Source organism: Mustela putorius, unplaced genomic scaffold (genome assembly GCF_011764305.1).
Source record: "Mustela putorius furo isolate JIRA1106 unplaced genomic scaffold, ASM1176430v1.1 tig00003871_pilon_pilon_pilon, whole genome shotgun sequence".
Lineage (NCBI taxonomy): Eukaryota > Metazoa > Chordata > Mammalia > Carnivora > Mustelidae > Mustela > Mustela putorius.
The window spans coordinates 13903244-14047422 of NW_025422023.1; the positions used below are offsets into that span (position 1 = coordinate 13903244).

Here is a 144179-nt window from a genome sequence, read left to right on the forward strand (position 1 = left end):
TGGAACATTACAAGCAACAAAATAGAGTAGAACTGGATGATAATTCAAAGTATAAAATAAATATCCATGCATCTACTATGGTATAAACCAATTATCAAGTAAAGAAATAATGGGGTAAAAGACAGATCTCCTGTGCAGAATTCCAAATAATTTGTGTAGGAGCCCCACTCCTTAAGTATGGGCCATTCATATAACTTACATACAAAGAGTACAGCATGGAGAGTTGGAGGGGGTTTGGGAGAAGAGTAACTTCACAGTGGAGAAATCTGATGTGATGAAAGTATCATTTTACCTTTGTGGTCTTTCTTCTCAAAACCCATAACCTTGGTCTAATAATGAGAAAAATGTCAGACAATTTCCAATTAGGGGCATTCAACACAATACTGACCAGTACTCCTCACAATTGTCAAGGTCATCCAAAACAAGGAAAGCCTGAGAAATTATCTCAGGCAAGGGGAGCCTAATGAGACATGATTTAATATAATATTATATCCTTGATGAGATCCCCAAACATTAAAGGACATTAGGCAAAAACTAAGGAAGCCTGAATGAAGTATGGTTTTATTTGTAATATCAATATTGTTCATTAATTGTAATAAATATCCCACACTAAGGGTGTAAATAATGGGAAAGCTTGTTTTGGGGGGTATTTAGGAAAATTCTATGTTATCTTTGCATATTATTTGCTATGTTATTTGTAAATCTAAAATTGATCTACAAAATAAATTTTATTTAAACAGGAGAAACTGGGGCACCTGGGTGGCTTAGTGGGTTAAGCCGCTGCCTTCGGCTCAGGTCATGATCTCAGAGTCCTGGGGTCGAGTCCCACATCGGGCTCTCTGCTCAGCAGGGAGCCTGCTTCCCCTCTCTCTCTCTGTCTGCCTCTCCATCTACTTGTGATTTCTCTCTATCAAATAAATAAATAAAATCTTTAAAAAAAAATAAATAAAATAAACAGGAGAAACTACTTGGAGATCTTAAGATTAGAAAAGGACAAAGGAACCAAGGCCTTCCAGTACAGAAGCATTTCGCAATTGTAAAAACTTTCATTAGCCAGTTACACGTAATACCAAAAGTGAAAACATCAATTCCAAATGTTTTTAACAATCAAACATCCACAGCTACATTTTATTTATTTATTTATTTTTATTGTGTTATGTTAGCCACCATACAGTACATCATTCATTTTTGATGTAGTTAGTGTTCCATGCACTTATGTTTTAAGGTAATTCATCTTTTTGAAATATCTCATTTGCTTATAACCTAAAAATGGGTTTTAAAGTGTTTATATCAGGGTGCCTGGGTGGCTCAGTTGGTTAAGCATCTGCCTTCGGCTCAGGTCCTGATCACAGGGTCATGTGATTGAGCCCCATGTTGGGCTCCCTGCTCAGAGGGGAGCCTGCTTCTCCTTCTCACCCTGCCACTCCCCACTGCTTGCGCTCTCTCTCTCTTTCTGACAAATAAATAAATAAAAACTTTAAAAACAAGTGTTTCTCTCATATGTACTTTTGAGTATGAGTAATCCTTAAACTCATTGGTACAGTGCGTTTGTCTTTCTACTATGCTTAGAACTGGTAATGTTACAAAGTACTAGAAATCTGAGATCTAGCTTAATAGTTGTAAGCAACAAAGCACACTTGAATACTTGTTCAGAAGAGACCCAGGTTTTTAAATCAAGGGGGAAAAGTTGAGAGCTAGGAGAGCTAGGAGATAGTCAGCTGATAAGCCCAGAAAGTGGTTCAGTAATAATTTTAAATGATTTATATAGTTTTATGCAGCAGATAGTAATCTATTTTTGTTTTTTAAACAAGGAAAAAATTAGTAATTTGAAATAAAATATGAGCAAAATTATGGAAACTTTTCATATAAGACTGAAAAACAACTTTACACATCTTTAAGATAGCATGACATAATTGAATGCATCTACTCACTTATTCATTCAAAAACATCTGTAATCAACTGTGGATAAAATAGATTTTCAATAGTCCTAAGTTTCTAGCTGAATTACTGAAACAACAACAACAACACACACACACGCACATACAGACTGATGCAAAGTCAGTGACTATAAGGCAGGACAGAAATCACAATTTTGTTCAGTAACATCATTTAATTTCATGTGATGAGATCAGTTGATATTTTCAAAATACAAAGAAAACTAAACAAAGGGAAGCTGATAAAGGTGGAGGCAGGTGCTTTTGTAATTCATTAGCTATATTTGTGACAGCCTTTGAAGACAGATATGACAAGCATGATTATGACTTTCCTTTGAGCCCTACGTTCAATGGCAGATTAGTAACCTGATAGTTTTCTATATTTATCTCCATAACAGAGATCCATTTTCAAATCATCCAACACAAAGCATGGCTTCTTTTTATATTATTGCAACACCCTCGTAGGATGGGGCCATCTGGACAGATTGGCTGGGGTCTGTTGATTACTCAGGAGATGCCTGTCATGAATAGGTTACCTCTGTGGAACTGCTAGGAGGCAAAGGCACTTTTTCCTCTATGGCCAGTTTATTGCTTAGAATAACTAAGCTCTTTTATAGGAGAATAGTACATTATTTTGTTTACTGCATGGATCAATGGAAAGTAAAGGGAAATAGAATGTAGTTCAATTCTTATCTTGTTCTGTGTAGTGAGAGGGGGTAGGGAGTGCCGGTGCTGCCTTAATGGCAAACATGAATGCTCCAAGTCCCATTTTAAGGAAGCACACTCCAATTCCCTGTAGCAGATAATACCCAGCTTCTTCCAGCCTGGAAAGAGGAAATGGGCTGGGGTGTGCTCTGTAGAAAAATACAAATCACTTTTAGAACATGTGAATTCTACCTTACTCCAAGGTTTCTTCTCTTCAAGAAAAAATAACATATCTTCTATTTTGAATTTCAGTCAGGAAATTTTCATTGAGCACCTTCTGTGTGTCTCATTGCCCTGAGCACCAGGACACACAGGCTGTCATTTTTGCTATTTGGAAAGAAAAGCAGAGTTGGAAGAGGCAAACATGGGAAAACAAGTCATGCCCACTTGACTTCCCCATCACATTTTCAGGTATAATATTTCCTGAGCCAAACAGAGAAAAAGAAGCCCATATTCCTGTTATTAATTTAGGGATGGAAGCAGGCCAAGAATGTTTACTGCAACTTGACCAGTGCTTAACATATGTGCAGGAGAATTCACAAAAATATTTGTATTTCTTCTGCCATTTTTAATGTCCCATTTTCCTGGGATAGTTTCTTGATTTAGTTCTATTTGTAGGCCATAAAGCAGAAGCTACTTGAAGTCAGTGTTTTCCTATCATTTTGAAAAAACTAAATTTATTGAAGAGAACATACCAGGTAACTCCAGATGCAAGGGGTATGACCCTGTGGACAAGAGGAGAGAGAGAGAAGATTCTCAGAAAGTGGGAATGGGAGAAGGATTTCTATGACTAACTAGGACCTGATATAGGTGGTAAGGTCTCAGAGAGAAACAGCTATGCTATCTAATCTTCAAGGCTGAACTTTAAGGATCATGGATCCCAGTCTTGCCAAAGATTCACCCCCAATACACCATCAGTTAAGAAGCTATAAACCTATCACAACTTGAGTGATCACTTAGAACAGTATGACTAGCAGATATCCCAAACTCCATTCTGCTCTGGAAGACCATGGGTCAACCATGGTCTGGGAGCAAGTTTCAGAGAAAGGAGTAAACCCCCTCTGAAAATTCAAGTTGAAGTCCCTTTGAATTGGAAGTCAGATTTCAACTGATTAAAAGAAATAAAGAAATGCAGTCATATTTCTTCATAGCTGAATTTGAAGCTTTGACTTTATATTTACTATGCACAAATTGTCATTTAATTCTCAAAAAAATTCATATCAGTTTTGTGGGTGTTGAGTTTGAGGAGTTCTTTATAGATCTTGGATATCAGCTCTTTTTCTGTAATGTCATTTGCAAATATCTTCTCTCACTCCGTGGGTTGCCTCTTTGTTTTGTTGACTGTTTCCTTTGCTGTGCAGAAGCTTTTGATCTTGATGGAGTCCAAAAAGTTCATTTTTGCTTTTGTTTTCTTTGCCTTTGGAGACATATCTTGAAAGAAGTTGCTGTGGCCAATGTCAAAGAGGTTACTGCCTATATTCTCTAGGATTTTGATAGATTCCTGCCTCATGTTGAGGTCTTTTATCCATTCCGAGCTTATCTTTGTGTATGGTGTAAGAGAATGGTTGAGTTTCATTCTTCTATACATAGCTGTCCATTTTCCTAGCACCATTTATTGAAGAGACTGTCTTTTTTCTACTGTATATTTTTTCCTGCCTTTTTGAAGATTATTTTATCATAGAGTTGAGGGTCCATATCTGGGCTCTCTACTCTGTTCCACTAGTCTATGTGTCTGTTTTTGTGCCAGTACCATGTTGTCTTGGTGATCACAGCTTTGTAGTAAAGCTTGAAATCAGGCAATGTTCAAAAAATGGGCAGAAGTCATGAACAGGCACTTTTCAAAGAAGATACACAAATGGCTAACAGACACATGGAAAAATGTTCATCATCATTAGCCATCAGGGAGATTCAAATCAAAACCACATTGAGATACCATCTTACACCAGCTAGAATGGCCAAAATTAACAAGACAGTAAACAACATGTGTTGGAGAGGATGTGAAGAAAGGGGAACCCTCTTACACTGTTGGTGGGAATGCAAGTTGGTGTAGCCACTTTAGAAAACAGTGTGGAGATTCCTCAAAAAATTAAAAACAGAGCTACCCTATGACCCTGCAATTGCACTTCTGGGTATTTACTCCAAGGTACTGATGTAATCAAAAGGAGGGCCATCCGTACCCCAATGTTCATAGCAGCAAAGGCCACAGTCACCAAACTGTGGAAAAAACCAAGATGTCTTTCAATGGATGAATGGATAAAGAAGATAAGGTCTATATATACAATGGAGTATTAATGCCATCATCAAAAAGGAGGAATACCCAACTTTTGTATCAACATGGGCAAGACTGAAAGCAATTATGCTAAGTGAAATAAGTCAAACAGAGAGAATCTATTATCATAAGGTTTCACTTAGTTGTGGAGCCTAAGGAATAAGATGGAGGACATTGGGAGATGGAGAGAAGTGAGTTGGGGGAAATTGGAGGGGGAGATGAAGCATGAGAGACTGTGGACTCTGAGAAACAGAGGGTTTTGGAAGGGAGAAGAGTGGAGGGGTTGGGTAAGCCTGGAGGTGGGTATTGTTGAGGGCATGCATTGCATGGAGTACTGTGTGTGGTGCATGAACAATGAACTTTGGAACACTGAAAAGAAATAAAATAAAATAACTCATGCCATAAGTATTACTAGGTCCTTTTATCTCTCAAAAAACTATAATACTTATCTATAATTTTTACTTTGGTTCTCAGGTACACAGAGTTAGTTTACTCATAATCCTTAGCTAACGACACACACTTGCCATAATGCCCATCTTTTTTGTCACTGGCTTATAATTTTTTGGTTATTTTTAATTATATAGTAAGTGTACATGAAACTACCATTAGTAAAAGCTTGTACCTTGACATATACCTTATTACCTCCCCCAGTCCATCCCTTTGCTTCCCTCTGTGCACAGTAATCACCATCTTGAATTCTCTTTCATTCATCCATCTTTCCTTTTTTTATATGGCTTGATTTTCTATATTTGTGTTCTTTATTTTTATTTTGTTTTTAATATTATAAAAAAGGGTATCATGCTACATGTAAATTGTGGGGACTCACTTTTTATACTTAATATTATATTGTTATGTTTGATCTACATTCCTGGGTGGGACTGTAATCTATTCATTTGACAGCTATACAATATTCTATTGTGTGACTATACTATCATTCGTCACCCCCCACCCCCCAAAAGGACATTTGGGTTGCTTCCAGATTTCACTATCATAAACCGTGCTGCTAAGACGTTTGTGCGTACATGTCCCCTATTGAATATTGGACTCTGCACCTCTATTTCCCATGCTCCAGACCCCAGCCCATGCTCTGTGCTACTTTCTGAAGACCATTTCTAATGCATATACCTTGGCTGGAATTCAGGGGAGTTCCACAGAACCCACAGAGGACCTGCCTCACAGAAAGACCATATGGAAAAGCAATAGGACTCTCTGACAGGAAAAGGAAGAAGTACCAAAATGGAGAGAAAACAATGGTTACCATAAGTAAAAAATAAGTCAGTCAGTCTCCACCCCAAAGAAGTCTACGAATGTTCAATGACATGAATGTTGGATTTGAGATAAAGCAAAGTAAACTAGCAAGTTAGGAATCTAACAGCCATGTAACTTATGGAGCTCAAAGAATGGGAATTGAAACAATCTCAGGGTTAGGGAGTGTAAGGGGGAGCACAAGCTTGGAGAAGCCTGGAGAAAAACTCCCACAACCAGCCTCTGCAAACTTGGGTCTGTGTGCTTACAACCACGTATTTGCTGGCATGTGAAAGAAAGCAATATGCCCCTATTTGACACCAACCTCAGAATTATACTTGAGCTATTTAATCAATAATATTTGTATGGCACAACCATCCATCTTACCTTTCAAATATTACCAGGAGAATGGAGATCGGAGCAAAGAAATATAAACCAACTTGGCAGCATTTAGTGAATCTAATAACAGAACAAAATGCATGTAAGCAATTATAGTCATGGATGTAGCAGACACAGACACTATGTCTCTATGTAGTAATTTTTTTCAACCTTCCCATTACCTCAATCTTCAGTTCCACTCTTAGGCATAAACTGAAAGACCTCTCATGAGGCAGTTCTTGCCTGTCATCCAGTTTCCTCTCACACCATGTCCTTAACAAGATCCAATCATCCTACCAACAGAGACTTGATGTTGCTCCACAGAATTGCCTCCCTAGTTTATGCTATTCCTACTGACTGAAATGCCCTTTGCTAACCCATCCACTAACTTCTAAGCATCTCCAGGAGCCACCTCAAAGTTTAGTGCCTTCTGGTATCACTTGATCTTTCTTAACCTTTCTCCCTCTCCCTTCTTCTCTCCTTCCATCTTCCCATTCCCCATGTCCAGGCATATGAAACAGACCATCACACTATAAATATACTTCTAGTTTTACCTGTGACACTCTTCCTCCCATTAGATTTTGAGTTCATTTAGGATGAGGGATATAATTAATGACATCTAGTTGGCACTCAACCGAAGTTAATATAGTAGATGTTATAAATGCCCTACTCTACCACCTTAACCTGTGTGGACACCCATCATCCAGATGCTGAGAATAACTTGGGCTAATGTCTTGACACCTGTAACCTCAGGAAAACTGGCCTTGGCAGATGGGAGCCAACTTGCCAGAAGCTGAGTGTGAGAAGATCAGCAAAACTTCTGGGGGTGGCCAATGACTGATTGCTGAAAGGGTACAAAAGCCCTGCCCATTTCCTCAATGAGACAAACATTGTGATAAAATGTACATTTCAGTGTCTGGTGCATCAGGCCAAAGCTAGACTTGCCCTGAGACCATGTCCTTTTTCCATTCTTCTGCTTCTGTACCTTGCTTCCCTCATTCCCTTACTGCTTTTTCCTGAAGAGTACCTTATGAAGTACATGTACCCAAATCCCTGCTTGAGGCTCTGCTTCTAGGGAATATACCTGGAGACAGTTGTTTTTTGTTTGTTTGTTTGTTTTGTTTTGTGTTTTTGTTTTTTTTAATTGAACCATGTTGCACTGAAGGACTTGTCCAAGAGAAGCTGTGGCATTTGAGTTTAAGTCTCTATTACCAGAAAATCTCTGTTTTACTATACCTTTCTATCAAATAGCTCTAATGGTTGGAAAGTGCGGGCAATAATTATATGGCAGAGAAATGTGTATAATATTATATATAACTTAATATACATAATAATGCATAGCTCTGCAGTCTAATTTACCTCAGGAGTCTCAGTTTCTTCATCCAGTAAGTTTGGATACGCATAAGATTGTGAGGTGCTTTAAAAATGACAATAGGTAAATTACTCACCATACTGCAAATTTTCAGTAAGTAATTTCCAGTACCCAACAGTGCCCAATAGGATATTTTGACAACCCATTGTATAGAGAGTGATGCTGAGTAAGATTAAAGTAGATAAAGTCAATTCTCTTGTATTTGGCAGGGTGAACTTCTATTAATTGGACTCCCTGGGGGGTGGTTTGTATTTATGTCGTCAGCTTATAGAAAAACGTGAGTTTTGAATTTGCTCACTTATAAGCTACAGAGAATCAGGCTTACTGTAATTAATGATGTGCTTACTTTGGGGTTCATACACTTGTACTCAAGATCATGTGTTAATCTGACTTATTTAAATCTGGAAAAGAGAGGGACCTGGAATGGCTTCCCCTACTAGACCATTTGTATTAGAGACATTCTTCCCAGGTGTCTCTGCTTTACTCTTAATTGGGAGCTTTTCCTTCCTTTCAAGTAGCCTACCATTCCCAAATATTATAGACTGAAGGAAATAGGATTTTATTTTGACTACACTGGAAAGCTATATATATATATATATATACATATATATATATATATAATCAGAAAAGGAAAGCAAGTTGTAAAGGGGAAAAGCAGAGAAGTCTGAGAGTTTGTTTGGTTATCCGTAAAACTGAAAACCTCTAAAAAACTTAGTTCCAGTTCCAGAATTCTGTCATTCTAAAGCAAGATTTTTTTTTTCCCCAACATATAAAAAGTAAAAATAAAAGCTCACTGCTTGATTAAATTTACCTAAAATAAACTCGCCAGACTCAGGCCATTTCCCCACACCCACCTGAGAAGAGAATGTGCTGACAGCCTGGGGATGGAGGGGAGCGGGGGCAGGGAAGGCACAGTGGCAAAGCATTAAGGAAAGGCTTCCAAAAGAAAGTTATTCTCACCTTCCAGTGTTTGGGTTGTCTGAAATCAGCAGCAATAAAGCTCAAGTGTCAGAAAGCAGGAACAATTTCTTTGCCTTGAGTGAATTGCAGGTTATTTCCAATGACTGGGAATTAATATTTTTTAAGCTACTGTAGTTCAAAAATGTTGTCATTTCAGAGAATGGAACAGCCACAGGAAGTGGGCCACACAGAGCGCACTTAGAGAAAGAGAAGGATATAGATTCAGTCCTTGCCAAGATGTTGAAAAAATTGCCTAGAAAAGGTCAATTTGATTTAGAGGGGATTTATACAGATTTTTTTGTTTTCCCTTTTTTTAAAGCTCTCTTTCACTTTGCATGGCTCAGTGGAGAACAAAGAAAAACAATGTATTTGGTTTTATTTTCCCAGGATGTGAAATGCCTTGGCAAAAAAAACTTCCAATGAATTTAATCTGGCCTTTGAAAGATTGCCATAACGAAACCAAGCATCTCAATATAAATTGGTAAAAATATTTTGATACACCCTTGATAGTTATCTTCTAAACTGAATTATTATGATATACCACCCCAGGCTCTTGGCAAAATTCTAAGAATACTGCAAGGAAAGAAAAGGCTTTAATTTCAATATTTGTGAAGTATGTTGTTGTTGTTGTTGTTGTTTTTAATTTTGCTTGGTCTTTTTATCAGACATCTTACTAATTTGTATACATCCCAGATGAGATAAAAAGTGTGTACATGTAAGAGACTCATGTGAAATAGAGCCAGTTGTAAATAAAATTGACTGTATATGGAATGTGATTGGGTAGACAGAGGGGCTTATTATGTATAAACAGATGGGGAAGAAAAATCATATGCATAGTAAGCTGTAAAAGCAGAAGGTATCCATTGAAATTTGGGTTTTTGTTTCAAAACATTTCTTGGTCTTCCATGGTTTTCTCAATAAATATTAATTTGTAATCAACTAAATTTTACTGATTCTCATTTCTTTTACAAAATTAAGCCCCTAGAATGCATAGTTACAAGGAATTTGGCCAGTCATATCATGTTGCCCCAAATGGGATACTAAATACAAATATTTCTTCATGTATCAAATGTACCTATTTGATATATATATATATATATACATATTTCTTCATATATCAAACATATAAAAACTTCACATCAGAAGGAATTTTAGTGATTATCACTTTTGACCCTGTGATGCTCTGTCTACCACTGAGTGCAGTGAGTTCTCCATAATTATTAGTGACATTCAAGCGGATTCTGTGCCTCCACAAAGCATTTCTGTTTAAAGGATCCAATTAGCTGTTAGTTATTTCCCTTCTGACAAGCCAGGGACAAGGTGCTTTTAAAGCCTTCTATCCAGGGGAGGAATGGTTTTGCAGCATCTTGACATAGGCCTTTGGGATCATAGATTGTCGATTTCCAGTGACTGGGAATCCACCACCTCAGGAGAAAGACTGCCCCAGTTTGACATAACTCAAATTCCTTAAAAATTATTTTTTTTCCCAACTTGGACCCTGACCTGACTTCCTGCCTGCTCCCTTTCTCTTCCTTCCTTCCAGCCTCTCTAAAGACAGTCTGATCTCACTGCCTCCCCTCCCCTCATTCTTCAGCCTACAGCCGGTTCTGTTTCCTTTTTCTGAAAATAGTGACCATTTTAAGTATGTATGTGTATGGCTTGTATTTGGAAAAAAAAAAGGTAGTGGACACTTTTAAATAAGAATACATTTTTTGAGTTATGAAAATTACACTTTGAAAAAAGTACAAACATTTTATAATACTCACTTAGCTATCTTATGGGGAAACCATGCTTCTTTCCTACCTGTAAGAATGTATGTCTATACAATACTTTTGGAAAGCAGTAGGGAGCAAAGCACACGATAACTGTATCTGCTCTTGGACTCCATAATCCCATTTCTGGGAATTTATCCTAGAGGCATACTCACAAATACATGAAGAAATATACATGTAAAAAATGTCCCTGCAGCCTTGGCTGAAGTAACACAGTGACAAAAATTACAACAATAGCAATTATAAATAATAACAGGAAGCAACCTAAATACCCACCATCAGGGGACTAAGTAAATGAGATACAGAAAATGTGGTGTAACAGCATATAAACAGCACTTAAAAAAAGACACAATGGTTTCTGCTAATAGAAAACATCTTCAATTTCTACTCTTCAGTAAAAAATAAAAGTTTTTCAGAACAGTGTGTATAGTAAATACTACATATTTATTGTGTGTAAATATATTATAGAAAAGCGTATGTATGTAAGTGCATGCATATGCTCCTACTATTTCACGAAGGACAGTCTAGGACCTATATTAGGTATAAGCCCTGTGAAATAGAACCAAGGTGAGGGAGTTCAATGGTAGACCTCACACTTTGTCTTTATCCTCTTGTGCTGTATCTACTATTTACCATGTTCTGTGGTCTCTTTTATAATAACAAAAAGTAAAAAGCTCTTTATTTTTAAGTTGTTGCCCACACACAGTATGCAAAGTCTCTCTGTTGCTCAGCCTGTTGACAGTTCACAATTCCTTACCTGAAAGAGTTATGTAATCCTCAGCTGTGAAAATTCCAGAGGACTTTTTCCTTTTAGGGATCATTTGTTAAACTGATGAACAAAAGTTATATCAGCCTTGATCCCTGAGAACATCACTGTTTACCTTTTCCAAAAACAAAATGTCCATTTATCATGATCCATTATTTCCTATTTCTGAGCCAATTTCCTATTTGTGACAAAACATTTTCCCCAGTTCCATAATGACACACATTTTCGCCAATGGCTTTTGATGCTGAACTTTGTTAAAAGCTTTTGCAAGTGGAAACAGATTACATTTTCATTTTATCCTTTATCCATAGTCACATATGCATGTCCCTTTAAGGGAATATATGATGTGGTCAGCTATACCTTCCTTTTATGGAAATGACATTGCTTTCCTCACTATATAGTTTATATGTTCAGTGGTTCCATTTTTATTTTTAATTTTCACTAATTTGATAATTTTCCTAAAAGTGAAACAGATTAATGGGTATTTTCACAGTCCCTTCTGGACCTCTTTGCATGGTTGTTAAATTGGATTTAAATGGATAATCAATGGATGGATGGATGTTAAATTGATAATCAATGAGCCCTTAAAATATTGGTATTTATCACTTCAGTTTCCTCATTCTGCTGTGACATTTGAGCATATACAGTCTACAAAATTACCTACATACTACTATTTCTGATTATTTGAGACTAGTTGGCCAATTAGACGCAGGCATCTAAATAAGATTAAGAGAAATAAAAGTGTTATATATTGGGACACCTGGGTGACTCAGTGGGTTAAAGCCTCTGCCTTCAGCTCAGGTCATGATCCCAGGGTCTTGGGACTGAGCCCCACATTGGGCTCTCTGCTCAGCAGGGAGCCTGCTTCCTCCTCTCTCTCTGCCTGCCTCTCTGCCTACTTGTGATCTCTGTCAAATAAATAAATAAAATCTTTTAAAAAAGAGTGTTATATATTAATCTTCTCAGAAGATATTTATTAAGAATAAAATATGTGCCAATCACTCCAGTTGTTGCTGGGAATGCTATTGTGAGCAAAACCAGCCATTGTGCCTCCCATTACTCAATTATTAAACTTATAACCCAGAGGACAAGACAGACATGATCACTGAAATGTATAGTTACTAACTTTGATAAACGCAGTAAAGAAAAAAGAATTGCAAGGAGCTTAAGAGAACGTAATTAGCCTGGAAGTGAGAGGTGGTGCCGTGTCAGAGAAAATGTAAACCGTTGTGAGCCTTTGAACAATCACTAGTGTGTCTACTCGGCTATTAAAGGCTGCAAGTGTACTTGTCAGCCTTCCTCTGGATACCTGCAAAGGATCTGGTCTTGTTTATATGCCTTCTCTTTCCTGATCCAAGCCCTGCCATGCTCATGATCATGGTTGGATTCCCTGACTAACTTCCTTCTCATTAACTCTCTTCCCAGTTGCTTGCTCTAAAACCAGGAGCTCCATGTTTCTCAAATAAGTAAGGTCACAGATCCCACAGCGCGTTTATGGTTTGGAAAATCAAATCTTCATTTTCACACTTTTAATCCCAGATGACTCTTAATCTTAAATAAGCTATTTATGACAGTTCAGCAGAAAGGCATGAATTTCTTGCTGTAAGAGGAATATCTTTTTCCTAATATCTGGTTCATTGACACTAATTTTGTCCTTTTTAAACCAGTTCGGCAGAGAAATCTTCCTCTAAAAAATTTGTAATCAAGACTCAAGTAAAGAATATATTCATGGGGCTCCTGGGTTCAGTGGGTTGAGCCTCTGTCTTCTGTTCAGGTCATGATCCCAGCGTCCTGGGATCCTGGGATCTAGCCCCATATCGGGCTCCCTGCTGGGCGGGAATCCTGCTTCTCCCTCCCCCACTCCCCCTGCTTGTATTCCCTCTCTCTCGCTGTGTCTCTCTCTGTCAAATAAATAAATAAAATCTTTAAAAGAAAAAAAGAATATATTCATGTTACCTTCTGGGAGTTTAAAAAAAATCTCTAAGCCAATTTTTGACTCCAGGATATAGTTTAACAAAACTTTGCCTTCTATTTCTATTGAGAAATTAACTATACTTGTTTTTAAACACATTTTCATATCTTTCTTCTATAAGGTAACATGAAAGGAAAATCATTTTTCTACATTTAAATTTTCACGTAAGTTTCTCTAGAGGACCAGTCATCTTCCTAACTATTCTAGACCTGATGAGACATAATGTAATGAGTTCATAGAGGAGGGTGGGGGAAAGAGGACATTCCTAGGACCTAAATGTACCAGGTAGATATTATAATAAATAGCATTTATGCAAAAATGCATCCTCCAAAATGTTTTCCTTCTTCCTCCATCCTGTCCTCCATCCATCAGTCACCAATCTCTTCTTCCTTTCTTGGTCTGTTATCTCTTGATTTTCCCTTCCTTTTCATCCCTCAGTCATCCACCTCTAGAATCTTTGTTCCCTCCTGCTGAAACTACTACAGGAGCCTCCTTTAACTCTTCTGCTTTCTTTCTCTTCCCTTTCCCCAATCATCCAATGATGCTCCTGGATTAATCTTTCAAACATGATAGTCTCCTGTGTGATTCATTATTGCTCCCAAGAGAAATTACAAATGTCTTAGCTAGCTACCTGGTGCCCTTCACCTCCCACCCATTACTTACCTTTCTTGGTTTATCTTTCTCTGCTCTTCAAGACCTATTAAGTACCTAGCTCTGTTTAATACCTGGTAAGCACTTAAATATTTCTGAATAAATGAAGGAAAGGATGTGTGTTTTTCCTTCTATACCTTGTTCATCCTACAGGCCATGTCTTTACATTTATGCTATATACCCAAAGCCTAAATTTCTTTTTGGTCTGGTTTTGTAAAATTCACAGTGATCTTTGTACAGTGACATCACCTTTCTATGAACTCATGGGCTTCACTGCTTCTTTGGGAAATAAGGTTCCAGCAGGAATGTGGTAAAAGCTAGCAGGGATCTCCACTAAATTTCTTTAGCCTGGCAAAACACAGTACAGGTTTGGATGTTGAAAAGTAACCAACTAAAATCTGAAAACTGTTATAGACTCAGCATTGAAGTAGTATCATCGATGACCCAAATGTCTCTTTTTTATGAGTCTATGACTCATTCCTCTCTGACCAAAAATGTTGGCCCAAAATACAGAGAGGAAAAGTTTTTACGAAATTGCTTACATCAACATGTAAATTATCTGCATGGATTTGTGGGCACAGCAGCCTTCAAGTAAAATTGTGTAGGGATATAAGTAAAATGAGTTCAAAGGAATCTTTAGATGTGTGAAGAAATATATACTATATTCTTTTCCCCACCCCCAAGGAAATAGTACACAGCCAAATCTTTTTTTGTGGATTGACTGGGGGGTGTGTAGTTTAGGGTCATGCATTTTAAGTTTGCTTGGATTTTAAGTGAGCCATTCAACTCTTGGTGTGTCTCATTTTATAAAGATAATTATATCCTGCTCCTCCCACCAGGCCTAGGAGGAGACACTTTACCTTCTGAACTTTTCCTCCCCCAGGTATTCTGATGTCTGAATGAGGATGAGACTGCTAAGGCACCCACTCCAGCTTTCATGTTACACCAGACAAAATAGTTCTCCTCTCTGTCAGGACTTTGGAAAATCTACCTTTATCCATGAGAAACCCTCTTTCCCGGATTATGTGCCAGGGGAATAATCAGGATGCCATATAACCATATAGTAATAAACCATTCCTTCCCACTTCCTGCCATCTGAAGGATCCCTGTATATTATAGATATGGTCACATCACCATTTGGATCAAAAGCCTTATGTGGCTTCCAACTTGGGACATTCCATGTAGGTTTCCCATAACCCTAACTATCTGATTTACCATTTAAGTTTTCACAATGTGGTTCCCATGTACCTGATCCATCTAATCTCTCACCACTTTCTCACTTCATCATACCAAATTATTTGCATTCCTCTGGACACTGCATGTGCTTCATGAAGCTGCTTTTTTCATGCTACTCTCTTTACAAGAGAGTCTTTTTCTTGATTATTTTTTAAGCATTCTTCAAATTTCAACCCAATTTTCACTTCTTTTGCAGCACCTTGCCCGGTGTCACTGTCGAAGTGATCACTCCTTCTCTACCTCCTGATATTTTACAAACACTTTACTATGGAATTATGAGAAATACACTATTATTTTATTTAAGCCACTGCAAGTTGGAGTCTATCTCTTACAACAGTTTGGGCCATATCTTGATGCAATAGATCTAAAAGTTTGAGGGTCAAGTCATTGGGATTTTGAAACAAATATACCACTTGCCACTAAATTTTCTTTCACTAATCTTTCTATACTACTGACAGATTTTCATTATATAATTACCCTAAATAATACAGAACTTCTCTTATTTTCTTTCCCAGATTATAAATGTGGCCTAGTCTCATCCTATTTTCCTCCTATGCTGCCACATCCCTATAAATGATTCTGTCTCCTAAATTCAATTGTTTAACCAGCCTTAATATCTTACGAGTAAAAGGATGACATCATAAAGATGAACAGACGTGTTCACTGTTTGTAGAGTTCATAGTCCAGGGACTAAAAATACATCTTATCCAATAGGGTGAGTGCAGTCTTAGAGTCTATACAAGACTCAGGGAGTATAGACAAGGGAATGATTCATTTCCCTGGTTTTGAGGGTCAAGGAGTGGTAAACCATGAGAATCAAGGAGTGCTTTAGAGAAGTATGAAGAACTGACACATTTCCTAATGGGAAATAGGATAGAAGGAGATCTGTGTGGAGGGAATATCAGGTACACAAGTGTAGAATTTAGCAGCAGTAAGGGAACCACAAGTTATTCTGTGTGGATGGAACTTCTGGAGCAAGGTGAGGCATGACAGGACATAGAGGTAAATGCATAGGCTAGAGCCATAGCATAAAAGACCTATTCACTACACAAAGGAATTCAGATTTAAATTTTAAGGTTACAGGAAGACATTCAATGGTTCTAAGCAGAAGAGCTACAAAAAAATGCTTTGTATTTGGAATAAACTGAGACCAGAGGAAAAGACATTAATTAAAATTTCCTTGCCTCCAACGCCCTCTTCAAGCAAGAATTGAAGAGTACTGAAACTCAGAGGGAGTCAAAGGAGAAGGAGAGAAAGCACCTGAAATGAGGCTGATGAAAAGTAGTAATGAAAAGTCTTGCAGGTGGGTTGTATTTAGGGAGTATTGAAGAGGATGGCTAAGATAAAGCTAGGGTTTTAACTTGGGTAGTGGCAGAAAAAGTCAGGGTTAGACAAGCTGAATTTCAGGAATCTGTCTTCACCCTTGATGTGCTCATGCGGATCCCCCAGAAGGCTTACTTGTAAAGCTATGCTGGAGGTGGGAAGTTCAAAATAATAAGGAGGAGTAGAGAGAAATAAGTCCACATAATCTGCTCATTCATTTGTTCTGATTCCAAATGCAAACTTTTGGGATGGTAGGTTTTGAAACTACAAGAGTAAACCTTAGTGTAAAGAGAAAGAATAGTTTCTGTTCTTGTGATTTTGAGCATACTTCTTTCTGGTTCCCAAATGGAAGCTTTTCCAAATAATTCTCCTTCTATTGAAGGTAGAATGGGAGAACTGGTACTTGTCAAATGTTAAAGCTTTATATAAATTGCGTTTTAATTCCTATAATAAACCTCCATTAAATTAGTGTCATTATCTCAATTTTAATGGTTGAAAAACCCCAAAGCCCGGAGAAGTTAATGGGCCTTCTCAAGGTCCCCCAGCTGGTAAGCGGCGGAGGGTACGTATAAGTCTAAAACTGTCTGTTTCTAGAGCCCATGTTTCTTCCATTACAAGACGCTGACTTCAAGGAACACCTTGGCTCCAGAAATTAGGCTCAGAATAACAGTTATTTATGAGAAAACTGAAAGGTTTCCCTGTCTCTTAAGCTATAACAGCCCCTAAGAAGCATTCCTCAACAAAAGCATTTCTGCCAAGTGTTCAAACTCAATTTCAGAAATGATCATACCTATCTTATTCTATCCAAGAAATCCTTTTGACAATTAGCTAAAGCTAAATGAAAAACCATCCAATCGATTGATACATGATCAAGCAGAAGAATGTAAGAGTTATGAAAAATTTCTTCCGAATCTATTTGGAGTTTAACATCTATCAGTTGGAAGGTACTCTTCTCTCACTGGACAGTCCACTTGCCAATACTAACATCTAAGTCTTCTCACTTGATCTTAGCCTAAAGGCCAAGAAGCGATATCTTCTAAGTCTTCTCAAACCTAGGAGAGGATTTCAGTCCTAAGAGAGCTGCATGATGATAAAGGACTAGAGATTTCTTTTGGAATCCCTGTATGACAAGATCAAAATTATATTTATTTATTTTTTTAAAGATTTTATTTATTTATTTGACAGACAGAGATCACAAGTAGGCAGAGAGGCAGGCTGAGAGAGGAAGGGAAGCCGGCTACCTGCTGAATAGAGAGCCCAATGCAGGGCTTCATCCCAGGATCCTGGGATCATGACCTGAGCCAAAGGCAGAGGCTTTAACCCACTGAGCCACCCAAGCGCCCCCAAATTATATTTAAATCAAGCATAATTATTGCTTAATTGATAGATGATTGTATTGCACATCTTGATCAGCATTTTCTGTTGGTACTTATCAAACCCGGCAAAGTGCTGCAGTACCTTGCTCATTTTCCTGGGAAACTTCTAAGTGCCCTTCGCGTGACCAGGGAAAGATGTGAGCAGTAAAAGAAGTGCTAGGAGAGAAGTTTGCGTTCTCTTAATAGCTCTAACCACACTGTGCAGTGTATGTCAAAATGTTAAAGAGAACAGAAACTCTTAATGCTTTGTGCAATGTATACAGTTCCTGGGCTTTGATGTTTCTGTTTCTGCCCCTTTAGTTGTACAAAATTGTCTGTTTTTTTTTTTAATCTTTTATGTCTCATTACTGACCTGTCAAACATTATTTTAACTTAAAGAGTAGCTGACACCTTGCAGTAAACCTTGAAAAGCCCCCTGTTTAAAAACAATCTGCCTTTATGCTATACATATCTATAGTGTTGTTATGTTTTTATTACAGGGAACATGTCTTGGAGAGAAATTTTCTACACAGGCATTTATGTTTGAACAAATGCAGCCACGTAAGAGTCCTGACTTGGTCTTTTGCACTGATGCTATAGCGCCTGGTGTCTCAGTGAGTTAAAATGGAAATTCGGAGTTTAGGGATGGCAAAGTTTGCAAAGTTTAGGGATGGCAAAGTCATCTCCACATTTTTTTCAGGTCTTTTACACCCCCAAATTCTTCTCTTAACACTGCTTTTCGAGTTACGCATTCTCACAAATTTAAAGTAATTACCTAACACCTAAGTCAATTTTTCTCTTTAATATGGATTAAACATTTCTCTCAGGTACCATTTCATTTGGCTCAGTCAAGATTCCTGCCCCTCCACCATCACCACCACCACCATCACCAACTCCCACATTTTTTTTTCATTGTTTCGGCAAGCAGTGACTTGATTTCCCTTCCTTCCCCTGCCTGCCTGCCAGTTTTGTCCCCCTCCTGAACAGACTGTTTGAAGTGTTTCCCAACAGCCTCACTGAGGAGGAGGTAACAATGCACAGAAATGCTGTGTGACTTAGTGAGCTTGAAAGATCTGGACATCAGAGGGAAGGAAGTGGGGGATCTGCATAAAAGAGGTTTTCTTCATGATTGAACTGAATGGAATTGTTCTGGAGGAAGTGACATGCTCCCCTTCATGGGTGGTAAGGTTATACTGAAAGGCAGAAGGTAGCAGGAGATACTATAATTGGACTCCCTCACAGGGGTTTAAAAGCCATTGCATTATCATTAGTGGCATTTTCCCCCATTTATATCCTGTAATTGTTAGTCATTGTTTATAAGAATGCTTTAGTATTAGCTTTGTTTTTTTGTTTTTTGTGGGTTTTGTTTTGTTTTGTTTTTTGGCCATTATAAGAATTGCTTTAATTGATGAGCAAGCTGGAGTCATAGTTTTCAAAGTCAGTCTTGTGTAAGATACCAAATTACATTCACTGAGATGAAGATAAATGTGGGTGCTTTTTAAACAATAAAGCAAATACTTTGAATAAAAGTGCATTGATTCTTTTTTTTTTAAATTTTTATTTTTTATAAACATATATTTTTATCCCCAGGGGTACAGGTCTGTGAATCACCGGGTTTACACACTTCACAGCACTCACCAAAGCACATACCCTCCCCAATGTCCATAATCCCACCCCCTTGATTCTTAACAAAAACTATGGGCTAATCCATTTCCACTTAAAGATTTCCTTATTTTATTTTTAGGATTCTCATTAGAAGATTCATAAGGAAATCTTTAAAATATTTGTTTATTTACTTGAGAAAGAGCAAGAAAGAGGTTGAATGAGAAGGAGGGAGGGAGAGAGGGAGAGTGAGAAAGAGAACCTCAAGTAGACTCCCTGCTGAGCACAGAGTCTATTGTGGGGTTCGATCCCAGGACCCCGAGATCATGACCTGAGCTGTAGAGTGGTCCGCTTAACTAACCAAGCCACCCAGGCATCCCCCAAAGTAAATTTAAGACAGTGCCTGTATTTGAGGAATTTTCTCTAGGACACTGATAAATTCCCCACATTTTCTAACTGTAAGACTTCATCGGGCCTCAGGAAATTTTCTCCTATACCTTCTACCTTTCCAACATTAACAATATACTCTTAGCAAAAAAAAAGAAACTTTGAGTGAAATCTGGGTCACTGCTTATGCTTGCATCAGATCTGAATATAGTCCCTCTTTTGGGTGTATGGTCTATTTTTTTTTTAAGTTTTTATTTAATTCCAGTTAACATACAGTGCTCTATTAGTTTCAGGCCCCTGTGGTGTTACCTTAACCTGTCTTACCTCCAGATCTCTCCTTTGTGAAACCAGAGGGTCAGACTAAATTTCTGAGATCTCTCTTTTCTTTTAGAGAGATTTATTTATTTAATTGAGCCGCGGTATGGGCAGAGGAAGAGGGAGAATCCTGAAGCCAACTCCCCGCTGAGCACGGAGCATCTAGGGCACTCAGTCTCATGACCCTGAGATCATGACCTGAGCCAAAATCAAGAGTTACCCACTGGTGGCCTAACCGACTGAGTCACACAGGCACCCTTGAGAGCTCCTTAATCTAGGGTTAACATTCCACAAACAAACAGTAAATCCATGAGTGAAGAATCTACCTTGAAGAGAGAAGTAAAATCAGATGTGTATGTGTGTTTTTGAGAAGTTCTGAGGTGATGCACTGAGTTTTTCCTTCTTTCATCCACCCATTCATTCATTCTTCATATATATATTTTTTTCTGCACCAGTCTCTTTAAGCTCTGGGTTATAAAGATTATAATATTCCCAAAGGACTCACAATCTAATGAATCAGCATTCACATATTTTTTATAGTGTCCTCTGTTTCCTTAGGTGCTAAGGCATATATTGTTAAAGCAACGCTTTTCTACTACTTCTTACCTGATAATGGAAGTTTTGATAAATAAAACCCATGTCTTAAATAGCATATGTGTTTCTAACTCTTTGAGAAACAAATATATCTCTGATATAATTGTGGATTGAAAAGGAAGAGATATATAACTAATTTTTAAAACATCACTTTAATTTTTCATTTTTTATTGTCTCACTTTCTCTCAAACATATAGACTACTCGGCTACACATGGGCAGGGAATGTTTCATGATTCCCAAAGGTCCTTCCTCCAGAGTCCCTTCCCTCTCGTCTTCTTTTTTTAATGTCCATCTTCATATTTTTAAGTCTAAATAAATGCCAAGGGAATTATACATTGATTTATTTTTGCTCTCTTTCCAATAAATATGTCCAATTAGTTAATTTTATGATTCTTAAGTATCAATTGCTTCTGACCTAGGTGACTTAACCTACATTTTTCTTACTTTTTTTTTGGTTGGAATTTTCTTTTACAGGAAATTGCTAAGGATATATTTCACATGCACGTCAATAACATGTTAATAAATCTAGTTCCCTCTTGCTTCTTTATAATTATGGTGCTTCAACTGTCACCTTATTGATTGCAACACCTTTCATTTTCACTTACTTCTCTTTTTCTAACTCGAGATAAGCCTCTATGAAATAGCAAAACACTTATTTCCTCTTATTACCCCCTCCAAAGAAAACAAAAAACAAAAAACAAACCAAAAAAACCCAAAACTAGAGCATACCATCTGCAGACAGGAACTAACCAACAATGGGAAGAAGGCACTGACTGCTTCTCATAGCTTCTAAGTGACTGTCTGTAGGTGAAGATGTTCTGCTTTATATATACTTTGTAGGTGTCTTTATGCAATAACAAAAAATTATTGAGAGTATAAAAACAAAAGTTAATTTTGGCAAAAATCACCACAAGTTCATAGAATTTAAAATGTTAAGGGAGATTAGATGGAAGTAAAAAAATAAAAAGAAAGAAAATAATAAGGAAAATTAATGTTAATTATATTTTCAACACCTTTGGAAAATAACAGAAAGATGTACTAGGTAAATGTACTGGTAATCTGGGTGATCAGACTCTCAGCACATTTATAGAGCTATGCATGAAAACCGGAAGGTCTAAGAGCATGAAGACAATATGCCAATCACCCCACAGAGCCTGGTTGCTTACTTTGCTGTGCTGTTAGTGTTGTTTTGTATCCAATTCAACAAACAAGTACAATGCCCAGTGTAATCAAAACACAGTTTTGGTTTTTTGTTCCATTGTCCGTTTAAAATGTATTCAGTTGTGGTAATCTTCTCCTGACCCTGATGAGACCAAGAAATCACATGCTTAGGCGCCTGGGTGGCTCAGTGGGTTAAGCCGCTGCCTTCGGCTCAGGTCATGATCTCAGGGTCCTGGGATTGAGTCCCGCGTCGGGCTCTCTGATCAGCGGGGAGCCTGCTTCCCTTCCCCTCTCTCTGTCTGCCTCTCCATCTACTTGTGATTTCTCTCTGTCAAATAAATAAATAAAATCTTTAAAAAAAAAAAAAAAAGAAAAAAAGAAATCACATGCTTTTAATGATCATGTTCAGGCAATAATGGTCTTAAGGTCACTTGAAATTGTAAAGACAGGATCAATTTCCTAAGGAAAATGCCAAATTTTGTGGAATATAATTCTAAACTTCATGTAATATTAAATATTCTCTCCTTTTCAGCTGGCTAGAACCTATGGAGTCCATTATAGAATAGGTGGCCAGTTTTTTATTTGCTTCCCTCTTCCCCCTCACCCACTTGAACCTCATCCTCTTCCCTCAGTTTGTCCACCCCTCACAGGCTCTCACCCCTAGAGTCCCTCATCCTCCCCACTCAAGGGAATTCAAAACAGGTCCTCTCTTGCATACATAGCCCACATCCAGTTCACTGAAACTGCATGGTTTGCCCCACAGTCAATAGAAGTGGGCTATGATTCAAACAGAATTTATTTCTCCATCTCTGGCATGAATTAGGCATTTTCTGATGATGCCCTTTAACCATGGTGAGCATATTTCAAGCTTTTGAATGATCTCATGGAAGCCCCCATCTTGAGCTGAAGAAGGTAACACTCCAAGCCTTCCTTCTTTAGGATAAATACGGCCAATAACCAGCAATAGCACTCTGAGAAGTATCATCCCTTCTTATTCTTTTTAAATATTCCTCAAGGGTTTTAACTCTAACTGGTTCTGGGACATCTGTGTGGAAATTTCCTCTTCATATTTTAACATGTTAGAAATTCACATCTATTGTGTCTGGATACCTTGATCAAAATACCTTGATGTAAAAATCTAATTATAGTCACTAATAGCGCTTCTGTCCCTGAGAGACCGCTCATTTGGTTCAGTCAGTTTACATGGAGAGGGCAGCACTTTTTCATGGTTACAGACCAAGGTTAACAAACTCAAGTTCTTTCAGACCTGAGCATGGGTGAATGACCATGGCCAAATGGAGACTATGGTCTATTATGAGAATGTGCCTGTCCAAAGGGCCAGAGATCACTTGGCCATTGTGAGTGTAGTGACACCAGACTTTCTAGTTTTTCAAGAGAAATTGGAACTAAAAGGTTTTTATGTGCCATCTCCATATTTTTAATGTGGACTTAAAAGGGTATGAGGACTTTGTTTGGGCCACACACCAGATTAGTAGACCAGGTTCAGATGGAAGGTAGGTAGTTTTTTATTTTTATAGTAGGCTGTGCCGTCAGCTATGCCTTGTTGTCATTTACAGTCATGTGTTTGGTGACGTGGGTGAGAAAAGAGCAACTCCTCCCCCTCTGTCCTGAGAATAAAGCCCAGTGTAGAAACTTGGAATTCCCTTCATTTTTTATTTCATATAATTATTATTTCATATACAAAGAATATCAACAATTGGGACACTTACATGCGAATCTGGAAGAGGGTGAGGGGTGGATAAATGTTCTTTAATTGTTTGAGATAGGAGCTATTTTTTGCCTTCCTTGTCCAAATACCCAGATGAAGAAAACAAACAGAACAGGTTTCTTCTAATCACACTAATCCTGGACTAAGCATACTCCTCTTCCTGCTTTGCTTTGACTGTTCAAGTGTTGGTGGTGATAGACGAGTTGAAGGTCATTATCTACCACAGGAATTAATCCTCATTGGGCGGTTGCATTTGCAACCTAAATTTAAAACTTTTTTTTTTCCAGATACTTTGAACCAATAAGCTTAGGCTGCTGTATCTTTAATGACATCCCAAGAGCTTCAAATAGAATATTAGATGTACAAAGAAAGACCTCCACATGCATTAATTCCGCCCCCCACCACCACCACAGCACCACACACATACATACACACACGCACTTCAGAAAAAAATAATGTTTAAGGCAATGCTGCATGGGTTGTGTGTCCAGGGGGTTTATTTTACTATTTTGTCTACTTTAGTTCATGTTGGACATTTTTAATAATAAAATGTAGCAAATGCAGTAGATACTTGATTATAGCAACAACGAATACAATCAAAATATTAGATTATTGGTAGAAATAATTTTTATTTATAAATAAACTTATCATATTATAATCACCTTGCCTTAGAAAATCAGATGAAATACCTAATGTTGAGTCATTACTCCAAAATAAATACTTACATGGATAGTTACCGACTTTCTACTGGTTTATAATACAGCGGACACAGAGTAACTTGAATTTTGATGTGCTTTGGTTTACTATTAACTGTATGCACAAGAAGAATGGTTTAATGAAATTTTTCAGGGGAATTCTCTACTGTAAACCTAACTTCTCATTGCTTTAAAATGCAGGATAGTACTTAGGAGGGAGTAGGGGCTCATAAATGTTTACTAAATAAAGGGAAACGTGAATAAATAGTAGCTAAAGCAGAGTACTAACATTGACTTCATCCTTCAGGTTATTTTGAGTTTAAAGTGTGTGGAAAATGCATCTCAATATTGTTGATTACATACTTTGAAAGCTACCATAAATACCACATACATAGGCATATACACCCAACAGAGACATGTGAGCATGTGTAAAAAGATTTCTTTGCCAATTTAGTCCTAAAAAGTTAAGATTTGTTGAAATGTATTTAATTACAACATAAAATCAAATAGTTTAAAGCCCAAACTCTTAATTTATACCAGGTGTGCTGATTTATAGCACTGAATTTGCAATGTTTGAGGAAACATCTGAATGATATGTGCCTAAACAATAAACTAAAATTTTGTATCTCTACAGCTTTTACATGACTTGCAACAAAGTGAAAAAAAAAAGTTTTAGGGGCTGTCACAGAGCAAAAATTGCTGGTTAAAGCATTTCATTCTTAAGAGGTCTTCAAATTTTGGATATTGAAAGGAATGATTTTTTATTATAGAGTCAGAAAATGAACAGGGAGGAAACTCTAGCCAAAGCATTGTCACATTAAAACAGATCCAAGCCCTCTTGATTCTCTCCAGTTTTTCCTTCAAGCAAATCAAAGATGCCTTACTTACTTTAAGAGATCAAACTGACAGAGATCTGTTTCATTTAAGAGCCAGAAATTTAGGAGGGGCCCAGAAACATAGCTCCATTAACAGCAGTTTCAGGAAATAAGGAGATGCTTAGGAAAACATATTATTTGAAAGCTATGGACAGTAGAGATGTTCAAGAAAGTTTGGTTAATAAGCGTTCTATGAAGGAATATAAATAATTGCTAAAACCAATACAATTTTCTAGAAAGGCCCTTTCTACTTGAAGAGAATAACTTGTATATTCATAGTAAAATACCACTAAGAACCAGACATTTCCAGTAGATTTGTCATTAGAAGAAATGGTGTTCTTATTGACATGCAAGAAATTTTGTCATTGAGCAGTATTTTCTGCTGGATTGGGCCCTGGGAAATCATCCTCTGATTTATTCAAGAAGAAAACTTGTATAAAATATGGGTCAACGGCTGGTATCTTCTGGGTCCTTATCCAAGGGTGGTATAACAAGGCAAATGTGGCAAGTGTCTGTTCAAAAGAGAGAATAATACTCTATGATCTTCATGGAATTCTCCTTCAAAGACTTCAAAGCCTCTGAAAAATAATATATCATGAACCAGGAGACAGATAACAGGGAAAAATACCATTCTCCTTACTTCATGGGCATAAAATCTGAATAGATAAAAGAAGTGACTCTAACCGAGGCTTCTCTTCAGTTAAAAAAACAAAAACAAAAACATATAAATCTAATGGAATGCATCCAACTGTATCTATGTGCCTCATTTAGACAAAATTAGTTATTTTTTTATTTGATAATTTGGGCAAAAAGAGGTTATTTCCTGAATTTCTTATACTCCTATAGCTTCCTTCTCTCATCCAGCTCTGGACTGCCTGCCAGGGTTTCTAAAACACACTCTCGTGCTTTTATTATCTTAAACAATATCTATAGGAGATCCATGTGGTCTGCAGTGGATTAATTAAAGGATCCTGTGAGTGGCATTCTTCAATATATGCCACTCTTCACTCATTCATTTATGCATTTATTCAAAAATATCTCTCCCTATTACTACCCTACACCCTAACCATACTAAGATACACTCTACAGTACCATATTAAGATACTCATTGCTACACTCCAACCATACTAAAATACTCAATATGACTTGCACAATGTGGTAGACTTCTATGTCTCCATATCTTTCCTTGTTCTGTTTCTCCTATTAGAAATGTTTTTACTTTTGTTCATCTGTTAAAAGAAAATTCTTACTCATATCAAGATGAAATTCATACATTTTATTATTGAGAATCAATTCTTGAATCTTCCATCTAAGAAAATGATCATTTCTTCCTCTGTGTTTCTGCAATAATTTATTTACACTGTTAATAGAGCTCTTGTTGCACTATAATAGGTTGGATATATGTTTGTCTCTTTTACTGGATGTCAGGACCATGGCTTATTCATGTCTATAACTTATACACTAGAAGGTTGCCTGGAAATTCAATGGGCATGTGTTAAGTTGAAATAAATTAGATACAGATATTTATAGAACCCCCTTTTTTTGACATTAAGATGTTTGAAGTCAGTGTGTTTACATCTCTGTGCTAAAAGGTGTTAGCATTCACAGTATAAATAGGAGGCCGGTCTCAAATTGGATTCTCTTATAATTAGAAGAGAATGGAAGGTAAATAGATGTCAATAATGCAATTCTACATCCATGTTGCAACCTGATTCAAATAGAAGTCTCGGTTCTTACTATTATTCCATATGGCCCATTAAGAAATATATTCTTCTGAGATTAACATCCTTCTTTCTAACTTAATTCTCTATTGGTACCAAATGAAATATTCTCCTAGTTTTTGTACTTGTATTAAGGTTCTCTAACCAATAATGCTGGTATACAATTACCAATGTGGATGCTATGACTTATATGTATATGCTTCTTACTGATGACTTTAGAGACTAGGCAGGATTCACCTTTACTATAATTGCTCGGAAGCACTGAAATGTTTCCAACACCCCAAAGCTACAAATAAAACAATTCTGAATTTCTAAATGAATCTTGGCCAGACCACTAAATTTTATTTATCCCATGAGAGAAGAATGGGTCATTCTATGCCTTGAGAGTGTTTGTGACATTATACCTGAGTTACTCTTCGAAACAAGTTTTCAGTGATGACTACAACAAATAATTCTGTAAAATCAGTTGATTCCAAATGACCGTCCCATGGAAATTCTATCTAAAGTAATGCTGGACCATATACATGTAGAATAATGTAGTCCAAAATAATGTGAACTTCCTTTGAGATGCATTTGGGACAGTTGCTAGAAAATTTGACCTTTTTAAACTCTATAGGCTATTAAGAATCTCTTGCCTTAATGCTGAACTTTATTTATCAACATACTAATAAAATAACTATATTTGAATCCAAAACATTCCAACTCACTTCTGTAAGAAAGCATACAAAGTACTGTTGTTGTAGGATATACAGGTGACTGGACTATTTACATTCAAATGTAAACAAAAGAAATTCCTTAGATACATATGATGCACTGTGAGTCTGAAATGCAATGAATGGTTGGCTAATCATGGAAGCCAAGAAGTTGTAGAAGAAATGTCATTTGGAACACCAACATATGGCTACATGCCAAATGAAATTTTTACTTTCCTGGAACATGCCTCCTTTCAATTCAAGGAAGGAAGGATAAAATGGTATGTTTTAGATTGAGCAGGAACTTTATTTCTCAGAGACACAATAGGAAAAGAAATATATCTCAAGAGACAACTTCAGAGAAAGGGGTGATTTCTCAGTCTTTCCAAGTTTCCAGAAGACTGTCACACAAACTTTTCTATATATATAAAGTTCACTGAAGACTGGGAGGAGAGAATGAGGGGCTTGGGGAGGAATTCTTGGTCTGCTTAGTAAATCTGCTAACTTTGTAAATCTACTGGGGTCACCAGAACATATGTAGCCCATTCAGATATAATAAACACAGAAAGTTAGAATATGTCTTCTATATGTTTATTTTCCTTTACCTTTGAAGTAAACACTGATACAATATATATTTTTTTAGAGTTCTACTCATGCACATACCTTTAATATTCTCTTGGCTCATTTGAGATGGATTTGTATTAGTAAAAAAATGTTCATTATTACTAAGCACATATCACTTATCCTTAAGATAAATTAACTACTCAAGCAATCTCATGGGGGAAAGGGGACATTTATAATTGCTCAAAAGAAAAAGCATGTTTTACATAAGTTATTATACTAAAGAAGTGATATATTTAAAATATGTATAAGAAACAAAAGAGAATGAATTCAGAGTCTAAAGGCATAATATATTTTGTATCTTTTATCATTTTTCTATTGAGCAGTACAAACATGAAATTGTTTTTCTGCTTTTCCATCTTAGTGGTTGCTTTGAAGATATGTTCACCTACCTTTGGATGGGACACAGTTATTTATGGGGTTTTTCCTGTGTCATGTTCCTTAAAAGTGTTAAAATTGATTTCATTCTAGCAAAATTAGTTTGGTACATTTCACATGTATCCCAAGCTTCAGTGACATTTGGTTATCATTAAATGACTAGAGTGAATATAAGAGAGAAACATTCCAGTTCTTATGCATAGTCACTCACATCTCTCTTTGAGAACCAAGAATTCTTTGTTCCATTAACAGAACAATAACATTCTTAAGCTTGAAAAATATATATATAAATCTGTAAAAAAAGAGTCACAAAGTCACAGTATTTCTAAAACGAGCTATCATTAATTATACATTCTGTTTCAAACTTCATGCCAATTTTCTCCCTCAAAAACTACAGATAGATATTTCCTGGCTCAGTATTTTATACAAGAAATAATAGATTGAAGGCAAGATTATTCTACAATGTTACAAATTTTATTGAATCTTGTCTTAGTCTAAGCCACTTTATGATAAAGTCTATTCATAATAACATACTTTTGTTAGCTTTTATTTAGCCTTTTATTCCAGGCAGAAACTAATGTTTAATATTGGCTAAGTGTTTTCCTGGTATTGGTCCTGGTGCTCTATGCAGTAGATCTGCGTAACTCTTACAGGAGAATAAGGATTGGGTAAAATGGCCTAGAAACTAATAAAATAATAAAAATGGCGTAGAAAACTAATAATTTTAAAGAGCATAAAAGCTCCCATGTTCTAATTCCACCTGTTTTCTTTTTATATATTTCATTGATTTGTTTGGTCAGTCCAACTATATCTGGTATCCAAACTCGAATATTCCTTTTACATGTTAATGACATGACTATGTCAGAAACTATCAGGACTTGCAGGGAGAAATTGGTTCTGCTTGCTAGCTGTTATCAGAAAAGATTGCTTAAGATCACTCACTTTAAAACAAAAATTATTTGTGTCAATTATCTTTCAAAATGTACTTTATCATATCAATACCATGTAACAAGATAATTTAGTTACTTAAGCATACATTTGTAATTAATTCATCCAGGTAGATTCACCAAGGAAATCAGTTTCTTAAAACCAGATGTTCCATCAATGCATTTGCTAATATATATATATATGTATATATATATATATATAAAATTTTTTTTCTATAGCCATGGTGGGTGGCTGGTAACTTATACTTTGAGAATGTTCCAATCTAAATCATCTTGATCACATTGTATGGTGAAGAATTTGGAGACTTAATAATTCACTCATTCATATGCTGAAAAAAAAATACCTCAGAAACTTGTTTCTTAAGTAAATTCTTGTATCTCCCTACTCTACTGGCCCACCCACCTCTATGTAGAAATTAGGTGGCCATCTATTCAAAAAATAGTGTTGAATTTTGGTCTCATTTTCACAAGAGGTCGTCAACTCTCCTGTTTAGTTAGTTGATTTTTAAAATACAAAGTCTGCCCTTAATCAGTAACAAGGATTTGTTCATTAACAGAGAACATACTTTCAAACCGTTTGCTAGCCAACTTCTAACAGAAGCTATTTGTGAAAGTGATTTCATTTGTGGAGATTGTTTTGAAAAAATTAAATGCCTGTCTCTATAATTCTTGTTTTTAACTTCTGAATCATGCTGTGCTATCATAAAGCTGCACATTTGGAACTACATTTTCTTAGCCTCTATCAAAATATTTTCTTTGTTGTATTTTGAGATTATGTCTTTGTCTTACATTAATGGAGACTCTAAAAAATGCTTTATGAAGTAGACTACTATAGTTACTAAATAACACTATTAAAATGTCATCCACTACATAACCCAGAATCCTGCATACAAAGACCCAGTCAAGACATTGTCTTGACCTTACAAAGAGCTAGTGTGTCTTCTCCTTAAGTAAGAATATAATTCCTGTAAACTGATTGTAGCTCCTTTTGTTTCAGCTGCCAAGAATCTCAGAGTTAAATTTATTCATTAAAGGTATGAAACTATTAAGTCTTTATAGTATATATTTCTTAATTCTAAATTTTCTATGAATTGATTTTCTCTTCTATATTTTAGTTGTCTTGACTTTTTAATTAATGCCTGAGTTTCTGGATTTTCTGTATATCACTGAAAGATATCTCAAAACATTTTGTTACACATGATGGATTCTAGCTAAAAAGAAAGAAAAATAAGCAAATATACCACAGTGTTGTCAAAGATACTGAAAAAAGTATGAGTGGGGTAGAAAAGGTGAGATAAAGTGGTGATGGAAAAATCATTAGAGCACTAAAGGTGAGTAAAATAAAGGTAATAATGAGTGAAATTAAAAGTAAAGAATTTGAGGATAATACATAGTAAGATTCAAGGAGACTCTGACAAAAAGATGAAAAAAAATACAGAGTAGAATGTCACAAATGAAAAGAAATATAAGTCAAAAGACAGATGTCTACAGGTCTGAAAATAAATTGAATACTTTGAACACACACAGCAGGAAAACCATTCAAGTACTGTGGCCCTTAAACAGCTCTTGTGCAATGTCACAAGCTTTCTGGGAGAGACCAAGTCCAGGTCAGGTCGCCGTCTTTCATCCCATCATGTACAGAGGTTGATTTTAATGTATGTTATGTTCACAACAGTTGAGAATACATCACCAAACTTTTCAAATCCAGTTATTAATTCAGTTACTCTTACTTAATATTCTCATATCCATGAATTCACTTTCCTAATAAATTCAAATTCAGTGAACAGGGCAAGCATTTGTTTCAGAATGACTCGAGAAGTGACCCCCAGCAACAAATTCCAAGGAAGGAGGCAAGGTTGGTGGATGGAGAGCATCATGGCAGGAGTGATGGCACTGGGCCTTTCCTGAGACTGACTGAGGTAGCCAGGGCTTCCCCCTCCTACCTCTTCCCAAAGAATGCATTTGCATTTGCATTTGCATTTCCCTTTTCCCTTTCAGTAGTTTACCTTTGTCAAACCTTTCAGTAAGATACTGAATTTCTAGAGCAGTGTTTGTCAAGTGTGGTCCCGAGAGTCCAGCAACAGTGCCATCTTGGAACATGGGACACAGGGCAGTTCTGGAGCTCTGTTCCAGACCTACAGAATCAAGAATTCAGGGAGTGGGGCCCTTATAATCAGTAGTGTTCATAACACATGATATAGCATGAGAGCAAGTGGGCTAGAAGAACATATCAATATGAGGAGCAGGTGACTGCTCATTCATAAGTGCATTAAATGGGAGGTGATAATTCTAGGAATAGAGGCAGAGTGTGAAAAAGAGGATGGAAAAGTGCAGAAAAGGAAGTTGGGAGAAATTGGAAGGGGAGGTGAACCATGAGAGACTATGGACTCTGAAAAACAATCTGAGGGTTTTGAAGGGGCGGGGGGTGGGAGGTCCGAGTACCAGGTGGTGGGTATTATAGAGGGCACGGATTGCATGGAGCACTGGGTGTGGTGCAAAAATAATGAATACTGTTACTCGGAAAATAAATAAAAAATAAATTTAAAAAAAGAATATAAGCAATTGATACCTTTCCATTTGCTTATACCAGGGACTCAAATATAGATTTCAGTGTTCATAGGTTTAATTTTTAAAATTTACTTTTTGCACATTAGTGTCTATGCTGTTCTTCATTCTCAGTTTGCACTGAAAAGACGAAGTCTGACACTCAGGATTCCTCAGCAAAACTGGTACTACAACTACACATTCTCTAGACTTTAATTCATTATCCTCACACAGAGCACATAAGTCACCCTCAGTTCCTAAGTCATTCCACAAATGATCAAGTTTCCTCTCAGTTTTAGCTCCATACAGGGATCAACATCACCACTGCAATTCAGTCACCCCTGAGGTGAGACTCTGCAGCTGTTTAAACAGTGCGTGGCCCGTGACAACACGCCAGTGTGGGGCAGGAAGCAAAGAAGGATTCTATTTCTAATTGAACCTCTGATGGGAATTGAAATAGGTGGTGTTTGATTTCTTGAACTAGAATTCATCTGCTTATCATAAACTCTTCAGTGGCACCCTCTCTCCCTCACTCCGAGTACCGTCACTCACAAACCCTCCTCCCCTGCCATTTGCTCTTTCATCGTCCTCTTTCAGTAACTGTACTTGGGCCCCCTTTTTCCAAAAAAAAAAAAAAGCTACCTTGAGCCCTGAAATATCTCCACACTGTTAAGGGGAAAAAATTGCAACCTGCTTCACCATCACTGAGATGATTTAGAGAAAAACAATGAAGATCATTTTAAAAAGGGCTTATATGCTGGGTTATTTGGCCAGAATGAGAGAAGATTAATGGGTAGATTGACCACACAATTCCCAGATTTTAAGTCTGGAAAACTTTTCAGAGAAAAGGGAGATGGTGGCTGTTACAGACTCTGCCAAGACAACTGACCTATGCTGGGACCGTTGGGCAAACCAGCAGCATGCTCACTATATTAATCAAAGACCATCTGCTAACCTTAAGTGTATGAAGAATTTCAAATGATAAATGAAAAATATTTATTATTTGCTTACCTACCCATAGAAGACCAGATAAGAATAAAAGCAGTATAGACTTTAGTTGTTGTTTATGTATATATTTATTGAGGACTATGTAATCACTGGGCTCATTATTTAATCATTGCACATATGTTTATATGAATTAAAATTTTATTATCCAGTTATTAGACATAACAAGATCATCTTGACTCTTAAAATATTAATTGCAAAAATAGATCCTGTGGGAGGTATAGAGTTTCCATCCATGGGGACTCACTGCCCCTGCTTATAATTAACTGGCCTACAATATAATAGGAGCTTGATTAGCTTCCGTGTGTTTTAAAATTACACGGTTATAACATAGGTCTCTGAAAGCAAAAGATTATATTGCTCTTTCTAGATTCCTTCCAAATCTACAAGTTCAGGATATCTTTCCAGTTATTTTGAGGCCCTCTCTATATAACTCTTCCCTCAGCTTGTCCGTACACAGCTAAAAGTTGGATTACAGAAAGCTATTCAGGAAAGTAGAGGCAGAGTAGGTCCACATTGTTTTGTTGGTGGTATTCTTCTCACAATATAATCTCAGACACTATTCCCTTATACCTTTTTCCTTTGAAGCCTTCAGAATCTCTATATGCTACAAAACCTGATATTATCTGGCACGTCAAATTAATGATAAAATTTGACATTATCGGATGTGATCACAAAATCTGATGCTATCAGAATCTTGGCTTTCAGGAGCAAGAGTCACTATAGCATATTTGGATGAAATGAAGGACATATGCTATGGCAGGAAAATTTTCTCAAACAAAACTTCCCCAAAATATTTTTTTAAGGTTTTATTTATTTATTTGACAGATATCACAAGTAGTTAGAGAGGCAGGCAGAGAGAGAGGGAGAGGGAAGCAGGCTCCCCGCTGAGCTGAGAGCCCAATGTGGGACTTGATCCCAGGACCCTGAGATCATGACCCAAGCCGAAGGCAGCGACATAACCCACTGAGCCACCCAGGCGCCCCTTCCCCAAAATATTTTATATGTCTTAAAGAAGTACTGGAATTAATATCAGCTTTTGTTACATTTTCTTATTTCATTCAGATCTCTTGATACAAACAAGAATTTTAGGGGCACCTGGTTGGCTCAGTCAGTTAAGCATCTGACTCTTGATTTCAGCTCGGATCATGATCTCAGGGTTGTGGGATCAAGTCCTGTATGGAGCTCCATACTCAGTGTGGAATCTGCTTCTCCCTCTGCCTTTGTTCCTCCCCCTGCTCACGTTCTCTCTCTCTAAAACAAATAAATAAAATAAATCTTTTTTAAAAAACCGACAAGAATTTTAGAATTATTAATGACGGAGCTGATACTTTTGTAAAATAAGAAATACCAAGGTTTATTAATAAACTCCACATCTGAAAAATATTAAAGCAATATAACTGATCAATTCAGTGACTTCAAAATTTAAAAAAAAACATTTTTATTATTATCAAGAAGTAAAATGAATTGTAAGTTCAGAGACTTTTCTTGCCTCTTAATTTATTGACATAAAATTGGATAGATACGTCCCTAAGTGTCCTGACATACACAACATGGCCAGCCATGCATGACTGTGTTATTTGTTAAATATATACTTCCCTCTTTTCTCATTATAATATTGCATCCAACTCACAACCAGTGCCAAATAGGTGATACAGAAAAGTGATTCCCAGGCAAAGTCCCTCATGGGGAAAGATCAGTTCTGTCTGACATGTTTCTGGAAGGCTTCACAAAGAAGAGCATTCTATAGAGACGTAAGGAGAGAAAAGTGGGAGTCACCGAGAAAACCAATTTTCCTAAAGTAGAGATTTCATTGCGATTAATGGGGAGAGACAAGGCCAAACATTTATTGAGGTGAGATTTCCAGCAGGAAGGTTTTGACTTTAATGTGGGCTGAGAAAACCACTGAAGGTTTGTGGAAGAGAATTTCAGGGTTTCTGCGGATTAGGCTGGTAGCAATGTACAGAAGAGAACAATTGTGGAAACAAGTAAATTTAAGTTATCAAGGAGTGAAAGTAATGAGGATCTAAATTAGGGTAGTCTGGTGGTAGTGGGTAAGTTAAGGATAAATAAAAAATATAGTGTAAAAAATAATCTAGATGATATTATTACTCACCATATATGACAGTCTAATAAAAGAAAATAATTTTAAAATTGCAAAGTATGAGTCTCCTGACTGGAACCATTGAGGTACCACTGATTAAAACAAGCAAATCTTAGGAGGAGTTACATGCCAAAGCATAGAAATGGCATATGAAACAAGAGTATTTGACCTGGAGTATATTAAATGTGTTCAGTTGATAGGAAATCCCAGCAAAAATGTTCAGTAAGCAGTTGATAATGTGAACTGGTAGAGATGTGATGTTTGAAGCTGAGGGAGTGGATCAGACCTTTGATATACAGAATGTCTATGAAATTGACAGAACCTTGACATACAGATTTTAATGTTCAGATGTACATGCAGGATGAAAATAGGCCAAGAAGAGAAACCTCGGGCAGCAGCAGCAGAAGGGTCCATAAAGGAGGCAGAGCAAAGAGAGAACTGTGATCACACTAAGAAAAACAGAGGGTGTCCTAGGTATTTCTGATATGAACTTTAATACAGGGAATTTGTTAACAGGCATTAGATGGCTGCAGGATCAGAAAAAAAGATGCTAAGCCTGCAGAGAAATCAATAAGTGCAAGAAGGGGCTACTGTCACTGGGGCTGGAAAAACAAAGGAGAAGAGTTGTTAGTGCTAGAACCTAGAATTTGGAAGAGGAGCCCAAGAGAGCTGGTGTTTGGTCCTTTGGGGAAAGCTCCTTGAAGCTGGTTCTCAGACCTCTAGTCTGGCAAGTGCCAGGAACTCTGTAGAGGGGACACAGCTCAACAGATGCCTGGAAGAGGGTGTCCCAGTGTGTGGGAGAAAACCGGAGCATCTCATACTCCAGCGTTTGAAGGAAGCACGTTCTGGTTACCCATAGGAGCTAAAATTGGCAAAAGAAGCTGAAAGTTGGAGTGGAGCCTACTGCTTTTGCGGGAACAATGCTTCTATGGATTGGAAAAACAGAAAAAAATCCACTATGTTGTATACCCAAAATTAATGTAACATTGCATGTCACAGATACTCAAAATTTTAAAAATAGACAAACAAAACCCCGCTCTGTGCTCACTTTCCAACCCCTCTCTCTGTGGCCCCCTACTGGCAGACCCTAAGAGGAAGTCAGCTAATAAAGAACTCTGGGAAGGGGTGCCTGGGTGGCTCAGTGGGTTAAAGCCTCTGCCTTCAGCTCAGGTCATGATCCCAGGGTTCTAGGAATCGAGCCCCACATCAGGTTCTCTGCTCAGCAGGGGAGCTTGCCTCCTCCTCCTCTCTCTGTCTGCCTGCCTCTCCATCTACTTGTGATCTCTGTCAAATAAATAAATAAAATCTTAAAAAAAAAAAAAAAAACTCTGGGCAAAGTTAATTTGTGGAGCTCCATGCTGAGCCTCATGTAGCAGAGTCAAAAAGAGTCTATTGGAGCTGAAAGACAATTGGTAAATAATCAGCACATCTACGGAGGAACACATTCTAAGGGCCAAAGGAAGAATGGGGTTTCAATAAGAAAGGAGAGGAAAACTCCCAACAAATGCGGGAAATAGGTCAAGGAAAACAGACCAGGCAAAGACCTTTGAATTTGGTGATTAAGGTAAATGAAATGTTTTTAAATGGGTGAATGTTGGAGCAAATTCTCTTAAAATACACCAAGTACTCTCAATGTCTTTGATTAACCTATGTCAGTTTTCCCATTACTTTAAGAACTTTACAAATATTAAATAAAACTTTCTTTATATTTATAGGAGATAGTAAATAATATTTCCAAATATCTGAAACAAAACAAAACAAAAATGATGTGTCCTTCAAAGTATTCACAATGTAGTATGAAATATTTTTATTATTTTATTAAAATAGTACTGGCTTGCCCAAGAAATATGTTTACAAAATATATTAGTTTCTACTCTTTCATTGTCACAAATACATTTTTAAAATTCTTATTAAATTCCTTCTGAGTCATTGAAAAGATACGAGTACCTCATGTAAAAACGAATAATTTAGTATTATATTAGGATGCCCCTGGCAGTGCTGTGGAGTCTCAGCTGGAAAGAATGGCATAAAGAAAATTCTCTTCCTCCCTCCTGCAGAGAAGAGAATTCCACCACACCATCATCTCTGCTCTTTCCTTTTCCCCCCACAGAGCCTAAAAAATCTGCCTAGAATGTACATTCCGCAGTCCTCTGAAGTATTATAGTAATATTAATAAATTCCTTACATGACATTTGGACAAAAGCCAGTCATAGATATAAAAACCTAGGTGTCTCTCAGGTCTGAAATGAGTTTAAAAATATTCTCCATGTTTAAGAAAAAGGAAAGCTAAATTTTGGTAATTCTAAGTACAATGATTTTCCTAGTAAGTGTTAGGCAACCAGCTTATGCTAAATACTGTATTACTATATTCATTTGCATGACAGAGCATGGAACTAGTGCTGTGTTTACTATTGGAGCATGCAATTAGAGGTCAAAAGGTACAAAATAACCCCAACTTTATGTAAAAGGAAAAAGGGTGCATGAAAATCAAATATGACAATAAAGCTTCTCTTTTGCTAAACTATCTTCTTTTCCCCTTCTGGGCAATAAATTATATGTCCTTTCAAGCCTCTGAAATGCTATATTCTGAAGTTAGATTTCCTTATTTCCCCTACCATTTTTTGGTTTAGAACAAGTTATATGCAAATGTAACACACACACACATACACACACCCCACACTTTAGAGAGATTACGGAATAAATTGCTATTTGATAAAGAAATAGGAGCACCTAGCGCGTAAAGTTGTGTCCAGGTTAATCCATACTGACTCCATAAATTATATTGGAATATAAAATGTGCATATTTATATATAATAGTTACATCTACTATTGCTGCACTGTACTGTTTCTGAATATTTAACCATATAAGTCAGGTCATATTATTCCAATTTAGTACATGTAGATACTGAGGGCAAAAGAGGATTTTGCTCAAGGTCATATATCTCTATGACAGAATTAGAAGGAAGCTGTATGTCCAAGTTCTTTCTACTAAGCTCTGCTGCAAAAAGGCCTATTTACATTTTATTTAAAACAGAACAAGCAGTATGTCTGCTTTTCCATTGCTCATAATACTGTGTGTGTACTAAGGGGTATCACTGACTCAATTCTTTTCAGAAAATGATACCCTTGGACCCATTCTATAGAACTGTTCTGCCACTGGCAAACAGCAACAAGAAGTCATTCAGAAAGATCTGGGCTGAGCTATGATAGGGGGATAACCACTGTTCTGTGTGAGGAATCATGCATGATACGTAAGACAGAGGGACCTCTGATACTTTTAAAGGAAAATGAGTGTTATCATTGAAAACAAGAATCTGGTATTAAGGCATTCAGGCTGTTCCTCTTCCGCCAGTCAGGTAGTCCCCACAGATTAGCACAATGCCTAGAGTGGAGATCAACCAAATTTGTTGAATTCGTTAGCTGAAAAAATAAGACGTGCCTTGGATTTCCAAAAAAAACTGTTTGGAGATTCAAAGACAAGAAACCAAGACTTAAAAGAATAGAACATTTTCCTGTAAGTTATTCCTTGGGGAACTGCATTCCCAATGTCTGAGAAGAAACTGATAGTTGGGCAAGAGTTTGTAATCATGAGGGCTTTTCCTGAGCTAGTAAATGATGAGGGAAATGAAATCTCAGAGCAAAGTCCTGGCTGAAAGTATATCACATCATTTACTTGCACCCTTCCAAATTGTAAAAAAAAAAAATATATATATATATATATATATATATGCATGCACTTAACACTAAAACAAAATGTATGTAAATTATATATCATATATGTGTATGCATGTGTGTGTATATATATATATATACACACATACACATATATATAGTATATTCTGATTGAATAACCCAGTGATAAATAGCTGTTTCTCCTATGATGGGGAGAAAATATTTTGTTTTGAAAATATATTTTATTTCTAAAGTTCCTTTGGGATTTTCTAGATTGAAAAAGTGAGGGGAGGGAAAAAATCTGAATGTTTTGAAAGAATAAAAAATATTTTGGCAATATCCTCCAACATCTAAGATACCTGAAATTAAAATTGCTCTCAGAGGGCCCTGATCTATCCATTGGAGCCAGAACTCTGATCCTTGGCCAATTGTATGCACACTGCTCTGAGATCCAAAGTGTGTCTTGCATTCCAGAAGTACTACACCGAATCTAACAGCAGCCCAAATCTCCATCAGAGCAAATCACAGCAGCTGGGGTCCAGGCGTATCTGTTCTAATGTGCAAAGGCTAGAACATAATATATTTTGAAGGTATGTCGACCATTATGGCTGAAACTCAATATTAAATCGTATACATCTAGGACTGTAAGAAACAAATTTCAAAATAGAGCCATGACTTTGGAGATGTGGTATTTAAAAATACTGTGGGTAATTGCAGCAAATGGTCCATGATTATATACATGCACTAAGCTTTGGCCATGAACTGACTACAAAATATAGTCTTCGTATATGTTAAACATATATTAAATGTTGCATATTACACATAACACATATTAAAGAGAAAGATTTATATCATCTTTCAAATGTATGTAGGTACAGTTGTGTTGAATACAGTACAAACTCTGTTTTAAGTTTTACAGTATACACAGTTACTTTTAAGTTATTACATATCTTCCTATTAGATATAAAAAGGGTACAAAAAATTGTGAAATATATGAAAAGTTTTTCTCTTTTTTTGTAATGATCTCACTTAAATGTGTAATTTTTTTTACATTGAGATATAATTTACATATTTTTTAGTTTTGTGTACAACATAATTATTTGATAAATGTATATATCGCAAAATGATTGCCCCAATAAGTTTAGTTAACATTTATCATCACACATAGTTACAGTATATTTTTTCTCTTGCTGAGAACTTTTAAGATTTGTTCTGTGAGTAACTTTCAAATATATCACACAGTACTGTTAACTAGATCACCACGCTGAACATTACATCCCCAGGATTTATTTATAACTGGAATAACTGGTGATCTTTTGATCACCTTCACCTATTGCACCCCCTTACCTGCCTCTGACAGCAACTAATCTGTTCTCTAAATCTATCTATGAGTTCAGGTTTTTTTAAAATTCTCAAAATAAATTAGATTATACAGCATTTGCCTTTCTGTATCTGAATTGTTTCACTTAGCATAATATGCCCTCAAGTTGTATCCATGTTGTCACAAATGACAGGATTTCCTTCTCTTTTATGGTGGAATAATATTCCATTGTGTGTGTGGGTGCGTTTATACATATCATGTTTTCTTTATCCATCATCCATTGATGAACATCTAGATTGTTTCCATGTCTTGGCTATTGTTAAAAAAAAAAAAAAGATGTTGCAATGAACATGGGGTATATATTTGCAAGATAGTGATTTCATTTCCTTTTGATAAAAATCTAGATATAGAATTAGCTCATATGATAGTTCTGTTTTTAATTTTTTGAGGAACCTCCATACTGTTTTCCATAGTGGATGCACAATTTACATTCCCACCAATAGTGCACAAGAGTTTCTTTTCTCCACATTCTTGCCAACACTTGCCATTCTGACAGGTGTGAGGGGATGTCTCATTGTTTTTTTTTTTTTTTTTTTTTTTTTTTTTTTTTTGTCTGGATTCTTTTTTTTTTTTTTTTTTTTTTTTTTTTTTTAATTTTTTATTTTTATAAACATATATTTTTATCCCCAGGGGTATAGGTCTGTGAATCACCAGGTTTACACACTTCACAGCACTCACCAAATCACATACCCTCCCCAATGTCCATAATCCCACCCCCTTCTCCCAAACCCCCTTTGATTTGCATTTCCCTGATTCATGATGTTTCTGTTGGCTATTTGGATGTCTTTTTTGGAAAACTGTCTGTTCATTTCTTCTGACCAATTATTGAATGGATTTTTTTTCTTGAGTTTAATGAGTTCTTTAGATATTCTGAATATTTATTATACTATATTATATATGACTATTAGATATATGATTTGCAAATATTTTCTCCCATTCCATAGGTTACCTTCTCATTTTATTGATAGTTATGTGGGGAAGGTATCTAAATCTAAATAAACAGGTATTACCCTTGGTACTTGAAATATATTTGTCCTTTATCTTCTGAGATCTATTGATGCTTCTAAGAAATCTTCTGTCATTATGATTTTAGTATATGTGCTGCCGAAGCGAGCACTGTCATTATGATTGTATTTATTTATAGGTAATCTTTTTTGACCCTCTAGTAGCCTTTAAAATTTTCCTTTTATCCTCTCCTCTAATGTTTTGCAGTTTTTCTATGATGTTTTTAATGAATGAATGGGTTTGTATTTATTTAACTCATTAGGAACTTATGCTTTTACAATCAGAAGACTCGTATTCCCTTGTGAATCTTAAAAATTTGGAATCATAACATTACAAATTTTTCTCCTCTCCCCTTCCAATTTCTCCTTCTGAGACTCCTTCCAGACACATATTAGAGATTCTCATTGTATCGTCCTTCAGTTGTCATTTGGCTTTTCTCTTTTAATCTCTGAGCTGTATTCTAAGTGGTTTCTTCAGATATGTTCTATTTCTTTCTTTACCTATATTCAGTCAATGCTTTAATCCATCTACTGTTTACATTATTTCAAATTTATATTTTTAATTATGAAAATTATGTTGGATGTGTAAATTTATGTATTCATTTTATTATATAGTCCTGTACTTTTCTTATGGATTTTATTTCTTTTATTCTCTAACCTTTTAAATATACTTGCTTTAAAGTCTTTTTCGGAATAGATTCTGGTTACTCTAGTTCCTCAAGTACTTCCTTTTCTTATATGTGTGGTTTTTCTTTCATGGTAGTTAGTTTTCTCATGGACTTCAAAATTTTTCTCTCTCAGCTATCATCAGTGAGGATTATTTTCCATAAGAAAAATAAGATTCCTAGAAATGGAAAATTCAGCAATTTTACTTACCAAATGTTAAATTGTTAAATAAGTGGATCTAACCGGCATTTATAGACTATTTTTATCCAACAACAGAAAAATCCACATTTTTTTTCTAACTCCCATAGAACATGCACCATGGTAGACCATGTGCTGAGCCATAAAGCATGAACACAATAAAATAATTTAATTACCGGATGTTAGATGGTAGGACCCAGGTTCCTCACTACTGGACTGGGAATTCAGATAAGCATGAGGAGGAGGCTAGAATGATCCATGTATTAGATTAGATTTGGAGACATAGTCTGAACTTAAGTTTAGCTTAATATAGCTACAGATGATCACACACAAATATTTATAGATATAGGCATATGGATAAGTACATATACATGAGTTAGTATAAACACACATACCTCCTTGTTTTGTCAGCTGAGAAGTCTTTAAAGTAATGACATCTCAATAGAAACAAAAGCACTATACCTAGATCTTGGTTTTTAATACCATTCTCCTGTAAAAACAACAACAACAACAACAACAACAAAAAACCAAACTAGGTTTTGTTGGAAAAAATCGCTGATTCTTAGACTGGGCACAAAATCTACAAGATAATCCTAGACTGTTTTGTGGTGTCAGATATTAATGAAATGCTCCAGAAAAAGAGAATTACATCGGTGAGTATATGTCAAAGGAACAGAAGCCCAATAAAAGCAATCTCAATGTCCAAAACTGGAACATTTGAACAACAAAGAAAATGAAGTAGTTGGACTATAACCCAAAGTATAAAGAATATCTTTGAGTGCATAGTGGTATAAATAATCAAATAAATATTTAAATATGGAGGAAGAAGTAAATCTGTATGTTGAAGAACTCCAAATAATTAATGGAGCTTTTTTATTCCTTAAGTATGGACTGCACATAGTAATTTCCTTCCCAAGTTTATAGTATGAAGGGGAGTGGAAAACAGAGTAATATAACAATGGAAAAATCTGGTGAATACTATCACAGCCAGGTGTTCAAGGTTAATAGCATCAGTAATAAGTCATGCTGATAATATATACCCTTGATGTGACATGATAAAAAGAGTACTTTCCCTCTGTCCTCCTTTTCTTCCAAATTAACAACCTCAGTCTAATCTTGAGAAAAACATCAAATTCCAATTCAGGGGCATCTTATTAAATATTTTACCAGTACTTTTCAAGACTGTCAAGAACATCAAAACAACCAAAACCTAAGAAACTGTTATAGCCAACAGAAGCCTAAGAGACATAACAAGTAAATATAATATGGAATACTGGATTGGATCTTGATATGGAAAAAAATAATCAGGTAAAAATTAAGGAAATCTAAATAACATGTACTTTAGATAATAATAATATATAAATATTTTCTCATTAATTTCAACAAATATAACATACAAATATTAAGATACCAATAATAGGAGAAACTGGGTGAAGGGGTTACGTGGGAACTCTACAAATTCTTTTTAAAATTTTCTATACATCTAAAACTTTAAAAATATAAACTCTAATAAATTTTTAGTAAATCTTTATCTGAATTTTTTAAATATATTGTGCTGAATTTACTCTCATTTGGGTTCATTGCAAATCCAATCAAAATACAAATCATGAACTACATCATAAAACTTCATTCTGTTATTATTTTTATTTTTTAGATGGTGATAAGAGAAAGGGGTCCCAGTAAACAAGGAGTGTCTTTCCTTGCAAAATATCTTCTTAGCTTTCAGAATTATAATAATATTATAAAATGGGGGAAAACAGCCTCACTCATGATTCTCTCAGTTACCTGTGATGCATGTTTATAGAGACCAGGTTGGCCAAGTTTGCTGTTGCTCCTTTCTCTTTGCTGAATCAACATGGAAAAGAGAATGCTAGAGACAGAGTGTCATACTAGTCCATAGTTGAAACCCTTTCTTGCCTTTCTATTGTCAATATCACAACAGCTAGACCAATACCTCTATTCTTACAGCCTAGTACATAGGATAGACAAAATTTTGGTTATAGTCTAGCTGCACATAATGATAATCATGAACCACAATAAAAATCTCCGAACATTTAGAAATATGAGTTATATGATTAAAATCAATCAAGCAGCAAGATAAGGCAAATTAACTTTAAATCATATTCTATAATATTTTATACAAGAAAACTTGATTTGCACGATTTGAAGTTAAAAAAGACAACATCTTATGTAATAAGATCATACCCATTATTAGGAATCTAAAAGTACAACTAATGGAGGGCTATAATGATCTGGATTGCATCATTTCTATAAGAACAAAAATCTTGGAATTAGCAAAAGGAAAACTCATTTTAACATTTGATTTTTGGGGCCTGGGTGGTTCAGTTGGTTAAACGTCTGCCTTCGGCTCAGGTCATGATCTGAGGGTCCGGGAATCCTGCTTCTCGCTCTGCCCTACCTGCTCATGTGTGTGTGCTCTCTCTCTCTCTCACTCAAGTAAATAAATAAAATCCTTAAAAAAAAAAAAGCATTTGATTTTGTTTAGCTCCAACCCCCCAGTTTTATGTACACTCTTCATCCCTACACTGCACAAGCCTCAAGCATCTATGTGTCATATATAATTCTTTCTACTGGCCATGCTGTGCCATCACTGCTCATGTGATATTTTCCTTAAATGAAAGATGTAAGCACTTCCTGGTAGATGAAACATGATCCTAGAACTAGAATGAACAGTTTTGAAGCCTAAAGCTACAGTCTACTGATGCTTTCATTCACAATGGAACAGTCTTTCAGAAGGCTTCTATCTGATAGGATTTTACTATCTCAACATAAAATATAGTAACAGAGCGATGGGCATTAAAGAACACACATGTTTTGATGAGCACTGGGTGTCATATGCAGCTAATGAAATGTTGAACACAACATCAAAAACTAATGATGTAGTATACATTGGCTAACTGAACATAATAATAATAATGAAAAAATAAAAGACAAAAAATAAAATAAAAGACAAAAAAATAAAGTGTGTATAATATTGCCTAATATATACACACATGCACACACACACATATATGTGTGTATATATACACATATATATGTATATATAGTGGGGTCCACCTAAACAAATGATTTCCCATTCTCTGCTAGAGTAACAGATCAAAACTCTTAACCTTGTACTCTCCTTATAAACTGCTAGTTTGATACTCTAAGTATTTATTAGGGTGGGCTTTTACTCATTCAAAAGAAACCCTTAATAAAAGGATATTTGGATATAACACAATAATATATGAAAATTATTTACAGCCTCTCATTTTTCATCATATTAATTATAGTCCTTTGAACTTAGTACATAACATATGATCAAATATAGATTTGAGTGACATTGTTTAACAAATAAAAATTGCCATTATTTACTTTATGTTGTCACTGTGATCTTTCTGCCCTATTACGAATATTCAGTTGGAAGAAGTTCTATGATAACAAGTAAATAAATTGGTGAAAATACATTTAGTTAATTTTTAGCCTGGTTAAGAAACTTTTACCACATTTAAAACAGTTTTGGCAATATCATAATGTTTGTTTGAAATTATCAAAATTTACAGTTATATATAACAATGATATATAAAAACTACACATAGCAACAACAGTCAAGACAAATTTAAAGCAGTAACAGGGCCAATTTTATTTTTTTTTAAGATTTTATTTTTATTTATTTGAAACGGAGAGAGAGAGATCACAAGTATGCAGAGAGGCAGGCAGAGAGAGGAGAAAGCAGGCTCCCCGCTGAGCAGAGAGCCTGATGCGGGCCTCGATCCCAGGACCCTGAGATCATGACCTGAGCCAAAGGCAGAGGCTTAACGCACTGAGCCACCCAGGTGCCCCAGGGCCAATTTTAGAAACATAACATGTACACATACATGTGTGCACAGGTCTTTATGTATGTAGTGGGAAACAAGAGGCATGTTTTTAAAAGCATGCACATTTACCATGCAAGTCAACTTGTAAGTCACACAACTTACTTCTAAAAAAGAACAATTCTATCACTTCCATGGCAGAGTTTCCCTATACCTTCTTCATCTACCAACAATCATACACACACAAAGACAAAGGAAAGAGAACGAAACAGAGAACTAAAATATTCATTGAACTTTGTTATACTACAGCCTATGTAGCAAAAATACACTGGCTATAGAAATGTAGAGTAGGACTCACTCTGATTTACCAGTAGCTGTCTTAATATCACATAAGATTTATGACCAGCATTGTCCTCTTCTTGCTATTTGCTGCAGCAACACATACCAACTCTAGTGAAATCAGGCAGGATGCATGCATGTTTTAGTCCAATTTCACTGCTGTGACTTGGTCACTGTCACTAAGAAGTGTTGGGTGGAGCATAATAGCAGGACAAAACATTAATATTTCCTAATTTCTGAATGTCTGTGGTTACCCGATCACTGTATAATAGACAAGCTTCATTTAACCTTAATCATCCCATTACTGTTGAATTTCATGCAGGAAAAGGACTGAATCCTTAAAATTTCCCATATATGTCAATCTAAGTGGTTTTCAATATGGTGCTTACAAATGCCATCTGCAAATTTAAGTATTTGTTTAAATTTATTAAAAACAAAACTAGGGGGACCTGGGTGGCTCAGGGGGTTAAGTCTCTGCCTTCGGCTCAAGTCATGATCTCAGGGTCCTGGGATCGAGCCCCGCATCAGGCTCTCTGCTCAGTGGGGTGCCTGCTTCCCCTCTCTCTCTCTGCCTACTTGTGATCTCTGTCAAGTAAATAAATAAAATCTTTTAAAAAAATAGTCATAAAATAAATTCACCCATAATGGTAACTATTGTGAAATAGTGGACAGGGAGAGAAGTGCTGAACCTATTAATATTAATAGGGAGGCCTATTTTTTTAATGCCTTGTCCACCTTTACTAATGCAGAATTTTGGGAAAATGTATTCCATCCCTAAATTTCACCAGTGTTCCCTCTATAAAATGAAGATGAGAATACCTATTACACAGAACTCCTGTGAATATAAGATACTGTATATGAAAGTGTTTTATCAGCTATAATATGATAGTAAATATATAGCATTATTAAAATAGAAGCTCATGTTCTTTTCTTTCTGTAAGATCAGTGAATAGCAATATGATGTATAGCTTTAGCTGTTGGCACAATATCTGGTCTGGGTACCAGATGTAATTACCTGATTGAGAAATTTATTTGTGTCAAAATTATCCATGGAAAAATGTATCAGAAGCCATTATATGTGCAACCAGTGGCCCCAGAGAAATGCAGTATGTGTTGTAAATCAACACGTGCTATATTGTGTTGTAATACCAACCGACCTCCAAACCCCAGTAACTTACGACGAAGGTTTTATTTCTCACTCATGTGACTTCAGTTGTTAGTTAGCTGTGGCCCTGCCACATGCTTTGCTTTATTCCCACAAACAAGCAGAAGAAGTGGCTCCAATCTGGGAAATGTTCTTCTGCAGGAAGAGGTGACGAACAATGGCAGTGTATGTACTTGGTCTGAAACTCGTGCTCTGATAATGTGATGTGTTCATTCTGCTCCCATTCCCCTTCTTAACGCAAGTCATGCAGCCAACACTGATAAATTTGGGTGGAGAAGAATATTTCTCCCAGAGAGAAGGGCACCAGAACAGGGCCCCTGAAACTACCGTATATTTGAAACAAACAATGCAGTTTTTTACACAATAGATATACTATAAATAGACACAATTATGCCCCAGGTCTCAACCATTTTCCTACATAGTCATTTTTATGAATGGCCTGAAAAAAAAAAAAAAAGTGGTAAGCCTGTAAAGAAATGTTCCTCACCCCCTATCAAATGATATGAATAGAAAAGAAATACCAAGAGCATGGCAGCCTTCTTTTTTTAAATCTTGCAGGTTTGAATTCTGGTCGTCGACAGAACAGACATTCAAAGCTAAAGGAAAGGTAGACAGATTGTTGATAATTTCAACAAGAAAAATTCTACTTGGTTGCAGTTCTAAGCCCAGCCTTACCACCTATCTGTAGGAGGTAGGAAATCACTACACCAGTCTGAGTTATCTCAGATGGCAAAATATTATGGGTGTTCACATATATCTCAAAGGAGTTTGAGGGAGAGAGGTAAGGTCAAGAAGAGATCTGAAGGAAAGAGATGTACTGATCTCAAATTCAATTTACTGGATAGAATAATCACCCAGAGTGGGAAGGAAATTTCAGTGGGCTCCTCATGGTCTGTGTGGATTATGTCTTTGACAGGATCTTTGAGTCTTTATTTACCAAAACGATTGCTTGAACATTGATTTATTTGCCTTACTAACCTAATGAGATAGCATATATGAAAGTTCTTTGAAGCAGAGTAAAAGGTATTAGAATAACGACTGCCATCAGTGTAGTGATGCGCAGAAGCAGCAAATCACTTTAGTTACCTTGCTTCCATAAATTAGTTAATTTACTGTCTTGACTACAAAATTTTTTAGGGTATAAAAAAGTCTATTGAAACCTTGTCTTCTATGGATATTTAAATACAATAAAGCTTCCAAAAGCTTTCAAATCAAGAAAAGCCCTGGAAGAAAAAAAAAAAGCATAAGAAAAGCACTTTAATAAATTTGAATTTTATTTAGAGAAAGAGATTTAAATTTTATTGAAAGAAAGAAAAAGAAAAAAAAGAAGGAAAGAAGGAGGGGGAGAGGGATGAAGAGAGGGAGGGAGGAAGGGAGGGGGAAAGAAAGAAAAAAGGAAGGAAAGAAAGAAGAAAGAAAGGAAGAAAAAGTCCTGGAAGAAAAAAAAAAAAATAACTCTAGAGGAAAACACTGAGCCCAAATCTCTAGCCACCTGCTAAGATAAGGACATGCCATTTTTAAGATACTGAACTCATATAGAAGCAAAATAGTTGGAGATACAATGACAGAAACCCAGATTTTTTTTAATTTTTTAAATTTTTTAATAAATATATAATGTATTATTAGCCCCAGGGGTACAGGTCTGTGAATCGCCAGGTTTACACACTTCACAGCACTCACCATAGCACGTACCCTCCCCAATGTCCATAACCCCACCACCCTCTCCCTAACCCCCTCCCCCCAGCAACCCTCAGTTTGTTTTGTGAGATTAAGTGTCTCTTATGGTTTGTCTCCCTCCCAATCCCATCTTGTTTCATTTATTCTTTTCCTAACCCCCAACCCCGCCACGTTGCATCTCTACTTCCTCATATCAGGGAGATCATATGATAGTTGTCTTTCTCTGATTGACTTATTTCACTAAGCATCAATACCCTCTAGTTCCATCCACATCATCGAAAATGGCAAAATTTCTTTTCTTTTAACAGCTACATCATATTCCATTGTGTATATATAGCTTGCATTCCCACCAAAAGTGTAGAAAGGTTCCCCTTTCTCCCACATCCTAGCCAGCATCTGTCATTTCCTGACTTGTTAATTTTAGCCATTCTGAGGGGTGTGAAGTGGTATCTCATTGTGGTTTTGTTTTGTATTTCCCTAATGCCGAGTGATGTGGAGCACTTTTCCATGTGTCTGTTGGCCATTTGGATGTCTTCTTTGCAGAAATGTCTGTTTATGTCCTCTGCCCATTTCTTGATTGGATTATTTGTTCTTTGGGTGTTGAGTTTGATAAGCTCTTTATAGATTTTTGGATACTATCACTTTATCTGATATGTCCTTTGCAATTATCTTCTCCCATTCTGTCAGTTGTCTTTTGATTTTGTTAACTGTTTCCTTTGCTGTGAAAAAGCTTTTGATCTTGATGAAGTCCCAATAGTTCATTTTTGCCCTTGCTTCCCTTGCCTTTGGTGATGTTCCCAGGAAGAAGTTGTTGCGGCTGAGGTCGAAGAGGTGGCTGCCTGTGTTCTCCTCAAGGATTTTGATGGAATCCTTTCTCACATTGAGGTCCTTCATCCCTTTTGCGTCTATTTTCATGTGTGTATGAAGAAATGGTCCAATTTCATTTTTCTGCTTGTGGCTGTCCAATTTTCCCAACAACATTTTTTGAAGAGGCTGTCTTTTTCCATTGGACATTCTTTCCTGCTTTGTCAAAGATTAGTTGACCATAGAGTTGAGGGTCTATTTCTGGGCTCTCTGTTCTGTTCCATTAATCTCTGTGTCTGTTTTTGTGCCAGTATCATACTGTCTTGATGATGACAGCTTCGTAATAGAGCTTGAAGTCCGGAATTGTGAGATGCCACCAACTCTGGCTTTTTTTTTTTTTCCAATATTCCTTTGGCTTTTCGAGGTCTTTTCTGGTTCCAGAAAACCCAGTTTTAAAACAAATTGTGAGCATGGACCATATTAACATTTTCTTAAAAACCCTACACCATAAAAATGAGTTCAACAATAAAATAAAGAGCAAGTAATTTTCACAATATATTTAAGCAAGATGCCATTGTATGTCCCAGCTACCTGTGTTTCAGTGCAGAGATGCAGGTGGAGAAAATTTTACCAAATAACAAAATAATAAATGAAAGAAGATGGGATTGGGAGGGAGACAAACCATAAGTGACTCTTAATCTCACAAAACAAACTGAGGGTTGCTGGGGGGAGGGGGTTTGGGAGAAGGGGGTGGGATTATGGACATTGGGGAGGGTATGTGCTTTGGTGAGTGCTGTGAAGTGTGTAAACCTGGTGATTCACAGACATGTACCCCTGGGGATAAAAATATATGTTTATAAAAAATAAAAAATTAATTAAAAAAAAAAAGAAACAGAGGAAAAGTCTAAAGGGCAATGTTTTCATTGAAAATATCAGATTGACCTGTCAAAACATTTCCATGGCTTCCTTCTACCCATTGGTACTTCTCTGTGGCTGGACCCTTGGACAACAGATAAACTCTAGTTTGACACTCAAGACCTTTGTTAGTAAGAAGTCCTACATCTTTCTTTTCATTTACTCTCCAGCTGCTCTTATCTTCAATTCTTTCTTTTTCTCACTTCATTCTTTTCCTCCACCAAGTCTTTCAGTCTATAAGACTGAACATAATGCCAATGAGGTTTGGTAGACTTTTTATAACCTTTAGATAAAAACTGTTTGCCTAAAAGTTAAGTTTTGGACAAGATTGAATTTTGCTATAGTTTAAACGTGGGAAGCCACTGGCTGATCTCAGAGATCTTTTTCTATATAGAAATTTCTGTTATACCTATGATGATTGGATTTGGCCTTTGGTGTGTTCTAAAAGAGGCCAAATTTGGAAAACCTTGACATTTATGCATATAAATTCCAATGTTTCTGCAGCTTCTCCAGGAAGCAATTACAAAAATATTTCCATGGTGATTGTTTCCACGTGATTTTGATATAACCTCATTTAACATTTGGTTTCATGAAAAAAAAAAAAAAAGAATGAGGCCCATAGAGATATGCTTCAAACCTATTTATGTTATTTGATTCAACACTGCCTTCTATAATATTATGTCTCTGTTGAGTTTCTTAGTTTGACTTTTGCCTGATATGCCCGGGTCAGAAGAAAGTACAGAGTATATATGATACATTTCCTATTTGGACTCCTTTATCATCTTTTTTAAATCTTCAGGAAAATGTTCAACTGAAATCTCCTGTCTTAGAGAACAATGTGTCTCAATGGAAAATACCAAACATAGGAGGGAAGTGGGGTTTTAATTTGGTGAAAGAAGCTTTCTTCTTCTGTATCTCTTAATGTCTTAATCTCTTAGTGTGTTTCCATTTAGCAGAATTTGCATGTATTTAGTATGATGTTGGCCCATGTACCATACTTTATACACATTCTGTGTTAGGAACTGTACATACTACCCAGGCAACAAACAAAAGGATAAGAAAAGTATTATGGTAAGTATATGTTGGTGTTATATGTAATGGTGGTTTCATAAAATGAGCAGTAGTAACTGTGTGAACCAAGCAGATAAAGTGACACCATGACCAGTCACTTTATTGATTTTGCCCCTTGTTACATCTATTGGTAGTCAAAATGTTCATGTACGTCCAAGTTTGATTTAGAAATACATTAACATTTAGACATTAGTTCAAAAACATTCTTATTAGAAAAGGATTCCTCCTATAAAATGTAGACAAAAAATGTATAGTTTCACTTTTTGTGTGAGGTTTTCTTAAATATAAATAAAAACTTTGAGTGCCTGGGTGGTTCACTGGTTGGGCAACTGCCTTCAGCTTGGGTATGACTCTGGAGTCTGGGGATCAAGTCCCGCATCAGGCTCCCAGCTCCACGGGGAGTCTGCTTCTCCCTCTGACATTCTCCCCTCTCGTGCTCTCTCTCACTCTCTCTCTCTCAAATAAATAAATAAAATCTTAAAAATTAAAAAAAAAGAATAACATTAATTGTTTTTAGGATTCATCGTTTCATAAAACAAACAAAATAAATTCTTTCAATTGTAAATTGGTTTCAAAGAAATAAAGCATATTGTGGTTAGAAACCCAGTATCTTTTATAGTATAAACATAGTCTTATTTAATTATACCTTCCAAAAACTAAAAAAACTACTTTGTAAGAGGGCATGTTCTCTTTATTTCTCTTCTTTCTTCCTCTTCTTTTTTTTTTTTTTTTTTTGCTAACCCGTGTCATTTAAGTTTTTAAGTTCCAGTTAGTTAACCTATAATGTAATATTAGTTTCAGGTGTAGAATACACTCATTCAAAACTTCCATACACCACCCATTGTGCTCATCACAACAAATGGGCTCCTTACTCCCCATGACCTAATTCACCCATTCCCCCACCACCTCCCCTCTGGTAGTGATCAATTTATTCTCTATAATTAAAAGTGTTTCTTGGGTTGGCATTCTTTTTTCTCCCTTTGCTTGTTTGTTTTGTTTCTTGATTTCCACAAATGAGTGATATTATATGGTATTTGTCTTTCTCTGACTGAGTTATTTCACTTAGCATTACACATTCTACTTCCATCCACGTTATTGCAAATGGCAACGTTTCATTTTTTTTTTATGGCTAAGCAATATTCCATTGTATATGTAAGCTTTATTTAATAGTATTGAGTGGTACTGAAATATTTAATTTGTTTTTAAATGGTCACATCAACCTTCTTACACTTGAAGGAAACAGGAAGATAAGCTTATGTTACATTTATTTTTTTAATTAATTAATTAATTTACTTATTTATTTTCAGCATAACAGTATTCATTGTTTTGCACCACACCCAGCGCTCCATGCAATCTGTGCCCTCTCTAATACCCACCACCTGGTTTCCTCAACCTCCCACCCCTTGCTGCTTCAAACCCCTCAGATTGTTTTTCAGAGTCCATAATCTCTCATGGTTGACCTCCCCTTCCAATTTCCCCCAACTTCCTTCTCCTCTCCATCTCCCCATGTCCTCTGTGTTATTTGTTATGCTCCACAAATAAGTGAAACCATATGATAATTGACTCTCTCTGCTTGACTTATTTCATTCAGCATAATCTCTTCCAGTCCCATCCATGTTGATACAAAAGTTGGGTATTCAACCTTTCTGATGGAGGCATAATACTCCATAGTGTATATGGACCACATCTTCCTTATCATTCGTCCGTTGAAGAGCATCTTGGTTCTTCCCATAGTTTGGCGACCGTGGCCATTGCTGCTATAAACATTGGGGTACAGATGGCCCTTCTTTTCATGACATCTGTATCTTTGGGGTAAATACCCAGTAGTGCAATTGCAGGGTCATAGGGAAGCTCTATTTTTAATTTCTTGAGGAATCTCCACACTGTTCTCCAAAGTGGTTGCACCAACTTGCATTCCCACCAACAGTTTTAATTTGAATCTCCCTGATGGCTAGTGATGATCAACATTTTTTCATGTGTCTGATAGCCATTTGTATGTCTTCATTGGAGAAGTGTCTGTTCATATCTTCTGCCCATTTTCTGATATGATTATCTGTTTTGTGTGTGTTGAGTTTGAGGAGTTCTTTATAGATCCTGGATATCAACCTTGTCTGTACTGTCATTTGCAAATATCTTCTCCCATTCCATGGGTTGCCTCTTTGTTTTCTTGACTGTTTCCTTTGCTGTGCAGAAGCTTTTGATTTTTATGAAGTCCCAAAAGTTTATTTTCACTTTTGTTTCCTTTGCCCCAAATTGCTAAGGAAATGTTGAAAAACAAAAATAAAACTGGGGGCATCAAATTACCTGATTTCAAGCTTTATTACAAAGCTGTGATCACCAAGACAGCATGGTACTGGCATAAAAACAGACACATAAAACAGTGGAACAGAATAGAGAGCCCAGATATGGACCCTCAACTCTATGGTCAAATAATCTTTGACAAAACAGGAAAAAATATACAGTGGAAAAAAGACAGTCTCTTCAATAAATGGTGCTGGGAAAACTGGACAGCTATATGTAGAAGAATGAAACTCAACCATTCTCTTACACCATACACAAAGATTAACTCAAAATGGATAAAAGACCTCAATGTGAGACAGGAATCCATCAGAATCCTAGAGGAGAACATAGGCAGTAATCTCTTCGATATCAGCCACGGCAACTTCTTTCAAGATATGTCTCCAAAGGCAAAGGAAACAAAAGCGAAAATAAACTTTTGGGACTTCATCAAAATGTTACGTTCATTTAATTGTTGTTCTCCTTTGAAATTCTAAAAAAATTTTACCTTTTTCAATTTAAGTGAAAGACTTGAAACTAAGAGGAATTAGAATAAAAGAGATCAGAATATTTAAGAATCGTCAGTGAATTTGAATGACATTAAAACTATTTCTGGAACATCAATAAAAAATAATGTAATACTTAACATCTAAGAATCACAAGATCATTTGAAATATGAACTCCATAAATATTTGGCATATTTACTAATCATTTCTAACATACACACACATGCACACATAAAAATGACTTAGATATATATGTGTATATGATATTTAAACTACCATTATTAGAAACCAACATATTGCTGTGACAATATGTACAGAAAATAACTATTCCACTACTTAGTTGGAGAAAATTTTCATGAGAATTTATTTGCATTTGTTTAAGATAATATTGTTGCCTCATAATTTCATAGCTAAATATCATATATTATGATAATATATCTAATTCCATATATCTAATTCCAACTTGACCCTCTCTAATCAATCTTCTACATTTCCACCATTAGGGTATAACTATGTCCTTCTGCTTCAACGTTTCCCCATTCTTTGCAGAATAAAATTCATGTTGCTAGAGTGCACAACTCAGAAATTTTAATCATCTGACTTCATCCCACATCCTTTCTTATTTCCTGTCATGACCCGCACCCTTTCCCTGCCTATTTGCTATTGCCCAGATGATGACTCTCATTCACTTTTCTATGTGTCTTATGTGTTTATTTGTTTATATATCATTTTCTCAACCTAAAATACTCTTTCTCCCCATTTTAGCCAAATTTATTCCTTATAATTTCAAGTTTCAACTCAAGAATCACTTCCTCCTAGTAGCTTTTATGGACCACTTTTCTTTTTGTCTACGTTTATGTCCATTTCCAATTACCAACTCCTTTACTGACATACACATGCAATCTTTGAAACACCAAAGCCAAAAGATTGCAAGAGAGAAAAATTATCTTTTGATCTGAATTAGTGATTAAATAATGTCAAATGTATTCTTGCTTTGGTTTTCTCCTCAGGACTACCCATACCACACAAATATGCACACGCACACACAGGCACTCACATAAAGGTGACACCAGCACTGGTATCAGAGGTCCAATAAGGACCAGAGGTGAGCGTGGAATACAGCTATGCCTTTTACCACCATTTGTTAGCATCCTATCTGCCTTCCTTTAGCCATAGAGACAGGGTTACTTCACTGTGACTTCCTTAGATTACTATCCCATTCCTCTTACTTTTTTCTTAAGGTGATAGTCTTCCCTGATTAATACACAATCATCATTTTTTACTATTGGATCTCAAAATCCCTTATAAACACCACCCCAATTCCTTTGAGATGGTTAGAAATCACTATAACTCCTACTTTCCCTGTGAGAAACATGTATATGAATATTTCATGATCATCAAGGCTGCTTAAATCATTTCCTATACAAAATTACTCATTAACTCAGCCAGTATCACAAGAGACAGTATATTCTGCTGCTACAGGTCCTTCTGCTGATCCACACTTATTCTAGTTCAGGAACTTCCACTAAGTTAAACTAGTTCATACAGAGCAAAACCAGCCACACTTCAATACTGGAGCTTCAGTTTTTCCAAAACAAAACCCTATTTTATAAAACTATCCTCTGATTATTTGAGAATTGGATGCAAGAATTGTGTCCAACATTGAAATAAAAAAGTCCTTAACAGTAGAGAAAACATTTTTCAACCCCGAGAGATACTACATAGATTCAAAGTCAATAATGAATTTTCACAGATACACGGAATTGGCCCAAGGTCCCAACTGTGCTGACATTGGGTGGGAACAGTTGACATACAGCCCCAATGATGAGGAAGCAGCCCACCTGGGTCAGTGTGAACAGTGTGGGGCCACACCTGTTCTTCCCAACCACGCACACTGGTGCTGACGTACTTCCCGTGCATGGCCCAGATAACTCCTGCAGCCTGGAGTCAGACTGGCATCCCTGCTGAAAGTTATAACAAGTCCAGGAAAGAGGATCTAAGAATTTGGAAGCACTTACTTAGTTCTTATTTCTGGAGCAAAGCACTCTACTACTCTGGGAGAGAAAGGAATTGACCTTGTTTTTAGAGAGTAGAGTATTGAGATGCCAAAGACTATAATGTGAAATGGGCACGTGCTGTGATGAGCCCTGGATGTTATACTTAATGAATCATTGCACACTGCATCAAGGACTAATTATGTACTATACAGTAGCTAACTGAACATAATAAAATAAAATAAATAAAAATAAAATGTGAAATGGAAAGAAAAGATTAAGTAAGGCCTAGAGGAGATCAGTTGTATGGGCCAAATAGAAGTTAATTTGGTCATCCTCTGGTACTTTCCATTTTATTTTTCAATCTGAAAGAGACCTTTATAGTTAAGGAGGGATCCACTTAAGTGAGTAAAAATTAGGTGGTTTGGTTGTGAAGGATCCTACCTAAAGGACCTAATTATCTTTCTATTTTCTAAATAATTTCTACAGACCACTGTTTCACATCAAAAATCAATAGTAATGTTCATATTGGTGAAGATTGATTTTTTTTTTCTTTTTAGGACCGAGTTGTCTTTGTTTCATTTTATTTTTTAAAGATTTTATTTATTTATTTGACAGAGAGAGCACACAAGCAAGTATAGCAGCAGAGGGAGAAGGAGAAGCAGAATCCCTACTGGCCTGAGTCACAGGACTTTGGCATCATGACCTGAGCTGAAGGCAGGCACTTAACTGACTGGGCCACCCAGGAACCCCAAGTTCTCTTTGTAATCATTAAAAATGCAAAGGTGAAGGGACAGGGAATAATAATGAATTAAGTTACCTCATTTTGCTTCCCCCACATGAACCCTTGCCAAACTTCAACCAACAGTTCTCTGCCCACAAAACCCAAAAATGTCTTCCTGAATTGGGTTCAATCACAATGTAAAGACACTTCATGAAATAATAACAGTGGCTATATGCTGATTAAAATAATGTTCCTAATTTTAACCTTTTAAAGATTTCAGGCCAAAACAAAAAGTTCCTGATATATAAATAATAATTTTAATATTCTCTTGAAATCAAACAAAAGAAAAAATAACTATATTTGCCTTTAGAAAGGAAAGTTAAATTACATTTAGAAAGGATGATTTTCACCTATGGAAATCTTTAAGTCATTTATATCCACCTGAACTGTATTCTCTGATTATTGTGTATATTGGAATGTAAACATTGAATATATATTTTGTATATATTGAATTAAGTTTGGAAATGTTTGAAAGAAGGGATTAAATTAGTACATAATTCTTTCTGGAATTTTAGAATATCACCATCATTACAATTCTCCACATGATTTTATAATTTTATTTTTGTCATTCATTCGTCTTTTCTTCTTCCTTGCAACTTTACTCAGAAAGTGGAGACATGGGACAGTGGTAGACAGACCAATAGTGTTTGGTTTAAGAAATGATTTAAGGTTAGAAGCTGTGGAGTGTCAAAGAGCACAGCAATCCTTTTCCAGGCCATGCTGATTCTTAACTAACAGAGCAGTTGGTAGAAACAAAACCTGAGTATGCTTGAAAGGAATAAATCACACTTTTGGACCATATTTCCTCTAGCTAATTTTCATCTTCTCACTGATTCTACCTCCACAGAGAAATTCAGTGCAACTAGCTTTACAAAAAAGAAATCCAAGCTCCAGAATTTAAAAAAAAAAAAAAAGTCACAATGTTAACAGAGCCAAGACTCAATGTCCTGTGCTTTTTCTACTATGCCATAGTTTCTCACTATTCCATGTTTTTCTCAGTGAAAGTCAACAGTTTTGAAGAGTTTCCAGTGTCCAAATCTGGAATGTACTCTTGGAGTAACAATTGAATCTAGAACAGTCTCTCAAAGTAATAAGTCCATAATGTTCTCTTAGAGCAACAGATGAAAACTTGGGGTGCCTAGGTGGCTTAATCAGTTAAGCCTCTGCCTTGAGTTCGGGTCATGATCCCAGAGTCCTGGGACCAAGCCTCCCATCCAACTCCCTGCTCAGCAGGGAGTCTGCTTCTCCCTCTCTTCGAAGCTTGTTATCTCTCCGACTATCTCTGTCTCTCTCTTTCAAATAAGTAAATAAAATATTAAGAAGAAAGGATGGAAGGAAAGAAGGAGAGAAAGAAAGAAAGAAAGAAAGAGAGAGAGAGAAAGAAAAGGAAAGAAAAAGGAAGGAAGGAAGGAAGGAAGGAAGGAAGGAAGGAAGGAAGGGAAATCTCAATAATAAAGCCTCTCATTGCAATCTTGCTCCAAAAACCTCTGAGTTAGCTAGAGGAATTAAGGACAGAGGAAGCGCTTATCTGAGTCCTCCTTACCCCATCATAAGGGCAGATCAAAATGAGCACTCAGTATCAGGTACTTTTAAAAAGTGAAATCATACTGTGAACAAAATAAAAAGGGAGTAAGAGTTTATTCCCTTCGTCCCCAATTTCTCAACCTTTGCCCCAGTTATCTCTTCCTACAGTAGATGCCATAAGAAAAGATCCCTTAGGGACCACAACTAGATAGTCCTGATGCTAAGGCTCTGATCCTATGCATTAGGCTGAATTTCTAGATCACCACGTACAAATGGAAGAGAAGTTGTTTACGCAGTACAGCCTCTCTGCCTTGTAACCAAGGCATTTCTTGGCACTCCTATCGGCTTGCTCCTCACTACTTCATCTCCTCCTGTCCCATCAAAATGTTTAGCTCTCAGTGGCTCATTTCCTCTTTATATTTGCTTATAGGAGTGAGAGTATAATCATTGATTCATCTGCTTTTTCTTGCTTAGATTTGTTATAATATAATAGGAAATAAAACATTCATGCAGTGAGGTCTTGTTGACCAGTAAAACAGTACTAAAATTGTTTCTTTGCTACAGAACTTTCTAAACCAAAATACATTCAGTGTAGCTTTAACCACAGCAATATTCTTTAAAAATATTTTCCATCTGAACCTACATAAAAGTAGAAGTAGATAAGTTACCCGGTAAAAGAATTCATGTCAAATATGTAATGCTGTGAGAAAAAGAAAATAATTGAAGGTTAGTATATCTAAGCAATGAAGAGAGTTTCTCTTAAGTATCTTCAAAGAAGGCTTTTTTTTTTCCTTGCCAAAAAACAATTATATCTCTAAAATTCACTTCAACTGTGCAATACACAGATACAGCAGCTGCAGAAAGTGTATTGTATTATTGGAGGAGAGAAGTTTATGATGGTTTGTCCTAATATCAACATAACTAAGCTGGAACTAAGTTTCCCAGAACCCCCTTCCTGTATTTTTCTGGTATAGAGACAACCAAAAGGGAAGTTTGTTTGAAATTTGGAAAGCGAAATGAAGCTGGGAATGTGAAGCTCTGAAGGTCACTGTGGGCACCAGGCATCCCTGGAGCTTGTGAACACTGTGACTAATTTGCTAGCTTCTCTTGCTGAGAAGGAGCAGAAGCTGGGCCCAGAGCTCCCCTGTCTCCCATCATCTCCTGTTTATCTCAGTCTTCCATTGCTTCTTCTACTGAAGACCTATACTGTCAAGGCCAGAGGAAGTGAGAGACAGAAGTTTGTCCTCATGGGTGCAGTGTCCTCTCATGTTCTAGTTTGTCTTTATTCTCCTGTTTCATGTCCATCCTTTCTTTCCAACAGCTTACCTATGGCAACTTCAGACCATCAGCAGGCATGGATAGCCTCACAGAAATTTCTTCACCAGACCGCATGTCTACTCCATATAATAAGCCCCTTATTCCATATACTCATGGTGGTTCCATTCCCTTATTGATGGCTGACAGATAGAGAATCATGCCCAGGGAACAGAGTCTATACCCTAATCAAAGAATGGCTAATGAGTCTCTGGATGAATTTCAGTATCCATGTCCTGGTATAGTACTACCACCTTGAATCTTGGCTAGTTCTGTGACTCACTTTTGACTAACTGAGTATGGCAGAAGTGAGGCTCCATGACTTTGAGGGTAGGTTATAAGAGGCTCACAAATTCTACCTTTCTCCTGGAAAAGTCACAGTGGGAGATGACAGATACCATGTATGAAGTACCTGAGACTACCCTGAGATTACAGCGCTGTGAGAAATCCCAGTGACTTCGCTGGTGCCCAAAGAAGGCAGATAAAGCAAACCTTGACCATAATGGAAGGGCTCCTAGGTGGACCTATTTTTGTTGGGAAATGAAAATTGTAATATTTCATTCACCTGCATGGATAAAGACCTTGTCTCCCTATTTCCTCATTTTTGTACCGTTCCTGATATTCTTGCTTTCAGTCTCTCTTCAATCCATTATACACATCATTACTAGATTAAATCATCTAAGAATATTATACTTATTATGTCATCTGACCTTTAAATAACTCTTGAAAGGGCCCCATTGTACATGGGGATAAAGTTAAAAATCTCTCATCCATCTTCCATCTCTACTTCCACCTCCATTCCCTGCTACTTTCTAGAGTCAACTCCCCCAATCCAGCCAAAGCAATCATGATGTTTCTAGCTATGCCCCATGGGTTTGCTTACCCTGCCCTCCACCAGACTTCAAACCTCTGTGTACCTACATAAATTGTACCCACCTTTCAATGTCCAAATTAAAAGTTACTTTCTCCTTAAAATTTTCCAGAGTCTTCTCTGACTTACTGTTACACTTATTATAGAAATATCACTGATGTTTCTGTGTATATTTTGGTTCCCTAATTAGATTACAATTATACTAAGAAAAGATACTGGTGTTATTCATCTGCATATTTCTCCAAAGGAAAGTAGTTGGTACATTGGTAGTTTTATTTTTCCCTTTTTATGGTTTCAAATAAAGTACTATAAGAAAAAAAAAATTGTCCTAAACCACGCTGAAGCAATCATACTGACAGCTTTTAATGAAATTTTTAGTAAAACTATCGTTAGCTCTGGTATTCACACTCAAGAGATGACTATGGAGCAATTTTACCTAATCTTTATAAGTATGAAAATCTCCTTTTAATTAAAAATATTGTGAACTCCTCTCATGCTAGTGACTATACATTTGAGAAATACATAACAAAAAGCTACTCTGCATTCCATTACTTTCAAATGAGTTTCTATTTTATTAATCACAGCAGCATGTAAAAAAAAAAAAAACCCTAGAAATTGTATTACAAATCTCTGCAGTATGTGCTATTTATTTATTTATAGTTAATTATTGAGTTAAATATAATTTCTAAGACACCCTCAATAAGCTCATGTCCCCAAATTTTCCTCTCTCTTATTCTGCTTCTGACATCCCCATAAGAGATTTTTTTTTAAGATTCTGTTTATTTATTTGTGTGTGTGTGTGGGGGGGGAGAATCAGCAGGGAGAGGAGCAGAAGAAAAGGGACAAGCAGACTCCATCCTGAGCACAATCTTGGGGCTCAATCTCATGACCCTGAGATCATGACCTGAGCCTAAATCAAGAGGCAGACACTTAAATGACTAAGCCACCCAGGTGCCCAGTTATTTTTAAAGAATCATCACTGTTTAAATGTCACTCAGAAGAGTTCAACTTGGTTTGGCAATAGTCTAAGTGCTCAGGAATAGAAGAATGATTACATGAGTTATGATATGCCCATATAATTAATCTTATGAACACAAAAATCATATTAAATTTTTATAATAAAAGAACATTTTTATAATGCTCCATAAAAAATTATATATATAGAATGAACACAGGGCTATAAAATAAAAAAAAAAACTACAAATGGAGAAAAACACCAGAGAAAGTGGATTAAAGTGTCACATTTTCTTTGTATGCCCTTAATGACAGCATGGGTAATTATTTTTTAATCTACATTTTAAAATGTTCTATAATTAACACATGTTATGGTTTTACTGAAAAAAAGTAATACACTTAATTTCTTAAAGGTCAGAGATATCACCAATATATTCTCTGTTCTGTGGTTCTACCAACCATCAATAATCAAATTCCCAGAAACCATTCATTCATTCAGCCTAATTCATCATTTAAAAAATGCACTGAATGTACTGTCTTAGCTATAAAATGAAACTTCAAAAAGCTATATTACATTCAATATGTCAACCACCAGAGACTTTACTTCTTATAATTTGTGAGTTTGTGAGCAAGTCTGTGTTCCACCTACCCATGGACTTGACAACTTTAAGGCTTTGATCATATTTCCTGTTAGCTTTCATGTTTTGAAGCCTAAAGCGTCCTAATTTCTTAAATCAATATTCATATAAAAACCCCTTGATCATTTTACTTATTATTCTCTGGGCCTCTTCCAGCTCTATTTTGTCTGAGAAGTGGTGACCTGGAGAATATGTAGTATCCTAGTTCTTACACAACTGTAGGATGATGCTTTCTGATTTGTTTCCAGTTTTCTACATGAAAACTGGCAGGCCATTGGGTTGGTGCCTTGGTGAGCAGACTGCAATCACTCCTAGGTCGCTTTCCTGGGTTATAACTAACACCTTGAAGCCATCAGTTCTACACTTTGTTTTTTCTTAAAATAGATCTCTTACCTATATAATGTGCATTAAGCTCATCTGTCAGTGTTTTTTAGATTCACATAACTGAGAATTTATCTTTAAATGTATTTCCATGGGCCTGACATCCTTTAGTCAAAGTAGCTTGATATTAATTTCAGTTGGAGATTTTACTATTCAGCCTATTTACTAAAATGTTAATAAAATAAAACAAAACAAAACAAAAAAACATAATCTCTAGAGGATCTTTCCATTATCATCATCCAATTAGGAAAGTGCTTATTTATTCTTGCCCTTTGTTTCCTGTCTCTAAGTACTTAGCCACAATAAAAACATTTTCCCTAATGTCATGCTAACTACTGAAGAAAATTTCCTTTCTCATTTTCTCCTTTTATCTAATAGTTTATTTTTACAGTGTGTCCTGAAGTAATTTGCCCATGTATTACAGATTCTAACAACTTGTCACGCATCCTATTAAATGTCATTCTTTACACTCTCCTACTGAAACCATTTAAATCCAAGGGACTCCAACTGAGAGATTTTCATTGGCACCTTACAGTTGATTATTAGAAAGCTTTTTCACCCATAACACAGTGTGTTCTGAATCTCAGTGATTCTGGAATGAGTTAGAGTATATTGGAATGAAATTCCTTCTCAACCTTCTTCTTACAGCTGGCTTTTCTTTTTTGTTCGTTTGGTTTCATTCTTTTTTTTTTTTCCTAAATAATGAAGTGTGAAGATTATCCAGGTTTTAGAAAAGACATAAATGTACATATAGGTTCAATTATAAATACAGAAAGAGAAAAATCAATGAGACAATATTTTCTGTCAGTATTCCTTTAAATTCCATCAAATCTATGATCAAAATAATCTTAACTCACCATGTAGTAAGAAAGGGACAGTCCTAGTTCTACATTTTACTCCTTAAAAATTGAGAATATATATTCATATTTTTCAAAAGTGATGTTGACTCTTACAAAAAAATTGACCTCAAATGTATCATACACCTAAATGTAACCTAAAAGTATAAAATTTCTAAGCTAAACATAAGATAAAAATGTTTGTGAACTTCAGTTAGTTAAAGATTTCTTCAGATAAAAAAAGGAGGAAAGACAGAAGAAAGAACTGATTTTGGAATCCATTAAAATTTAAAACTTCTGTGCTTCAAAACGTATTTTCAAAAAGGACAAGACTCAAGCTGGGAGAGAATATTTGCAAAATGTATATGTGACAAAGGACTTACATGTAGACGATGTAGAACTATTACAGCTCAATAAGAAGACAATGCAACTTCTTAAAATGAGCAAAATATTTTAAGAGACATTTCACCAATTATAGTAAATAAGCCATACAAAGAGGTTCATCATCAATATTTCTTAGGTGAATATAATTATAACCACAGCTGGATATCACTCGTCTCTAGGATAACTGATACTTCAAAAGACTTGACCATACCAAGTACTGGCTCAGATTTGGAGCAAGAAGAATTCTCATACACTGCTGACAGAAGCACAAAATGTTAGAACTACTTTGGAAAGCTGTTTGGCAGTTTCTTATGGAGTTAAATATACTTGATTTAGCATATGGCCCAGGAATCTGATTCCTAGGTATTTACCCAAAAGAAATAAAAACATGTCCATGCAAAAACCTGTGCATAGATACTGTATTAGTCTGTTCAGGCCACCATAACAAAGTACAATAGATTGGGTGGCTTAAACAACAGGGATTTATTTCTCATAGTTCTTGAGGCTAAATCCAAGATCAAGGTGCGGGCAAAGTAGATTTTATTTTGAATCCTCTTCTCCTTGCTTGTAGGCATTCTCCATCTTGCTATGTGCTCAAGTGACCTCTTTTTTGTACATGCTCAGGGAAAGAGAGATGGAGCTCTGGTACCCCTTCTTCTCATAAGAATACCACTGGTATGACCTCATTTAACCTTCTATCACCTTCTCACAGGCCCTATATCTAAAAACAGTAACATTGGATTGGAGGTTAGAACTTCAACATATGAATGGGGCACAAACAGTTCATTTACTACACACACATATAAACTTTATTTAAAATAGTCAAAAGCTGGAAACAACTGAAGTATCATTAGCTGGTAAATCGATAAACACATTGTGATATATCTGTATAATGGAATATTACTTGGCAATAAAAAGAAGTAAATTACTAATACATGCAAAAACATGGAGGAATCTCAAGAAGCCAGATCCAAAAGCCTACATATAGTTTGATCTTAATTCCCCAAAAGGATTGACTTTAAAAGAGCACAAGGGAAATTTTGGGGGAGAAAAATATTCTATTTTATTAATTATGGTAGTGATGGAATATACAGAATTATATACATGTTTCAAAACCCATCAAACTAGGGGCACCTGGGTGGCTCAGTCAGTTAAGTGTCCAACTCTTGGTTTCTGCTCAGGTCATGATCTCAGAACTATGAGATCTAGCCCTGCGTTAGGCTCCATGCTGAGTGTGGAATCTACTTGAGTTTCTCTTCCTTTCCCCCTACCCTTCCCTTTGTTCTCACACACACACACACACACACACACACACACATATGCACACATTCTTTTTCTAAAATAAATAAAATATTTTAAAAAATAAAGCTATACACATAACAATATGAATTTTACTGAACATAAATCATACATCAAAAAACTTGGTCTAATTTTATTTTTAAAAAGAACATAAAAAATTGAGAACTACAGGAAGCTTAGATATAATCCTTACAACTTGCCACTCCAGAAAGACAGGTTTGGCAATTCTATTCCTTAGCAGATCACTGACTTATTCAGCATGTATATGCCAATTAACATATTAGTTATGTAGTTGCTGGTCTTGTATAAGTGAATGAAACAGGCACTGTTCTCAAGAAGCTCAGTTACTTACGGAGTAAAATTACTATGTCACTACCATTTCTAGCAAATCGTAGTAGTCTACTATTTCCACCAAATTATAAAGGATGAGAACAAAAGCAAAATCCTTATCCAATATTTCCCCTTCCAAAGTTTCCCTCCTCATATTTTGAATAAAATAAAAGAGCTAGTATTTAATATTCAGGGTTGCTATGGTCTGACTAGAATCCCTCAAGAGTCATGTGTTAAAGTTTTAACCCCCAATGTGATGCCATGTGGAAATGGGGCTTTGGGAAGTAATTAGGGTTAGATGAGGTCATGAGAGCGGGTCCTTTATGATGGTATTTGTGCACGTACAAGAAGTGCTCTCTCTACTATATAAGGACACAGTAAGGAGGTGGTCATCTGGAAGCCAGGCAGAGAGCTCTCACAGAGGAACCAAACTGGTTGTTCCCCGCCTCCAGAATTGTAAGAAATAAATTCCTATTGTTAAAGCCACCTGATCTATGGTATTTTAGGATGGTAGCCCAAGCTGACTAATATGGGCCTTCAGCTTTTAGGGTTTCAGTTAACTATAAGGACACTTGGAGGTACATTAAAATGATCAAACACCTTGACTTAATGCCAGAATTCTGTAATTGACATTAAACTATGCTAACAAATGGATTGGGGTCAGGACACTTTCTCATCAGAATAGCATGCTAGAATAGCTAATATTTGAAGTCATCAACTCTTGAGAATATTTGATGCAAAGGTGTCCAGCAAGTTGTGGAGAAATGGGAGAGGATGATAGGAGATAGGCAATAATTTTATTATGTATACTGTAGTAGGCTATTATACACTTAGGAAAAAACATAGGCTTTGGAGTAAAACAGACCTGGATTCAAATCCTGACCCTTTCTCTTTTAAACTGTGTGGTCTTGAACAAGTTAAACCCTAAACCTCAATCTCCTTCACCTGTAAAGTGAAGATAACAAGCAATCCCCTTTCTCAAGAGTTGTGAGTGTTAAATGAGAAAATCTGTGTAAGAAATACTTCATGAAAATTAGATTAGTTAGTTCTTCCTGCTTTTACAGCCAAGGCTGATCTAGAACAATAGCTCAATGAGCTACAATTGAAAAAAAAAAAAAAACTTTGTCAAGTAAATTTAAACTGGAAACCATGAGCCAACATTATGTCCCCAGGGAAATGTTTAAGTAAGTGAATACTTGAAGCTCAAGATCAAGGCAGTTACTGTCATATGACATGAAAATAACAAATATTTGTAGTAGGAAGAACTGTAAGAAAGCGGTTTGGCTCAAAAGGACTAAAGCCTAGTGAAAGAATGACAAACTTCCATATCAGAAAAATGGAAGTCTTTTTAGATTGTGTGGGAGTACAAGAACCTTATCGAAGTACCTCAAGTATCACCACCCTGTCCTCTACATTTACCCTACATTTACTTATATGTTGATGTTCATTACAACATTTTAAAAGAGGGCAAAGTAAGGAAACCTAGAGCCTGCTGAGATATCCCAAAAAGCAGGATTTTGTTAGTTCCTAAAACAGTTGGTTTACATCCAGTAATAAGAAGTAATCCAAATAATGTTCTTGACTATAATCATCAATGAAATTAAAATTATTTCGCTTAAGGCCTGCACATAATACACAATTCACAATGGATCCAGCGTCAATTTGATCTCAACCAATGACACAAAGGAACTTCGAAAGTTCTTCCTAACTTGGGGGACTCCACGGCCAATTGCTTTGGCTTCGTTGTCTCTGTGAATGGTCAGCACTGACCTCTAGTGGCAATTGTGGTTAATCACAGCCCTGTCCTTCAGTGACCCCAGGGTGAGCACCCAGGCCAGAGGAGGATTTATCATAAGGAAAACACTTGATGCTGTCAGTCCTTAGTGACCAAAGAGGTCATAGTAACACCTTTTCTGTTTTTTTGTTTGTTTGTTTTAATCTGGAGCACTTCTCCCAGCCCACAGTGAAATCTAAAAAGGGTAGTTTTTTGAGCTTGATAGAGAAACTCTAAGAAGCAGAAGACAATGACCCTGATCTCTCTAAGATTTAGAGTCTGGATATTTGGACCTCAGAAACTCACCACACATGCAAATAAAACAACAGAGATTTAATTACCTTACATATGCATCTGTTTATTCTATTTACTCTGTTCTACCGGGAGCTTGTAAAGACACTGGTCAGTGAGTTAAAAGGTCTGGGAACTCCTCTATGCAGAAATACAATTACACATTATGTGAAGGCACAAAAGAAACAAAAGATCACCTCTACTCAAGTACATTGTAAATTAATTGGGGTGAGAGGATTCATAAATTTATTTTTTTTACCTCTAATAGAGGAACCAAACATGTAACAGTTTTAAATAAAAAAATATGAGGAAGGAGAGAATAAGCAGAACAATGAAATGGAGAAAAAGATGCCTTGAGTAACTATAAATTTTAGGGTTTCAATTTTTTAAGGGGTAGGTAATGAAAGTGACCATAAAAATAAATTATCTATTCCAATACTATCAATTTAAAGAGAGGGATATAATGGGTCCAGAAATGTGATATGATTTTCATACAGTCCCATATCAGTAAATGGAAAATCACTATTCACAATTCCAGTTGGTATTTATGCCATCACATGGTATGTCATATCTTCAAAAAACTGAACTTCGTTTAATTTGGACTTCGAAAGAAATCTTAAATGTAAAATGGGCTATTTTAAAGGAAATCATTTGGGGCCTCTGGGTGGCTCACTGGGTTAAGCCTCTGCCTTCAGCTCAGGTCATGATCTCAGAGTCCTGGGATCAAGCCCTGCATTGGGCTCTCTGCTTGGTGGGGAGCCTGCTTCCCCTTCTCTCTGCCTGTCTCTCTGCCCACTTGTGATCTCTCTCTCACTCTCTGTGTCAAATAAATAAATAAATATTTTTAAAAATAAGGAAATAATTTCTCTTATGGCCTCACTTAACCTCATTGAGTGAAATATTACACACTTACGTAATGCAAAGGAACAAATAATGGAGGTGATACTGGGTAATTTATGCTTGCTTTTATTTCATCTTCTATGTAATGCTAAATTTCATGCATCTAAATTTCCTTATACACTGCTAATCTTTCCAAATATGTCTCATTTAAGGTACAATATGCTTGGGGTGCCTGGGTGGCTCAGTGGGTTAAAGCCTCTGCCTTCAGCTCAGGTCATGATCCCAGGGTCCTGGGATCGAGCCCCCAATCAGGCTCTCTGCTCAGCAGGGAGCCTGCTTCCCTCTCTCTCTCTGCCTGCTTCTCTGCCTACTTGTGATCTCTGTGTGTCAAATAAATAAATAAAATCTTTAAAAAAAAAATAAGATACAATATGCTTTCTGCCTTTCTCTCTTGAATGTAAGTATCAGTTAAATTCAAATTATTTCTAATTGCATCTTCTCTCTCTCCCCGTTTCCCTCCCTAACACCGTTTGCTGCTCTGCTCCCAACCTAGGCAGTTCCAAAGCCAGATGGGTTATTAATTCTATGTTCCTAGAGTATCCAGAAGTGAGAAAGAGGAAAGAAGAAATTTGTGGAAAATCTTTTTTCTTCAAGATTTTCATCTAGGGCTTTCAGATTGTTTGGATGAGTTTCAAATAAACATCCCTTTTCTTACTGTAGTTGATGCATATTTGTTAGCCTCTAGAGGAGAACACTGATCTGCTAAAATTGTCATTTTTCAGCTAAATTATAATTTGCTAATCCCTTAAGGCCATCTGGCAGGCTTCAATATAAATAAAGAATATTTTAAACAAAAATTGAAAAAAGTTTATTTTGGGAAAGTAAAAGGGCAGAGGAGGGCATGACTCACCTAATAACAGAATAAGAAATCTGTTTAATTAAGTAGGAACAAAATGCATTATGCTATGTAATAAACTCTGTAGTTAAACCTTACTTTAGGGACATGGCTTTTGTGACCAACTGACTATTTTAAGTAGTCAAAAGGAACCATATACACATAAAGAAACTGTTACTTTGTAAGAGAAAATTACATTGATTCTATATAAATAATGTATAATATTATAAGTACATAATACGAAACTCTACTGAATGTAAGTTACTCACTTTTAATGACTTGTTATGATTTTTCTGTGTCCCAGTATTAGTCTGTGAATTTCATTATTACTGGACATGGGCTCAAAGTTGGGCTAAAATAAATTTCACTAACAGAATACTGAATAAATCAGACTTGATACATTTAGACCATTAGCTCCCACTGGGACTTTCAATTATAAGTCAAAACTTTCACTTGTTAGACTATAACTCAAAATAACATAGGATAAAATAGAATGTCAAACTTGACTTTGTAAGAGACCCTGAAGTCACCCCAGCAATTTATGAATGAAATTTTATAGTTTTGACAAAAAAATTACTATTTTTAAGATTTTTTTTATTTGAAAGAGAGGGAAAGAGAAAGTGAGGGGAGGAGCAGAGGGAGAGGAAGGAGAGAATCTCAAGCAGACTCCCTACTGAGCATGGAGCTCGAATGCGGGGCTCAATCTCACAACCTCAAGACCATGACCTGAGCCAAAACCAAGAGTTGGATGCTTAACTGACTGAGCCACTCAGGTGCCCCAAGAATTTACTATTCTTGACAACCGTTTTACTCTAGTAATCTATCCAAGGAACATAATAAGGCAAGCATAGAAATATGTATGAGGATCATCATTTCAGCATTATGTAAAATGCAAAAAAATAGACAAAACTATATGTTCAGTATAGGGGAATGGTCAAATACAATAATATAGGGACATATGATGGACTATTCTGGCACCATTTAAAATTATGCTTCATGAGGTTGAAATAATATGAGAGAAAAACTCATGATAAGATGTTAATTTTTTAAAAAGTCCTAGAAAGAAATATACTGAAATATTAACCACCATTTTTCTTCGGTGATGGATTACCGATGATTTAAACTTTCACCTTTGAAAAAAGAACAAAATAAACTTTCATCATTGGAAGGTTGTTTCTTCAAGACATATGGGAGAGAAAGAGATTAAAGCTATTACAATTTATCTATGACTAATCACTACACTGCTCATTTCTTCACTGAAATCGCACGCACATTTCATTCCCTTTGCTTTGTTTCATTCCCTGTTTCCCTAGGCATTCAAAGCCAGACTGCAAGGGCACACATAAGAAAGCTTTAATGTGCATAGTTCTTTATAGTTCTTCCATTCCTTTCACTTTTTGTTTGACCCTAATGATTTCAAGAGCAGGCAATATAGACACTTACAGACTTCTTGGATGTTTGTTATTAATATAAACATTTTAGCATTTTAATGTCCATAGCAAATGTTCTTAGAGTATTTAACACCAGGAGAGTCCTAAGTATAAATCCTAGTTACTCCACTTAGGCAAGTTAGATCCCAACTCAGATGTCAGAGTTGATGTGATCCGCCCCTTACCTTCCCTCTTAGGTTCACCCCCACCCTTCCCCCAATCTACCACATTACCTTGTATGATCCTCATAAACTTAACAGTATCTGAAAGTATTTGCTTAGGCATTTATTACTGGTTTAATGCTAGTATCTCCTGCTACCACCACTCCTAAGAATGAGATTCTATAGATGAAAGGTTCTTATTCCTTCCCTTAACGCCACCGTGTTTGCCCCAATACCAAGAGCAGTGTCTAGCCTAGAGTAGGCGTTTAATAAATACACATTGAATAAATAAATGAATGAGCAATAATGTATCTGAATTTTTCCTTTCCTGTAAAATAGAGATAATCACATTTACCATATAGGCCTCTTGTAAGGATTAAATTAGATAATATATGAGAAAAACTTGTATCTTAAACATTGTAACTCTTTTCAATCCTCCATTGACCTGGTATAGCATGTGGGAGTCTTGGACAATTTTTGCCATATCATATCCCAAGAGCCTCCCAGGACATTTTTAAAAAAGGAATCTCACCTTATACATACTAATTAGTATACCTATTAAGTAATCCAAATTAAAAGCACTAGAGGCCATATCCATAAGCAATAAACATGATATCGGCTTTATGTGACCTTTAAAGAGAAGAAAAAGCCAGAGAAGCACAGAGTTCAGACCATGTATGATAGTACTTTTAACTGCTAAGAGAAATAAGTAACAAGGTGCCAAATAATCAAAACTTGTTTCCAGGGGACATACCTGTCCTCAAGGTAATGCTAGGTGATACGCTAATAAATGGAACAACTGTACAGCCTGGCAAATGTACAGGATAATTCCTCTGTTACCTCAAAAGGATACGTGGTCCCAAAGAAAATAAAGAACACGTCTTAACTTAGATGATTTGTGGGTCCCAAGAAGATTTACAAATTTATAATTCAAAATGTTGTCACATTTTAGAGCCGCAGAGAGGCTAAACGAATTACCTGAAAACACACAGCTACTTAGTGGCTAAGTCATACATACCATTTAATTCAGCTAAACTCAATTGCCATGAATTGAGTGCTTGAAAGCCTTTGGCTTTGTACTAACCTGCTGTGATCTGGGAGCAAGCTAGAAACATGGGCATGGTGTTCAACATCTTTGGAACATCGTTCACTGAGCAGTTGCTTGGTTAATTGGTAGGTTGAATGAAGTTTCCATTTTTTACCTGATGCCTCCTGGAGGCTTACTCTATCAACTAACTTCAATACAGCACTCACATTTTTAAATCATAAATGTTTTGCATAAAATATCTTTAAGTTTTTCTTAGTTTCTTGGCTTCACAAAGAATAGAGACCTATCTCACTAAAAACCATTCTGTAATGGTAGAAATCTCTTCATTTTGGCCTGAATTGTAAGCTGGCTATGTATAATTTGATTTAACTTTCTGACTTTCACTTGAATTATATCTGAACTCTTCTTCTGTTAGACAATTTTAATTCAAAATGAATCTTTAAACAACAACCTTACATTTGTGATATGCATGACTACATCATTACAGACAAAATAGAAAAAGCATATAAAAGATTTGTTATACATCTGGAGAAGATAAATTCTTTTCAATACAAGAAGAAATATTCTATGTTATATGTTAACTCCCTGTTTTGACAATTAAACAGCATGTGCTGCCATGTAAAACAAAAGTGAAGAATTCAGGATTTTTATAATTATATAATTATAGGATGTCTGGTTATATGGGTATAATATTATAGGTGCCAGCATTTTGTGTGGGAAACTTATGATTATATGGAATACAAACATCCAGAAATCCCAAAAATATATTGCTTATAGTGTTATACAAGGAAGTTTAATGACTCGAACAAAAATCAAACTTAACTATTAATTTAGTGTTAGCATTTCTATTGAAGTATTATGGTTCATGTTAGGTAAACTATAAATATGTAGTAAATATTCATCCTTTGTTAGTCATCATAATTAAGTCAGGATAATCCATTCTCTAACCATTTGGATACGTAAGAGATTACTGAACTATAAAACCAACAAAAATCAGTCAAATATTCATTCTTTTACTTCTAACAAGAAGAAAAGTTTTAAAGTTAATTCAAATTTTGAATTATTTTGAATCCCTACTATGTGCTCCACATTGCTTTGGGAACAAATACGGGTCACTGAAATCATCCTCAGAACACCATGGTGTGGGGAAATGCTAAGCTATTTAGCATTTGTTGGAAATGTAGAGTCATTTTTCTTATCAATCAGTTTGTCCTCAGACAAAAAAAACCTTAGAACTGGAATTTGGATGAATCTGAAACAAAATTTACAGTGGTGGAGCCTTCACAAAAGCTTCTTCAATGTCTTAAAATTTTAGTATGCATTATGACTTGTGTGTGAAATCATTTTCAATTTCATAATATGAGAAAAGATAGCATTTTATTATTAGGTCCTACTCCTGGCCTAAGCAGTACAGGATACTGAGAAGCTGAGGTCACCTACTGCTTTCAGGAAAGACCCACAGACCATCCCACCTAGAACTGACTTCAGAGTTGCTTTGGGATCTCTCCATACTATTTCCTTGTGTTGGAAGATAATCTACCATCAACCAATTAGAAAAGGGGGATCTTAAAGTGGCATTTAACTATCACACCAATTTGGAATTTTGTGCTTAATTTAGTACTTTTTGACCTGGTGTAGGCATTTGTTTATTTCTTCTTAGGGGTTTTAACACACTCCTTTGTAGAGAAACACTATATCTTATTTACCCATGTATCCCATTAAATCCCATTAAAACATCTGTTTGCATGTAGAAGGTATACAATAATACACAATATACAAGATGTTCAACCTATTTTTATCTTATTGAATAATTTACTGTTCTCATACTTTGTGGATTAAAAATTATTAAATAAGGTAAAATAGATTACTACTGGGAAACATTTTTCTGTATAACATTATTCTATAATTTAGTGGCTTATAAGAACCATTTATTTAGCTCACAGCTCTGCTGTTAACAATTTATGCTGGACTCAGCTGAGTGGTCTTGGTTCACACATGCATCTGTAGCCAACTGGCAGGCCACTGAGAACTGGTTGATCCAGGGAGATCTCATCTGGGAAGATTAAATTCTATGAAAAGTATCCTTTAATTCTGTGAAAAGTTTTATCATCAATTTTGGTGATTATTATGTTCAACAACTGTTCCTTACACTGTGCTAGGAAGAAGCAAAGGTTTAGCTGGTCACATGCTTATCCAGCAGCCCTGTCCTCCACTGGGGGTTGGGTATTTCGGTGTAAAACTGGAAGGGAGTTGAAACCACAGCTGGGTTATAAAAGAGGGACAGAGAGCAAGTATCTGCATTGTCTGCATCTGCCTGCCCACCAAGATTCATGGAAATCATGTTTGCATATTTCTTGAATATTCTATGCTGCTTCCTGCCATAGGTCTCAGTTGCCTGGAAAGGTCTGTCCACACTCTTCATCTGGTTTACTTCTATTTTGCTTTGAAAGGTTGTAGCTCCGACAATCCTTTCCTGGCTCTAAACTATAAAAATATTTATACAATGGAATATTACTCAGCCATAAAAAAGAATGAAATCTTGCCATTTGCAATGGTATGGATGGGGCTAAAGAGTATTTTGCTAAGCAAAATAAGTCAGAGAAAGACAAATACCACATTATTTTACTCAATAGTAGAATTTAAGAAGCAAAACAAATGAGCAAAGGGGAAAAAAAGAGAGGCAAACCAAGAAACAGAATCTTAACTATAAAGAACAAACAGATGACTACCAGAGGGGATGTGGGTTGGGGGATGAGTGGTAGGGATTAAGGAGTGTACTTGTGATGAGCACCAGGTGTTGTGTGGAAGTGCTGAATCACTATATTGTACACCTAAAACTAATATTACACTATAGGTTAATTAACTGGAATTTAAGTAAAAATTTAAAAATAAAAAAGGAAATTTGTTCACCCTTCACAGCACTGATCTCTGTACAGCTGTGTGATGATTTTATTGAGACCTGTCTTTCACAAACTAAAAGCTTCCCAAGGGCAGAGCGACTCTGGCATTGCTCTCCATTGCATTCCTATTGCCTCACAAGCTTTTCCCTCATAGTAGTGTTTGCCATGTCTGCCTTGAGTGAATGCCCAAGTTAAGAGTAAATGATGTGTGGGTTTTTAAGAAGGAGGAAAGTTGTTTTAAATACTTCTAAATTATCCACATTAAATATTTTAAGGCTGGGAAATCAGGTGTTGTTTCCAGAGGGCAGAGATGGTTTAAAAAGAGTCTTCTTCTGGGGCACCTGGGTGGCTCAGTGGGTTAAAGCCTCTGCCTTCAGCTCAGGTCATGATCCCAGGGTCCTGGGATCGAGCCCCACGTCGGGCTCTCTGCTCCGCGGGGAACCTGCTTTCTCCCCTCTCTCTGCCTGCCTCTCTGCCTACTTGCGATTTCTCTCTCTCTGTCAAATAAATAAAATCTTAAAAAAAAAAAAAAGAGTCTTCTTCTATGTTTTAGCCTATAGCTCTGTCTCAGTGATCACCTAGACTCAGGCTCCAGCTTCCCCCTGAATCAGTGCCAGCTGTGGTGGTGGCTTTTGAGATGTACACGACTTTCCTATGAGGTCATTACTGATGGAAACTATCAACACCTCTGCCCCTTGGGGAGGGTAAGAAGTCAGCCCCATTCAAATAAGCATTCCTCAGGCTCCTGCCTCAGAAATACTCTCCTGCTCCTACCACAGATGTTTTAGTCTAAGGGATAGGATAAAGGATGACACTGAGAGGTGAAAATCAGCACAGACCTGAGACAGCTGCATGGAGAAAGGAATCATGGAAGAGCTTCCATGTGTCTTAATGCTATCCAGTTTAACATCCCCTCCACTTCAGTGAGTCAAACAATGAGATGCCGTTCCAAGTAGGTGCCAGTTTCTGCTGGGCAGTTATCAGAGATTGGTCACTCATCCTATCTCTCATAAAATGGAAATTACTAGATTGTGAAATATTTTTTAGCCTTCTAATTATATCCATTTTCAAGACCAGTTTACTCTAAAAAAAGAGTCACTGCCTAGTTCTAGATCTTATCATTTTTGCGTGTTAATGTTTATTAACATTGCTTGTTAGCAAATGGATATATAGACCAAGATCATTGGATAATACAAAACGCATAGGTGAGATGGGAGAATTCATTATGAAATTCATTATGAAAAATATGAGCAAGGGACATATTTCTTTGGTTATTCAGCCATCTTGATTTCCTCAGTGGGGAGTTTATGATAGTCTGAGATAGCCTAGCTACACATGGGTTCCAGTAAGTGAGTATAAGGGAGCTATCTGGCTTCATTCAGCAAGCATTTACTACACTCTCACTGTGTGCTAGGAGCTATGCTATGCAGGGGATCTAAGGTGGTAGAAGACATTCCCTGATCATAAGCAGTTCATAGTCCTGCAGCGCTGTTCATCAAATGGTGGGTGAGATGGGGGCTATGTGGGCAAAAAGAATGGCAAAGAACATGCCCTACTGCTTGAAAACATAGTAACAAATTGTATATGGTAAAGAACTTCCAAGAATATTAATATCACTGGAGTGTTTACGAGAAGGAATAGGCTCATTTCACTACAAGCAATTTCCAAGTAGCTGAAAAAGAAAAGCTGGCATTTTGGGAATGCAGAATCTTAGAAACATTTAGAGGACCCCTTTGAAGTTTTAGTGAGGGGAGTTCTGCTTACCGTTTCCATGATGAGGCTGGGGGACAGGTTCTGAAGACAACATCAGGGTAACTAGTACCTCAAGCACTCTTTGAACTCCATGGCTCAAAGAGGAGGCTGTGAACAAGGTGAGATTAAAACACAGCACAGGTGATTCTACCGGACCAGAAAATACAGGATTCAAAGACCTCTTTCAAGGTAGAGAACAAAATTCTTCATACTTATTATTTTCAAACAATGTAACAGTAAAAAAAAAAAAATGGAATGTGATTTTCCTACGCTAAGAGATAAAGAAGAAAAGTGAGTGGGCAGTGAAAAGACAAGGAACAAAAGCATAAAGAAGAGAGAGCAAACAAACTTCTGCTCAAGAGAAAAATCTCACCACAGTGACAGGCCTGCTGTGCAAAAGCCCATTTAGCAAGAACAGCCCAGACCTTCGTTTCAGATTTTATCAGAAGCCACTGGTCCTAAAGTATCACTGGCGCCTACTGAATTTTCACCAGGGACCTAACAGAAAACATCTGTTCTCTGACTTAAAAGTAAGTCAATTGATTAAATCAACGTTTGCCCTCTTTCTTCTATTAGAAGCATAGCTATTTCTCTTTTGCTTCTCTTCAGACTCTAATAACTTACTTCTGCTTGTGCATTGAAATCTGGGATGGAGGTGTGTCTTTTTCTGTGCCTACATGGGGAAATGTGGCACAGGTCAAGCTGAAATCATGTCAGAAATCCATCGATGTAAACAATTTGGCCATGTTTCATATGTAACTTGAAAGCTGATATAACCACATAAAACAACCTCAAACAGTAGATGTGAGCATGAATCTATGTGTTTTTATGTGCAAATACACAGAATTCTTGTTGCCTTGAGAAAATACTGACCAGAAAGTTGGACTTTTAATTTGAAATTTGACCTTCATGTTTAAAATTACTTCATAGTTTTTACAAAGCAGATTCCATAACATGAGTGCATTAAGGCTGTTTTTAACTCAAGGTTCTTAACTTGAAAATGAAATCCTGGTGATTAAATTTCTGTAGCCAGAATCCACAGGTCCTCAATAAGACAGCCCTCCTATATCAATACCCACTAAACAACAGGATCCAGAGGAAGCAGTAATCAGGGAACAAGAATAAAAATAGCAGCCAACTGCACGGCATGTTTGCAGTCATTCCCAGAACAAACGCTTGTCCGGCACCTACAATATGCCAAGTGCTGTTCTGGGCCCAGGGGATGCATCAATAAATGGCATAGTGTTTCCCATAAAGGATCTCACAATATAACAGGGAAGAGAAATAAACCCCATGTCACAATATCCTGAGATAAATGCCGTGCTGAGGGATATATAAAGTGACATGAGATAACAGGCAGAGGAAATAACTCTGCCTTCCGAGAAAGCAGAGGGAGCCTCACAGAAGATTCCAGACAGGGAGTAATATTTGAGCGAGACCTCAAGGAGGATATGCCCCACAGCTCACGTGTTTCTCTAGCATATTTCAGTGAACTGGCAAGTCGTATCACCACTCTGTTCCTCAGATTCCTCACTGACTAGCCTAGAGAATTCATAGTAAGTTGTGTGTTTAAAATGCATGTTGAGAAAAGCCTGCCTCCCAAGCATGGCATAGGTGGAAGGGGGTGACAGGGTCGCTAATTTGGGGGTTGCGGCTAGGCTGAGAGGAGTACAAAGGAGGAGGATGGGATCCTTAGAATGGAGAGAAACAGTTCTATGGGCCATTTCCCCTCTACTTCCCTTTGCCATTTTAGATTTATAGGCAGCATCAAAACCACTGAATAGGAAAATGAAATTATATGAATAGTTCTGATTCCCCCTCTTGATCATTGTCAATCAATAGGGCATGTAATAAATATGATGTTTTAGAAGTGAGGAGATTATCCCAGCATTAAGGCATAGAAAGTTACATAACAACATATCATGTGTATGACTTACTACATGACATCACATGTTATACTAACATATGGCAGGAATGGGCAGGAAATCCTAGGGCATGTTTGCAGCAAGCTGACAAGAAGAGCACCCAGAAACTTCTGGAGAGGTTGGGTGAATAATACTTATTGCATATGTTTGCTGTGGGATTAAAGAAACAACAGATGTAAAGCCCATAGAACATTGCCTGGTATCAAGTCTGCATGAGGCAAATAGTTTTTATTGTTGTCGCCTATCCCTATCTAAAAATAGAACTAATAAGAAGGGAAAGGTCCTGTCAAACCTTGTGGTCATCTACACAGGCAAACTGAGCTGATGAGCGAAACAGGAAGAGAACAAATGTAAAAATATCCAGGACTCCCTCTCTATTCCCAGTGCCCCAAAGGGATGATGACAATATGCAACTCTCTGATGGCCCTGGGGACTACCCACTAGACTGAGATCCTGATATGGCAAAATATTTTGGTAGGTGTCATGAAAAAAAAAAGAACAGAAGAAACTAGATAATTTAGATTAAAATGTTCCAAGAGAAGTTGCACAAAACAGAAAAATATAAAGAAGCAAAATGAGGAAACACATGAAACTTGTCAACGTGCTATACCTATGGCTACAAGTTGGCCAACTGTTAGGAGCATTGGTACAAAAGGGAATAACACATCAGTGGTGACTCCTGCCCAGAAATAATATGAAACACAATGTAGAGACAAACTGGCTTAATTTGCTGAAGGATCTTGGAACTAAAACAGGAAAGAAAATAGTTATTTCCCTCATTGGAATGTCCCCAAATGAGTCTGCGGTAAGTATACCACCACCCTGGCATCTATCACAGAGCCTCTGGTCACCTCAACAGGGTGTGGGCTGACGCTTGATATGAGCACAGCTAAACATGGGGATGTACATGACAGAATAAATGTAAATGAAAGGAATTTTGTTTTTCACATCAGTGTCTGAGGTGAAGAAGCCAGACCAAGAATGAGATCAAGTATAGTCTGACAAAGAAAGATGGCAAACTCAAACCTTGGGATGCCATCAAAGCCAAGCACAGTAGGAAAGAAATTTCAGATACATAATTCGTACATGGAACTGGAAATAACAAAAAAAAAAAAGCTGATCAGAGCTTCTGAAAGACAGCCAAATCATGAAATCTTGAGCCATTCAGAAAAGTTCTTAATAAAGCCTCATCCAAAAGCAATTCCTAAAACATATGTTCCATAAGTTGGATGATTTATTCAGCCAGCATATATTAAGGACTATTATGCACCCAATATATTGCCTAATTCTGGGAGATGAGCTCCAGCCTTGCAGGAACTTATGGGTCAGGTGTGGGAGACAAGGAGCCCACATTCCACAGCCTGGGTGGTTTTGATAAGGAATGCATCTGGATGAAGTCATACAGTAGTGTACACCTCTTATGAAGGAAAAGATAGAACTCAAGAAAGAAACCAGCAAACAAAATTTAAGGGCAACACACATAGCCGCAAGGCTCAGGAAAAGCCTTGCTAAGGAAAGGGAGAGATGTGATCTCTAAAATGTTAAGTCTGACATATCGTTGTACTGCGTTTCAAAGCTTTGAACACTATAGAAAATTGTTGAGTAAATAAAGAACTTGTAAAAGGAACTTACAACCATCAAGCCTCCCAGAAATATGGGATACCCTGGCTGGATTAAGATGAATATATAAGTTACTCTCTTTCTTACTGTCTTTCAGCTTCACCAAGAAATGCTAAACTAACATAACTACTAACCATATTTGAGGAAAATAATCCTTCCTATCAGAACTCATATACATGTTAATGGATATGCATATTTGCCAGAAAACTGAACAGATGTTATTCTGTCTCTTCTCTAAATTTAGTCCTTCAAATTGGACCCTCTGTCCAATTCACCTTCAAGAAGAAGAAGGAAGGAAGGAGGGTAGGAAGGTAGGAAGGAAGGAGACTGTATATTACAAAGGCAAAAATTTGAATGGAAATAAAAGAACAGCTTTTCCTCCAGAAAATAAAAATGCAAGAAAGGACTTTTTTCTCTGTGTATCACTACAAATTAAGCACAAGGGCAGGGCTTGAGAGATGAGTAGAAAGCATCCCTAGAAAGATTGGCTAGGTGAAAGATGTGCTGGAAGCAGGCCCAGGAAAAACAAGTGGTTGCAGTTTTAGCAGTTTACCTGGAAGGACAATAGGATGTACTAAAGTATTATAAGGAAAATAATAGGGGAAGACAGGCTGATGAAAGTCCAAATCTCAGCTTAGGCAGAAAGTGTGGGAAAGGAGGAAATAAAGAGGCATGTGGATACTTCTAGGGAAAAAAATCATCTTATCTTAAAACTCTAGTCAAAATACCTTTATGTGGAAAGGGAAACAACCTTTAAGAGTTAAATAAATGACCAGGAGTTAAGATTTGGGAGATCTATATAATATATATATAGATAATATATATTATCTATATATATGACATACATATAATATAATGCATATATACATATATAATATGTATATATGTAATATATATGTATGCATGTATTATATGTATATATATGCATTATATTTATAGCACATAAGCTCACTGAAATATTTATAAGTTTCACAGATATGTCATATCTGTGTTAAAGATGAAAATGTTACTGAATGTGTTCTTATAAATGAAATAGCAGGGAAAAATCTTGAAAGTCCTATGATGAACTAAAAAAGTTTTTTGATGAGGATTACCTTTGGCTTTCAGATGCAGTCAGCATATAATCAAAATTTATAGACTTTGTACTAAAATTCTGGTGAAACTATGGCATGACACAATTATATTTCTGATTTTGTTTTTTTATATGTAAATACACACATACACATGTGTGTTCACATAACCATTAGGTGATGGAAAGATAAATGGTATGGGGAAAAAAGATTCCAAACTAGATCTCTGTGGATTTGGAATTTGGGAAATAATCCAGAGGTTAAGATAGAGTTAAAGAGCTCCTCAGGAACTTCTAACCACAGTTAGAATCCCAGAATTTGAAGTTTTCCATGAACCTTAAAGATTATCTAGTCCACTCACTCTAAAATTGTGCTGCAAAGAATCATAGGAGTCCAAGATTATGCCTCAGTGATCTATAAATAAATGTCTGACATACAGAAAAAAATCTCTAAATTACCTAAGAAACATGTTCATTTGTTCTAACTATTGTTACATTTTTCAAGTTCTATTTATGATTTAATTTGATTTAAAAAAAAAAGTTCTGTACTACAGAACACTCATGAAAGAAATTGAAGAAGACACAAAAAGATGGAAGAGCATTCCATGCTCACAGATCAGAAGAATAAACATTATTAAAATGTCTATATTGCCTAGAGCAATCTATACTTTCAATGCCATCACAATCAAAATTCCACCGTCATTTTTCAAAGAGCTTGAACACACAATCCTAAAATTTGTGTGGAACCAGAAGAGACCCTAAATTGCTAAGAAAATGTTGAAAAAGAAAAACAAAACTGGGGGCATCACATTGCCTGATTTCAAGCTTTACTACAAAGCTGTGATCACCAAGACAGCATAGTACCGGCACAAAAACAGACACATAGACCATTGAAACAGAGTAGAGAGGCCAGATATGGACCCTCAACATATGCCCAAATAACCTTTGACAAAGCAGGAAAAAATATAGAGTGGAAAAAAGACAGTCTCTTCAATAAATGGTGCTGGGAAAATGGGACAGCTATGTGTAGAAGAATGAAACTCGACCATTCTCTTACACTATAAGCAAAGATAAACTTGAAATGGATAGAAGACCTCAACGTGGTCTTCTATCAAAATCCTAGAGGAGAACATAGGCAGCAACCTCTTCGATAGCAGCCACAGCAATTTCTTCAAGATATGTCTCCAAAGGCAAAAGAAAGAAAAGCAAAAATGAACTTTTGGGATTTCATCAAGATCAAAAGCTTCTGTGCAGTCAATAAAACACAGAGGCAACCCAGGATGGGAGAAGATATTCACAAATGACACTTCAGACAAAGGGTTGATATCCAAGATGTATAAAGAACTCCTCAAAATCAGCACGCACAAAAACAGATAATCACGTCAAAAAATAGGCAGAAGACAAGAACAGACACTTCTCCAAAGAAGACATACAAATGGCTAACAGACACATGAAAAATGTTCATCATCATTAGCCATCAGGGAGATTCAAATCAAAACCACATTGAGATTCCACTTTACACCAGTTAGAATGGCCAAAATTAACAAGACAGTAACAACATGTGTTAGGAAGGATTTGGAGAAAGGGGAACCCTCTTACACTGTTGGTGGGAATGCAAGTTGGTGCAGTCACTTTGAAAAAAGTGTGGAGATTGCTCGAAAAATTAAAAATAGATCAACCCTATGACCCTGCAATTGCACTACTGGGTATTTGCCCCAAAGATATAGATGTAGTGAAAAGAAGGGCTAACTGTACCCCAATGTTCATAGCAGCAATGGCCACAGTCACCAAACTGTGGAAAGAGCCAAGATGCCCTTCAACAAATGAATGGATAAAGAAGATAGGGTCCATATATACAATGGAGTATTATGTCACCATCAAAAAGGATGAATACCCAACTTTTGTATCAACATGGACGGGACTGGAAGAGATTATGCTGAGTGAAATAAGTCAAGCAGAGAAAGTCAATTATTGTATGGTTTCACTTACTTGTGGAATGTAAAGAATAACACAGAGGACATGGGGAAATGGAGAGGAGAAGGAAGTTGGGGGAAATCAGAGGGGGAGATGACCATGGGAGACTGTGGACTCTGAGAAACAAACTGAGGGTTTTGGAGGGGAGGGCCTGGGGGATTGGGTGAGCCTCATGATGGGTATTATGGAGGACACCTATTGCATGGATCATTGGATGTGGTTCATAAACAATGAATTTTGGAACACTGAAAAGAAATAAAATGAAAAAAATTTTTTTTAATTTAAAAAGAGGGGTACCTGGGTGGTTCAGTGAGTTAAAACCTCTGCCTTGGTGAGTGCTGTGAAGTGTGTAAACCTGGTGATTCACAGACCTGTACCCCTGGAGATAAAAAGATATGTTTATAAAAAATTAAAAATTAAAAAAAAAAAAAAAAAAAAACCTCTGCCTTCAGCTCAGGTCATTATCCCAGAGTCCTGGGATTGAGTCCCGCATTGTGATCTCTGCTCAGCAGGAAACCTGCCCCGCCCCCGCCTGCCTCTCTGCCTACTTGTGATCTCTGTCTGTCAAATAAATAAAATATTTAAAAAATACAAAAATACAAAATATAAAAAAATACAAAAAAAGTTAAAATAAAAAAAATTAAAGAGTTCTCAGCTAAATAAGTAGGAAAATTCTCAATTCAGCCCAACTGTCTCACTGAATAGGTCAAAAAAATTAGACCCAGAAAAATAAAATAACTTCTTCAGAGTCTCAGTGCCAGTTGAATACAAAGTTAGGACCACGTCTTAGTGTGGCTTCTTTTCAAAGCAGATTTCAAGACAAAGACTTGGGTGTGGGTAGTTTCTTTGGAAATTGATCTTCAGAAGTAGGAGTTCAAGAACAGGGAAAATGTGACAGGGAAGGGAAAAACCCAGTATAGGCATATTAGTGAATGGGTTAGCCCTGTGGGCAACCCAGGCTCAGATTGTTGGGGACTATCTGAGAAACTACATAGAACATGCTTCTGAACATTCCCACCATAGGATGGGAAATAGCGCACTTCCCATTCCCACAGATTGAGGGTTGTCATTAGGAGCCTTAATTCCTCTGCACTTCTAAGCAGCAGAGAAAACTCCCAGGGCTCCAGAGAAAACACTCAAGAGAGCTGCAGAAAACAGGAGGTGAGAAGTAGTTACATTACTGGAAACCATCCATCATACCTCCAGGTGAACTCAAGAGGGCCCAGGAGAGTGAGGCAGGGCATCAACAGGTTTCATAAATCTTAAAATTATTTCTTCAAAGCTTAAAATGATGATTGGACCCCCAGCATTCTGCAAACCCACCTGACTCAAACCCACCTCTTTTCACTCCCAAAACCTTGTCTCATTGATAGAAGACTAAAGAAATCTGTTTATACTGTACTGCAAAGGGCTTTTATTTTCTTCATCAAGCAGCTCTTTCTGATGACTATTTTCAGACACATGGTGACCAAAACTACCAGTGCTTTCCAGGATGCCACAGAGTAAATATGATTTCACATATATTTTAGTCACAAATACATTTTACTGTTTCAACATCAGTCTGTTGAGTGCTTCTTGAAAGAAGGATCTAGGATTTCATCAAATGAAAGGAAATTAGGTGATAACAGGGATCCAGCCAGCACTTCTCTTCCAAAGGACTATTGTTCTGTGACAGAGCCAAGGCAAAGGAGTTTTGAGCGATTCCTCCAGGGTAAATGGAGCTGAAAAGCTCCAGTGTGTGCTGTGCATGGCTTCAGCCTATGTGTCAGGCCAAAGACTGTAACAGAGAGCCCTCTGGGAAACCACAACTCTTAGGAATGACAAAGGAAAGTGAAAAGCAAGGCAATTAGATGAGAAGAACCCTAAAATGAGAATGACACAGACAACTGTCAGTTACTTTTCTCACTTAATCTAAGATACTGATTCTTCTACCATGATTGGTGCTAATGCCAAAATATAAGCGCACAGATATTTTCTAGTCCCTACTCCACTAACAATTTTATGCCTTCTTTCTCAGGATTTTGGAATTATTGGTACAATTTTTAAAATATTTCTTGGAAATGTCTACTATTTTCAAATTATCACCATTTGAAATAATTTGGATTTAAGTCATCATGAATTTTTTAATAGTACTCTGCCGACTCAAATATGTTAGAGGAATGAGATTCACAGGATCTTCTTAAATAATATAAATCATCTTAGAGTTAGAGAAGATTCTTGCATTCTAATTAAATATGGATTTATGGTCCAAACTCTCATTCCAATATAAAGACTTATGTGTGGATTTCTGGATTCACCTTGCTCATATAGCAAAGCCCATCACAGAAGCTACTCCGAGAACACATGTATCCTCTATGCCAGACACTGCGTCATGAGCTCTAGGTATTTGCTGACTTCAAGGGACTCCTCAATATTTTTTTCTCACTCAGGTCTGTGTAACATATTTATCAATATGTTAAATAGCTTTAACATTAGAAGGCCTGATGCCAACTCTGTAATAGATATAAAGACGCATCAGGAATAATACTATCCTCAAGAAAAAGTTACAGCTTAGTAAAACCAAAATGAACTTAATATAAGATACAGTATGTTTTATCACTAAAGTACTATAAACAGATGATATAGGAGGTCAAACATAAAACTGTTTGTGACGTGGAATGAGAAACTAATCCTTTGGTGGAAAAAGTAATAAAGCCAAAAACAAAACAAAACAAAAAAGTAGAGAGCCTTAGAAAACTCACAAATGCATTCAAACATCTCTGCAGTTGTGAATTGCTAAGTTGCTAACTTTGATTTGTTCTCTGGAAGAGTGCCTGAACCCTATCAGTATCTGGCTCTATACACTTGACTCTCTGTTTGCTCCCAGAGTTCTCTCTCTTTCTGTCTCTAGGCTTTACCCATATGTTAGAGCCTGAAGAAAAGATTTGAGATTGGTCCAGTTCATTTCAGGTTTACAATCCATACTGACATGCAAATACTCTCTTGCCTTCCTTAGCATGAGTCATAGAGAGAACTAAGTTCAGTGTGTTTTAAGGTTAAATTAGTTTTAAGGCTAAAGAAGCACAGACTCTGCACCAATGGATTGGGGGCAGATGCAGGGATAGAATAAAGTTTTCTAGTCTGTTACAAGTACTACACACCTGAAAGATTTTTTTTTTTTGCATTCTTTTCTTTTGAAACTTTTTCTTAAAGAAATATTTCAATAGTTTGTGTGAAAGGCATTTCAGAAATGCTGTTGAATCAAAATGAATGTCTCTTAGACTTTCTCATGGAAAATACCTAAAAATAATACCATTTTAAAATGCTTATCACATAATGTGAAGGGAAATAAAATATAATAATAATTAACATGTATTATAAGAGGCAGTATTCTAATAATCCTGTGAAATACTTACTTTTATAATTACCATTGCACAAATGAAGAAATGGTGGCTGAGAGAATTTAAGTAGCCTAGTGAGTGTTATGACAAGTTGGGATTTGAACCTGGACCTTACTGATCTTAATCTTGTATGCTTAACCACTGTTAACAGTTTCAAAATCCATTCATCCTTTCTGGTTAGTAAACTAGATACGGGGTTTGGTTTGTAAGGACAGATATACATGGACATTAACATGCCAAAGAACATGATTATTAGATCAAGATATGATGCTGCCTTGATCACAAACCATACTTTGCATGGCTTAATCAATAGCAAATATGGAGTAACTGATCCTGAAAATTACTTTTTTATGATTTTTTAATTTAAATTCAATTAATTAACATATAGCGTATTATTAGTTTTAGAGATAGAGATTAGTGATTTATCATTCTTATAATAATACCTAGTGCTCATTACATCTCATGCCCTCCTTAATGCCCAGCACCTAGTTATCCCATCCCTCCACCCCCTACCCCTCCAGCAACCTTCAATTTGTTTCCTATGATTAACAGTCTCTTATTGTTTCTCTCCCTCTCAAGTTTCATCTTGTTTTATTTATTCCTCTCTTCCCCTATGATCCTCTGTCTTGTCTCTCAAATTCCACAAATGAGTAAAATCATATAATTATCTTTCTCTGACTGATTTATTTCACTTAGCATAATACCCTCCAGTTCCATCCATGTCATTGCAAATGGCAGGATTTCATTTTTTCATGGCTGAGTAGTATTCATTGTATACATACATATTCATTATCTGTATTTCCACATCTTGATCCATTCATTTGTTGATGGACATCTGGTTCTTCCCATAGTTTAGCTATTGTGGACATTGATGCTATAAACATTGGGGTGCAGGTGTCCCTTCAGATCACTACATTTGTATCTTTGGAATAAATGCCTAATAATGCAGTTGCTGGGTCAAAGGGTAACTCTATTTTCAACTTTTTGAGGAACCTCCACACTGTTTTCCAGAGTGGCTGTACCAGTTTGCATTCCCACCAATGGTGTAGCAGGGTTCCCCTTTCTCTGCATTCTCTGCAACAGCTGTCATTTCCTGACTTGTTAATTTTAGCCATTCTGACTGATGTGAGGTGGTATCTCACTGTAGTTTTGATTTTGCATTTCCCTGATGCTGAGTGATGCTGAGAATTTTTTAATGTGTCTGCTGGCCATTTATTTGTATGTCTTCTTTGGAGAAATGTCTGTTCATTTCTTCTTTTTTTTAAATATTTTATTTATTTTTCAGAGAAGAGAGAGGAGAGCACAAGCAGGAAGGGTGGCAGCAGAGAATGAAGCCTGATGTGGGATCATGACCCAAGCAAAAGGCATATATTTAACCAACTGAGCCACCCAGGTGTCCCATGCCCATTTCTAGTATATGTTCTTTGTGTCTTGAGTTTGATAAGTTCTTTATAAATTTTGGATACAAGCCATTTACTTGATAAGACATTTGCAAATATCTTCTCCCATTCTGTTGGTTGTCTTTTGATTTTGTCAACTGTTTCCTTTGCTGTGCAAAAGCTTTTTATATTGATGCAGTCCCAATAGTTCCTTTTTGCCATTGCTTCCCTTGCCTTTGGCAATGTTTCTAGGAAGAGGTTGCTGCGGCTGAGGTCACAGAAGCTGCTGATTGTGTTCTTCTCTAGGATTTTGATGGATTCCTGTCTCACATTCAGGTCTTTCATCCATTTTGAGTCTATTTTTGTGTATGATGTAAGAAAATGGTCCAATTTCATTCTTCTGCATGTGGCTGTTTAATTTTCCCTACACCATTTGTTGAAGAGACTGTCTTTTTTACCATTGGACACTCTTTCCTGCTTTGTTGAAGATTAGTTGACCATAGGGTTGAGGGTTCATTTCTGGCTTCTCTATTCTGTTTCATTGATCTATGTTTGTTTTTGTGCCAGTACCATACTGTCTTGATGATTACAGCAATTCTACCAAACATTTAAAGAAGAATTAATACCTATTCTTCTGAAGTTATTAAAAAAAAAAATAGAAAGACTAGCAGAGACTAGTAGTAGAAAGACTACTAAGGTAGTCTGCAAGACTAGCATTACCTTGATCCTAAAACCAGAAAAAGAACCACCAAAAAGGAGAATAACAGATCAATATCCCTGATGAACATGGATGTAAAAATTTTCACCAAAATACTAGCTAATAGGATCCAAGAGTACATTAAAAAGATTATTCACCACAACCAAGTGAGATTTATTCCTGGGCCCGCAAGCATGGTACAATAGCCACAAATCAATCAATATGATACACTACATAAATAAAAGAAAGGACGAGAACCATATGATCCTCCCAATAAATGCAGAAAAAGCATTTGACAAAGCATAGCATCTTTTCTTGATTAAAACTCTTCATAGTATAGGGATAGAGGAAAAATACCTCAATATCATAAAAGCTATACACAAAGTTAAAGCCCACAGCTAATATCATCCTCAACCGGGGACAACTAAGAGCTTTTCCCCTAAGGTGAGGAACATGGCAGTGATGTCCACTATCATCACTGTTGTTCAACACAGTCCTAGAAGTCCTAGTCTCAGCAATCAGACAACAACAACAAAATAAAAGGCATCTGAATCTGCAAATAAGTCAAACTCTCACTCTTTACAGATGACATGATACTCTAGGTGGAAAACCCAAAAGACTCCACCCCAAAATTGCTAGAACTCATACAGCAATTCAGCAATGTGGCAGGATATAAAATCAATGCACAGAAATCGACTGCATTTCTATATACCAACAATGAGACAGAAGAAAAAGAAATTAAGGAGTTGATTCCATTTACAGTGGCACCAAAAGCCATAAGATACTTAGGAATAAACCTAAGCAAAGAGGCAAAGGGTCTGTACTCAGAAAACTACAGAACACTCATAAAAGAAATTGAGGAAGACATAAAGAAATGAAAAAACATTCCATGTTCATGGATTAGAAGAACAAATATTGTTAAGATGTCTATGTTACCCAGAACAATCTATAAACCCTATAAAAACATCATCAGCTTTTTTTTTTTTCTTCCAAGCTGGAACAAATAATCCTAAAGTTTGTATGGAACCAGAAAAGACACCAAATAGCCAAAGGAATATTGAAGAAGAAAATCAAAGCTGGTGGCTTCACAATCACGGGCTTCAGGCTCTATTACAAAGTTGAAAATTACTTTAGTAAGTCTGTATATGAAATGTTTTCATGTAATCACCATGGAGAAAAGTGGGAAAGTGGCAGAAAATATGTTACTTGAAATATTTTGGGTATAGAAGCATTATTTTTTCAGTTTAACTGGTAATGATTTCATATATATACTAGGAGTGCACATAGTCAGAAAACAAAGGGAAACACCTGATTAATTTCTAAACCTACAAGTACTTCACCAAAACGAACCTGAGTTCTCCATAATGTGGATAACACATTGCCATGTCTACCTTATATGGATAATATACAAATACCTGATACTCAAATATTTTGAGTTGCTATGGGAAGAAATAATTAACTTAAGGCAGAACATTAATATTAAAAGGATACTTTAAAAACTAGAATTATAATGGGACACATGGGTGACTCAGTCAGTTAAGCATATGCCTTCAGCTCAGGTCCTGGGTCCTGGGATTGAGTCCCGCATCTGGCTCCTTGCTCAGGGGGCAGCCTGCTTCTCCCTCTGCCTGCCACTCCCCCTGCTTGTGCTTTCTTTCTCTCACTCTGACAAATAAACAAATAAAACCCTTTAAAAATTAGAATTATAAGAGCTATTGATTACAAAAAATATATAGTAAATTCCTTCAAAGAAAAGTTCTGAATGCACAAGACCTTGAGTTTTAATACTTTTGCTTGTCTAATGCAAAGGTGAAGGCATAAAGGATGCTTTCTTACTTGTTCAAGTGTGATATTTAAAATACTTAACAACTGGGGCACCTGGGTGGCTCAGTGGGTTAAAGCCTCTGCCTTCGGCTCAGGTCATGATCCCAGGGCCCTAAGATCAAGCCCAGCATCGGGCTCTCTGCTCAGCAGGGAGCCTGCTTCCCTTCCTCTCTCTCTGCCTGTCTCTCTGCCTACTTGTAATCTCTGTCTGTCAAATAAAATAAATAAAATCTTTAAAAAAAAATAAAATAAAATACTTAACAACTGATATGGCAGGCATGACACAAATTCAAGCATCCTATAGTAACAAGGTCTCCAGAGGACTTTGTTTTGCTCTATGTTATTTCGAGGCTGAATGAAGGAGTGGTGGGAGTCCCAGTGAGAGGCCGCATGAGCTGGTTGAGCTGGTTGGGTTGGTCAGCAAGGAGCTACACAGGGAGATGAAGCAGCAGCTATTCAGAATTATTTAAATAGTTTCACTACCAATATTGACATGCCAGTGTATACCAACTAGATGCTATCAGTCCATGTTTTTTTTTAAAATAAAGCAATATATATGGACAGATATAGACGTTAGAAAAAACATATTGACATATTTTACACTTAGAAATTTGATAGAATGAACACCAAAAAATTTAAAAGTATTATAATGACACAATTTTAATTTGCCCATATTTACTAATTTTCCTACTTTACCATTAGTCTACTCTCTACCCTTACAAAGTAAAAAATACTATTTCCATAATGAGTAGCAAAAACAAAGTAACAGGCCCCTGAAATATTTCTCAATAAATAAATTTTGAGTAAATGGAGTATGTGTAACTAATGCTTCAAGGCCACTAGAGCAGCTAAGAATGGAAATTTAGAACCCTGGCCTTCCAACCTATGGTGTAATCAGCAAATCCCAGAAACACGTGGATATAATTTCTTCTGCTGCTGTATCTCAACTAATTCTCCAGGATTCTGTCCACTTTGTCTCTATCCTATTACACTTCCGAGGAGAACTAAATCTGTTTTCTTCTCCTCCCACCTCACCTGCTCAACAGTTCTATCTCACAAAAGCATGGAATTTCTTGTGATTTGCCCCCAGTCCAGTCTTGGGAGAAAAGAAATCATGTGAGGGAAGTTAGGAGCTATCTTCTCACCTTCCACTCACCAATCATGGCCACATCACCGAGTGCAGATGGACCTAAGGAGAGGGACTGATGCTTAGTTTCACAAATGTGCATTTGAAAAAATGTGAACCATGAACTTCTTTGTAACACAGGTGATGTTCACAAGCCCTGGTCCCTTCACTTGCAGCTTATTGTTCCATTACTCAGAGGAAAGAATAAAGAGCACACAGTTTCTTTCCCACCTTCTCATTTACTTCTTCATGTCATGGGGATTTGCATTAGTTTTCCTACATCAGAGGCACCTGTGGATAATTTCAATGATTTCCCATTCTATTACTGGTAAATAACAAAACAATAAATGTGAGAAGATCCAAATATGTTGCGAACAGTTGCAGTTCCTACCAATCATATAGTGTTGTCAAGTCATTGGAATCAGTGATAACAGGTTCATGTGTTCTTCTCAGAGTTACAGAAACTTTGATGATTAACAGCTGCGTCTGTCACAAATGGTGGCACACATTAGCGTTTCTACAAACTTCGATAAAATGACTATACTATAGATAGAGCCATTATAAATTACAAGAGCAAAACCTCAGCCATGCCTGCACACATGCACCCGCACACCCAGCAATAAAACCATCTAAGTGCAGAGGGGCACAACGGTAAATTCAGCTGAAACTTAGTTTTTGGCCATGATTCAAAAGAGGATTCTGAAAGCCAGCCCAAATAAAATGTATTCAGATGGATCACATCCTTCTCTACAATACTATAAGTGGTTGGCTCCTCTTTAATCATTTCTTCTTTTTTTCTTTTTTCCAGTTTATATTTAAATTCCAATTAGTTAACATACAGTGTCATATTAGTTTCAGAAGTAGAATTTAGTGATTCATCACTCGTATACAACACCCAGTGCTCATCACAAGTGCTCCCCTTAACTCCCATCACTCATTTAGCCCAGCCCCACCCACTTCCTCTCCAGCAACCCAAAGTTTGTTCTCTATAGTTAAGAGTCTGTTCTCTGATTTGCACTTCTCTCTCTCTCTGCCTCTCTCTCTTTTTTCTCTCTCTCTTTTTCCCCCATATGTTCTCTTTACTCACTGCTGTATATGGTTCTCTGGAACCTTACCATGACCCAGTTATAATACCAGAAAGAGGAAGCAGTCAGGGAAAACAAGGAGGTGTTGAAAACTGCAAAAAGGCTTTGTAGCATTACAAATATTACCCAGATTTAAGAACATTGTATACTCTAAAAGCAACCCTCTTCTGTTGCTTATAAAATGAGGACAACAATGCCTCCAACATTAAAACCAAACTGCTGGGCTCGTTTCGGCACTACATATACTAAAATTGGAACGATACAGAGATGAGCATGGCCCCTGCACAAGGATGACATGCAAAATTGTGAAGTGTTCCATATTTTTGTGATTCACAGACCTGTACCCCTGGGGCTAATAATACATTATATGTTAATTAAAAAAATTTTAAAAATTTAAAAAATAAATAAAAATAAAACCAAACTGCCTGAGTTTACAGTCAAAGCAACATGCACATACTGCCCTTGGAGCTCCTGAAATGTGTGGAGACTGGGGGGATCTGCACTGACAGTGACTCAACTGCTTTTGGTTTTGTTTTCCAAATTCTCCACCATCTATGGACTGAACAAGTTACTGTATTGTCAAAGTTGTGAACACCAAAGAAAAACCTCAACAGCAGTCATTGCAAGGAGTTTTGAGTCCAGGACGGTTCTTATCTGTTGGGAAGACAGATGAGAGGACACCAGCTGCAGCACTGGACCATTAACCTGTTCTGCACCCCTGACAAGGGAGTAGGCGTCTGACACTGCCCAGAGTGGATGCAAGGACTCGCCATCCCCCTCACTCCTCACCTCACACCACAGTCTCATCAAAATGATTTCCAAATCTCACCTTCTCTCTCCTCCTTTGCCTAGTTACTCCACACTGGGGCTACTGCTGTGTCTACCTATTAACAGTTATTATGAACCTCTGTGTACATATTACCATTTCTCCTGCTGTCGGCTAGCTTAATTACTGCACATGTGCAGTAGATATTTTGCCAAATATGTGGACAATTCTCTAGAAGAGAAATTCTCTTTAGGAGAGCTGGCTGGAGACTTACTCTGGCTATCATGATATGGTTGCATGAGGAGATGTTTGCTTTTTCCAGCACAGGCTCAGCAGGCAATGCGAGCAGGCCACTGAGCCTTCTGCACCTCTGGGCAGCAGCTGGGTGGTCCAAATTGTGAAGGAGCTCCTCTTGATGAAAGGGATATTACATTTCGGTAGTCATCTCTCCTTCCACATTACCTGTTTTCTGATATCCACTCAACTAGGCCCCATAAACATAGCTGAAGTAAAACCTCTTTAAAGGAGCTGACTTCAAAGTTGGGGGAAAATGAGATACTGACGGGTTTCTTCAGTGTTCATGACTGCGGATTGGATCAAACCCAGAGCAGGGCTTGTGAGAGATAGGTATGAAAGTAGCAGTGCATTTCCCTGTGTTAAACAGACTGCTCTCCAAACACGGCAATGCCCAATTGAGTCTAAACCACCATGTGAAGTGTGGATGATAAAAACAGGAAAGCTGGGATTTCCAGTGGAATGAATTTCTGTAAAAAAGTCATAGCCTTAGGAAACCGTAAAAAGCAAAGCCACTTCACCACGTTAATTATTCCATACTAGTATCTTCTAGATAAAAAAACAGAGTGAAGAAAAAAGGGAGAAACAAGTATGGCTGAGCCATATAAGCCAACTTTTTTAGACTCCTTTTGTTTAAACACCTATGAGGTTCCTGCAAACCTTTACTTAAATCCCTACCATCTGTGGTCTCTTCTTACCACTTAACTACGAAGTCACAAGTACTGTTTGGCCAAATGTCATTTTTTTACACAAATTATATAAAAATTACTGGTTTTGTTGATTGATGAGTTTTTTTGTATTTCTTACACTGAATACTGTCTTAAAAGAATATATACCAATATTTTCAATGAGCAGGAAAACATTTTGGTCAGAAAAATGATGATTTATAAAAATGGAAGTGGAAGACCACACTAAATCTATCATGCTCTCACATTTGTTTTACTGTGAATAAACTAGAGTTTTCTTTTCTCAAAGATTTCTTACTTAAGTATATGAAATAAAGTGATCTTGTACTGATTAAGGTCCACAGGACAGGGGTGCCATCTCCATGGCACAGTGCTTGGCACAAAACTAGTGCATAATAAATTCAAAGAAATGACAGAAAAATAGCCCCAAACAAAAGAAAACCCAATATGGCATATTGTTTCATTTCATCTCAAGCTTCAAAATAACCCTTTCATTGCTAAATTAAACCAAGACTTTTTTATTCCCAGCCGCTAATTAAAACCAAGTGACAGAAACAGTACAGTGGTTTTATCCATTCATTGTGAACCACTTAAAATTCAATTAAATGGAAACAGGAAAATATTGTGGTAAAGACCATGGGTTCTCAACATGACCTTTTCAACTCACCTGGCTTTCATCCTGATACTACGCCTAATTAATGCAAGGATGCATGAATTGAGTATGACTTTTTCCAAAATTCAGTCAACTGAAGGGACTACAAACTCAATTTTCATAGCATTGGGTTTTGGGGGGGTTCTTCTTTTCTTTCCTGGATCTATGGCATAAGATGTAGATTAAGAAATATTTGAATGGAACCATTTGTGATTTACCTCACTGAGGAATTAGATCATTCAAATTCCAAAATTTGGCCTTTGTTACACATGGGGATAACAATGAGAGCAAAAGTTGAGGTCAACAAGAGCCATTTCATCACCACCAATTGCTTTTTTTCTTACTCCTCAGTTTCTCTCTGCTCCTGGATATGTACTCCTAGTCTGGGACAAGACTTTCCAACCCGACTGACACAGAATGTAAACTGAATTTACAGAGCTTTGACTGCAGTCCATTCCCAATGAGCTCCCAAACAACACCTTAGGGAAACTGAAAATGTGACTTGGACCTTACCTGAATGACATCATCTGACTTTTTTCTTACTCCCTAAAAGTGCTCTGCCAGGAATTTAGGCAACATTATCTGCGGATGCTGGCCCTTGTACCACTCCACAGGCAGCCATGCCAAGTGGCCTCTATGAATCAACATGGGGAATGACCTAAAGACCAGCTTTATACAGCCTTGTATTTGCATGGGCAGCAAGGTGGCGGAAATGAGTAATGTAGCAATTGAATGGGCAGATAATTTCTTCAACCATCTGTTCCACATATGTTCAGCAGATCATTGCTATCTTAGACCTTGCAGTCTGTGCAGATGGTATTCTCCAGAGGGAGAAAGGATCTAAAATGAGTCAGTACAAAGATTAGGCTTAGTGTAAGAGACAATAGATAATTGCCTGTCTCACCATCTTGTAAAAATCAGTTCTCTCATAACCAGCCACTTTGAGCATGCAATTCAAAGGTTTACAGTTGTTAATTTGGATTTGCTGCTCTGACTCTTATCTCACACCACATCAGGTTTCAGGAGATTGTTGTTCAAAGAAAAGGCTGTTGTTTAAATATTCAATTTCACTAATAATGTGCACTAAGACTATTCATTTATTTTGCAGTAAGAGCTGGGCTTTCTTTTCTTTTGCCTCTATAATAAGTGAGATTTTTCAGTAGTTCAACAAATATACATCCTACCTTCTTGGCCATGTTTTGAAAAAAAAGATGTATGCTCATTGCGGAAAAATGCAATGCAAATGAGACCCAGAACTGACTACTTCTTCAAGGTGGCAGGATATCTGACTTCCCAACTTTCATCATGGACTTGGCTCACCCAGATAAAAGGAAGATAATATATATTAATCAAAATGCAAAGATACAGGAAAGACTACTAATAGTGGGTGAAAAGTGATAAGTGAATGCTGACTCCAGAGAGATACCTCAGACTTCAAAAGATCTCTGAAAGAAGATATGAATGAGTATGTTTTGAGGGATCAATCCCTAGTTCCAGAAGGATTTTCAGAAAGGGATGCAGGAAAGTAGTAGAGCTAGCATTCCAGAACTCTGTTCCTATATCTTCTTGAGTGAAAGCTGTACAGATTCAGATGAAGATGAAAACTTAAGAGCATCAATGCATGTCTGTAAAGAGATAGTATTAAGGACAAGAGAAAAGAAAATTAATGAAACAATGAATTCTGGTGGAAGGTAGGCTTTGAACAAGATTCTGAAGGCTTCCAAATGCAATTAGCAGAATGGAGTGGCCAGGGAGAGAAAACAGACTGGCAGATACCTCCCATCACCTTCTGGGCTTCTCCATCTTTTAACCCATTGCACTTTATTGAGGTTGTTTAAACACTGACCACCCACAAAACCATAAATAACATGAGGGCAGATATAGTGGCTGTTATTTAATTGACAGCCTTACCTAGCAGAATACCCTAATTTAATGTTTACCAAATAAATGCAGGCACAAATGTTCCTTTTGATATAAAGAACTCTCAGCACACCAAATATGTAATGATTTCATGGTTGGTTACCTGCCCTCTTTGGCATATTTCACTATAGCCTCCTCCACCATTGCAACCAAGCTGTGGCCCTGCGTCTCTAACTCTGAATGATTGGCCTCTAGACTTGATGCTAAAACCACCCCCCAAATGATTGATGATTTGAAAAGAAAGAAGTAAAAATTTATTTATTTATTTGAGAAAGAGAGAGAGATCGAGCAGGGGGAAGGGAGAGAGGGAGAGAGAAAATCTCAAGCAGACTCTGTACTGAGCCACTGACCACAGGGCCTGATGCCAGGCTCAATCCCATGACCCTGAGGTCATGACCTGAGCTGAAACCAAGACTCCGATGCCCAACCACCCAGAAGCCCCATGACTGCTGATTACTTCTATCTTCTGAACTACTCAACTTAACACTTAAAATATTTCATCTGCTATCCCTACCTAAACTACCCATCTGTCTTCTCTTTCAAAATGGACCCTATGCTTCCATTTTATTCCCATAAACATTTGGTGATGATGATGATGATATCCCGAAATTTCTAAGCATTTGTATATATTATTAATTCTCAAAACAATGTTATGAAGCCAGTAGTACTATTTGCTATCCTCAAGTTGAGAAAACTGAGAGACAGTTGCACTTCTAGGAAAAGTTAATACAACTCACATTTGAATCCTAGTACCCCATTTCCAAAGTCTGTGTTCTTCAACACTAACTCTCTTCTAGATGCCCTTACGAGTGTCTATAACATGTATGGTACTGTGCCACTTGCCAAGGGGGATATTGAAGTCAGGAGGAAATAAAGCTTATCATTAAGATGCTTAGTATGGATAGAAAAAAATTGAATATAATAAACAACCATGCTACAGAAAGTAACAAATAGCTTTCAACATAGTAATAAAGATCAGAACCAAGACTGTCTTTTCTCCCTCTCAGAGTAAATAAGGACTAGCATGTGGTGAAGGTTTGGTATCCACACACTGGATAACCTCTTCAAACCCTAAGCTTCCTTAAGGCCCACTTTAAGACTTTGTCTTATGAAAAGCTACCAGTGACCAACCCCATAGTCTTTCTTTCATTCTTAATTTCCTAAGTATAGCTTCAGATTGACTCACCCCATCACAAACCTAAGCAAATATTAACTAAGAATTATATCTTAGACGATCAATACATGGAAGTTAAACTACCCTAAAAAATCATACACATACAGAAGCAGTGATTATAAAATCATCTCTTAAAATTTCTTATAATTCTCTCTACCAGAGAGAAAACATAAGTACCCACTCAATAAATGATTCATGACTGAACAAAAAATTATGGATGGATGGATGGATGGATGGATGGATGAATGGTTGGCTGGCTGGTTGGGCAGGGGATGGAGGGAGGAAGGAAGAGATGCTCTTTTCTATGTTGATTTCTAAGTAAATGCATGAAACTTAAGTGAGAGAGAGAACCCAAAATAATGGGAAAACTGTCCTCTGGCATTATTAAAATATTTCACCGGATAGCCGATTTGGTGCTCCAAAATAAAGACCAGGAGCACAAGCAAATAACACTGTCTTGCCAGCAGGGGGAAAAAAAAAGTCATTCTCCTGCCTTCATGTCTCTACACACAGACATATTTGGAAGCCAGAGTCCATTTACTGGCACCCAATTCACATCCTTTCTGGAAGTGATTATAGTCCCAGATCCTCTTTTAGTCAAAAGTGTTAGAAAATGAGAGGGAGACCATCCAGGTCTTACTTTCTTTCTGTGATGAACTGCTAAAAAGTGATTCAAATGGATAGAAGGGGGGTGGGAAGGGAAGACACAAAAGAATAGACTACAGGAGACCAAATAAAAAGTTGAAAGTGGCAAGTGCTGCAAAGTAACACTTCATCATTCCCAATTTTACTCCTAGGTGTTGACTAACAAGAGTGTTGTCATTACCTGATGAGAGGCCAGCTCCAAAGAGCTCAGAGTATTCTTTTAAAGCCTTTGCACCTAGTCTCAAGTTCAAGGATATGCAAGGGAAGACTCCAACCATTATGGTATGTTTACAAAGTCCTACTAGACCTATCCTGATGAACATATCAGCTGACTCTGAATGTTTGCCCGGTCTCAGTAGCACTCTGGGGAGTGAAGAAGAAGGACCTCATAGGCCAAAAGAATAGAGACTATACATAAGCACAAGTTAGAGGCTTACAAACTACATTCTTTGAAGCCCTGTTTAAAAGAAGATTGTCTAGGACATTCCAGTCCACTGTTAGCAATAGCCACTTAACTAGGCAGTCACAATGAAAATCTAAGTATTTTATGGAAATAGGTCTCTCTCCATCTGTGAATGCTACTAAGAGCAGGGCCTTTAGTTAAGCAGCCCACTCATTCTCAGACTCTTCACCATTTTTATCTCTGCCGGAACTTTTCACTTTTGTCCTTAGTTTACATTCCTCAACACATCCTTCAGACTTTCCAGGGGCATCTTTCCAGTATGAACTCCCAGTCAATTTATAGATTCCCCTGACCTGACACCTATACTTTAGGCACCTAGAGTTAACCATCTATAAGACATCTATTTGGTTTTTCTTTTTCTGATCACAAACTTACATAACTAAAAACAAAATCTTGATTCTCATCACCCCCTCGAAACCCATTTCTTCATCAGACTTTTATAGCTTAGTAAGAGGCAGCACCATTGGCCATATCAATCAAGGCTAAAACCTGTGAGTCATTATTAGCTTCTCTCTCACCTCCCATACTCTACCTGCCCGTTCTGTTGGTTCTGCCTGTATATATACATCCTGAATTGTTCTCTTCTGCATCTGCACTGCTATAACCCTTGTCTAAGCCACTATTATTTCTCACTGGTGCTACCGCAAAGACTTCCTAGGCCATCTCCCAGCTAACACCGTGTTGTAAAGTAAATGAGAACTCTTTAGCTTAGTAGCCAAAATAAAGCTAAAGTAAGTTATTACATTTATTGTAAAATAATTATATATATAAGAATGAGATCAACTTCCGGGCGCCTGGGTGGCTCAGTGGGTTGAGCCGCTGCCTTTGGCTCAGGTCATGATCTCAGGGTCCTGGGATCAAGTCCCGCATTGGGCTCTCTGCTCAGCAGGAAGCCTGCTTCTCTCTCTCTTTCTCTCTCTCTGCCTGCCTCTCCATCTACTTGTGATTTCTCTCTATCAAATAAATACATAAAATCTTTAAAAAAAAAAAAAGAATGAGATCAACTTCCAAGTGGAGAAAAGAATGATCATGTGAAGGCAATCCTAATTATAATAAATATTCTACATTTAATTAAGTTGTACAATGATCTCCTTAAGCAAGTGAAAATTAACAGTAGTTATGGGTTAAAAATTGAATATGTATGTTGTCAGCATATAGTAGCCACCATTGCATGCCACCTGAACTACTACAAGTAGCCTCCTACCTGGTCTCCACATTTCCACTTTTGTGTCCACTATTAAAGTGAATTTTTAAAGACACATGTTAGAATGACTCCGGAACTTAAAATCCACAGTGGCAGACTCCTTCTTATTCTCTCCATTTTCCTTAAAATGATAGTCCCACCACCACTAAGTCTTAGGGAGTACAGGCAGCTCAGCAGGAAAACTAATCTGCCTCTTTTGTGCAAAGTAAGTAAGGCCATATGACTATGGTTGGGTTAATGGATATGAGCTGAACTGAGGTGGGTGTAACCTCCAAGTGACTTCCAAAATGCAAAGCCCACTTGGAGTGCCTGGATGGCTCAGTCAGTTATCCATTGGACTCTTGATTTTGGCTCACATCATGATCATAGGGCCATGATCTTGGAGTTGGGAAATTGAGTCCCACATCAGGCTTAGCACTCAGTGCGGAGTCTGTCCCTTTTTCTGACCTCACTTGCACATGCTCTCTCTCTCTCTTTTTGGCTAAAAAACAAATAAGTAAAATCTTTTAAAAAATAAATAAATACATACATAAAATTGTTAAGCCGCTTGTCCTGGACTCCCTTTTCCCCCCTTCCCTTGGGTTGGAATGAAGGTGAGAATCTAGCAGGGATCTTACCTCTATTATTCTCAGCTGAAAAGTAGCTTATAACACATAATAGTTACCCAAGTGTTTTTTAAAAGAATGAAATGTAGGGGTATAGAGTTCAAGATAACCTAATATATATCCTCTTGCACAGACAGTTGTTGGATGTCCAATAGTAAATAATATAGTATTACTACTAAGAAGAATTCTAAGAATTCTGTGGAAATGATGAAAAAGAGAAAAGGCAATGTGTTCAAATTTAATGCTAAAAAAAATCACAACTGAGATTCTAATAATTATGGAAGATGGGAAAAGAAATAGCTAGACATTTTATGTTGCTGCCTAGAAGTAACACAAAGGTAAGATCTGTGCCCAAGATCAAGAGTAAAGCACAATAGAGTCCAGGAGTTGCTATCAAATGAGAATGTATTAAAAACTCAGCAAAAATGGGGTACCTGGGGGGCACCTGGGAGGCTCAGTGGGTTAAAGCTGCTGCCTTTGGCTCAGGTCATGATCTCAGGGTGTTGGGATTAAGCCCCGCATCGGGCCCTCTGCTCAGCAGAGAACCTGCTTCCTCCTCTCTCTCTGCCTGCCTCTCTGCCTACTTGTCATCTCTATCTGTCAAATAAATAAATAAAATCCTTAAAAAAATTAAATCTATAAAAAATGGGGTACCTGGGGGACTCTGTTAAGCACCTGCCTCTTGATTTTGGCGCCGGTCCTGATCTCAGGGTCATGCGATTGAGCACCACATTGGGCTGTGCATTCAGTACAGAGCCTGCTTATCCCTCTCCCTCTGCTCCTCCTCCTGCTCACTCACTCTCGAGCTATCCCTAAAATAAATAAAATCTTAAAAAACAAACAAACAAAAAAAACTCAGTAAAATGAAAAAAAAGAGGAAAGAGAAAATTTACCTCATTTTCAGGACATTACATATTAAGGGGCTCATGTAACTTGCCCAGACTGACAAAGGTAAGATAGAGAATTTTATTTTGCATATATCTTCTTAAGAAAAAGGGGTAGTATATTATCTCACTTAACTGCAATGTTAGGAGAGAACTGTCAGACTTCAAGCAGAGCTGGAACCAAAAGTTAAGATGATGCCATTTAACTTTTTTTTTGGAAGTCAAGTTAGAAGAGGCATGAATTCAGACTTCCAGAGTTTCTGTATACCCCCTCCTTTCTCAGCCTCCCCTTTTAACATCTTCTATAACCGAAGTACAATATCAAAGTTAAGAAATTAGCATTGGTACAATTGGTAAATTACAGATTTTACTCAAGTTTCACTTTTTTTTTTTTCACTAACTTCCTTACTGTTTGATTCTACCAGAATTCTACCTTGTATTTCGGTAGTGCTATAGAAATGATCACAACCTAAAGTTTACAGAAAATGGTGGTATCTTGATCTCCAGCCCCAGAGCTGAAGGAAAAATATGTATTTGGAAAACCACAGTTATATCAAAATATCATTTTAAAATTGTGGTAGTATCTAATTATTTCTCTTGCTTCAAATACTTTATATCAGTGGTTCTCGTACTTTTGTAGGCCATGGAACCTCTGAAGAATCTAGTGGAAGATAAGAGTGTACTCTCTCCCTAGAAAAATGCAAATAGACACATGTTGACAATTTTAGGAATTCATAAACCACAAAATCTCATCCTTAGATCCCTGAGGGGTCCCCAGACTAAGCACCCCTTTCTTAGTAAGCCGATTTGCTTTTCACAGGTTCATCTATATGCCCCTTTTTAAAATATTTTATTTATTTATTTGACATACAGAGATCACAAGTAGGCTGAGAGGCAAGCAGAGAGAGAGAGAGGAAAAGAGAGAGAGAGAGCAAAGGAAGCAGGCTCCCCGCTGGGCAGAGAGCCCGATGCAGGGCTTGATCCCAGGACCCTGGGATCATGACCTGAGCTGAAGGCAAAGACATTAACCCACTGAGCCACCCAGGTGCCCCATCTATATGCCCTTTTTTGATAATGTCCTCTCAGTTTGTTATGGAAGAAAAAGAGAAAGAAAGGAAGGGAGGAAAGGAGAGCCGATGGGAGGGAAGGAAGGAAGGAGAAAGAAAGAGTGGGAGAAAATAAAGTCGTATTATCTCATGTTCCTATTGCTTCACTTGCCCAGGATAGAACAAAATTACTCTATTCAACAACTCTGCTTAATTATTTTTTCCTAGGTTGCTTTTTAAGTTGGGTCTTGGGGTGTATTAGTAACCCTTCGTTTTGCCTCATTCAGACTTTCTTTTCTCCTTCAACCCATCAACCCCACCCTCCATTTTTTCCTCTAAGACTTCATGTTTCTTTCAAATCTTATGTTCACAGAAATTTTGTACAAGACTATATTCCTCCAGTTAAAAAGTAGAAGAAAGATAGAAGTTTTTAATTTCTACTTTTAAAAGCAAATTGCTGCCAGGATTACCAGGATCCTAAGGTCGCTATGACCACTCTTCCACTTAGCTTATAAAAGTCTAAAAATACCTGAGGGTCTTTTTTTTTTCTTCTTTGAACCTGTTTCTCTTCTGAGGGATTTGACCCCATCCCATGAAATTTTTGCAGCACATGTACATTATGTATAGTCAATGTCATGTAACAGATTCGGTGGGTTTTAACAGTATGCTGGGATTCTGACTCAAAAGCATTTCATTTGAAAATCAAAAGCAAATTTCATAGGCTATTTGCTCTGCAGCTGAGGAATCTGGGTCAGTCAGTCAGAAAAACAATGGGCTTTTTTTTCATGGACTGTTTTGAGGTAGGAACCATGCCTTTCCTAGAAGGATTCTGCCCCTCCCACCTGAGAGAGCTATGGGTGTTCTTACCACAAATTATTCTTTGTCCTAAGAGTCTTTGGGCCTAATCATTGGTCCAGAAAATCTTGAGGCAAGTATTGCTTTAGTCTCTTACATAATATAATTCGGAAATGACTTTTCAGCAAACCTAATTCAAATGAGTCCATCTGCTAAACCCAAAAGATGAGCTTCTCATAAATTGCAGATGCAATAACAAACTCAAAGCATGAAAGACAGCATGTATACAAGTCATTAAGCAATAGACAAATGCTTCCTTCTGTAAAGAGAAAAACTAAATGTATCATCTTCTAGCAAATACAGTAAGTCCTCATAGTTTAAGCTTTGATGTTGCCACATCAGGAATTCTTTCTTTGGTGTGATCAAAATCACAGAAAACATCCTGATAAGACTTGAATTTATGACTTCCTTTGATCTCTTATTTTAATACTAAGGAAGGAAAGAAAGGACATTTGGAGGTCTAGGCTCCCCATTAATCCATGGAACATTTTAATTCATTGAATTTCTTTATAAGAAACACAAAAGCAAATCTTCACCAAGCAATTTAGTACAAAAAGTTCCCCAGAAGGAAAATCTCACATCTGATTAACTAACAACAGGAGGTGGGACATACACAGCTAGATAATGTAGAATCATTTCTTTACTTTAAATTTTATGCCATTTATGGTACACGAAGTAGACATGCCTTTAGCTATTTGCTATCTGAGGTAGTTTTTCAGTATGCTAAGCAAGTGATTACTCTTGAAAATAAGAAAAAATATAGATTCCAATATTTCCCACATATTTCAAAATCACATAGTTTTGTCTTGATTCATACTTTACATTTTACTTTTCAAATTAAACAAACGTTTCTTTACATTCTAAGAGACAGGGACTTTAAAAATTGAGAAAACTTCAAATAATGAATGAAAGTGGGACACCTAGGTGGCTCAGTCGGTTAAGCACTTGACTCTTGGTTTCGGCTCAAGTAGTGATCCTAGGGCAGTGACATCAACCTCGACTTCAGGCTCTGCACTGGGCATGGGGTCTGCTTAAGATACTCTCTCTCTCTCTCTTTCTCTCTCTCCCTCTACCCCTCCTTTCATCACTTCCTCTCTCTAAATAAATAAATAAACAAACAAACAAATGAATGAAAGCACATGTGATTCATAGCACAAGGGGTGAAGGCGGAGCATGTCATAATTCAGGATTAAAGACTACAATCCAAGATGTGGCAGCAGCTTCAATTTATCTTTTAACTTTTATGTTAAAAGTGACATCAGAAAGCATATGCCATGTGTGAGTTTAGAGCTAGGTTTTATGAGATTCTGCAGAACAAAATGGAAAAACGATTAAATTCCAGTGAATTATTGATTTCATAGCCTAGTTTATTGGGATTGGATACAGAATTAAAATAGGAAAACTTTAGGCCCACTGCAATTCACCAGGAATTTTCTAAACATGAATTCTCTGCCTGTATATTATATAAAAGGAAAGCATCAGAAGTACTCCAATAGAGTACTAGAAGATCTCCCACTGTCGCTGTCATTTCAATCATCGAAGTCAGGGTGTGATAAAAAGAGGACTGAAAGGGAAGGTAGATTTCTCTTCTAATTAATTGTATAGCCAGGAAAGCATAGTTTCTTTGCTCCTAATCTATAAAGTAAGTAATTTGGACTAGATGATTTCTCAGGGTTTTTTCTAATTTAGAATTGAGTGTTATCACTGTGTCTAATGTATGCATGCAAAGTTTAAGAAGGGCTGTGCTTTTGATTTCATAGGTAAGCCTTTAAAATGCAACAGAGAGGGCATATGGGTGGCTCAGTTGGTTGTGTCTAACTTCCGCTCAAGTCATGATCCCAGGGTCCTGGGATCAAGTCCCATGTTGGGCTCCACGCCCATAGGGATTCTGCTTGTCCCTCTGCCCTTCTGCTCATGCACACACACACACACTCTCTCTCTCTCTCTAACAAATAAAACCTAAATAAATAAATAAAAACAAAATGCACCAAACAGCTCTTCATCAATCTAATCATACTTCTTTCTACTGTCTCCTGCCATATTTTATCCATGCCTCCTGTGGAGATATCCATACCACATCCCACATTCACATGAAGTAAATGTAAAATCTCATCAAGTTCTATACTTAATAGCTTAGCACAGAATAGCCGTGGCTTCTCCCAAAGACCTTAGAGGAAGTGTGATGAGACAAACAAAAAGCCTATAGATCTTGGTAAGCTTTCAAAGCAGAACTTCAACAGTCTCTCTGGAAATGGCTGCTGAAATCAATTCTCTTTCTGGCCTCTGACCAGGCAGACAATAGAAAATATTATGGGAGTTTGTACAGTGTAGACAGAATTTTACTGGACCCTGTGGAGAGAGTCCAAACGCATATAAAAATCTAGTGGCTCCCCTGAAAGAGTCATTGTGTATTCAGAGTGTTAAGGAGGGGATTTTCTTCTATTCCTAATGGATCTCTCAAGTACATACATAAGCATTGACTTAGTTTCTCTAACTAAGTTATAACAGGACAGCATAGACATACTTTAACATTAAGATAATTTAAACTCCTATACTTGCTCCAAAAAATAAACAGATTAATGAAACAAAATATAGAGTTTGATGTAGTGTTTTAAAACCAATAAAAGAGAGCTATCACAAACCAATGGGACAAAGATAACTTGCTCAACCAGGAGAATTAGGAGAAGCACACAGCTATTGGGTGGAAATTAATGTGGGATCAATGAAGATTTTTATTATGCTGAAATAACCTCTAATGGACAAAAGAATTAAATATAAAAATCATACACTACAAAAATAAAAACATTGTTGAGTATAATATGATTTCTGCATAAAGGAGAATCATCAAGCTAAAAAAAAACTATGAAAAAACTATAATATATAAGATAAATTTAACTACATAAAAATTCTAAATTTTTTTGTCAATTACGCTAACCAAAATTAGGAGGCAAACAATAAATTAGGGGGAAATTGTCACAGAAAATATCAAAGATGTAAAATATTATTCCCATATAAAGAGCCCACAGAAATTATCACAAACACCAAAATTTCCATTAACAAGTTGGAAAGAACCATGAGAGATAATGCATATACACACAAAAACCAATACTACTACAGAGTTTTCTTCATAGATACCACTCAACTTTAGAGAAAATGTAAGGAAGTCAACACACTCATAGTCTGGTGTTTAAAATTTTAAAAGGTATAAAATTCTAAAATTAATGTGGCAATATATTCTAAAGGCCTTAACAATGCTCATATAATTTGACTTCTAGATATATAGCCTAGGGAGACAAGTTAACATGTGGACAAAGTTTTAAGATGTTTAATGCAGTGATATTTATAATGGCAAATAAATCAGTTAATAAGAAAAGGAAACACTTTGAAAATCAAGTTATAAATGCATAAGTAAACAAATTATGGTTTACCTTGTGATCATTGTTTTTAAGACTATAGGAAAATTTTGTTATGCTAACTGAAAACTAAAATGAAGATTACATGGGATATAAACTAAACTATATGTGTTGCTTTATAACACATAAAATAATTCTAGAAAAAAATGTCCTACAGTGTTGACAGTGTTTGTCTTTTGTTGGTGGGACTATAAACAGATTTTTGTTTTTTTCTGTTTACTTTTTAATTTTTTTATTCTCATTAAGCATGTATGATATGGGGATAAAAACTAACCTTCAAAATATGGTAAGGCCATAAAATATCAAAAGTACTACAGTCAGATTTGTGTGAATAAAGTGTTAAGAGTCAAAAGTATTTACTGTTAAGTAAAGTAAACTATGATCTATGATACTACCAATTAATACTAACAGTGATATTTAAGTGTTTTTCCTCCCACAGTAAATGTGGCCATTATAATTCAAGGTAAGCCTTATCTCCTTCTCAAGGAAAAAATCATAAAGCAGAACAGTGTGGTAACTTGAGCACAAATTTGAGCAAAGTCATTGGGTTCAAAACCTGCTCCACCATTCACTACATCCCTGAACTTCAGTTTTCTCATCTGTAAAATAGAGAAAATCACAGTCCCCATCTCACTGAGTTGTTATGAGAGATGAATGAGTTAATACATTTAAAGTCCGTAAAACTAAGCCTTTGTTGGGCACAGAGCACCCAACAAAAAGTATCACTGATGCTTCCTCACAACGGTAATTGGGATCCATTAAGTATCTCAAAGTGTATTAAGGATATAATATAATAAGCATGCATATGTAAAATGCCTACTTTTCCCATTGTAGTGACAGCTGAGCACTTCTAAGATAGTTTTAAAAACTGCCCTCATTAACACATTGAATGAAAGTACAAATGAAGAACCATGTATCCTATGTGTCCAGGCTTAAATTATTAAATTAAATAAAAATTCTATCCTTCTTGCTTGACGAATATACCTCAGAATGACCTACAAGGCCAGATATCAAATTTAAACTTCTCACAATAATTTAAATGCTGTCTATGAACAGCTGAATGGCCATTCACCACTACCATCACCACATACACCAACGCATGAGCACAAAGGACCCCTCCTCCCAGCCTACCCCATCCCCCCCCTTTCTCTCCCAGCCTGACCCATGCTGGAGGGTTCTCACATCCAAGTATGGAGTTAACCCAGCTCCTACTTTCAGATGGTCTACAGTCACCCTCCCACCCCCAACAAACAGCAGCCTCTTGGAGAGCTGCCATAGATTCCTGTGCTGTCCCAGACAGCAGTTTTGGGGTTGTTTGAGCAGAAAAGTCTGGGCTGCCAGGTACATAGAAAATAATCCATAAGGAGTAAGGGGTGAGACTCTCAACTTCCATCAACTCTTGGCCTCACAGACTTTTCCCCTCTAGGAGAGGCATGGCTATAAGAAGGCCAGACCAAAAGGCCAAAGCAGAGGCCCTTCTGCCTAGATCTTAGGACATTGCAGATATATAGATAATACAAATACTCATCAAATACTTATCTCAGGAATTTAAATTGTAGGAAATCCACAATAAAATGGAAGTTCTCCAGGTAACAACAGGAATGTGAACATTTAGGAGTTAAAAGCAGGTATTTTGGTAAACTTGAATATTTTATAAATAAAACTGCCAGACCAATAATTCTCGTTGGTCCCATCCTAGTTGTCACATTACACACTCCCACAAGCACAGAAAAAAAGACCTATACTTTCTCTCCTCCCATATCACTGATGGCTCTGCTTTTTGCTGACTGCTTCTCCACCTCTCTGGCCTCCCTTCCTTTCCTTTGATCCCTCCTTCCACTTTGGGATTTTCCCACTGACTCTGTCCTCCACAGAGAATGCTCCATCTCTAAGTGTTCTGAAAAAAATTAATATTTTCTTAATATTGATATTAAATAACATAAAATACCATATTAATTGATACTAATATGTTATTAATGTGAATTTTCCAGAAACCTTCTGATCTCCTTTCAGATACTGCTTCCATAACGAAGCTAGCTTCTCTTGAGCCTCCAGACTGGATGGGTCAACCCAGCTCAGGTAAACACTGACAGAGGATCTTGATCCTTTTCTTTGAAAGCACTGACTGATTTGTAATTACATATTCAAGAGGAGTTTCATGAATGCTTCCCTGCTTTAGTGATACTCTAAGCTCAATGTGGGCAAAGATCAAAGTCTCTTTTGCACATCACACGATGTCAGCAGCTAGCACAGGCCTTGGCATATAGCAGAAGTCATGTAAATATTTGATGGATGATCACACAACATATTAGAAGAAATGTCACAGTACAAAAACCTAAACTGGTCATTGCACATTTAGGGAGCCAAAACTACTTAGGAAGGAGCCAGAGCTTTGGCTTGACAGAATTGGGGTTCTGGGAGGCCTATTGTGTTATGTGGAGGGGATGTGGAGGGGGTATATAGCAACAACATGAAGTGCTCCAATAATGGTCTGTGGACTTCCTAGGCCTTTTAATGGGGGCTGGGCAGTGGTGAGCTGGAGCCAAGTTATACTGGCTGGCCATGAGAATGGATCAGGTCATTGTGCACAGAGCTTGCAATTCCACATCCAGTGACACTGAGTCAGTAGCTTGAAACTGGCCATGGAGGGAGTATTTACACCAGAAAAATTAGCAAATGCTACACATCACAAATCACTATTTTGTTCTCATTTTTGGAGGGTTGGCTGTTACACATTTATCATCACACCACTGGTACCATGCCAATAAATCTCCAATCTGCCTCATGAGGAAGCACAGTCTTTAAGGTTTTCTGATGTCCTCACAATCAAGAACGTATATATGTCCTTTTCTGTAATTGAAAGAATTTTAGTATTGTTCACTGGGAGGTTAACACTGTTTTAAAAGCCTGAATTATTATTGCTTACTGAGGGATTATATTTCATGAAGTTTTTAAAAATGTTTTTACAGAAAATTTTAAATAAATAAAAACTAAAGAAAATAGCATGTGAACCCATCACATAGCTTCAGTAATTATGACCAATACTGTTTCATTTCCCCCCCACTCCCTACTCCTTCCCTTCTCAGTGGATAATTTCAAAACAAACATCATATTATTTCATCTATATGTATTTCAGTATTTACCTCTGAATGATAAGCACTTTTTTCAGTAAAACGAAAATATAATTATTGTACCTAAAAAAATCCCTTATATTATTAAAAATCTTGTCGCTATTCATATTTCCGTGACTGACTTCCAATTACTTATACTATTTGTTTGAATCATTATTCAAATAGGGTCTTTATTTAAATTGGTTGACATTTTTAAAGATCTGTTAGAGTTTTCGCCTCCAATTTTGTGTTTTCCCCCTTGCAATTTATTTATTAAAATAAATAAATAAATAAATAAATAAACAAAGAACCAGACCGTTTGTCCTATAGTTTCATACAGTCTAGATTTTGTTGATTACGACTCCATGGTGCCATTTAACATGTTGCTCTACCTCTTATATTGCATATGAATTGCTAGTTAGAGCCAGAGGCTTAATCACATTACAGTTGGGGTTTTGTGTATGCAGTGGTCCGGGGAAGGGAACAAGAGACCAAAGGGGAAGTGGTGGATGGGACACTATTACTTCATAGCCAACACTTTGTACTTCCACTAGAAGGTCCACAGTGCCTGGATGTCTTCCTCTTTTGTGTGTGTGTGTGTGCTTTTTATCAGCCATTGGTGATTACCACTGAGATCCAGTAATTTGGGGGATTTACAAAATGGTATTATTCTATTTCTGTCCTTTCTTCTTTATTTATTAATTGCAATAGTCTTATAAGGAGAACCTCCCATTATAAATTATTTGGTCATCCAACCATTTGTAACCAAGTCAAACTAAATTCTTTTTTTTTTTTTTTAAGAGACAGAAAGTGCACACAAAAGGGGATATGGAGAGGGCATGGGAGGGGCAGAGTGAGGAGAGGATCTTAAGGCCCATTGTGGAGTCCAACGCAGGGCTCAGTCACACAAACCTAGGATCATGACCTGAACTGAAATCAAGAGTCTGACACTTAACCAACTGAGCCACTCAGGCACCACCAAAGTCAAATTCTTAAAATGAGATATAATAAAAGAAGTCTGAGTTCCATCCACATCCCCTCTATCCTTTGCATTCGTACCCTGAGGAATAGATAATAGAAAAAAAGGGATAATAATGGATTTTATCAGTTTATAGCATTAAGCATCTATATCAATAAAAATTTCAAATTAAAACAAATTAAATACCCCACTCAGAAAACTAGAAAAAGTAAATCAAAAAGAAAATTTTTAAAATGCAAACCAAAAGAAAGCATAAAGAAGGATTAATAGAGCAAAAAACAAATTAATGATATATGTGTTTTCAAGTAATTATTTAGTTTCCTAACAGCCCCCAAAAGCAACTAAAGATTTTTTAAGTATTATTATGAATTCATAATCTAAACAATTATGACATATTTCAATTGTTTCATTTCAGTTATTAATATCTATTAATACTCAACTTGTCCTATTTTTGGCCACTGGGAGATTATTCAAGTTGGCTCCTGAGCCTTTTTAATGCAACCCATACAGTTGATAATATCTTCTTTGCTTCTGATATAACAAGATATTCCAAGTTTATCTTGTACATTAACCTCAACTAGAATCACTGTTTTCTCCAAGAAACCTAGTTCCTTTTAGCAGGAAATGGTAGTTAGAGAATATAATTTTGGCATCGGGGTGTTCCATGCTATTGAGTTTTTGGATATTTAGTGAACAAAACATAAAAAACATATTTTTTAAGAAAGGTAAAATATTTCAAGTTCATATTTACCTATATTTTAATTTACATATATTACAACTGTATCTTCTTTTCCCATACCATAAAACCCACTTATCAATATCTTTTCTATCCCACAATATATACATAATACCTCAGTAAAACAATATAAAATTATCAAAAATAAAATTACTAAAAAATGACTTAAAAATGTTTTGCCGTTATTTTTATCATAAGGACATATTCCACTAAGTACAATTATTGGGTTTGAAGTCACCTAGAATAGCTCTTCTGTGTATGTGTATGTTTACGGTTAAACCATCAGTTGGAGGCACAATTCATTTGTATCCTTTTTGATACTATAGGATTTTTAATTGTTTAATTTTGCATTAATTATACTAAATACTAACATTTTTCTTAAGTCAAATAATTGGAACAAAATATGTTAAAAGAGTCCAAGTTCATCCATATCACCTCTAGTCTATTCTTTCCCTCATCCTCCACAGCACCTCTTCTAATAACTACAAGTGACCCACAAGGCATTCTCATCCCTTTATGGCTTTTTCCTCATTTTTAAATGTAAACAATATAGTTTCCTTTTCTTAGAAAAATAATAGCATGCCATACACATTTTCCATCTTTCTTGTTCCTTTAATATCACTCCACAACAGTATATTAAAATTTTTATATTCCTCCTTACAAGTCCATAGTACTCCAGTATGCTGATAGAAGGCAATTCATTCTACTACAGAACAATTAGATCATTTCCAATCTTTTGTTATTAGGTGTTGCAATGAAGAGCCTTATGCATAAATCTTTTTGTTTCCTTGCCAATGTATTATAGCAATAGATTTCTAGAAGTGGAAATTTTGCCGAGTCAAAAAGTGAGGACATATGTACAGTCGACTCTTGAACAACATGGATTTGAACTGCACAGATCTATTTAGACATGGTTTTCTGATGTTTATTTTTTTAAGGTTTGACAGCGAAAGCTGCAAGGCATTTATTTACAACCACCCATCTCAGTCACCAGGAAGGGATCAAACAGAAGGCAACTGGTGCAGAGGTCACCTCTGTTGCCCTCTGAGTCCCCGGCGAGACTGAAGCGACATCAGCAGTCTGCCGCCCAGGTTGGGCTGAGCTTGTAGGTTGGCCAGTGCCCTGCTAGGGGTGATCAGGTCAGGTGCCTGGGGCTGGTGTGCAAAATTCCGGGTTGAAGCAGAGAAACACACCCAAAGGGCAGAGACAGCTTTGCACAAGGAGCCCACACCCTTGGCATTGCTCCTCACTCCAAATGGCTCCTGGGCTGCACACAGGGCCAGCCAAGGGCCCTGAGCCCCTCCCTGGCCAGGCCAAGGTCCCTTCCTTCATGTTAACCAGGCTTACTACCTCTGAGACCAGTGAAACTGGTATGCTGATAGAAGGCAATTCATTCTACTACAGAACAATTAGATCATTTCCAATCTTTTGTTATTAGGTGTTGCAATATCTTTGTTTGTTTTATTTGTTTGTTTCTGTGATGATTACTTATTTTTTTGTATGTTAAGGTAATAACTTCTTGATAGGGGCACCTCAGTGGGTGTCTCAGTTGGTTAAGCATCTGCCTTGGGCTCAGGCTATAATCCCGCATGGCTTCTTGCTCAGCAGGAAGTCTGCTTCTCCCTCGCCCTCTGCCCCTCCCCACTGCTTGTGAGTTCTCTCTAAAATAAATAAATAAAATCTTTTAAATTTCTTATACTAAATTCCTTACATGTGACCACACCTCCAAACAGAAGGGAAGCTGTTCTGTGACCCAGGCCATTGTCATGCCTGCAGGACCCTGGGGTGGGGGTGGGGGGAATGGCTGCACTCTCCCCTGTTGAGCCAAGTCCACCAGACTGTAGAATATCTCCATACTAGCATCTTATACTAAATTTCCACATAAATTCCCTATTCAACTGGGTTACTTGTTGAATAAGACATTAAGAAAATGTCTTACTTATATAGCTTTTATTGTATTTATAATATATTTTATAGTATTTACTTTTGAGTATGGATAGCTGTGACTCCACTGTATACACATTTCCTCTTCTTTGGTATTTTCCTATCTATTCTTATTTGTTTTCTTTCCAATTAACTTTTTTTTTTTTTTTTAGATTTTTTCTTTATTTATCTGACAGAGATCACAAGTAGTCAGAGAGGCAGGCAGAGAGAGAGGAGGAAGCAGGCTCCCTGCAAAGCAGAGAGCCCGATGTGGGGCTCGATCCCAGGACCCTGGGATCATGACCTGAGCCGAAGGCAGAGGCTCAACCCACTGAGCCACCCAGGTGCCCCCCAATTAAATTTTTTAATTAACATAGAATATATAATTTCTGCAAGGTTCAGGTCTGTGACTCATCAGTCTTATACAATTCACAGCACTCATCATAGCATATACCTTCCCCAATGTCCATAACCCAGCCACCCTATCCCAGCCCCCCAATCCCCAGGAACCCTCAGTTAGTTTCCTGAAATTAAGAGTCTCTTATGATTTGTCTCCCTCCCCGGTCCCATCTTGTTTCATTTTTTTCCTCCCTGCCCCCTACAACCCCCCATTCTACCTCTCAAATTCCTCATATCAGAGAGATCATATGATAGTATCTTTTTCCAATTAAATTTTATAATTGGTTTATTTAGCTATGGAAAAAGATTGATTTTTAAATTTTATTTTATTTTATTTATTTTTAGATTTTATTTATTTGTTTTACAGAGGGAGACACAGTGAGAGAGGGAACACTAGCAGGGAGAATGCAAGAGAGAGAAGCAGGCTTCCCACTGAGCAGGGAGCCTGATGCGGGACTCAATCCCAGGACCCTGGGATCATGACCTGAGCTAAAGGCAGACGCTTAATGACTAAGACACCCAGGCACCCCAAGACTGATTTTTTTTAATTGGAATTATGTTAAATTTAAGCTTTTAGGGATAGCTGACTTCATCATATTGTGTTTTTCATCCAAGTATGGAGCATGTCTACTTGCTCACTTCTATTTCTGTGTCTCTTGGAAACTTTTTATACATTTTCTTATCTAAGTTTTGAAGAATTTTTTGTAGAGTTTATACAAATGAATTCAATTTCCATTTTGATATCCTGAAATGGGATCTGCTCCATTTTAGATTCTGATTTTTTGTTTGTTTCTGTGATGATTACTTATTTTTTTGTATGTTAAGGTAATAACTTCTTGATAGGGGCACCTCAGTGGGTGTCTCAGTTGGTTAAGCATCTGCCTTGGGCTCAGGCTATAATCCCGCATGGCTTCTTGCTCAGCAGGAAGTCTGCTTCTCCCTCGCCCTCTGCCCCTCCCCACTGCTTGTGAGTTCTCTCTAAAATAAATAAATAAAATCTTTTAAATTTCTTATACTAAATTCCTTACTATTTGATAGTTTTTCCATGGTTTCTTTTAGGATTTACAGATACATAATCATATTATTTCCACGTAAATATAGTTTTACTTTTTCCCTTCCAATTGCTATGCCTTCAGTTGTTTTCTCTTGAGTTACTTGCACTGGCTAATACTTCAAACACTGTGTTAAACAGTAGTGGAGAAAATGAGCAGTCTTACCTGGTTCATAACTTTAGACAAAACATTTTTACTGTCTCCCCATTAAATAAGATGCTAGATTCCTTGATGCTATTCTTTCAGGTGGGGAAAAGGGAAGGAGGGAAGAGAGAGTAACAGGAAGAGAAAGTTCATGTTAATTATATATCCATCAATTACTATTTTATAGAATGTTTATAATATAAATAGATATTGAATGTTGTAGAATGTCTTCTCTGAATAGGGGATGTTCAAATGATTTTTCTTTCTAGTCTTCTTAATATGTTGTATCAGTTTAATGAAATTTCTAACAGTGAATCACCTGAATTTAATGAACCATGTTGCATCCTTGGAATTAATCTCAGGACTTGATCATAATGCAATTATTTTTTAAATGTGCTGTGAGATTCCAGCTGCTAAAATTTCATTTAATACTTTTATTATGACTATGGAAAGCATTGACATTAGTAAATGAGATTTTCTGCATTTTTATTTTTTTGGTGCAATCATCATCAGCTTTTGGCATTAATGTTACAGTAGATTTAGACCATGAAATTGGAAGATTTGCTTTATGTCTATATTCTCTGGCATATTTTAAACGTATTAGGATCATTGATTCATTAAAGTTTTTCAGTTCCAGTTGTATATGGTTTTCTATAAAACCAAGTGGACCTGCCACTTTTCAGGACCTTATAGCTTACTTTTCTGTTTCTTTACTAGTTATTTTTCCATTTATACTTTACTGGGGTCAGCTATGGTTAAGTCTGATTTTTTTTAATTATCAGTTTTTATGAAGATTTTCAAATCTATCCTCACACAATTGGACAAAATAGAACTTTTTAAATTGCTTGGTTTGATGGATTTTTTTCCCCTCTTTTTTGATTTCCAATTTTGTTGTTTGGAGCTTTCATATTTGTTTCTACTTTCTTTCTTTCTTTAACCTTTCTTTCTTTTGATTATGCTAGGTAATGATTTCTCAATTCTGATATTAATGAATTAGCTCAATGTGGCTTTGGGACTATTTTTCTGTTTTCTAAGTCATTAATCTCCGTTTTTATTCATATTACTTCCTTTTTATACTTTTGATTTACTTTTTTTAGCTTTTTAAATGGATTATTTCATTCATTTGCCTTCCTCTTTTATTTTTATTGAAATAGCTATTTAATGGTATAAATTTTCTGGTAACTGATTCAGGTTTATCTCACAGATTCTGCTTTTCTCTTCATTACTGTTATTTTTTTATGATTCTGCAATTTTGAGTTCTTCCTTTGAACCAAGTGTTTTTTGGTAGTATTTTTTTTTTAAATAAAATGAGATTCTATTTGCCATTAGTACACCCTACTGACCAACATCACTGACTTCAAATAGTGATTTTAAAAAGTCAATGCTAGCAGTTCCTTGTGATTATTTAAACTCAGGCTCATAGAGAAAAAGAAAAACATAATACCACACAATCAGTCGTAATGAGAAAAGTCAGAAAACAAGTAAATCGTAAGTTTCTTCCTCTGTGAAGAAAGACCCTATGGCCATACTGAAGTACTGTAGGGTATATTCAGTCTTTCACAAATAAATTTGCACTACAGTAGTATCTTCTACTGAGGTGAGAAAAAAAGAGACATTATTTTTTTGGAGGGACTATGAAAAGGATTTTTGTGCATAATCTTTACTAATTTTTTTTCTGTTTCAGTAGACTTACAGTGATAGGATTTAACTTCCAATTATTTATGGGGGGCTTTCAACATCTCCTTCATAAGCAGTTCCAAGCAATTCCTTTTAACTTAAAGATGAAAGCTCATACTGATTCTAAACACACATACTAAAATCTCTTCACGCCTCCAAACCATAGTTTAGAATCCAAACCTCAGAGAGTGTGTGTCATTTTCTTCCTGCTAACATGGCTCAGAGACGAGTAAATGTTGGCTTCGGCTTTCTGTCTTGGAGCCTACTCCATCTTTTTCATCTCAGTTTAATTGGTACCTCATATGGGGGCAGCAGCTGAAATGTGATTACATCTCAGGCATCCTGGGATGCTTGGGAGTTCACTAGGAGTCAGGGAAAACTCAGAAGCATTGACGAGAACAAGAGCCAGAGGAATGGGGCCAGTGTCAGCAGAGAGAAGTCAGCGTGCCAGTAGAGAGAAGTCAGCATGCCAGATGGGGGCGAATGTCAGGGCAGGCAGCTGAGAAGAGCTAGAACCTCATGGTATCAGAAGAATAGACCACAGTGGAGGGCCAGGAGCCAACCTGGAGCTGGAGAGGAGTGGAGAGAACGAGCTCACTTCCCCAGCTGACCAACTGGGATCACATCAAAGAGCCCGATGGAATGATTTTATTCAGCCTAAAGCACCCTTCAGAACCAGAGCCAGGGTTGTACAGCTGGTGCCAATGGCACACTACAGAGCTTCAGATGAGCCATCCCCAAGGAATCTAACCTCAGGACCAAATGAGGAGGCAGTTTTAGAGACAGCCTCGGAGACGGTAATGAAATACCCTAGCTAAACACTGTAAACTGCCAATGCTACTGCACTGCTACGTGTTAGGTTAGCGAGCAGGCATTCCCAGAACCCGTCAACAGGGAGCAGAATTGCAGCCCCATTCCCAGCTCTGGCAGCAAGAAAGACTGGCAAGAAAAAAAGCGGCAGGTGCAATGTCATTTTAGATGAGGAGTGTCCCGAGTTCAAGTCCAATGGGGATTTTTTCTTTTTTCTTTATTTTTTTAAAGGTTTTCTTTAAATCCCAGTTAGTTAGTATACAGTATAATGTAAGTTTCAGTAGTAGAATTTTGTGATTCATCACTTACATGCAACACCCAGTGCTCATTACAAAGGAGATTTTCTGTCTAAAAAGTGAGCTCCTTCTAACTGAAATAACCTCTAACTATGGACAACTACCATCCATCTTTATCTCCTTGTCTGTGGTCCTGATTATCTGAGGAAACATAAAATACAGACGAGATTAAAATTTCTATTTTGTGATCCACATGATTGGAGTATACCTTGCTCTATTCAAGAGCTACAATTACAGTGAAAGTAATAACAGTTGAAGAAAAAAATGGAAATTCATTCCAAAGAAGATAGCTGACAACATAATGTCAAACATATGTCAACTCATTCAGATGTTGCCCTATAATCTAGATGTACTTTCCATTAAAATAGATTTAGAAGATGCAAAACATATACATATATTTCTTAATGTATTATTTAGCCTCTTAAAATCTCTTTATAGGCACTGCTTTGAACTGAAAAATACAAAAATTTACCACATTAAGTACCATGTTATTTGTTATCAACTTATCTTTACAGTTCTAACCATTGTCTAAGTGAGGAAAGCAACACAGGACAAGGATACCACTCTGAAATCTGGGAATAAAAGTAAAACATGTAATTTGCCTCTGGTACTGAAAACAAGAAAGATAAAGTTGATATTTTTTCTAGAGCCCCTCAAATATTATCATACCACTCTCTTCCTCAAGAAACTACAACAGCTTTAGGGACACCTGGGTGGCTCAGCCGGTGAAACGGCCTCCTCTTGCTTTCGGCTCAGGCCATGATCACAAGGTAATGATATGGAGCCTGGTGTCCGGCTCCATGATCAGCACAGAGTCTGCTTGAGATTCTGTCTCTCTCTCTCCTTCTGATCCTCCCACTTCTCATTATCTCTCTAGCTCTTTCTCTATCTCTAAAAATAAATAAATAAATCTTAAAATAAAAAAGAACCTACAACAGCTTTAAACTAATTCTTTTCTTTCTTTCTTTCTTTTATTTATTTAATAGAGAGATGGAGAGCACAAGAAGGCAGAGCAGCAGGCAGAGAGAGAGGGAAAAACAGGCGCTCTACTAAACAGGGAGCCTGATGCAGGGCTCAATCCCAGGATTCTGGGAACATGACCTGAGCTGAATGCAGACACTTAACCAACTGAGCCACCCACGAACCCCATAAACTAATCCTTTTCTTGAAGTATAATTATTATTCAATTTTTTTTAGCCTCAGGTGTAAGACATATTGATTTGACAATTCCACACATTACTCAGTGCTCACTATAATAAGTGTAATCACCATCTGTCACCATACAACGTTATTATGGTATTATTGACTATATTCCTCATGCTGTACTTTTCATCTTCATGATTTATTTTATAACTGTAAGTTTGTACCTCTTTACGTTTTTTATCTATTTGCTTATCCCCTCACCCACCTCCCTGCTGGCAACTACCATCTTATTCCCTATATTTTAGTCTTTTATTCATTTGTTTTTTTTTAAGATTCCACATATAAGTGAAATCGTATGGCATTTGTTTCTCCTATCTTTTTCACTTTATCTAACACCCTCTAGGTTTACATGATAACTAATCAAATCAAACCTCTATCTAGGTATTTCTTTACTATTTTTATTAGGAAATATTATATATATATATATATATATATACACATACACACACACACACACATATATATCTTGAATATGTATAAAATATAATACTCTCACAGGGCCATACATTATTTTAAATGCTTTGTAAGCATCAAATTATTATTATAAAAACACTATAAAATAGGCACTGTTACTGTCAACTTTATTTTACTTATGGACGAACTGAAGAATAGAGAGGTTAGATCAATCGTTCAAGGTCACACAGCTATGGACTGGGGAACTCAGACCATTTGACTTTAGACATCCTGCAGAGGTTCACATAGTTGGAATTTTTTTGACTGCATCCACAAAGTAGCTTTCATTCCTAGATAATAAAAGCAACTAAGAATGATTTATTTCAGTTTCACACATTTCATTGTTGTCTAGTATTTATGTTTGACATTAATTTTGAACCCCTAGCTGGTCATCATTATTATTGTTGTTATCTTATCAACATAAACGTCCTTATGATCAATGCTTGCTTAGATTTACCCATACATCAACCAGTGTTTTTGCTTGCTATTACTACTTGCCTCTCAATCGTTTCTCCTAGGATTAGATTCGTATTTCATGAAATACAAATTGTGGATATACTTTCAGCAAGATTTCAAGGATAGCACGTTCTTTCAGTGTTTTTTGTTTTTGTTTTTTGTTTTTGAGCTTTTCTCTCTTGTGTCTCTGTATTATAGTTTTGTTGTGTAATGAAATAAAACTTAAAAATAATTTCTCTCAGTACTTTTTAAAGACTTCATTCTGTTAGGCTTTCCACTGTTATTGTTGGGATGTCTGTTCCCTGCCTGCCATTAATTTTTAAGTAATATTTATGTATTTAAATTGTTTTTAAGATTCTTAAAACATTTTTAGTTTATTGATACAAAATATGTCAGATTCAACTTTTCCTTATTTGATCTCTCCTTGAGTTCCCAACAAGTAATTGCTCTTGTTAATATAGTTAAATAACAGACCTAGATATTTAATAAGCATGTAAAAAATACATGGCATTTTTCTCTATTTTTTTTTCAGTTCAACCACCATATGAATATGATATTACAGCAAACTTCTTAAAAACAAAGAACTTTTTTTTTTTACTTCTTTTGTATGAACTATAACAGACCTCTGTACCCGGTGAAGGTGTTTATGAATAATTTGGGATTTATCCTTGCTTTTTATTTGAGGTAATTTTTTAGGTTCAATTATAACTCATAGTAAGTTAATATCTTCACATTCTCTTCCCTCCCTTCCTCTAATTTCTAAAACAAGGAGCTGAAACCAAAGATAGAAATAAAGGCAAAATCCCAGGGTTGGTTTTGTAATTGGGGCTTAAGTAGAAATTGCTACTGCTCTCTAATTTTCAATTATATTATGTATAATCAATTAGACCAAAATATCTAATTGCAGAGTCCAATTTGATTAATATAAAAGGTAAGTTTAAAGATTCAATTTACAAAAAACATTTTTTATACCAAGATATCATTCCTCAGATGTCTTGTATAAAAGTGAATTCTCAAAAAGATGAAAATATGTTAAGTGGAAACTTTCTGCACCCAATAAAGTACAAGATAATGCCAACGGTTTACTGCTGCATGACTTAATGACAGCTACTGAATCATAACCTTATTAAGACAAGCATTGGAAGATCAAGCATCACACTGAACCACTATGGAAATAATCCATCTGGACAAATTTAAGGAAGGCTTAATGATTTATCAGAGATTATAAGTAAAGCAAAATGATTCACTCTATGTTTTTTCTTTTTGACTTGCCAAAATTTCCCAAACATGGGTGTGACTTTCTTCAAGAATCTGATAAATATAATAAAAAACAACAGAAGTTTAGGTATTTTTCCTATTTTAAAGTGTTTTTTAATGTAAACTAATTCATAAACAGTTCAATACATTTTATTAGTCTTAGTAAGGTCTAAATTTCTTTTGTTACCAGGGTAATAGGGCTTATGTGTATTTTTTAAGTGAAAAAGAAAGAAAATTAATTTTTATGAGACCATTTTTGAAAGAATTATCTAATATAGAACAAAGACAAATTAAATTTTAGGGGCAGTATCACAGACTGATAATTTTAAAACTCAGGGAAATGTGAACTACCTTAAATTCTTCTAACATAGAACAAATGAACCAAGTAAAGATGCCGGCTTTTTAGAAACATCTTTCTTTTAAAAAGAAAAAAGGAGAGATTTTATTTATTTATTTATGAGAGAGGGGGAGCAAGCACGCTTCCTGGAGCAGTGGGAGGCAAAGAGGGAAAAGCAGACTCCACACTGAGCAGGGAGCCCAACGCAGGGCTTGATCCCAAAACCCTGAGATCATGACCTGAGCTGAAGGCACACACAACTGACTGAACCACCCAGGCACCCCTAGAAAATCTTTCAACAGGGAACACCTAGAAGTTCTTGTAACACTGCACTCTGCCCTCAGAGCTAGAAAAACCCTTTGGATATCATCTATTTTAGTTATCCCAACTTGTGATCCTTGGATCCATGGGATGCTGTGAAATTATCACTAGAGATATACCAAGGCATGAAGAAACCAGGAATTTCTTTAAGCAAAATCCGTATGCCACACATATATTTGTGTGACTGTTTCCGATGCATGGACATGCAATTGTGACTCACAAAATATAAATAAAACAAACATTTCAGGGCGCCTGGGTGGCTCAGTTGGTTAAGCAAATGCCTTCGGCTCAGGTCACGGTCCCGGAGTCCCGGGATCGAGTCCCGCATCAGGCTCCCAGCTCCATGGGGAGTCTGCTTCTCCCTCTGACCTTCTCGCTTCTCATGCTCTCTCTCAAATAAATAAATAAAAATCTTTAAAAAAAAATTTTCAGAATCCATAGACATTATTGTCATATTTTTCCCAATCAACTGACATCACAAGTATAACTTCCTAATGCAAAGGAATTTTTGAAACTTAAAGGAGGTAAATGATGGCTCTACTGTTCCCCATCTTCATTTCTTTTAAGCATGTTTATATCCACAATGTAAGCTCTGCAAAGGTGAGAATTTCTGTCAATCTTTGTTTACTGCTGTATTTTAGAATATTGTATGACATATAGTGAGTGCTTAGAAATGTCTGTTCAATGAAAGAATGTTAATTACCCAGCACTGGATATTAAAGAGCTTTAAATAATCAGCACATAAATAGAAGTTACATGAAGGCTGTTAAAAAGGCAGATGTGTTGTCTTCCTTTTTGGCAAAAAGCTACATTGTAGCATAATAAATTTTTGTGTATGTGTTTAGAGAATAGTTGTTCAGACTCTCCACAATTTATTGCTTTTCTTCATGCTGAGATAAAGACTTATTGTGAAACATGATCACTTTTTTGGTGCTTTGGAGCCCATCTGCTCCTGGGTGCCAATTGAACTCTGGCAGGAGCCTGATGCTCTCCATGGAGCAGCTGGTGTCAACATCATATAAAATATGCTCCTGAAATGGATCGTTCTGCTGCTCAGGGAACATGCAGTAGAGGCTTAGCTAAAATAAAGAAAGGACAAGGCTATGACATCCAAAAATAAAATCAAAGGGGATCAAGTTAGGGTTATTTATATATACTGATACTGGGCTCAGTAGTCTAAACACCTCACAGCTGTTCAAAATTTGAGAAGAAGAAATCAACTATATCATTAACATCTCCCTGGCTGAAGGAGGTTTGGGCCAGGTAGATCTGTCCTCTGTCTGCCACTTGCAGCCTCTGCTACAGTGACTTGGTCTCAGGTCTCTTCAGTTTAAAGTTGGGAGTAAGAAAGCTACATCTGATATCAGATAATGTGTGTTCCAAGCATGCAACTTCCCGCTCTGTGATCTCAGAAAGATATTTCATCTCTTCAACCCTAGTTTTCCACACAATGAGGAAAATCATTGTTCTTGTCTTACGGAGTTGTGAAGATTTAATAAAACAATTCATATGAAGTACTCAGCCCAGCTTCTGGCTTACACATTTTCAATAAGCATTAGCAATCACTATAGTTACTGTAAGAAAATAAACCATGGGCCCATTGTTAGTACATCTAAAGCCTCTTTCTAACTCCAGTAGACCCAAAAGGATGGGATGCAGGGAGTACTTAAACCTATAGGGCAATAGACACCTATTTTCCTCGCCTAATATCATCTCACTAATATTGAGTCACCAGCCCTCCTGCCCAACTTGACATTTTCTCTGTATTTCTTAGTTTATTCTTCAGTGAGAGTTAGACTCAGGGTCTCAACTGATCAGTCATGACATCTACAAGCAATTGTTCTCTCTGAGCTCATTTTGGCAAGAGGGTGGAGGGCACCATTACCTTGCTTTGTATCATGGTCCCCTCCTCATTCTAGAGCTTTATCCAAATTCAGCCTAAATTTTCAAAATTTTGATCCAGAGAATCAATGTTTTCAGCCCACTTTGTGACATCCTCTACTCCTTTCATCTCTTACTACTTATTCCTCTTACTTCCCCTATTTCCACCCTTCTGTTCCTCTCTACCATGCCTTTCTCCCTTTTGATAGTGTTCTTATTTTTCTCCTATCATCATTCTTAAATATTTCCACAAACACAATACTTAAATATTATTTATAAAACCACTGGGCCGGGTGCCTAGGTGGCTCAGTCAGTTAAGCATCTGACTCTTGGTTTTGGCTCTGGTCATAATCTCAGGGTCATGAGACCAAGCCCCATGTCAGGCTCCAGCTCAGTGCAGAGTCTGCTTGAGATTCTCTGCCTCTCCCTCTGCCCCACCCCTGATCACTCTCTCTCTTTCTCTCTCAAATAAATAAATAGAAATTTTTAAAATTTTAAATTGAAATAAAATAAAAACCACTGGAGAGTAATTTTTAACCTAGCACCCATATAGACACCAAAAATTTTAGGGATACCCTAAATGTATATGCAAAATAGTACTGTAACTATGCATGTGTGCATGCATATGTGTGCATGTGGGGGAGGGGACATGGAGAGAGAGAGGGAGGGGGAAGGAGGGAGGAAGGAAAATTCATATGTACTTGTTTTCTTAAGGAAAGAGTACATCACTTTCATCAATCTCAAAAACTGATATTAAAAATATGAAAACCTCTGCTAAGTTAATCTGAAGACTATAGAATTGTTTTAATACATGTTAATCATTATTGTCAAGATGTAAAAGCATAAAGATGATGAACTCTCAACAAATACTTATGTACCTAAATGTTAAGAAAATTAATGGTTCTAAGCCTTCAAGAAGTTCACTGTCTACCTGAGAAGAACAAATTAATTTTTTAAAGTAGTAATGCATTTTATATTATGTATTTTATTTTTCTTTAATTTTGCTTATAATTTTTCATGTGTTTATATTAATAAATAGTCTGTGTATAATATGAAAATAGCTGGGGAGAACAATGCTGAAATAGCATTGTTTCATTCACAACATGACAGAGGAATAAGAAATAAGGTAATTCTTTAAAAAAAGGCAATTTGGGAGAAAATATTAGTCTGGGGTTAGAAAAATTATTTTTTAGATTATAACTAAATAATCAGATGGAGAAGTAGACAGAGATGTTGGGCTGAGTTGAATTTAGTGAAGATGACTGGCAGATAACTGGCAACCTGAATAGAAACTGTGTAAAAGCCATCTTTTGAGGACTTGAATGAGTGGCCAAGATGTAAAGATGGTGTGAGAGAGAACAGAATAGAAGGTCAAGAGAAAGTTTCCTTTAACTACACAAGACCTCAGCACATTTGCTCAGAGAGGATGAATTACCAGCCATCACTGACTGCCTTTTTTTGTTGGAACATTTGCACTAAGAGTAGTGATGTGGTCATTGTTCTTTTGATTATGAAAGGAATGGCATATACAGTTCTGAGTTATAACTGTTCAGGAGGTTGTAGAGACTATAAAATTCTGCACCCAACACTTGTTTCAAGGCTCAGCAACTGATGCTTTTTTATACACTAAAAATGAAACTGTAGAAAGAGAAATTAGAGGTGCAATTCCATTTATAATAGCACCAAAAACCTTGGAATAAACCTCACCAAAGAGGTAAAGGGTCTATACTCTAGGAACGACAAAACACTCATGAAAGAAATTGAAGAAGACACAAAAAGATGGGAAAACATACCATGCTCGTGGATTGTAAAAATAAACATTGTTAAAAATGTCTATGCTGGGGCGCCTGGGTGGCTCAGTGGGTTAAGCCCTTGCCTTCGGCTCAGGTCATGATCCAAGGGTCCTGGGGTTGAGACCCACATCGGGCTCTCTGCTCAGCGGGGAGCCTGCTTCCCTCTCTCTCTCTCTCTGTTCCTGCCTCTCTGCCTACTTGTTATCTCTCTGTGTCAAATAAATAAATAAAAATCTTTTAAAAAAAAATGTCTATGCTGCCCAGAGCAATCTATACTTTCAATGCCATCCCAATCAAAATATCAACAGAATTTTTCAAAATCCTGGAACAAACAATCATAATATTTGCAGGGAACCAGAAAGGACCCCAAATCACAAAGGAAATGTTGAAAAAGAAAAACAAAAGTTGGGGGCATCATGTTGCCTGATTTCAGGCTATAGTACAAGGCTGTGATCACCAAGACTGCATGGTACTAGCACAAAAACAGACACATAGACCAATGGAGCAAAATAGAGAGTGCAGATATGAACTCTGATCCCTATTGTCAACCTAACTTCAGCAAAGCAAGAAAAAAATATCCAATGGAAAAAAGATAGTCTCTTCAATAAATGGTGCTGGGAAGATTGGACAGCTATACACAGAAGAATGAAACTTTATTATTCTCTTACACCATATACAAAGATAAACTCAAAATGGATGAAAGACCTCAATGTGAGACAGGAATCCATCAAAATCCTAGAGGAGAACATAGGGAGTAGCCTGTTTGACATAGGCCACAGCCACTTCTTCAAGACATCCCTCCAAAGGCAAAGGAAACATTAGCAAAAATGAACTTTTGGAACTTCAACAAGATAAAAAAGCTTCTACACAGCAAAGGAAACAAAAAGCAAAACAAAGAGGCAACCCACCGAATGGGAGAAGATATTTGCAAATGACACTACAGACAAAGGGCTGATATCCAAGATCTATGATGAACTTCTCAAACTGAACACCCAAAACACAAATAATCAAGTCAAAAAATGGGGAGAAGACATAAGCAGATACTTCTCCAAAGAAGACATACAAATGACTAACATACACATGAAAAAGTATTCATCATCATTAGTCATCAGGGAAATTCAAATCAAAACCACACTGAGATACCATCTTTCAACAGTTAGAATGGCAAAAATCAACAAGGCAAGAAACAACAAATGTTGGAGAAGTTGTGAAGAAAGGGGAATCCTCTTTCACTGTTGGTGGGAATCCAAGTTGGTGCAGCCACTTTGGAAAACAGTGTGGAGGTTCCTCAAAAAATTAAAAATAGAGCTACCCTATGCAGCAATTGCACTATTGGGTATTTATCCCCAAAATACAGATGTAGTGAAAAGAAGTGCCATATGAACCCCAATGTTCATAGCAGCAATGTCCAAAATAGCCAAACTGTGGAACGAGCCAAGATGCTCTTCAAAAGACAAATGGGTAAAGAAGATATGGTCTATAAACACAATAGAATATTACTCAGCCATCAGAAAAGATGAATACCCAACTTTTGCATCAATATAGATGGGACTGGCGGAGATTATGCTAAGTGAAGTAAGTCAAACAGAGAAAGTCAATTATCATATGGTTTTACTTATTTGTGGAATATAAGGAATCAAATGGAGTACATAGGAGAAGAAAGGAAGAAATGAGGGGGGAGAAATCAGAGTGGGAGATGAACTATGAGTGACTATGGACTCTGGGAAACAAACTGAGGGTTTTAGAGGGGAGCGTGGTGGAGGGATGGATGAGCCTGGTGATGGGTATTAAGTAGGGACGGATTGCATGGAGCACTGGGTGTTATATGCAAACAATGAATCATGGAACACTATATCAAAAACCAATGATGTACTGTGTGGTGACATAACATAAAAAAATAAAAATTTTAGAGAATTTTTAAAAAGGCTCAACCACTGAGTACAATAAACAAATAAGAGAAACTAAGGCAGACAATAAGTCATTCATTCATTGCAAAGAGAAAAAAAAAATCTCTGGTGAGCCCACAGAAGAAGTCTGTAATAGGAAGTCATTTGTCAGCCTGGTTTTCTAAAAATATGAGTACAGAAGTGAAGAAAATTATACAATGGCAAAGAGAATAAATGATTTTTTTAATTTTTTATTTTTTATAAACATATATTTTTATCCCCAGGGGTACAGGTCTGTGAATCACCAGGTTTACACACTTCACAGCACTCACCAAAGCACATACCCTCCCCAATGTCCATAATCCCACCCCCTTCTCCCAAAACCCCTCCCCCCAGCAACCCTCAGTTTGTTTTGTGAGATTAAGAGTCACTTATGGTTTGTCTCCCTCCCAATCCCATCTTGTTTCATTTATTCTTCTCCTACCCACTTAAGCCCCCATGTTGCATCACCACTTCCTCATATCAGGGAGATCATATGATAGTTGTCTTTCTCTGCTCAAAATGTTGAAAATAGAACTGCCCTATGACCCAGCAATTGCACTATTGGGTATTTACCCTAAAGATACAAACGTAGTGATCCAAAGGGGCACGTGCACCCGAATGTTTATAGCAGCAATGTCCACAATAGCCATACTATGGAAAGAACCTAGATGTCCACCAACAGATGAATGGATCAAGAAGATGTGGTATATATACACAATGGAATACTATGCAGCCATCAAAAGAAATGAAATCTTGCCATTTGCGACAACATGGATGGAACTAGAGCATATCATGCTTAGCAAAATAAGTCAAGCAGAGAATAAATGATTTTTAATCACTCAGTTTATTAGGGAAATTTTTTTTTTTTTAAGTTCAAGAGTTAAGGAATAATCCAAAAGTTGTTTAGTGAGATAAAGTTTTGGTGACAATGGGGGGAAAATATCTGTTAACTACTGCCTTCGTTTTATTAGAACCAGGACACCATACTGGATATTCCAGTATTTCTGCTTATGGCCAGAGTTCTGGTTAGAACTGTTGGAATACACTACTGTTTTTGTGTGTAGCCTTTTCTTTATATGCTTCGAAGTTTCTTCCAACTCCTAAATTTATTAGGAAAGCACATGGCCTCTAAGAGAAACCTACTATGACTCTAATGATGGTAGCTTTTATTTGTTAAAACAATAAAATATAGCATTCTGATATTTTCATATCAATAAATATCTTCTGGCCACATTCAACAAAAAACCTGAAAAAAAAAATTCCCCAGATCTGTGTGGAACATACTTCACAAGAAGAAGGCAGTGTCTGAATATTTGTTTTGATGTATTCAAAAGTATGTGATATTAGATGAGGTGAGAATGGTGCAAGTGATAATCATAAGTTATTCTGGCCATAATCCTGATAGAAAATTGCAAAGTGGTTTATTAAGCCAGTTATAAAATTTCATATAATTCAATAGAAATAGATGTTAGTGGAAAATAAAGGGGACTAGCATATTAGATAGTTAGATACATAGATAGATGATAGGTAAATGATAGACAGCTACATAAATAACTATAGTTGATACAGAGATGATGAGAATACACTTAATGTTGCTATAACTTTGATAATTGAAAAACACATTGTTTTAAGGAAAGCAATCTGAGGAGAAGTCTTTGACAGCCTCCTCTGATTTAAATAAGAGGATTCTTAACTCCATTTGCCTTCTGTCATGGAAACTGTAAGTCAGTACTTGTTTTTTTAGATTATTGCAATGTCTTTGGATGATTGAATACCCTGTTCTTTAAACAATTAGTAGTATTTTTTTAGTAATAACATTATATAAATAACTCCTAAAGATAAACCCTGTCACCTAAGCCTCATGGAGGGCATTGTGAAAATAGAGTATGCTTAGAATAGCTTCAGGACACGTTATGACAACCAGTGAGAGAAACATAGAGATCAAGCCAAATAATGCTAAGAACAATACCTCTGGGTTGAAATGTAGAAACTTGCTAGCTGCTCTTGGCTAGCCTTCATGGCCATGACTTTATGGTACCCACTGGGGAGGAATGTGAAATGTTCAAAAATTTTCCCATAGTAATCTATGCCCAGAATGTGGCTATTTTTAAAGAAAGGAGCACATCCAGCTCAGCTCAATATTCCATGAGACAGATAGATTCCCAGGTTAGGAAGATGAAAGGTTGAATTCAGTACCTAAGGCCAGTTGGAATTGTGCTTTCCCTGAGCTCTGCAAAATCAATAAATAAAAGAACACAACAAGCTAAATTATAGTGACCCTGTTCAAAGGAATAGAAAAGTCCTAAAGCATGCATTAGTTTTTATCTAAAATGGGAAGCTGCAAAATAACTGTCTCCAAACACGTTTTTCTTAGCTTGGCAAGGGTACAAAGTCACAGGAATAGATGCTTGGTATCAGAAATTCAGGATTCCACAGAAAGTAATAGAAAATCTCAGGGGCAAATTAAACAAAGGGACCAGAACACCAGAACACCAGGGGGTGTGATTTGTTGCCTCTGAGGGGCTGTTCAATGTACTCTGACAGAATGTGAGGTCCCCTGATTTCAAAGCCCAAGGGCAATGTTCTGTCATTGAGTGGTATCCTGGTGCTTGGTGGGCAGGCAATCTGCATTCCTCAATGACAATCAGCTGGAAGACTCAGACTGTCTGTTCAGGCTAAAGCCTGGAATGGCTGAAACTTCTTTGATTCACCTTGCCAAAGCAACTGCAGAGAATAGCAGCACATTGTGATTAGAAATAGTGACTGGAAATTCTATTTTAGACAACTGAAGAATGGAAATCAGAAGGGGAGCAATCTCTTGAAACTTCTATATCCAAATTGTAAGGACATCATGAGTTTTGTTGTTGTTGTCTCTCAATTGAATTAACAAAGACTGAGAATGTAGAGAGTTGTTGATTATATTAGCAAAGGTATATGTATATTATCTACTGAGCAGCTGATCAATAGATATAGGTATATAGTTTCTGGAAAATACCTGTTTTAGAGCCTTATTTTCTGTTATCTAGTATGTGTAACACAGTACGTGGCTCAGGATAGATGCTTAGAAAGTATTTGATAAATAAATGAAAGAATGGATTATTGGATTCTATCTCCTCTTTAAAAAATCTTTATAAAGTCTTATTTTTATCTCCATTTCTTTTTTCTCTTCCCAAATTTCCTAGGAAAGGTGCCAGTAATTGCATAAATAAAATCATGAAAATATAAAATTTCAAGATGGAAAAACAAGAGAAGCAAAGTAAAAATATAATTCCATAATAAAACAATTTTAAACTTCAGTAGTGTTACCATTTCTTAAAATTAGGCAAGTGGTGTCTACAAGGACAAAATTATGTTTTCAAAAATTTATGGTTCTCATAGAAAGAAAATACATGCATAGAATACAATATTAGCTTAAGATCTCAAATGGTCACAAACACACAAACATGGTTATTCCTTTTTTTTTTTTTTTGACAGGGAGATCGCAAGTAGGCAGAGAGGCAGGCAAAGAGAGAGGAGGAAGCAGGCTCCCACTCAGCAGAGAGCCTGATGAGGGGCTAGATCCCAGGACTCTGAGATCATGACCTGAGCCGAAGACAGAGGCTTAACCCACTGAACCACCCAGGCGTCCCTATTCTATTAACCTAGTATAATACTCTCTGAGTGTCTGTGTGCGTGTGTGTTTTCCTTTTTTTTTTTGTTGGCAACTATTTCAATTATGCAACTGATTTCTGCAACTTCTATCACCATTACCTGAATATAAACTATCATTTGCATAACTTCAGATTACTTTGGTAAGCTATCAGTTCAATTTACAGTTGAAAACTACAGCCTCCTTAGTATGATTTTTTTTCCCAAAAGCAAATAAAATTGAATTTTCCAGGAGGGATTACATTCAACAATCATTTAGGGTCATTGCTAATGGATATTGGTGAGGAACTTTTGACATTATGTGGTCTCTAATGGCTTTATTTTTCAACTGCATAGTTTTCTAACAGAACCCTAAATTTACATTGAGAAGCTGTCTTTCCCAGTAAGATAAATCTTGAGAATGGCCTATTTTTCTTCAGACTTGTTTTTCCATTTTTTCCTCTCAAAACTTGGTATAGTCAAGAAGAATGCAAGTGACCAAAACTTGAATCATGGAATCCCCTGTCTCAAGATGAATTTTGAGTAGAGAGACTCAAGAACATGAGTAGAGTTGTTTCCCTTTTAATTATGCCAGCCTTCTACCCATCACTTGCAGACACAATGGTGCATCTTTTTTTTTTTTTTTTTTAATTCAACATTGTTTACTTCTGGTGTGCTTCAGCTGCAGAGAGTTGAGATCTCTCCCAACTCAAAGCCCATTTCACACTGGTCATGCACAATTTCTCTTTTGTCTATTCATTCAAGCATCTATGTCTTCACTTTCACCTCTTTCCCATGAGCAACCATTCTAATGTGCATGATGTATGCTTTTCTGCTAAGATGAATACTTGTACAGCATACTGTTAGTTTCTGTGAATGTTTTTAATTTACATAAAGGGAATCATTATATATATATATTTGTGAATTTTACATTGTTTTCACTCAGAACTATTTTTAAAATCTACCTATTCAGCTATGGGAACATCTCTCATTGATGCCTTTAATGCCATAACAAGCATCTACTACATTTTATCCATCAAGTCTTAGAGATAAACATCCAAGATGTTTTCATCTTCCTGCTTCCATAATATTGAAATTAACATCTTTATGGAACAGGGTTCTTTAGAATGCCTACTGGGTCATAAAATATGCATATATAGTTTTAAAAAAAATATCAGCATTTCAACAAAATTGAGAAATTACTCTGTGCCAGGCAATTCCAAATGCTGGGAATAGCAATGAACAAAATAAAATCTTTGCCTTTATGCAGCTTATATTCTTGAAGGGAAAACAGACAATAAACAAATATATAATAAGACATGCAAGTGGAGAAAATGGGTTAGAAATAGCATATAAAAGTATATATAAAGTCTAGTATTCATACTAGAAGTCTGGATTAAAAATGTACTTGAGATCCAGCCATTAAAATGTATAAAATTGCATAGAAAGTACATTAGATTAAGATTTGACCTGGAGATAGAGCTATCAGGCACTTTAATATTTACAGATTAAAAATATTAGAAGCCAACAAAGGAAAGCAAAAATGAACTGCAAGTAAGACAGGAGAAACAAGAAGTGGTATTCCAAAAACCAGTATTTTTTTTAAGTGTCATGCTGTTAATTGGTCTCATGAAATAAGGACTAAAGATAATTTTCAATTTAAAAATGTAGAGATTACTGATGGTATACATATGATCTCATTAGATACTTAATACTCTAAACATTGAAATCTTTATATTAGATACATAGTATTCAAACAGCAGGATGGTTTATGAGAGAATTGAGGAAGAGAACTTGGAGACTTCCTTCTTTTCAATATCATTTTGAAGATATTGGCTATAAAAATGGAGAAGAAAAAAATAGGTCCATGGCTGAAGGAGGATAAATGGTAAAAAAAAAAAAATGAATTTTTATAAAATGGAAGATATTACAGCATACTTTTAGGCTGTTTGAATGTCGAGTCAAGACAGTATGAAAGATTAAAAATTATGATGCAGAAAAGAGAACACATGAGTGTTTATCCTTAAGTGGGTGAAATGGGATAAGATTTAGAATATAGGTGGAAAGGATGTCTATGGTGTGAAGATGGAAAATCTGTCCATAGTAACATAAAAACAAAAATCTATGGACCCAGATATAAGCGGCAGATAAGGGTGCTGCATGAGGGAGTGGGGTAGATATGGTGGAAGAATAGAGCATGCCTTTCTTTTTTCTATTTTCTTCGTTGATTGGCATCTACCCAAATATCTAGTCTCTTCTACCTCCACTCTTGACTGCTTTCATCTACACTCAGCAAGGACTTTATACTTCAGAACATAAATGTTCCTGCACATTTCATTTTTCAAACTTCCATTTTTCTGCTTATATTGCCCTCCCCAATCTCTCAGCAAGCAACTGTGTATTTCTTTTTCAGTACAAGTCTTAGCTTAAATTTCCCTGACCTACCCAATAAACTTTTTACTCAAAAACAACAAATCTTGGGGGTGCCTGGGTGGCATAGTGAGTTGAGCACCAGACTCTTGGTTTCAGTGCTGGTTGTGATCCCAGGGTCCTTAGAGTCCATACTCACCATGGAGTCTACCTGAGAATTTTCTTCCCTGTCATTCTGCCCCTCTACCACCCATCCTCTCTCAAATAAGTAAATAAAATCATAAAAAATTGATATATGATTCTCTACTAGACTGTGTTCACAAAAGAACCCATGGTATTAAACTCAGCTATTCATTGTTTCCAAATACACAGTCAGTATCTACCATGGGCCAGGCACTGTGCTGATGTTGGTATACAGCTATCTACCAAAGACCTTGTTTGTAGGGAGATCACACCATACTGCCTCTCACAGAGCCAAGTTTTTAATGAAGTACCATGTCACATACTGATTAGTCAGCTTTAAAATTAACATTTTCTCTGTCTTATCAGATAAAGGGCTAGTGTCCAAAATCCATAAAGAACTTATCAAATTCAACACCCAAAGAATAAATAATCCAATGAAGAAATGGGCAGAGGACATGAACAGACATTTCTGCAAAGACATCCAAACAGATGACTAACACATGAAAAAATGCTCAACTAACTTGGCATCAGGGAAATACAAATCAAAACTATAATGAGATACCACCTCACATCTGTCAGAATGGCTAAAATTAACAAGTTAGGAAATGACAGGTGTTGGCAAGGTTGTGGAGAAAGGGGAACCCTCCTACACTGCTGTTGAGAATGCAAACTAGTATAGCCACTCTGGAAAACAGTATGGGTTTCCTCAAAAAGTTAAAAATAGAGCTACCCTATGACCTAGCAATTGCATTACTGGGTATTTACCCCAAGGATACCAGTATAGTGATCCAAAGGAGCACCTGCACCCCAATGTTTTCAACAGCAATGTCCAAAATATCCAAACTATTGAAAGAGCCCAGATGTTCATCAACAGATGAATGGATAAAGAAGATGGGGTACACATATACAATGGAATATGCACAGCCATCAAAAAATGAAATCTTGCCATTTGCAATGACATCGACAGAACTAGAGGGTATTATGCTAAGCAAAATAATTGAATCAGAGAAAGATAATTATCATATGATTTCACTCAAATGTAGAATTTAAGAAACAAAACAGAGGATATTAGGAGAAGGGAGAGAAAAATAAAACAAGAGAAAACCAGAGAGAAAGACAAACCATAAGAGACTCTTAAACATAGGAAACAAACAGAGGCTGGAAGAGAGGGGCATGAGGGGATGGGATAACTGGGTGATGGACATTAAGGAAGGTACTTGATGTAATGAGCACTGGGTGTTATAAAAGACTGATAAATCACATAACTCCACCTCTGAAACTAATAATATGCTATATGTTAATTAATTAAATTTATTTTTTAAAAAAGCTATTTAAAAAACAACACAAAATAAATTAAGTTAAATTAATAATTTATTATTAATTAATTTGCTCCTAATCAGTTTCATTTTACCCTCCATGGCCAGAATATAACATAACATTAAATCTCAGGTGTTCTTTTTTCCTAGATAACCTCACCATAAAACAATAAATTTGGTCACTGTGTGCCTGAAAGACTTACAACTATTGGAAAAGTGGGTTGCAGCCTGAAAATATCACAAAAAAACATATCATGTTTTGAGTTTTCTTCACCTCAAGTTGCTATACATTTCTAAACCTGCCATTAGGGGCACCTGGGTGGTTCAGTTGTTTAAGCTGCTGCCTTTGGCTCAGGTAATGATCCCAGGGTCCTAGGATTGAGTTCTCTACCAGGCTCCTTGCTCTGCAGGGAGCCTGCTTCCCCCTCTTCGTGCTCCTTCCCCGCTTGTGCTCTCTCTCTGTCAGATACATAAATAAACTTTTTATCAAAAAGTAAATAAATAAATAAACCTACCATTGAATTAACTATTGAAATTATGGGGTGCCTCAGTGACTCAGTCAGTCTTGATCTTGGCTCGGCCATGATCTTAGGGTCCTAAGATTCAGCCCCAAGTCAGGCTGCATGCTGGGCATGGAGCCTGACTGAGAGTCTCTCTCTCTCCCTATTCCTCTGCCCCTCCACCCATCTCACATATGGATGCATGTGATTTCTCACCTTCTCTCTCTAAAAATAAAATTAATTAATTTAAACAATGGAAATTATGGGAAAGCACATATTTCTTAGGGCCAGCGGAAAATGGGCACATCTGGGCACTGCTCCTCCATGCTGGGGTTTGTCTCCAGGGATCTGGACTTAAGGATCAGCCTGTTTCATTTTAACTAGATTTGTTATCCTTTCCAACACTGAGCTGTTATTCACTCATAACAATTAATATTTGTAAGGTAATTATCAAGTCTGAAAACTTGCATGTGGTATTTTCCCTCTCCTAAAACCAGGCAATCTACTTCTTGCTATCACAAGATTATTTAAAACAGACATAATTCCATCACCACTATGATCCATAATAACCAAGAAGGAAAATTTTACACCACTCTGTTCTAAATTACTGGAATCACTAACTCGGTATCTCATTTTTGGAAGGCAATCCAAGATGCAAATTTGTTTTCCATTACCTGACATGGGTTCAAAAAATTAATGGAACCATCTTCATTATAGCTTACGCAACTCAAAATTTTGGCTGCACAATGGCTCCAATTTAGTCCAAGCCCAGGGAAAATTTGACTAAAATCTTTGATACTGTCTATTAAGAAAGAATTGGTGAGGATTTAAGTGAGCATTGAGAACTGGTAAAACGCAAAAGAAGTTTTAGACTTACAATAGTACTTTTGCCTTATCAAAATGACATTTAGAAATATTTATCCTAAAAAAGTGTCTGCTCTTCTTGCTTTCAGGATTTCATTGAAAGTTAATTTACTATACCAAGTTATCAACTCCTTTTTCTCATAGCCCAGTATTGGGTATTATCCCTTCTGAAATTAATAAGGGAGGATGGTTACCTGCCCAGAACCCTGTCATTCTCCCCTGCATCCATGATTATTTTAAGGAAGGAGAGTTCATACCAATATGTTTCAGGATTCTACCTAATGCATAGTTCCCCATCCACTGAAATCTGCTAGTAAAAGAGAGAATTTTCATTGCTATTCTCCACATCAGTCTCGCTCAGCTGCACATCTCTACAGGCTTTCTCTACAGGCTTATACTCTTCATGTACCAGATCACAGCATGGTATAACAAAAATGCCACTGCAGGGGGAAGAAACAGAATGACAGCCTTCCTTCTTACCCTAAAATCCCACCCTGCTCCTAAATACACAAATACACACATACTTATGCATCACCGAATACAACCCTGTGGTCCCCTTTACATTGCCTCCTTATATCAGTTTATTTGGAAAGGAGAAAAAAAACCCTCAATACTCTACATTACTAAGGAGAATAGATGACAACTGGCTAAATAAAAAGTTTTTTGCATTAATGCTACTGATTTATAATTAAATCATATTGGGGCAGCATTTTGAAATTTTTTTTTAAGATTTTATTTATTTATCTGACAGAGAGAGACCAAGCAGGCAGAAAGGCAGGCAGAGAGAGAGAGAGGAGGAAGCAGGCTCCCTGCCAAGCAGAGAGCCCGATGCGGGACTCGATCCCAGGACCCTGAGATCATGACCTGAGCCAAAGGCAGAGGCTTAACCCACTGAGCCACCCAGGTGCCCCAGCATTTTGAAATTTTTAAGAGTAGTGAAGGACAGCTAGTTTATGAAAGTGATAAACCAGTTCCACAGTTTGGCTGAGCTGTTTATATAGCTAAGAGTATTTTCAAAAGCCTGTTCAAAAAGCATCTTTACTAAAAAAATACAGGATGTATGAAGCCAACTTAGGGTTGACTTGAGAATGGTAACTTATTTCTTTAAAAAAAAAAAAAGGTTATTTTGAGGTTATTTCCTTAGTGCGGTTCAAATCTAGGAATAAATATCATCTTCTTCAAGATATTTTTATAACTTCTGGATCCCATTTTATCTTTACACATACTTTATTAAACATTTTGAAGACATTTTTCAAGTCATTGATTCCCTAGAGCTGTTTGTCTGTTTCAAAACTGTCTTATTGAAATATAAAATAGACACAGAAAAATGTGTACCACTGAATGAACTGTCACAAGTGAAACATACCCATGTAATCAAGCACCCAGACTGAGAAGCAGAACATTCTCAAGTCCCAAAGCTATTCACCTGCTTCCTCATGACATCCTGGTATCTAACAGTGGAGATTAGTTCTGCCCTGCTTTTTGTTTTTTGGGTTTTTGGGTTTTTTGTTTTGTTTTGTTTTTACCATGGAGGCTTTTTCTTATGTAAACACAAAAGTGTTGTAACACAATCAAGTTTTGCTTGAATGTGGCAAAATTGAATATAGCACTATAATTCAATTTCCTTTTAATTATTGGCACAAATAGGAAGTGAATCAATATATCTGTTTATCCAGGAAATCCTGAAATTCTTTCAAAACATTTGATTTCTAAAGCTAACATATTTTCTTCGCTCATTAAAACACAAGTAGCTTGTCTTTATTTGCTTCCACCTCATAGATTCAGTCTTCTTTTTTTTTTAAATATTTTATTTTATTTATTTGACAGAGAGATCACAAGTTGGCAGAGAGGCAGGCAGAGAGAGAGAGGAGGAAGCAGGCTCCCCGCTATGCAAAGAGCCCGATGCGGGGCTCGATCCCAGGACCCTGAGATCATGACCTGAGCCGAAGGCAGCAGCTTAACCCACTGAGCCACCCAGGCGCCCCCAGTCTTCTTTTTGACAATGAAATACTCCCAGGCTTCTCTTCTAAATGAGTAACTTTGAACTGCTCATAAGCTGATATGAATTGATAGTCAGTGTTTTAGGAACTAAAGCTAAAATGAAATACACCTGCAGTTCTCAGTTGGTGATGGTGGGGAGGGCTCTGGTTCTTTTTTTTTGTTTCAGCTGCTTCGCTTCCCCCCCTTCTTTTCAGCATCAACACCAGCTTTGGCTTTCTCTTGTTCTGGCTCCCTGCTGGGATCCAGCCAGGCTTCATCATTTCCTGCCTGTACAGCAATCCACTGCAGGCGCTGTAATCAGCTGTTCAATTGTGGCTCTTTCTCCTCTACTCTTTCCCTCAGGCTCAGGAGACCTTTGGGTTGGAAAACCATGGTTCATTTCCATCCTTTTTCTCTCATTTCCCTTGCTTTTTCACATAGCTCCACATGAATATTAATAATGACATTTTCTTACTCAGAGATGTTCAGATATAGAAAGAGGATGTCTCTGTTTTGGTTGAACCAGGGGGAAAAAAGAACAACTTGTGAATACTGAATAGTGCCCAGTTTCATAAAGCAGTCTTGATAGGAGGCTCCAAAGAGCTGATAGTTGTCATCCCCTCAGAAGGTGTGTTATTTTTTGTAATAAATATAATGTTTAATAAAAATGCTATTGCTGAAGCTCAGCTGATAAGTATGTCATAAAATGTATTAGAAGTTCATCACAGCTAATTGCATGGGTTCATGCAACTGTACTTAAAATTAATTATAATAATTTAATTAATTCACTATAGCTAAATTACAAAATATTTTAAAATAATTTCCCTTTGCACAGCCTCAGAATACCCTTTCCACTGTATTCGATATTATGATGAGGAAGAGAGAGGGAACACTTTCAACCAGACTACAACTGGTATTGTGTCCATCCAAATCCAGGATACTGTAAGTTAAATCTGATAAAATACTATAATGAAATCATTTTATGACAGCCCCCCCAGCACTATTAGGAAAATAACAACACTTCCTACTGATATTGGTAGTATAGGGTAAAATAGAAGTGTTTATAAACTATACAAATTATTATTGAACATCAACACATTATCAATAAGTAAATAGCACTACAGCTCTATTCTTCTCATGAGGTACTACTTAATTATTGGGAAATCTTTGTAGGGCTACATGCAGTCATTTTACTTAGAGCTAAAATGTGGTCTGTGAAATGACACTGAAGAATTCCAAACTAAACCTGGTTAAGGATTCACACTGAAATCCACTGGGAATGAAAACATGCACTTTCTTCCTTCAATTCACTAAATTAAAGAGGTTTGTATTCTGGGCAATTTCAGAATCAGAGAAACCTAACACTAACATTTCTGGATGCTGTCATCAACAATTCACAAGAAAAATAAAATCAGGAACTCCATTGATTGAACAATAGCTATGTATATTCCTACAAAACCTATCTAAATAATCTCCCATGATTGGAAGACGTCCTATATAAATAAAAGCTTTCTAGGGGAAAAATTAAATAAGTTTCCACTGCAACAGTTGGCAGTACAGTCTGTCATGTGGTGGTTTTAAATTGAATTCAAAGTTATTCCTAGCTGTCCTAGAGTCTTCTTTGTTTAAAATTAGTAATCACTTCAATAGAAATCAAATCCATGCTAGGATATTCTAACTCTCATTCTTTAGTTATTGGTCAAATATTTTCCAATTTTAACATTTATTTTTGCCAAAGACAGTTCAAATTGGTCTAGTTCATAGATATTTCCCCATTTTCATAGTCTAGCATCCAGGGCATCAACTCAAAGTTAATGACAGTTTTACTTCACTGCATAGTGCTATGAACCATCTGAAAATTTCAGAGGTTTTCACTGGCTTGACTATGACAGGGATATATGCATGTTGAAGGCACAAAACTCCACTGGTTATGAAAAATATAGTGGAGTCAACCCAGCATTACTTATTTAGCAGAAATAGTTCAGCAGTTCATCATAACATTCCAGACTAGGAAAAATTAACTGACTTGTTCACTTCTCCAGTTTCTGAGATGTCTACAATATATGGGACTTTGCAACTACTGTCATTTATGTACACAGATTTCCAAAGTGATTTTTCTTCAAGAAAGTTTTTGCTAGTTTAAGAAAAAAATCAAAATAGTTGAGTTAAAACAGACTTTCTTCTCAGTTTTAGACAAAACATGTATACCAAGAAATCAATAGAGAGCATTTCATTTCCTGGTCTGTTCAATGGTGAGTTGCTGAACCGGGAAGATGGAAAGAAAGCAAATGGAAAACAAATGGAAACAATCATAGAGTTAGTTTGGATGTTTATTATATACCTGCTATAGATAAATGTCAGATAAGTACTGTTAGTAGGAAATAAAATTGTGAAGGAAAAGGAGAAAAAATGGGAAATGGATTGGAAAGGAAATGTGGTCAAAGAATGACAAAAATTTCAAGATTAAGAATCATAGAGAATAATTCACATCTGAAACTCATGGAATTAAAAAAAAATAATACATTTGTTGAACTAGAGATTATGATGATGATGGTGATGATGATGGTGGTAGTGATGATATGAGAGAATGAGAAAATAAATATCTGAACTTAAGGAAGATTATGTGGACAGAATCAATTAAGAGGGATTTGGGTTAAAGGAGAATAGAGGGAAAAGAGGAATAGTTGAGTCTTGGAGAACAGAATTAAACATGAAACATGTAGAACAATTATGGTCTTGTTGGACAACATGCTGTCATATTTGAAGAATACACCAACTCATAAGGAATAAGCATACAATAACAACAAAAGAGGGTTGGCACACATTGTATTGAGTATATCTTCCTTATTAATGAAAAACTATTTTGGAGGGGATGAGGAGAAGGGCAAAGGGAAAGGGAGAAAGAGAATGTCAAGCAGGTTCCATGAGCAGAACCTGATGCAGGGCTCAATCTCACAACCCCAAGATCATGACCTGAGCTGAAATCAAGAGTTGGATGCTTAACCAAGGCACCCCAATGAAAAACACTTTTTAAATAATTTGAGCAGTGATAAGTAAGCTACAATTTCACATTCAAATATCAACACGTTATATACCAGAGAAATTTTCTCAGCACAGCACTGTTCATCACAAGACTTCTGAAAACTCAGAACCATACCAAATCACAGTTGGCTGATTGCTAATCCCCTTTTCATTGTTTATCTGAATTGAGGTTTCAGACAAAACTGAATTTATGTTTCATACAAGAAAACCTACATTTCAAGGTGCAGCAACTCTTTTCCAAAATATTCCAATGCAAGACACAGAACATTTCTGAGTAATTAAACAACTGTTTCTCAGCCAAATATCTTAGGACTTCTACCATCTAAGGCAGTAATCTTCTTTAAATGCATATCCTGGAATAACTAATTACCGTTATACATTTGTGTACTAAAAATAAATCAAGGCAAGATTCATATGTATGTGCTTTCTTGGATTAATGGAACATTTCTGACTTCACTGGCCACCAATTAGGGAGAACCAAATATGTCCAGCATCTTACAGCAACCAAATAATTTACATAATAATGGATTAAATATCATAAACTGATGTTGAATGAGATGTGTTGACATGTGTCATAAAATTCTTAAACCACAATGAATATCTTCAAAAATGAATCTCATTCGATATTTAGAGATACAAAATTCAAATGTGATGTAGTTCCTAAACATATGTCATTTCTGTGCTAAGAGCAGATATAAAACCTACAAAATATGAAGGGCCTTTTCCCTTCTTTAAAGTTACTGAATATTTTCTTTAAATGTATTAGGTCTGCAAAGATTTAAATCTTTTATCCATATGCCTGATAGTAAATACATGATAGCTGATAATAAATGATAAGATAGGCCAAACACAGAATTTCATTTTACATTTATATTCAGATTTGGTCTAATTAGAAGTCATAAATAATATATTTTCTCTTACACATATACACATACACACACACACACATACACACAAACATTCTTGCATAAAAAATTGAAGAATAGAGAGGCCTAGTTTTAATTAGTAATTAAAAATCTTTGGGGCACCTGGGTGGCTCAGTGGGTTAAAGCCTCTGCTTTCGGCTCAGGTCGTGATCCCAGGGTCCTGAGATTGAGCCCTGCATCGGGCTCTCTGCTCAGCAGGGAACCTGCTTCCTCCTCTCTCTCTGCCTGCCTCTCTGCCTACTTGTGATCTCTGTCTGTCAAATAAATAAATAAAATATTTTTAAAAAATCTTTGAGCCAAGAGAACCTTTAGAAAAATAATAAAATATGATTAATTAAGTAATATTATATTTTACATATTCAAAAATCCTGAGAGAAAAATCAGTGGAAAGATTTCACTTTATCAGAAGATCTAAAGCCAATGCTTCTGTGATAAAGTTACATTTTAGTTAATTTCTGGGATAGTCAGTCTTCTAAAATTATAAAATAATAAAACCCAACATTTTTATAATACTCTGCATCAGTTATTGCTAACATACTTAATTTCCACAACAAACCTGTGAGGTAGATACTGTTATTATCACCTTAACTTCACAGAAAATAAAACTTCTCTAGAAAAGTTTACATCTTATCTAAGAAAAGTTTACTCCTATCTAAGAAGTAAAGTTTCTCCTTGCCTGAATAACCTGTAATAGAGTCCCTTGAGGTATGACATTACAGAACTACTGATCC

At 36.5% G+C, this 144179-nt stretch overlaps 1 pseudogene; it reads left to right on the forward strand.

The window, feature by feature from the left end:
* The first annotated feature begins 93502 nt into the window (after positions 1 to 93502).
* LOC123388090 lies at positions 93503 to 93603 on the forward strand (annotated as a pseudogene).
* The last annotated feature ends 50576 nt before the right edge of the window (positions 93604 to 144179 follow it).